We start from the raw sequence: 140,690 nt of genomic DNA, 5'->3' as shown, positions 1-140,690 counted from the left end.
CAACCACCCTGGCTGCCTGCTCCCCTCAGGTGTGGGTCCCTCTCAGGGCTCCCCGTCAACCCTGTCCCAGAGCTTCCCTTTCCGTCCCCTGCCGGATGGGGATGGGGGAAACTGACAGCAAGGACAAGGCCTTTGCTCCCCATTCTTCATCGCTCACCCTGGGATTCAGGGCGTGAGGCAGAGATGTCCCATTTCAGGAGGTAAGAGAGTGTCCAGTAAGTGTCAACCCAGGGGCTAGGCCCTCCTGGTTCAGGGCAGGACTGACCACACTCCTAGGCCCTGGCAAGTGCTGGCTATGTGACTAGCTACCTAGAGGAACAGGGACAGTTCCAGAATCATCTCAGCACCTCAGTGAGGAACCAGCTTGGGGCAGGGGATGATGGAGGCCTGGTCCACGGGGAGGGGGAGGGGAACTCAGGAGCCCCATCAGGGACCCTGGAAGTGGGCAGGGTCCACTGCCCTCCCAGGCCCACATATCACCCAAGCCCCAGGCATCTGAGTCTTGAGAGCTTGTGACCAATCCAGGTTTTGGAACTCTGTCCCCAAAGATTCTGATCCAGTAGTTCTAGAGGGGAGCCCAGGAATCTGTATGTTCAACAGGATTCTGATGGAGGCAGCCAATGGGGTTTAGTTGGAGAGATATTGCACCATACGATCCCTTAAAGAAACAGACACCCATAACTAAAAAAATAATAACACTTTTTATGACAGTGGGTGTTTGTTTCACTTAACCACATGCTACAGGCCTTGCTTCTTACCAGCTCTCATAGACCTATCTCGTTTTTGCTGCTTCTGAAGAGCCTTCCAGCACATGGATGCGTGACAATTACCTCAAACACTCGCCTACTGAGGGACATCAATGTTATTTCTAATGATCTGCTGTTACAGGTGATGATTCTCCAGGATGGCTCTATGAACAGCTTGGCACACTTGAGGTATTTCAGGGTGGGTGGGAAATCCTTAAACAGGGAATGCTAGCACCAGATAGATGAATACACACTTGCAATTGGAGACATTCTATCAAATTGCTCTCCCCACACAATCTTGATGGTCTTAAAAAAATTTTTTTTTGAATAAGTAATAAGGGTACATGATATGAAATTTTAAAAGTTCAAAAGAGTATATATAGAGAATTACATTCTGTTCCCACCTATCCACCATCTCCCAATTCTCCCTAGAGACAATCACCATTAGGAAGTTATAGTCTGTGCACATATGTGTGTCAGTGTGTGAGTGTATGCGTGTGTGTGTGTTTAATACACGGATGATAGCATATTATATACACGGTTTTGCACCTTGCTTTTTCCACCTTACAATCTACCTTGGCAATGGTTCCACAAGGGTTTTTTAATGGCTGTAGAATATCCATGATATGGATGGACCATGGTTTATGTAGCCAGTCCCCTAGTGATGAACATTGAGGTTGTTTCTAATATTGCGCTATTATAAACAATGTTGCAGTGAATTTCTTTGATTATAAATCTGTGCATACATATGCAAGTATGTTTGTAGGATAAATATTTAGAAATTAGAATTGCTGGGTCAAAGAGTTTGTGCTTTTTAAATTTTAGTAAATATTACCAAATTGATCTCTACAGAAGTTGGACCAATTTATACTCCGACAAGCTGTGTGTGTGAGAGAGAGCACACCTGTTGCCCGATGTCCCCACCCTCACCAGCCCTGTTATCAAATGTTTTGATCTTGGTCAATCTCCTGGTTAAAATAGGATCTCATTGTGGTTTCAATTTGCATTTTTCTTATGAGTGAGATTGAGCATCTTTTTGCTTACTTAATAATAAGAACCAACTGTACTTTCTTTTCTGTGAACCGATACTTCATAATCTTTGGCCATTTTTTATTGGCTTGTTCATTGTCATCTTATTGATTTGTAAGGGCTCTTTGTGAGATAAATTGTAAACATTTTCTCAGCCTTTTGACTTTGCTTTCGGTGGTTTTCTTCCAAGTAAACTTTTTTTATTAAGTAGTTTGTATCTATTAATCTTTTATTGTATCATTTCTTTGTTATATGTCGCTTCCATAAATGTAAATTTTACCCTTCAGGAATTTAAATTGCTTTAAAGTATGAGATAAGGTTTCAGTTTTCTTTTTTTCTCAATGTCTATCTCTTATCTGAACACTATTTATCTCTCCCCCTCTGATATGAAATGCCATCATAATCATATTTCAAACCACCACATATATATGGACTACTTTTCAACTTTCTTTTTGACTCCCTTGATCTCATTAATGGGTCATCACCACACTGTTTTAATTATTATAGTTTTATAACATATTTTAATATATTTATATATTAATATTTTAATATATTCTAAGGCTTTCTACTCCCCTCTGTTTAATTTTTGTTTCCAGAACTTGCTTAGAGTCTTCTTTGCTTTTCTATGTGAACTTTAGAATCATTTTGTCTAGTTAAAAAGAATTCGATTGTTATTTTAGTTGGGATCATGTTAAATTCATAAATTAACATAGTGAGAACTTACATATTTATGACAATGTCTTCCTATAGTGTCTCAACACTCTGCTCCCTCACACACCCTCTCATTTTGTTTGACTTCTTTTGTGTGCTTCTCGAAAGAGTATTTAAAAAATAAGATGGATTTTTGGATGAGTAGAAGGATTATATATGGATTAATATGCATATTATATGTGAAAGATAGAAAAATGTTAATGGTGGAATCTAGGTTGTGGGTATATGAGTGTTCTTTGCATGATTACTTAAATTCTTATATATGTTTAAAATGTTTATAATAATATCTTGAGGGGAGAGAGAACATTTGGAAGTCTTCTTCCTAAAAACTTTGCATATTTTTTAAAATTAATTCCTAAACACTTGTTGTGGTTGCTATTGTGATGGAGTCTTTTCCTCTGTTATGTCTTCTAACTAGTTGCTGTTTGCATAAATGTGAGTGCTATTGATTTCTGTATTTTAGCTTTTGTATCCAGCCACCTTATTGAATTTGTATTGCTTGTAACAGTTTTTCATTTGATTAATAATATCCCCAAGTAAGATTATCTTTCTTATTTCTTTCCAATCTATATACGCTTTTTTCTTGTCTAATTGCATTGGCCAGTACCTCCAAGATAATGTTAAACTATAGAACTCCTAGAGGACATCTTTGCCTTGCTTTGAGCTTTAATGTGAATGCTTCCTGTGTTTCCAGTGCTGCCTTATAAATATACATCTGGAGTGTCCTGTGAATATTTTAGGAGCCTCAAACCTTATTGATGAGGCACCCAAACACTTCAGTGTGAATGCCCATTTCAGGTGGGCACCATCCAAGCCTGGTTCCAGGAATATGCCTAGCCCACTCCTTAAAGAAAAAGAAAAAATTTCTGGAATAATGCTAAGTGCCTTACTTTAGTCACCTTCAGGTACAGCTCTGGAAGCCAACAGATAGGGCATTTAGGGCATGGACTTTGGTGTCTGATAGATATGGGTTCAATTCTCAGCTCTGCCACTTCTAAGGTATGTGGTGTTAGGTCCACCTCCCCTCCCTGAATCTCAAAGTTTCCTTGGAGAATTTAAGGGGAAACTGTGAGCTCATCATCTGGCACACTGAGGCTGTTCTCATTCACCAGCATGGAGGAAGGCAAGGCCCAAGAATCTGCATTGCTAATGAGTTTCTCTGCACAAGAAAATTTGTGAGCTGTTGGGCTATCACATATGCATACAAGTTGTCCAAAAAGATACCCACCAAACTGAGAGCTGTGGTCATTTCTAAGACATGGGATAGAAGGGATATACCCCAATAGGCTGAATATTTGTATAGGGCCAGTATTATATCTGTAACTTGAAACATATAAATATTTAAAGAAAACCAATCAGGAAACAAAAGTAAATAAAATGTGGGAAATGAAAGAATGCCAAGATGGCAGGAATCCTAGTATGTGCATATGTGGTGTCCCCTTGACAAGGTCTCTTCCTCAGGTGATGAGACGCATTCTCTTTCTGAAGGAAGCTCTTGCCTACACTACATGCAGCAGATCCGAGAGCCATGTCCACCCCACTCCTCCTGCACTCTACTCTCCCACCCTCTTCCCATTCCTACTCGTTTTTTTGCTTGATTTAGTTCTGATTTAGTTTAGGTATCCACACTCCTTTGAGGCCACTTGTCTCAGTAAAGACTTGCCTACTCCTAGCCCTGGCATGTGAATCTTGATTAATCTAAGCCAGGGGCTCTTATCATGAAGTCCACAGACCACCCCAACCAAGAGTCCATGGATGGAATTCACCAACTTGCATGGGGGAAAAAACCCTATGCCTTTATTTTCACTACCCTCCAACTGAAATCTAGTACTTCCTTCTATTACGAATGTAAGCAACAAACCACAGTAGCATTAGCAGTAACTTGTAACTTTGTCACCAATAGAAATCACCAATATTTTTCTATCACAAAATAGTTATTACAGGTATCTCAGAACATTGTTTACACTCATCATGACTTCAAAATTATGGTTGTTATTAGATCTGCTGGTAGATTTTGTTATTTAATGCACTAATAAAGAAGCAAGTGTATTCCTATTCACACCTTAAAAAATATATTTTGAACACTATATTTCAATATAATTGGTTTGCTTTGTAATTCTATCATTTTATTTTATGTAGTTAAAAACAGTATTCTGAGAAGGAGTCCATAGATTCACCAGACTGCCAAAGGGGTCCACGGCACAGAAGAGGTGGGTAAACCCTGGTCTAAGCCAATGCCAGCAATTCCATTATCCTAGCCAGGGGAATACCTTAGGAAGGGTCATGTGACCTGGGGTGTCAAATTCACAATGAGATGCAAGGGGACATCTGCTGGAGGGAGACAGTAGTCCCTCCTGCGAAAGGTTTCTTAAAAGGAGACACGAGGAAGACACACTTTCTTCCTCTGCTTCTTAGTGTCTGAGCATGAGGTCTGGGAATTTCTTCCAACATTGGGCAACCATGAGGAGAGCAGCTGATCCACCTGAGATGCAGAAATGACTGACAGGAAAAGCCTGGGTCTTTGAGGATGTGGTTGATCTGGGGAATTAGCTAGATAGGGAATCTCCCTGCTGCTGGACTCCTATTATCAATCAATAAATCCTTTACGATTTGGGCCAGTTGGGTCAGTTGTCTTTTACCTGCAGCCAAGAACATCTTTAATCCATCATAATATCTTTGTTCCCCTATGTTTTCCGTGCTTGGTCCTAACTATCATTGGGGTGACATGGAGAAACAAGCCAGCTCATTCTTCCATCTGACCCTTATTTAGATTGGTCAGATCTTCTTTCCTCAAGGCTGAATATCTTCAGGTCCTTCAAGTGGACTCAAGACACATGGTTGTGAGACCTTTCTCTACCCCTAACACGTATGTCTGTCTAGGTCAGTGGTTCTTAAACTTTATCATGCATCAGAATCATGCTAATGTTTGTTAACATTAGCTTGTTGAAACACAAATTTCTAGGTTCCACCCCTGGAGTTTCAGATTCAGTAGAGCTTGAGCGGTCCCGATAATTTGCATTTCGAACAAATTCCCATATGATGCTGATGCTGCTGATCTCGGGGACCACAGTTTGAGAACCACTCGTCTAGGTTCCTATAAAAACATGGCTACCAAAAATGAAGCCACTACTTAAGACGGGGTCCAACTAGTGTTAAGCAGAGCAGAACTATCATCTCCCTCAAAATCAACATCATGCTCCTATCATTTCAGCCCAAATTACAAACTGCTTTTTCATACTGTTGAACTCCATGTCACCTAAACTTTGGAAATTATATCATACATGTGTCTCTTAAACTCTCTCCCTCTTCCATAGAATGGGAAGTATCACTTGTTCAGTGCTTACTATGTGCCAAGTGCTTTAATGAGTTATCTCATTTAATTCTCACAACAACCCTTGAAATGGGCAGCTGTCTCTTTCTGGCAAGGCTGTGTCCAGAGAAACAAAGAAAAAAAATCCCAAGGTCACCCAGCTGGTAGATAAATGAGGGACCCAGGATTTGAGCATGGGTTATAGAACTCTACAGTTAAGAACTCTCTTCCTGCATAACAGCATCTATTATTCAGCTGCCCTTGGGGGCCTGAGACAAATTTACCTAATTGTGCCTCATCCAGCTCATTTCTCTTTCTTGTCTACAAGGTCATCAAATGTGATTTTTGTCAAATGCCTCAGGTCTCTTGGGCCTCTAATATCTCCTTCATCTGCAACTCAGACCTTTCACCACCTGTCCCAAAGAGAAGAAGGTGAGGCTTGCTAAGTTGCATTTGGAGACACACGAGTTTGGTTCCTGAAAGTGTTAACTGTGGGCACATTTTAATAAAGGCCATTTTCTAGGATACAGTTACATAAATGTTCCAATTTAATATGCAAGTGATTTAGGGTATGCTGGGCCTTTATTGTTCTAGTGGCAGTTATGTTGATTTAGCCCATCACTTTATGGTTAATAATTTAGTCAGCAACCTTATTTTTTAATCTCCTTCTGTCCTCATGCCTCATCCTTTTCCACATTAAGGGATTTGGGCCTGCATGAAGATTCAGTTTAATGAACAATCAATTCTTGAATAAGTGTAGCTGCAAAAGAACTCCATTCAAGTGCTAAGGAAGGTTTTAAGTCATGAGTTTTCACCTTCTTGGTGGGATTCTTGGTTTCATCATAAATATAATGACTCACTTTATCCCTAGTAGCACTTTTTGCATTATATTCTATTTTACCTGATGTTAGCATTGTTAAACCAGTTTTCTTTGGTTAGTACTTGCCTGAGGTATCTTTTTCTCCTATTTTCAACATTACCGTGTCATTGTCTTAGGTATATCTCTTATACACAGCTTATAGCTGGATTTTGATTTTTAGGAAAAAAATCTCATCTGAGTCTCTGTCTTTTAATAGGTAAATTTAATCCATTTACATTTATTGTGATTACTGATTTATTTGGACTTATTTTCGACCATCTTATTTTATGTGTGTGTGTTGCTGTGTGTGTTTTCTATTACCAGAAGATTTCGGGGGAGGGAGGAAAGCACATGTGGTTACTTTAATTTTTTCTTCTTTCTTGACTTTTGATGGATAGCATTCTGTAGCACCCATCCCTTTTCCTCCCCACTGATTTGAAGGCTGTAAGTCACATTTCTTTTAATGGTTTCATTTTAATTTTTTAACATACTTAACTTTAGTTATTCCATATCTCTAATTTCCTCTACAAGACAACCCCTTTAACACAATAACTACCAACTGAACTGCTCCCAACCCCATCTTCCTTATTATTGTCTAGAATTTTAGTTCCACTATTTACCACAAAAATTAATATGGATATGGTCATAAATTAATTAGATTACCAATATATTTGACCAATTTCTGTACTTACTGTTTTCTGTTTTTCACTTTCCCTTTTGCTGAAGTACATATGTTAGTAATTCTTTCAGTGAGGGTACAGGGGGTAAAATCTCTTAATCTATGAAAGTCTGAAAATGTCTGTAATTTGTTCTCCTTTTTCAGTATTCATCTAGCTGTGTATTGAGGTAAGTTGACTGTATTTTTCCCTCTGTATGTTGGGAATATTACTTCTCTGTCTCTGTCATCCATTGCTGTTGATGAGAAATCTTCTCTTAGTTCAATTGGCATTCCTTTGTAGGCAATTTGTCTTTATTCTCTTGTAACTCTTAAGATTTTTCTTTTTGACATTCTACTCTATCATTACAACGTTTCTGGCTGACATTTATTTTTAACCATCCTGTTTAGAACATGGTATGTGCTTTGCATCTGAGGACTTTCTTTTTGATTTTGAAATATTCTCAGCCATCATCTGGATACTGAACAATGGATACTGTATCCCCATTACATCATTTATTCTATCCTTCTGGAATTTCTATCAGACATATCTTGGGATCTTCCAGTCTGTTCACAATGTCTTAACTGCTCATTCATATTTTCCATTTCTTTATTTCTCTGTTCTGCTTTCTGGGTGAATTATTCAGGAATATCCTTCAATTAACTAATTGTCTCTTCAACTGTGTCTGATTTAGAGTTTATCCCATTTGAATTCACTTAAATAATGATACTTTTCATTTTCAGGGTTTCTAATTGTTTCTTTTTCAAATCAACAGTTAATTCTGCCTGTTTTTGTTTCATACCTTTTTTCTTTTTACAAGTCACTCTTTCTTTTACCTTTGTTAGGATCTTAAACTTTTAAAGCAATTTCCAGTTGCTCTATTATTTGCATTTATCACAAGTGAATTCATCTATTAAGAGTTGAGTTTGTTGGCTGTCTCTTTTTGTGTCAGTTTTCTTCATGTGCTTTAGAATTTTGGTTTGCAGGCTTATTTTGAAGAGGAATCTTTCCGTCCATTTTCTCTCTCTGCCCTTGTCTAAACCCAGACCCTCAGGACCCTAGTCCCAAACCAGGTTTTCTGTTGGCAGCTCAGGATTCCCAGTTTTGTGCGATACCAGAGATGTCACAGATGCAGTTAATGAGTCAAGGTGGCTTTGCTCTGGTCCCAATTGCCAGACCTGAATCTGCTCCCTCCTGCTACCTAAGACATGATATCAAGCACTGAGTCTGATGCTAGACCTCCAGTTCTCAAAGAATCCTTTTGGCCCCCACTTACACTCTGCAGGACTTGAATTTCTGGTCACTTCTGCCTGTTTCCACACCCAGAGCCTGGCAGACCTGAGGCTTCAGCCTCCATTTATCTTTGTGTTTCTGTTCCCTTTCTGTTGCAAAGAGAAGTTTATCATATTTTTGAGTGTGGCTATATTTTACTTATTTAAAAAATATAATTTATCTATTATTGTAGTATATGAACAGAGGTTATTTTTTCCCACTAATTCATGGACAGTGTGGTTAGTTTTTCTTACATCGGTTTTACTGAGTTATGATTTATATACAATAAAAATACATATTTAAAGTGTATATCAATGAGTTTTGATAAATACATATAGTCATATAATCACCATTACAATCAAGAAAAGAATACTTTCATCACCCCCCAAACTTCCCTTGTGCCCCTTTGCTATCAATCCTCTTCCCCAAACCCCAGCCCCAGGTCACCACTGATCTGCTTTCTACAGATTGCTTTTGCCTTTCCTAGAATTTCATATAAATTGAATCAGACAGTATATACTCTTTTGTGTTTGGCTTCTCTCACTAAGCATAGTGATTTTGAGATTTATACATGTTGTGTATACCAATACTTCATTCCTTTTTACTGTTAAGTAGTATTTTGTTGTGTAGATATATCACAATTTGTTTATCCTTCTATTGATGGATATTTGAGTTGTTTCTAGTTTGAGGCTGTTAAATATAAATCTGCCATGAACGCTCACACACAAGTCACAAGTCTTTGTGTGGACATGTTTTCATTTCTCTTGGGTAAGCGCCTAAGAGTGGAATTACTAGGTGGTATGGTTAAGTGTATGTTTATAAGAAAATTCCAGACTGGTTCTCCAAGTGGCCGCACCATTTTGCATTCCCATCTGCAATGTATGAGACTTCTGGATGAGGAGCAGGTTATTTTCCAAGCATGAACTCACTGCCATCTTCACAGGAGGTGACTGTAAAAACACTTTAAGAATGTACACTGAGCTATGAAATGCCGGGGGTGGTAATGAAGGCTCTATGAGGGCACAGCCCCTGAGTGTCCTGTTTACCGCCACATCCTCAGTGCCTAGCACAGGTCTTGGCTCATGGCACAAACTCAACAAATAAATTGATGAGTAAAGATTTGTCTCTGACAGACATTAACAGCTTATAAGGGTTGTGTCAAAGTTTGGACCTACTGCATCTTATCTAACCAAAGGAAGTTTTTTGGAGCCCTGTTTTCTCCTTCCCTAAATTTTATAAGACTCTTGTTTTGAACTAGTCAGCATTTCTACCCCGTTACTTCAAGATCTACCATCCCTTCTGCCAGGCTTCTCTTCATAGCCCAGGATGACCACTCTACCTCCCTGCACTGGGTCTGCATTTGAGCTAGCAGGAAGGAGGAAAAGGGAGAGAAGGGCGCACACCCTCTCTTTACGATACTTGCTTGAAGTTGAAGGTCATTTCTGTTTATCTATCATGGGCCACAACTTCGTCAAATGGCTACATCTAGCTGCAAGGGAGCCGGGAAAATGTGGCCTTTACTCTGACCAGCTGTGCAACTAGATAAACAGCAGGGTTCTTTTATGTAGAAGAAGGGGAGGATAGATATTGGGTCACTTCTAGCAGGCCCTACCCTGAGCCTGACTTTGTCCTGAACGCTAGGCTCTTTGAGCTCAATATACTATATTATGCAGAAAACCTGTTTATTCCTCAACTCTGGGGAGAACCCTTTCAATTCACTGCACACAAGAACACCAGGCTGGTGAGTAAGGAGGTGTTTCACTCAGCACCTCCAGACCCCTTCCCCTGCCACCAAGACCAGCTACCCTGGCTCCTCTCTCCAGGTTGTCTGCTCCAGCCACAGGGGGTGGGGATCAGTTGAAGGATGGTGCATTCGAAGAAGGGGGAGCTAATGATGGGGTCGGTAGATGAGCCCACACTGCTGACCTCCCTGGGACCTGAGTGACTGCCTTCTGGTGACCTACCTGAGGAAGCTCTGGTGGGCCCGATGGCTGGGCTGGGAGCAGAGAGCTGGGTCCACTCAGCTGCCCCTCCCACAGTCCATCAGGCTTGATCTACAGGAAACTTAGCAGCCTACAGGGGATAGGGCATGTCCCAGAACTGTGTATCCAATATGGTAGCCATTAGCCACATGTATCTATTTAAATCTAAATTAATAAAATAAAATATTCAGTTCCCCAGTTGTACTAGCCAGATTTCAAGTGCTCAGTAGACACCTGTGGCTAGTGGCTACCATATTGGATAGTGCGGATATAGACCATTTCCATCATTGAAGAAAGTTCTGTTGGACAGCGCTGCCCCTGAGGAAAGATATCTCAGGTTGTGTTAACAGAGGCAGAGTACCAAGACAGAGGCAGGCGAAGGGGCCTGTCTACACCATGCCAGGCAGACCCCAGCTGCTCCACCATGGTCCGTGAGCCCCACACTCTGTGAGGGAAGCAAATGAGACAGAGGAAGGCATCGAGGCAAGGGTGCAGAGGGGGCTAGAAACTTATCTTTGTCGTGCTTAAAGGATGTTTTAGTACGAGCTCCTCCAGAAGCAGATGCTGGGACAAAGATGTAAGAGCAAGCAGTTTACTTGGGAGGTGATCCCAGGAGGCACCAGTAGGGGGTGGGGAAGGGAGAAAGGAAAGAGTGCACGGTCAGGCGAATGACCACTGTGAGCAAATGGGGCTCCATCCTACTGGGGAACTCTGGGAGCCCCTGTGGAGCACGCAGCTCAAAGTCAGCCTGCCCAGGGGCGGGGGGCTGGGGTTTTTATATATCAACTTCCAGCAGCCGTTGGCTGAGGGCTGCTCCCAGGGGGCTAATTCCCCAGGACTTCTGGCCTGCCAAGTATGGAGGCCTTCCTTCCCTGTGGAAAGTCCTCAGGCAAAGAGATGCGAACATGGGGCAGCTGGAAGTTGGCTAGACCACACTGAAGTGGTGAGAACTGAGGATATGCGCTGGGCTCTCGGCACTGTCTGCTACAAAGGAAGAAGACCAACATCCTAACCCCCAGCCTCATCACACACACACACACACACACACATGTGCTCCTTGCATACCTTTCACGCTGGCCTCTTCCTTTTCCTCAGACTCACCCTGCTCCCTCCCACCACAGGACCCTTGCATATGCCTTTCTGGATGTCTGAAACACTCCTTCACTCTTTCCCATCCCCTTTCATCTAGTTAAGTCCTACTTACTCTTCAGATCGTGGCTCAAACATCCCTTCCTCTAGGTAGCCTTCTCTGAGGGACACTCCACCCCTACACCAGAACAAGAACAAGTCCTCCTGTTGCGTGCTGTCCCAGCTCCATGTCCTATAAGTGTGTCATTGTGTGAGGTTTGTGATGTTAGTTGATTAATGCTGTTTTCCCCATCAGACTGTGAGGAAAGGATCTGGCTTGTCTTGTTCACAGGGACACATAGTAGGTCCTCGAGAAATGTATGTTGAGGGGATGAGTAAAAAAGTGAATGAATGAATTCCAGTCAGATTGACTAAGACTCCCAATAGCCAGAGAGGGAATTTCCCAGCTAAAGACCCCAGGAAGAGGAGGAGGCTAATTAGCAATTCATTAGGACCCATTTTCACGTCTGTAGTCAATGCTAATCACTTGTTTGTTTAAAACAGGAAGTTCTGCACTCATTAAATCCATTAGTAAGTGAAAATGTTTCTGGGGAGGCCTGGCCTCCCACACGAGTGTAAATTCAAGGGCTGTACCCCCTCTTTTGTACAGACCTCCCAGAAGTCAGCAAAGCAGATGCTCATCACGAGCTGGAAGTACTCTGGGCTAGGACCCCGGTCCTCCCTCACAGAGGGACCCGAGGAACCTGCCTCTTCAGCTCTCTGAGCTCAGCTTCTGTCCCTGTACAATGGGCAAAACATTCAATCTCATAGCTAGTTGTGAGATTAGAGGGAGCTGTGTAGCCAGGAGTGTCAGCTCACACGTTGGTTTCATCCTCCCTGACAGCTGGTAGAGGGTCTATTTTGAGAATGGGGCAGCCCCACCGTCTTAACAAACAGGCTCCTCTCTCCTTATAAGCAGCCCACGCTTAGAGGGTGCTCACAGGCCACACTGTGCTCACCCTTGCTGTGCATTAGCTCATTTAACCCTTGCAGCACGACCAACCAGGTAGCCTTGATTACCTGCCTTTGCTGTTGTGGGAACTGAGGCTTGGAGAGAAGAGGCTCTTGCCCAGGGCCTTTTCTCCTCCCCAGCTGAGCCGTCTCCTCTCTGATCCTCGAGGCAGAAATGGTTGCTCTCCCTAGTCTGTGCTCCCTCAGGTGGGTCTGCCATCCCTGGGTCTTAATCATCCTCATGTTCCCAGGGACTGTGCTCTGCAGAAATGAAACAGCTAGCTTTGCCCGAGCGCTAACTGCATACTAGTCTCAGTGCTCAGGGCTTTTCACGCATTAAATCATTGAGTCCTCAAAAAATTCTACGGGGTGAGCTACTCTTATTAACCCTATCTTACAGAGGGGAAAACTGACCTGTCAAAGGTCACATGGCTGTAAGGTGTGTAAATGGCAAAGGGAGTCCGCCTTCAGCACCCATGCCCTTCACCTCTGGGAGGACTGTTCTGCCTCCACAACAGGCCTCAGGAACGGTGGAGGGGAGGGCATGGGGGTGGCCTGGCAAGGGCGAACTCTGCCCTCCACCCAACCAGAGCCCTGCAGAAGAGCTGCAGAGAACAACTTCCCCGGGGCAGTGCTACCCACCCACTCCTCAGGCATCTATTGAGTGCCCACTGGACATAGAGCCCAGGGCCCCCTTTGAGCTATTAAACAGACCAGCCTCCTTTCCAGAAGCTTCACCTCTCACTGACATGAGCAACACCCTGACTGTGTTGTGTGAGCCTCTGCACGGCTGTTCCCTCTGCCCAGACGGGCCTGCCCCCTGTGTCTGAGGGGCAAAGCTAGCTCGGATGGCCTCTCCTCCACAAAGCCTGCCAATTTCCTTTCAGTTCAGCCTCTGTGCTGCCATTTATACCTCAAGGTATCATCATCTTCTTCGCGATGACCAGCTCCTACAAAGCACTGCCCGGGGGCCAGGCCCTGAGCACTGTGTCAGTCTAATTCTCACTGTGCTCTCTGTCTGTCTCTGGAGCCCACGCTCTTGCTGCTCCCAACCTCCTCCCAATACAGACTTTATTGCTGCCTTCTCACGATGACTTGTTTTGTTTAGCTCTCCTCTGAGCCTAGCTCCTAGGAGGCAGCATTTATGTCTTTTTGTCTCTGGGCCTGGCATATAGAATGCCTTAAAAAATGCTTGTTAAATTGAAATTTCCAACCTGCAGATTTTGGATCCTGTTGCAAAAACCTGACGGAACTGATCATGTAACTCAGCACGTGATGTTAGCAGCCTCAGGTTCGAATCCCATCTTTGCCCTTTACTTGATGCCTTTGGGCTCGTCACTGGATAGCTCAGTCATCCCAATGATGAGAGGAAGGCACAAGTCACAGCCCTGTCCGAGGTGCTGAAGACGCACTCATTAATGCGACCCCTCCACGGGGAGAAGACTGCAAGCCCCAGACAGAGCAGGCGGGGGCGGGGGTTGGAGGTGGGATGGGAGTGGGGCAGAAGGCATCATGCAATGCCTTGAGAGCACTGACTCCCTAAATTCTGCCTGGCAGTCAGGAAAGCCTGAGGCTCGACCTGCTTCTCTTGGTCGAGAAGCTCATCTGAGGGGCTCAGATGAGCTAGGGCATGGATGGGAGGTCATCTTCCTGAATGCACACAGGGGCATGGGGTGGCTGCCTGCACAGTGTGCAACCCGTCCCCTGAAGGGACCCCCTCCAAGATCCCTTTGCTTATTGGATTAAGCACTGCCTCCTCTCCCCGCAGCCCTGGTTCCCCTTGAGAAAGGCAAAGCACAGGAGAGGGAACCCAGATGATGTTAGTTAGGGTCCTGTCACCAAAATGTGTTTACCGGAGAATTATAGACTCACAAATGTCTTATATTTTATAATAAAAAATTTTGTGAGTGAATAAGTTACACGTGTGTATGGTTGAAAAATGTGAAGATGGAAAGGGTCTAACGTGAAAAGACTTCTCCTCACTGATCCTGTTACCCCGCCTGGAGGCTGCCACTTGGGTGTTCTTGAAGAGAAATTCCACACATACAGTACTCCATCCCCATAAACAATGGCATTGTCCTGCTTGCCTTTTTCTTTAATAATACATCTTGGAGATATACACAGAGAAGTGGCTCTTTCTTTTTAAAGGCTACAGGGCACAGTACACATTAGTAAGGCCCTTATTTAGCCAGGCCTCCCTGGATGGACCTTTGGGTTGTTTCCAATCTTTTATTAATGGAAACAATGCTTCAATGAACACTTTGTTCATTCCCTTTGCACGTGGACAAGGAAATTCCTAAAAGCAGGATTGCTGAGTCAAAGGGTATGTGCATTTTAAATTCTGATAGCTACTGCTGTTCTGTTCACTTTGTTATATGGACTCACCGTAGTTCATTTGACCAGCCCATCCCTCCCTCTCTCCCCACCCCCTTCTCTCGCTTTCTTCTTAATTCCTTATTTACTTTAGGAAATAGTTAACAGTCACCTTTCATGACTTTGATGTACCATTCTTCAGTATACTTCAGTAGAATTTCTGTGGGGAGGCAGGGAGTGTTTCAGTCTCTTCTGGATGGATGTTTAAGTCTTATGATTAGGTTATTTCCTATCTTTTGCTTCCAGTCTCTTGAGATATTAATGTAAAGCATTAAGCATAATTCCTGGCACATACTGGGCATTCAATATTTGCGAGTTTTTGTAAATCAGGAGCAGTGTGGCAGTGAATGGCCTATGAGTGTACATCTTTGTGCACACATGTGAGTATTAAATTCTTAGAGGCAGAATTGCTGGTTGAAAGGTGCATACGCTTACATTTGTTAGATACTGCCGAACCGACCAGAGAGCTCGTACCAACTTACACACCTGTGTTCCCACATGCTTGCTAACATTTTATTATCAAATCACAGTTTAGGAGGTGGAACGATGCTTGGAAACTGATTGGTTCAAACCCTTTACCAGACAGGGAAACTGAGGCCCAGGGAGGGGGAGGGAGTGCTCAAGGTCACCTGTGACCTGAGGCACAGATCCATTCCCATTTCTGGCCCCTCTGTCCTCTTCTAGGGAACTAGGCAGTGTCCTGGGTGGAATGTGTGCGAGCCCCCGGCGGGTCCAGGAGGTGAGAAAGGACTCAAAAATGGGGCGAAGGGGAGGTGGGGTACACCGAGGTCTGTGTCTGCTCACTTCTGCCCTGCGGAGTGCAACACGTTTCATATCATGAAGAAACTTCTGACTCTCCTCCACTACTTCACCCCACCTCCCCACCTCCCCCTACAACATCTCTTCTCTTAGAAATGGCCTCAGAGATTCTGAAAGGTGTTTTCCTTACTTCTGAGCCCGCCTGTGTGGGAGGAAGCTGAGGGCATGAGGGTACTGATGGGGAGAACAGGTTGAGACCCAGGAGCTGCTGTGCAAAAAGAATGGCAAATTATATCAAGAGTGAAAACGGAAGGAGGTGGTGAGGCAGCCATTCATCAGTGCTTTTTAACCCTTTCCTGACACTGGGAGATGCTGCAGCGAGAGGCATTTTCATAAATGGTCTGTGCTGAAGGCTTTGAAGGGGGGACGGCGCCGCTCCCTCCTCGCCCTCTGCACAGGCTTTGTACTCTGGGTAAAACCGTCGGAAAAGGTAGAACGGCTCCTAATCTAGGAGATGATTCCTGTGGGAAATCAGGCTGCTTTTCAAGCATAATTTGAAAAGCCGCTGCCTCCAAACTTCAGTGGTGGTGGTGGTGGTGGGGGGTGCCAAGAGAAGAATGCCATTTATAAAGCAATCAACGCTTCGACAGAGTCAGCCATCACTCAGAATTATTTTCCGAAATTTGGCCTCTATTCCTTACTCTGGAGGAAAGGCAATATGGGCACTTTGCTTCCAATCAAGCCCGACACAGAGGCTGGGGTAAGTCACACAAAGGCAGAGGGACCCTGCACTGCTCATCACAGCTGGAGCTGTGGAAAATCATTTCTAGGGCTCTCAGCTCTCCAGAACGAGCCAGAGGAAGCCTCATCAGAGGTTCCATTCATCTCACTTCTTACTTTTAAACTTTAAAGCACATATTTATGTGCCTCAAGTTGCCCATGAACCACGGCCTGTCAAACAGTTTGGGGCTGATGGAAGAGGTACATTTCCTCGTCCTGGGACTTTCAGAAACACAATTTCATCACCAGTCTCCCTCCCTGCCAATTTCTCCTGTGTGCTTCCACGAGATGAATATTCCTAAAATGCTGCTTTCAGTATATTACTCACCTGTTCAAGAACCTTCCAAAGCCACTTCTTGATCCCCAGGTTGGCAGTCAAGGCCCTCCAGAAATGTGGCCTCAGAGACCACAACCTCCTAACACACCATCCCAGACTGCCAGGCCACACTCACCACGGGCTGCAAATATAGGGTGGTGGATGCCCGTCATTTTTGCCCCTCCCCACCCTGCAGCTCTTTTCCTGGGAACCAAATGCAATGCTTCCTTTTGGGGAAAGCCCTCCACGCCAGCTCTCTCTCCATGTGGTTTGGGTGAGCTGAGCTGACCTGACCGCCTGCCCTCCAGGCCTGCCCATGAGAATGCTGTAGATCGGGGTCGGCAAACTAACGTCCAACGGCAAAAAAAATAGCCCCCAGACTATTTGGTAAGGCCCTTGAGCTAAGAATGATTTTTACATTTTTAAAAGATTGTAAAAAAATCAAAAAAGAAGATGCCATGGAGACCCTGTGGCCTGCAAAACCTAAAATAGTCACCATCTGGCCCTTTACAGAGCAAGTTTGCCAACACCTGCTTGGACGCACAATGCTTGGTTTGGGGCTGAGCTGAGGAGCGCAAATGCTGGGACTTGAGCTGGAGCCGTCAGAAGGAGCTCTCCTCCTGACTCTCTCCCAGCTGTGTTAAAATGAAAGAAGAGAAGCCTGGAACCAACGGTGGCCATCTTTGACACTTTATAGAGAGAGGCTGCTAGAGCAGGAAGCCAGCACGGGGGAAAGCAGAATCAAAAGACAGAGACTGGCTGTGGGCTCTGGAGCCAGCTGGGCCTGTTGGTTGTATGAGCCAAGACATTTCTTTTTGCTCCAGCCAGTTTGAGTTGGGTCTCCCGTCAGTTGCAACTGAAGGCCTTGTGATGAGTACAGATATTGGCAGGTATGCCCGGATGCCTCTGGGCTTGTTATTTTCCCTGTCTGGAATGCCCTTTACCCTCTCTGCCTGCCAAAAGTCTGCTTGTGCTACTGACCTTACCTCCTCCTCTGCTGTGGTCCCTTTAGTTCCTGGGGGTTCATTCTGAGATTTAACCATCTACTTCCTTAGCTATAATTGTCTGGATCCCTAACAAAGCCATGAGCCATGGGGCCTGGAGGGGGGAAGGAATGCGCATGGTCGGAGTCCCAGGCACCATGCTAACACCATAAGCACTACAGCACTCATTCCTCCTGCCGCAGCCACGCAGAGAGGCAAAGACAGCAACTCCGTTTTAGAGGAGGGAAAATGAAGTGAGTCACCCAAGGTCACGCAGTTACTAAGAGGTAGAGTCAGAAATCAGTCCCAGCTCTGATCAACTCTAGATCATTCATGTTCTCTCCACAAGATGGTGCCTCCTGAGGACATCCAATCCTTCACAGGATCCCCTGGACCCAGCTCTACCCTTCCCTGAATCCTCCAGGAGCCTTGCACTGCCTGCAGATCAGAGCTCAAACATCTCAACCTGAAATTCAAGGCCTCTCAGTATCTGCTTTAATCCCTCACCTACCCCTAACTCCAGCCAACCACCACTCGGAACGCTGGTGCCCCCTGAATGAAAGGAGAAACTCTCATTGCAACAGCCAGTTTTAACAGGGGGAAACGATCACTTTGTGAAGCCTACGTTAACAAGGACTAGATTGAGTCAGCCGGACAGGTTCAAAATTAAAGTTGCCTGAACATAATAACAACTGGAGAGGCATTCTAATTAGTTTTTTTTTTTTTAATCAAGTGCAACAATCTGCCTGCAGGAATCTGAAAGCAACTCAAGATGCCTTAACTCTTTGAGGAACAGATGGGTTTTTGGAATACCACAGCACATCCTCCCACGCAGATTACCTCCTGGCGAGCTATCCCAGAGCCCAAGTTGTATCACGGCACAGGATGTATGTGCAGGTTGCCCTGCCACTCGGTACACCATCGCGGCCTGCCACACTCTGGTGCCCCGGGAAGGCCAGCTACTTTAATCTCACTGGGAGCTGGGTAATGCTGACAAGTCACGCCACCTCTCTGACTCGTTTTCTCATTTGTCAGGACCTGGAGATTGAATTAGCCTATCACTTTGTGTCCCCAGTGGAATTAGAAACAATGCTGTGAATCCTTTTACAATCCCCTCAATTAGAGGGCATTTCCTCCCTTTCCCAAAGGAAATCATCCCAGGATTTTAAGACTGGATGAGAGTGGAGTGATTATCTCTCTCTTTCAGGGGTTCTTAACTTGGGGTCCCTGTGGGGTCACAGGTGAAGTCTCTGGAATTGTACATAGAATTCTGTGAGGGCAGCCACGCAGACCCAGCAGATGAGGAGATGGTGCCTGACTGCAGGCTTGAAGGATGCAGGGGAAGAGGTCTTCAGATTTCATCAGAGTCCTGGAGGGGCCAGATTCCCAACAGATTAAGAGCTCTCTCTCTGGCCCATTCTCTCCACTTGACAGGTGGGAGAACTGAGGCCCAAAGAGCGGGGGCACCCCTGCTGACTCACTAGCAGAGCCAGACCAGAAGCCAGGCTGCTGCCACCTAGACCCGAGCTGGACATCCCACTGCCCTTGCAGGGAAGACCCTAAAAGGAAATGAATGGGGCCTCTCTGGAACTGGATGGGGACCTTGCTCCAATATGTTCCCCATGCCAACCACCTTCTGGATTCTTTAGAGCTTGGGGATTATCTACGTCACTGGAGGAATTATCTGGATGGTGCCTCCCCACGCATCTGGTGAGGAAGCATTCATCATTCCTGGGACCCTTTACCCTTTACACATGGGTGTGTGTGTGTGTATGGGGGGGTGGGACCCTTCACACATGAGGTGTGTGCGCGCGTGTGTGTGTGTGGCGTGTATCTAAATCTATATAGTCTTTGTGTTTTAAATCCCCAGCTAGAAAAATCAAGTATTTATCCTGCTTTTTCTACACATGCTCTCTCAAGGTTACCGCATGATTGCTGAAGGAAGGTTCTCTTGCACAAGTACTCTAACTAAAGGCAAGTTGACTGGTGGGACCAGAACAGCACTACTTTGCAATCCCTGATGAACGGGCAGATCCAGAAGGGATCACCAATGGCTGCCAACATCACAGGAAGAGATCAGACATTACACTCCTCTGATGGAAGTAAATACCACCACCTATGGAGGAGTGTTGACAAAAGACAAAAACAGAAACAAAAAAATCAAACCTGATCAAGCCTCTTACTCTGCCTCCCCACTTACAGGAAATACAGGTGACAGGAGGAGCCCATGAAATGACCCTACAGGGATGTAATCAGTAAATCCAGACTGCGGGAAATGCTGTAGGATAAATGACCTTGTTTCCTCGGCAAAAAGCTCACAGGGAAAAGAAGAGAGAGGTGCAGCAGGAATCTATAAATTAAAAGAGATTTATTAAGGGACATATTGATAACAGTAAAGTACATACCTTATTTGGATCCTGATTCAAACACACTGGGGGAATTTAAACACTGACTGAATACAATATTAAAGGACCATTGTTAATTTTTTTATGTGTGATAATGCTATTGTGGTTGTACATTTAAAAAAAGGTTTGGATATGACATCTGGGATTTGCTTCAAAATAACCCAGAGGCTGGGTGGGGCTGGGGAGTAAGTGGGGAGGGGTACCCACAAAGCAAGGCATGCGCTGGCACCTGGTGCAGCTGGGTTATGGGTACATGGGGCCTCAGGATACTATTATCCACAATGCAAAGTTAGAAATTAATCTCCTACCTAAAAGGTATCCAAAAAATCTTGATGAGCGTCTTTGCCTTCGGGGAGGGGAGACCGACTTTTCACTGTTTCTGTTTGGGACTGCTTGGATTTTAGACCACGGCTCCATATTATCTGTTCAAGAACATAACCTCATTTTTAAAAATCGCCCAATTTAAGTAACAAACTTCACAGTGAGCTCTTGACCATACTTTTCATCCAAGAAGTGCCTTTATTTCATTTTCTTCCAAAGAACAGGCTAGGTGCAACGCGTCAGTTCTGTCTCATCATTCGAGGGGAGGGAGGTGTGTCTGTGATGCAGGGCCGTTCTGAAGACTCAGATGCTGATACTTCCTCGTGGTCCTCAGGCACTCGGAGGACACACATGATGTGGAGTACAGGCCCACGCGTCCTTAAGCTCTCCGGTGTGGGGAGGGCTGTGAGGCAGCTGGGGCCGCAGAGGTGGTAAACTAAGGAGTTAAGCCCTTAGAGCTGCCAGACAATGTCATTTGGAAACACCAGGTATGAAATATAAAGAACAGTCAGCTACTTTCCTTCAATCCAATTTCTAAGCATTTGTGTGATCGATCAATTTATAAATTGATCTGTTGTCTAACCCACCTTCGAAGTCTTCTCTGCTGCTGCTGCCCCACACCCTAGGAAGGGAAAGAGGGGGAGGTGACCTCCTCTGGCGCCTGCTTGCCTGTGGGAGAGGGATGGGGTCACGGCAGCTCCTGGAGCAGGCGGAGCACGTTCGTGGAGTATTGGTTCTGCTGCCCAGTGGCCCCCCGCAGCTGCACAGGGTGGAGGCTGGGATGTGGGGGTGTGAACTTTGTGGGACAGTAAAGTTCATTCAGGAGGAACCAGGTGGAGTCCGGGTCTACCTTCATCAAGTGGAGGAAAACGCTGTGGAGAGACGCAAAGTAGTGAGGGGCAGGAAGGAGGAGGGCTGTCAGGGTTCTACCCAGGAGGCCACTGACTGGGCTGTCTGGGAAGAAACTGATGATAATGTCAAATCACTTCAAACAGAGAACAAACTCACTTTAGTTCATAAGAGAGGGCCATTCAGATGGTCTAACAGAAATAGAGGTAGAGTTTCATACCCACTGACATAGAGAAGAAAACTAATTAGTCTGAGCAGAACAATATTGACATCACACAAGCTCTTGGCAAAGAAACCAGTTAAGTTCTGGGGTGTAAAGCAGGAGTTTTCAGAAAGAAGAAAACACACAGGGCTCCCCCGTTCATTACAAGCTCCACTCAGCTCACAGGACCAGCCCCAGGGCAGGGGCTCCCCGTCCTGCCTGGGGAGCCAGCGCAAGCCCACAACCTCTGAGGCTCCAGGTCCATCTCTGGTCCGGCTCCAGGTTCATCTCTGGTCCAACTCCAGGACCATCTCTGGCCCTCCAGTTCGCTGGTGAACTCTGTAGTTGGCCCCTTTCTGGCCACCAAGAGCCATGGACTCTTGGTGATCTGGATATGTTTGTATAGGGATTAGATCCAGTTATTCTCCTAGGGCAGGACCACCTGAGCCCTGCCCCGTGACCTTTGGCAGAGGCAGAACACTGGTGTCCTACACATGACATGGACAGAGCTGAAGGGCCCAATGCCATATACTCACCTAGGGTGAGGTTCTGTATCTTGCCTGAACTCTGGGGTCACAACTCTTGCTTCTTATCTGCTCATATCTCATTTCTGAACAATCAAACGTGCCCAGGACCACGGCACTGGGCAGTCCAAGTGTAAACTTCATACACCTGGCCGACTTGGCGATTCAGAGTCTTGTCTCTTCAACCTCAGGAAGGAGGAGGCCCTCCCCTAACTGGCTCCCTCTGGGCCATCCTGCCCATCTCAGCTCACACATCACCTGCTCAGAGAAGTCAGCCTTCCCAGACCATTTTGCCTGGGTGGTTGCCCCTTATTTTCCCGTTTCAGGACACCCTTCCCAGCACTTACCAGCCATCTGTCTACTGACCATCTTCCTCACAATACAAGCTCCCGAGGGCAGACACCTAGCACGGCACATGGTAAGCCCTCAACAAATACCTGATTGAACAGGTTCTTATATTTGATAAGTGACTTATTACGCGGCACACGAATGACTTAAGATGACATCCTCTCTGGAATATTTACATTCTATAAGAGGATCTAAAGGAGAGTTCGGTGCTCACCACCAAGGGAGGACTGAGGAACGTTACTAACAGGGTTCACATTCTCGCAGACATCACCAGCTCTGGCTGTGGGAGATTATTCAACCTGGTCTCAGTTTCCTCATTTCTAAAAACAGAGGACGTACTTCTCAGGGTTTTGCTGAGGTTTAAACGAGAAAACAGAGATGCAGCCCCGCCCGGCGCCTAGCACACGCGACCCCCATCTACTTGCGCGGACAGTACCTATCGATGGACCACATTCTACTCTCGACCACCACTCCTGGGAGCCTCCCTATACCACTGGGCATCAAAGGGGAACTTCAATGCTTGCTAAACGGAGCTAAACTCTGGTTTTTAATTTCGTTAATATGAAAAACCTGTGCCCTCAGGTGATTTGGGTCTTACCTCGGTGAAGCCAGTTTTGCTTTCTTCCTCGGGTTTAGCAGACACATGCTAAGGAGCAAGGGAGGCAGGTGAAACGGGCACTTTAAAAATTCTTCTAGCATGTTTTGTGCCTAAACAATTTAAGTTTTCATTACTTAGGATAATCTTATGTTTATAACCTCAGTGGCGGTTGCTGGAGAAGTGATTAGAATATTCTAATTCATCGTTTCCACTTCACCACAGAAAGGAGATGGGGCCTGTGTGGGAGACAATTTTTGTTTAAAAACAAAAATATCTTTGATAATTAGAGTGGCAAGGGAAACGATTAAAAAACACACCAAAATTGGGAAGCAGATTTCTATTTACATGTGACAGTTGACAGTTTTCCCTGGTGCCAAAGTCTGTTAAAATGCAAACGGTTTCCCTCTTTTTTTTTTTTTTTTTTTTGCCTTTCAAGAACTGGAACAATTTCTCAAGCTACAGCATGGCACACTCTCGGCTTCAGGGAATATTTTGATCTGGGCAACACACAGCAAAGTAGTGTCACCGCCCAGTTCAGCCATAGCTCTGCTCTGACTTACACGGTGTGAAAACATGGCAATGCTCCTTTTCTGAGTCCTTTTTAACATGCTAAATGCAGATGTTGTATTCGTTGGCAGGAAAGGAAAAGGAAGGAAGCCACTCTCTTTGCTCTGCAAGACCTCTAAATAAAATGCTAACAGGGAAGCAAAGGAAAAATGTGTGCAAAGTTCACCTTCTTTTATTAAGCAAGAGCCAACTCTTGGAAGAATTATTTTGGGTCTCATTTCTTAGCTCTTAAAGGCGTAGACTCTCCAGAATGGCAGGCAGCAATGCAAGTTCCTTCTCCCCACCTCTGTGGCTTGGAGCAAATTATTTTGCCTCCGTGAACCTGTTTCCTCTCTCTCCAGAGGAAGATGATCACACCTGCCCCACCCTCCTCACAGGTTTGTTCCTAGGCTCTAAGGAGGAAAACACTTTGAAGTGTATAATGAAAACACAGTTCCTTCCAGAGAGAGAGTGTGTGTGTCTAAGGAATAATTATCACTACCAACCCTAGCAGCATCGCCACGGCATGGAAAATTCCCAGACACTCTGAAAAGGGCAAAACATTTGTCTTTCGTTTCACTCATAATTTCCTTCATCCTGACTTGGTGTGGGTCCCAATTCTCAGCCAATGGGGGTTCTCATTTTGCCCATTATTTTCAGGAAGAAATGAATGCAGCATTCTTTGCCCTCTGCATGCCTGAGGTCGGGAGCAAATACCGTGCCATGCAACCATGTGCTGGCAGGCATAGCTGTGTTCTTGCTTGGGGAAAGGCACGCAACCCGCTGAACTCCAAATGCCGACAAATTCTGAACCTGGACCCTTGTTCGCCTGAAGCCCCTGGGAGCTGAGCCCGAGACCCAGGAGGTCTTGTCTGAGTGCTCAGCAGCCCAGCTTTGCTCCAAACTCTGGTACCACTGCATCCTGGGGCCAGTTCCTGCCTATCCTGAGCTGGGGAGAGGGGCTCCCGGAGAGGGACTAGCTGAAACCTGAAGACCTGGAAAGCCTTTTTTGCATTATCAAAAGCCAGAAGACAAAGGCAGGACCTTTGTTTTGAAGTGATTGGGGTAACTGCCTGGAAAATGTTCCAAATACATCTTGAGACACAGCAGAGATGGCTGCTGAACATGCCAAATGGCCAGCTCCATCTTTTTTCAAACACTTTAAAACACTTTAAAAAATATATATGTACACCATTTAACTCCTGAATAAAAATTTCTTTCTCCTTCCCCCAGGCCCAAATCAGTGGCTCCAGGGAGCACAGTTATCAAGAGATTATCTGGTCCCCAGAGCTTCGGGAGGCACTCAGCTGTGCCTCATGCCTCCGACTGTCCTGGGGCGAGTGATTATCTCTCAATAACCTGTAGGGCCGTGTAGCTTAAATGATAACTTGACTTTAAAAAATTTAGAACTCGCCGTTAGGCAGTATCTAAGCAACCTCTGTTTCCATGGCAAAGTAGCCTGGTGTTTATACTGATTTTTCACTTAAAATGCGGTTTTATTGAATTTCACTTCATACAGGCAGCCATTTCCCTGCACTTCAGCCCTATCTACAATGGGCAGGTATCAGTAAGAACCTAATAAACTCCAGACACCAAACCAACAGAAGCGGCTCATTCCTTTATGATCAATATTGGGATGCTCCGAGTGACAAACCAGGGGGTGAGGTGGCTTGGGAAGGTAGGAAATGTGCTACCAGAATCTGGTCAGCTAGCTGTGGGTCCCATCTCTTGGTAGTTTACTAGCACGTGGTCCAGCCCAGGCACTGTGCTGGGCACGTGGGATACAAAGACGGTTGGACAAAGGCTCTGGCCTCAGGACTCCCTGTCCTGGAGGACAGAGTAATTACAGAGGCCCACTATGCAATGTGGAGAGGGCCGTGCTAGAAGTCACATGGAGCTGGGGAAGGATACCTGAGGAGGGGACATCAGGGTGTATCAGATCTATTCTAAGGCCCCTTCCAGCTCCAACAGCCCACAGCAGTTCTCAAGCACGGGTGCTGGGTCACAGCCCTTTAACCCCCTAAAAGTGGCAAAACCAAAAAGAAACCCTTTTGCTGCAGACGCAAATATGACAGTGTGTCCTCACCATCTCGGTCTAGACAACATCTGCTCAAAAGGAGCTCTAGAAAGCTGCCAGCTGATCGAGGCCTAGTAAAGCTAAATAAACTGTAACTGAAATGCAGAGCTTCCAGCTCTCCAGGGTGACAGGCTATTCTTTCTCTGTCAATTACTTGCTTGAGGGATCTGCTGCTCCTTGTCTCTTTCTGGATTTATAAAATGCTCTCATGAGCTGTCTGCATAAATGCCAGCGGTAAAGAACTTGTGGCTTTGCGATTTGTTTATTTATTTATTTATTTAGGGCTTCTAAAGAAGTTATTCACAGATGTCTCCTTAGGAACATGATATAGGCTGTCTCTACATGGGCATGACTAAATGCAATCAGAAAATCAACTCACTTGTTGGAGAGCAGGCACACCCACAAAGTTATTTTAGCTTCTCTGTTATTCCCTCTCTAGCAGAACAGCCTCCACACTCTTCTTTTCTCTGGCCATCTCTTCTGTGACTCTGTACATGCTGATGCTACAAATGAGGCTGTGTGTTTCCTTTTAAACAAATGGATGCTCAGGGTATTGACATGTCCTAGCCAGCAAGCAGTAGGGCGATGTTTCTATACTCAGTAATTTACTCTAATGGGTCTCGGTTCATTGGTTAACCAGTATTTCAAGCCTGTCCTTTCTTGCTATTCAATTTAGCTATCTTCCCCCGCACAGAGATCGTTTTTTGTTTCCAAACGTTAGAAATTGAGGATTATGACTTGAAGCAACGATTTAGTCTCCAAATAAATACTACCAATTACCTTTGCAACTATACATACTCGTTAGACTTAACTATATTTACCTGTTCAAAACCATTCATCTATCAATCTAATTCCAACCCATATATTCACACAGAGACCAATATTAGAAATATTTAAATGCAAAGGGGACAGGATTTAAAACCACAAATACCAGTAGAAGCTTACGATGCTAACTGCGCCCCTAAAGTACCCCAAGACAAAGTATCATAAATGCAGTGGAATGACTCCACTGCCTTATGCATATTTAAAAAGATATGGCACTGAGAGGACCAATCTGTTACAGACAATTCAAAAATAAGCCAGAACTTAGAGGGGTTTAAATCCCACGGGGGCAGGATTTAAAAGCAGCCCCTTCCATCTGGCCAGCTCTCCTGCCTCCAGGCCCCCTGCAGGCCTAGGTCCCATGAGAACACCTGCTAGGCACAGATTTCACCGTGGCCCTGTGCTACGGCTAACCTGGGCCTTGGCCCCAGCTGGCTGTACTCTCAGGCCACATGCAGTGTTTCCTGCTCCTTCCTGGAAGAGTTGTACCCTTGAAGATAAAGATATCTTCATAGCAGCCTGCCTATTTTGTCCCCCTCCCCCTGAATTGTTTTCTTGTAACCCACGCTTTGGCACTAAGCCAGCAGCCTCCACTGATGGATGCCATAAGAAACAGCTCAAGGAAATGTAGTTCTGTATTTACTGCAGGGACGTAAGGGATATTAGCTACAACAGTCCCCAGTGTTCTTCTAAGATGACCCATGGAGAAATTTTCTTAGGGTTCAGTACCAAGGAAAGCTGTGCTTCTTTCTGAAAAGGTTCCTTTTCTTATTCCAGTAATGACTGGAAGCTGCACAACAGGTGCATTTCCCTCTTTGCTCTGTTAGGAAGCCCAGAGCCATGTGTAAGGCTCATCTCTAGCAGGGATGCAGAGCTCTAAGTCTGCACTTTATATATTAACCTCAACCCTGATTTCACCATGTTTTTCCCTCCTATTATTTTCCCCTTTTAAACAGCTTCTTCACTTCCTATTTCTCTTGATGCCCTAGGTCTTTTCTGGAATAAGGAGGAAGTTTAAATAATGATAACAACTACTAATTGACTTTTTACTCTATGCTGATATTTTGTGCTAAAGAAATATACATAACTTTACTGAATCCTTGTAATAATTTTATTGGGAAGAAAACAATAGATATGCTTATTCTAGTCTTATAGAAGAGGAAACTGAGACTTGAGAAGGCAATTTATTTACCAAGATTACACTGCTACTGAGCAGCAATGTGAGGTCAACTCGAACCTGGTATTCATCTTTGAAATCTTTCAACTCTCAACACAGCATTTGGCTCTTTTAAATAAATACACATATAATGAGACAATCGAGGCCACTTCCCTGGCTACTTTACTCGGTACTGATATCATCATATTCACTTCAGCCTCTTAGGTGCTCAGGACAGACCACAGATGCTGCAAAGTGATGAAATAGCTACCCTGTGGTCTGCCACGGCTTTTGATATCTGAAATGCACTTTGTGGAGGCGGTCCAGCTACCAGGAGCACTAAGAGCATCCTGGTTCCCAACCCAGCAGTACGTACAGCCAATGCACACCCACACTCTGCCTTTCCCACTGGGTGGTCGTGGTCGACACTGGCGGCTTGTCAATCGCATGACACACCAAGGAAGCAAGGAAAGGATCGGCAGTATTTGATTTAAGTGGTGCAGAGGTCCTTGCCTTCAGATCTGAAACCTGGCAACCCACTTTGTTTGTAATCTGCATGGCAGATGTCTCTTATCTTTGACACCAGGAAATCATGCCTATATATGCACAGTGAACAGCTTTAGATCTGAGTGTATTTTTAGAACAATGAGCCTGGAAAAGAAAAGCAGCAATGCCTGTCAAAAGATGGATAACAGGAAAGCTAACTACTTGGGTCTGGATTTGTCAACTATTAATCAAATGTCAAAAGGAAAAATATTAGGAGTGCTCTCATTTCCATGCTGGGTACAATTGAGGGGAAACAGCTCTACAGCCCAAGCTCAGACTGCCCACACCGTTTAAGGGGACGAGCTACTAATTTCAAGCTCAGCTGAACTAATGGATCACCTCTGCAGCTCCTGATCCGCTCAAATATAATAGGCCCACGTGTGGGTGAAGAGAGGAGCTGGGGCTCTGACGGGGATGAAACAAACCAGCCTGCGCCAGTCTCTGTGCGTCCAGGGCTTGAAGGCACCAGGCTGGTTCTTTGATGGGCTGGATCCTACTGCTAGAAAGAAAGTGGGGAAGTCAGTTGGTAAATGAACCTTCAAACCAGGTCCTGACTTCTCACGCAAAGGGCGGTAGGAGGAGGTAGCACAATTAACATGAAAAAGATCATTCTGAGGAGAAAACCTTGGTTCAGATTTTAGTAAAGATGAAGCAGGCTTACAACAAGAAATACCATGCCCAAGTGTATGTGTGTATGTATAACATATACATAATACATCATATGTTTGGCATATTTATATATATCCCACATAGGTTTGTGTACACACATAATTATACCTCTGGAACATAAGCCCTGGAGGGCAGAGGCCTTCTCTCTCTTGCTCCCCTCTATTCTCAGTGCCTAGAACGGTGCCTGGCACACAGCAGCTCCTCAGCGATCAGCAGAGTGAATGAACGCTGAATGGACTCCCTCACATATTAAGGCGATTCATCTGCACAATGACTCTGGGAGGAAGGTGTTATCAGCACCCCCAGTTTATACAGGAAGGAAATGAGGCACAAGGAAACTAAGTCATTTGCTCAAGGTCACAGAGCCAGTAAGATTTGAGCCTAGGTTTGTCCACCTCCAAGACTGGAGCCCTTTGCCTTCATATACAATGGCTAGCCAGGGGACGCGGTGGGGGTACCTGACCCCTGGCCCTGCAACACACAGACACCAAGGACTGCAGCATCCAGGACCTGCACACACTCCCTGCTGGCACCCTGCATCCCCACCTGGGTTCTGGGGTTGGCAGGTGGAGGTAGGCCTGGGGGTGGAGACCAAGTGGCCTGAAAGCATTGTTTCTCCATCATGAACACTAGTTGGGTATGGACTTCATCGCTTTAAAAATAAGTATTGCCTCGTTTGTTCCTTTCGGCCTCAGAGTGGAAGATTCACTGGATGATTTAAGACCTCCTTGCAAAAGACAGGGAGCCTCGCAGGCTGCTCAGAGATAGGCCCAATGAGCGTGATTTTAGCGGAGTCGAGTTGAACCAGGCTGAGAGCATGTACTGGCTTGAAGGAAAAACACAGAAATTTGGTGTCTGTGCTCTCATCTCAAATTCCTTCCATGTATGGGAAGGAAAAGCTCCATCGCCAGAAAGCACAGAACTGTGGAGGCCCAATGCATGCTGGGAGATATCTCGGGGGCCACTTGGGAATTTAAATCAGTTAAGTTTGCCTCTGCCATGGCTGAGATGGGGATGCAGCTGATATGACCTGTTATTTTGTAATCCAGTGCTTACCCTCAAGGACACTGTCTTATTTACAGCTTGTGGTAGGCTGACCCCTCCTCCCACCCCAAATATGATTTTCTCATTTGTTATCCACTGAAGTTATTTAACTAGATGGACTTTGGGGAGCTGGTATTTTTCTTGCATAGCCAGTTAACAGTGACACCTGGTGGTAACATACAGCAAGGTTGTACCCTGCCCATACCCCCACCCTCCCCTAAGTTGCAAGATTTATGTCCCTCCTCACAAGGCACATTCGCTAGACAAAAGCATTAAACTGGAATGGCATCTCTGTTCTAAGCATTTACAGCCTCGGTTATATCAACCACCCCCTGATCAATTTCCATTTCTAGAGTTTACAGCCTGGACGTAAAAGCCTGCCACAAAGGCTATATTTAATATGAGAAATTAAAAAAGCAAACACAGCCTTGGTCATTCTTTGGAGCCAGGAAAAGCAAACAGGAGGAAGGAAAAACCCAACTGTATAGACACAAACAGGAACTTTCGTGGGGCTGCTGAATTTGCCTCCATTCCACCTTGAGGGAGTCTGCCCCTCCGAGGTCTCAAGGCCCCCCTGCCAGACCCACAGACACGGCTGCTCACCCACCAGCCCTCACAGGTTTCCTCACCAGCTCTGTCAGACAGGGGGCCATCTGCCCAGTGTTGGAAACTCCCCACCTCTGAGAGAGCTGGGGCATCTCTGGACAGCTCTGGCTTTACTGGTTCTTCCGAGTACTGAGCTGAGGCTCGAGTGACTGTAACCCTCTGGCTACAGGGCACCCCCTTGGGTCCTGGCAACGAACACAATACCCCTCTCTTCCCCCAGGAGTGGGTGGGGGTGTCACTGACTGCTGGGGGGACACTGAGGAGCAGGAGCGGAAGCAGGGGGCTGGTGAGGAGGCTTCCGCAGTTGTTCAGGTAAGAGATGAGAGGAGCCTGGCCTGGTGGCTTGGAGGTAAAGAGAAGCAGACAGTTTGAAGGGAGATTTTGCAGGTTAGGTAGACAGGCTTCACTTCTGGACTGGATGTGGGTGTGAAGAACAGAGGAGAATTAAAGACAAATAACTGGATGGGTGGGAGGCCATCTGCTCTTTCAGGGACCTCTTCATCAGCCCGTGGGCATGACTGTTTCAGGACTAATCGGCCCACCCATCCCCCTCTCTCCACTCAGTAACGAGGCTTACAGGGAGCCCAGGTTTCCCATTGTCTCAGGCTTCTTCTCCCATTTAGAAAGCTGATTAATTTCTGAATCAAGATGCCAAATCAGCTCCTGATCAAGGACAACACTGACTTTTCCCCCCAACTTCAAAGTAAGTTTGCAGACGATGTGTTTGTGAAGCAATCAACCTTGCACTTCCTCCCCTGCCAGCCCGTCAAGAGGGAGGTCATCTGACTCCACACGGAACGGAATGCGGTGGAGCAAACAAAGGCGCTGCAGTCTAGTGGTCTGGCCGCATTCTCCTCCTCCAGAGGCACCCTGAATGCAACTCAAGATTCAGCAGGGTCCAATTCCGGGTTTAATTGCTTTCAGCGGCAAAAAAGAAAATTAGAAATGAAAAGATAATGAATTGTGAATACTAGCTTGTTTGATGGGTCTAAACTTGAAGGACCGGTATAGGGTGGGTGTAGAAAAAGGAGTGGACAGGAAACGTGAAAATCAGATCTTTGTGACTCTTGGTTGTAACAGACACACAAAAGAATTTACTTCAAGATGAATTCATTATGTTCTTGAGTTGTACTTTAAGTATTAGCACAATTAGCTTCAGGGACACTGCCTGGGGAAGGACTATTTTCACCCTAAGTTGGTTCTTTAAGGAATAAGAAGATCTGGGGATAAGAAGCTAGTTGGGATGCGCCCCTGTGCTCAAGAAACCATGACTGATTCTGGGCCTAGGGGATGTGACGGGAAAGGGACAGAAAGAAAAAAAGGAACCGGGGAAATCACAAGCAAAGAATTGCAAAGGACAATAAATCGATTCAAAAAGATATTTCCATCATTCCCAGAGAATGCAAGGTTTATAAGGGAGCAAGTCAGCTTTCCTCATTTCACAGTCAGAGTAGACTTTCAGTCCTCCAGGAAAGAGATGACTCCCACCCCACCAAGGAAGATCAGGGACACGTTTCCAGAAGCCTAAGAAGTAGGAGGGACTGTTTCTCTGCTCTGGGATGTGCGGCTGACAGGCCGAGAGCAGCACACAATGCCAGGTCACACAGGCCAGCTTGTGCTCCCACAGCCGACTCCAGGGGCTGGTAGTTCCAGGGTGCAGGCTGCTCCCAGCTGGGAGGAGAGCTGGGGAAAGGGGGCCAGAGTGCCTTTTGGGTCTCATGTCTGGGAAATGCTGCTGTGCTCAGAGTTCTAGCTTTTTAGAAAAATCTTGTAGGACTCAAGGAACCAGACATAGCTTCTTCCATTAGAGGTGTTACAGCTATTCTTGAATTAGCAAAACTCTTGGAAATTAGAATTACATAATTTCAGAGTCAGATAAGGACCTTTAAGTCATTAGTCCAGTGGTTCTTAACGTTTCTTGGTCCATAGACCCCGATTATAATCAGGTGAATGGTGCAGACTCTGTCTAGAAAAAGGCACGTATGTGTCTGCTTGCACACACCCAATTGTGCATACAATTTGCGAGGGTTCTGAGCACCCGAGGCCCATTAAGATGCCACGTGGAGTCAAGGTATGCCAGCTCAGTAACCCGATGCTTTCACTTTGTAGATGAGAGCTGACGCCCAGAGAGGTGCCAGGGTCACCTGGTCACCAGACAAGTAGGGCCTAGAAGCAGATTGTCCTCTGACCAGGAGAGTGCTTTGTCCCCTCCAGCACACTGTCTTTCTGCTTTTTTGCCCCTTTGGAACTGTTGCTGACATTGCAGCAGAGGAAAAGGTTACTTGCAAAGAGAAATGCGTCTAGTAAAAATACCATCTCTAGAGTTGGCACAGTTAAAGAAATCATCTTAACCTGGCAAGAAGAGAGAGAAGAGAAAAGAGCAGAGATGCCCCAACTCTGCTCACCATTAGCAAATCTTCTATAATTTAGAACAAACGTAGAGACGCGGGTGATCAAGCAGACCTACCTCCTGGCAGCCTCTTGTAATTTCACGGGCTGTTTGGCGCTGAGGTAAATCAAGCAGGCATCCGCCACTTTATTCAGGTCACCCTCACCTGCAGGGAGGAAAAACAAAACAAGCATTGGCCCTCAAACTTCATTTGGGACGAGCAGTAACCAACTGCTATCTGATGAAACTGGAACAGCTAGGCAAGATGCTGTGGGCTCTTTACTCCATCCTGCAAGTCAAAAAACACATCAAGGTAAAAGGACAAATAGGGCCTAAGTAAGACTGAAGGATGCACACATGAAGGGAGACGAGGGGAGCACGAGCAAGCAGAGAGTGCAATAGTGAGGCTGAGACAGAATGCACAGTGTGTGTCCAGGTGAGACTGGCTGGTACCTACCTAGGTCCAGTTTCTCGCAGAGGGGGCCCAGGCCCTGCAAGACGGCCAGCTGCAACTTGAAGGCCAGCGTGTGGGAGTAAACCGGTCCAGCCCTGGCACTGACGGGAGCCTGGGTGACCAAGGAGCCAGCCAGCTTTGGCAGGACATCTTTGCAGAACCGGCTCCTTAGAAAATCGCCACACTTGCCTCCCAGGGTACGCAAAACCTGCAGAAACAGCCCCCAACCTGGTGACTGAACATCGCCAAGGCAGCAAGAGAGCTCAAGAGTGTTTGGTAATTCAAATTCATCTAGGTCTCTGCTTGAAAAAAAAAATAGAATTACTGCTGTTAATTCCTTGCCTGTGGTTTGTGATTCTGACGGTTATGAATTCGGAGGTCTCTGCTCCCAAGGCATGGCTGCTTCTATCCATAAATACAGATTACATGGAGAATAATTCAAACGAATCTTGAGTTGGATGAATAATATGATTAATACCTTGATTTTCCTCCCTTTTTCGTTTAAAAAAAAAAAAAAGAAGAGCTTAAAGCAGTTAAACTTAGATCATCTCTTGAATCTTCCTAACATCCCCTAAGAAAAGACTTGTGTGTTTAACTCTAGCTAGCTGAGCAAGCACAAACACTGAGGCCCCGCTGCTGTCATATGCAGGCACGGCGAGGACAGTGGGGGCTGAGGTCCCTTGGCTACGACAGGGCAGGGTCCTCAGTGGTCAGAGCGGAGTCGGAATTCCTTCTGTTCCACTGCACAATCTCTTGTGTACATCACCCTCATTCCATCTTTCACAACAAGTGGTTTCTTTGCATGTCTCGTTTTAAACTTTCTCTAGCAGAACATATTGAAATGTTTTGCCCCGCTGCACAAGACTGAGTATACAGGATAATAGGAATGTCTTTAAAAATTGGTAAGCAAGGCATAACCAACACAGAGTGTTTGCCGACTCTGCAGAGAGTAAGGTGCCTATTTCAGGTCCCTCAGCTGGACTGCACAGGCGTTACAGACCTCAGGCGTCATCAGTGTTTCTGGGAGTGGAAAAGTGGCCTCAGTTACAGCACACACATCTTTATAGTTTTTCATTTTTCTATGCTTGCTATCATTTCAGATAACCTATTAATTTTCATAAAGGAAAACAGCACATCTAAATAAGATTTAGCAAGACCTCCCTCCCTTTCCCCTTCCCCCAGCCTCCCTCCTTCCCTCCCCTACTCGCCACCACACACACACAAGCATGTGTCATTTTGTGTATTTTGCTTTGGAAAAAAATACTAACAATTTTGTGTTTTAAATGTAAGCTTGCATTCTGGTCCTGTGTATGCTGAAGAATCTTACAGAAGACCAAAGTACTTTGCAAGTACATTAGTTGCATTCTTGGCTTCATTTTATATCACTACACATCTTTTTTCTTTGCTTCATCTTGCTCACCCACTTCTAATTTATGTTAGCTTGCCACGGTAAATGTATCTCCGCAGGTTGCCTTAAGTGCTTTTTAGAACAAGGGAGAATATAAATAAATAAGCTAAAATGTGTGTGCTAATATAAGCCAAACTAAGTCAAGGAGAATAATACCTTACATACATAAGGCTTTTACCTTTTCAAAGCATTTCACCAAATGGTCCCATTTCATCCTTGACAATAACACTGTGAGAAAGGTGGAACAGGTGTTCCTAAGCCCTACCTGAAAATGAGTGGTCACGGGCTTTGCCCAAAGTCACCTGACTGGGCAGAGGATACCCAGTGCTAGAACCTCGGCCCCTTCACCTTGACTCTTGTGCGGTGCAAAGAACATGGGCATGAACTCACAGATCTGGGTTCTATACTTACTAGCTGTGTGATCTTGAGAAAATTCCCTACCTTCTCCGAGCTTGTTTCGTCCTCTGTCAAAAATGGGGATAATAGTATCTACCTTGTAGGTTTTCGTAAGGAGATGAGCTCACATGTGAGGAAGTGCCAAACACACTGCCTGGCACATAGTGGGTGCTCAATAAATACTGGTGGCCCTTTTCATCTACCAGTTGACTCTGCTTCAAATTCAAGAGGAATCTTTTACGTTCTTCTTTGTGCTTTTCTTATTTTTCTATACTTTCTTCAAGGTATACATTGCAATCAGATAAAAAGAGAACCAATCCCAAAAGATAGTGGAGAGCTCTGTGCTTACTACCCTCCTTGCCCACGACTGACAGTGGCGGGGCATCAGTGCAGTACCTTGAAGGCTCTGAGCACCGCCAGGGGGTCATCGTTTGTGAGTCGGTGCACAAGCGAGGGCCAGGCTCGATGAGCCAAGGGAAGGAGCTGGTTCTTGTGGGACTGTAGAACTACCACACACAGATCCAGCACATCCAAGACCTGAAAAAAAAGAAGACATGATTTCAGCAGATGGTTAAGGCTTGAAACCAGATACCTGGGATTAAGTCACATTTTAAAAGAATAAAATTTAGAAACTCATTAACTGAATTAATATTTACTGACTACATGCCAAGTACTTGCTAGGTACTGGGGGGGACACACAGGAACAAAATGCATGTTTCCTTGCCTTCATGGGGCTTATGATCAACTGGAGAAAGACCTTAAGTAGCTAATACTCAGATAAAGGGATGATTACCAATTACGACAAGTGCTAGGAAGGAAAGTCAAGGGTGAAATGCAAAGAAACTAAAGGGAGGGATCTAAAGCATATAGACTGTTGGGAGAGCTTCTCTGAGGAAGTAACTTCTAAAAGGAGACATAAAGGACAAGTAGGAGCTAGCTATGTAGAGAGCGTTCCTAGAACTGGTAACAGTAATGAGGAAGACCCAGAGGTGGGAGAGCTTGCAGTGCTTGGTTAACGATAGCAGGGCAGTGTCGAGCGTGACAGAGGAGGGGTAAGATGGCGCTGGACCACAAAGGTGTCATGTTAAGAATTTTTTATTTTGTACTAAGTGCAGTGGGGAACCATCAAAACATTTTAAGCAGGAAAGCGACGTGATACAATCCATGTTTTAAAAGGTCATCTAGCTGCTGAGGGGAGAAGAGACTTGAAACAGGAAAGACAAGTGAGGGGCCCTTTAGGAAGCCATGGCACACGTCCACATGAGAGGAGGAAAATGATGTGGCCACATGATGGTGGCAGAGGCAGAGAAGTGAAAGGCTTTGAGATCTGTTTTGGAGATGAAATGGCTTCAACTGCTGAAGGACTTGATACTGGGGAGATGAAGAGAGGTATCAAAAAGAGCTGCTTGGGTTTAGGCTTAGCCACTGAACAGATGCAGGTGCTGTTTAACGAGACAGGAACAATGCAGGAGGAGTAAATTGAGAGGCTGGATGAGATCAAGTTCTGCTACTTCCTAACAGAGAGCTTCAATACGCAGCTGAGATACAGGTCAATCTTAGAGGACAGGTTTGGGGTAGCCTAGACATAAAGTGGATTTTCTACTTTCCCTGAGAATGTTTCCTAATCTCTCATATCTCAAAGCTCACTGAAAACTGACAGCCTGCTTCAGTGTCACAGGCAGTGGTCACCACAGTGACCTGCACGGACAGGCCCGCCTTCACAGAGCAGGTGAGGGTGCACGTCTGAGTCGGAAAGACTGAGTGAAGTCTGCCAACACTGAGCAGTAAACCCTTACTGGATGCCTAGTATGTGCTGGTCACACTGAGACTGGAACAGAAACAAAGAACGCAAGAGGCCCTGCCCTGGAGGAGTGAAGACTTAGGCAGGGGAGTAAGAGGAAGCTCAGTATAAGGCAGAGAGCAGAGCAGTATCGTGGAAATGGCTTTGGTATCACCGATTGGCTTTGAATTTGAGTTCTGTCATGAACTGGGCAAGTTACATCTTGCTTCACTGATTCAAAGATGCACATTTTCCCCCACTGCCTGGAACGTTCTTCTCTCTGCCTTTGCCCCTTTGCATGGCTGGCTCCTTCTCAGCCTTTAAGTCTTGGCTTAAATGTTCCCACCTCAGAGAGCCTTCCTTGACCACCTGGTCTAAATGAGAACATAAGCTCTGTCTTATTCTACAGGATTTGGTACAAAGTAGGTTCCCAACACATGGGTGAACTACTATTTTCTATCGTAGGGCCTGCTTATTACCTCCAGAGCATTTCCTCCCCGTGTGTGTGTGTGCGTCGCCTCTTTCACCACAAGAGACAGGAGGTTCCCTGAAGACAGGGATCATGTCTGCTTCATTTCCTTCTAGACACCCTCTCCCTGACCTGCAGCAGTCCTCCATAAGCATTTGGTGAATGAATGAATGAATGTATATGCCATACCTGATGCTAATTGTTTCATATTTATAATCAACAACCCAGTGAGGGAGGTACCACCATCTCCACTTTACAGATGAAGAAGCTGAGGCTTAAAAAGCTGAATTAACTTACTCAAGGTCACAGGGGTAGAGCCAGGATTTGAACCCAGATATGTAGGTCTGACTCCAGTATTGATGTTCTCAATCACCATGGCGTGTATTCAGCTGCTACAAAGCCTCCGTAAAAGGAAGACACTGGGCTCGTGTATCAACCAGACACCCACAGTAAAGCCTTGCATGTAGTGGGCACTCAGAAAGTGCTTGCTAAATGGAACAGAGATGACTGCTAGGAAGTATCTCTGTGAAAACTCATCAAACTCCACGAAACATAGACCCTGAGATTTGAGATAAGCTGTGGATCAGAGTTTCCTAGCCCACCACCCCCGAGCAGGGCAATGAGCTCTCATCACTAACAGTAATCCACTGAGGCAGTTGTGTCTCTCACTCCTGCTTGGGGGTGGGGAAGACTGGGCCAGGGTGCGTTGTTTTCCTTTGGGTATAAGATCTCCCAGGTGATTCTAAACTACTGTATAGTTTAAGTCCTTGCTGATAGGGATGCTGCTTGGAAATCTGCCAGCAAACAAAGATGTAAGATCAAGAAAAGTGTTGGTGTTTTTCCTAGTATGAAAATGGAAACAGAAACAGAGATAAGGGCTAGCATCAGGCTTGGAAGAATGACCACTTTAAAGTACTAAAACCTACATCCCATGGTAAGTCGGCTCAGAAAATGATATCCTTTCCAAAGCGTACGACTTTCTTTCCCTTGGAGATTCAATGAATCTCCAAAACTTGGTTGTTTTTAATTCCACAAAGGGGACTCAGCTCCCTTTTTGCATCTGAGCTGATACAGAAGGATGTAAGACTGTCATCCCACAGATGAATGCCTCCTCTCGGCCCCCACACATGGGCCAGGAGATAAGGGCAGCTACTTGCTCATCCATGGAGTCACTGTCAACCAGGCCAAACCTTAGTCCTGCTGCTCTGTCGATGCAGGGAAAGGGCCACACACTGACCTTCAAGCGGATTTTCAGATTTTTATCTGACAACAAGTGGATGCAGCGCTCCATCACGTCCACGGCTATTTGGATCTGCACTGGCAGCGGTGGCTGCACATCGGGACCACTGTCATTCTCGTCCAATTTGGGAGGGTCTGACTGCTCCTCTGGAAAAAGAGCATAACTGGGGACAGTGTTTCATGAGAGATGCCCCATTTCAACTTGATCTCCCACCTTAGACTCAGAAACAGGACGTATGAGGGAGAATGTCTAGGAACTGATCCTAAGGAAGCCACGTGAAATTTGGGTCAAGTTATGAGTCAAGATATTCACCACTGCATTAATTGTAACAGCTAAAACCTAGGGGAAAAACCCTCTGCGTCCACTCAGGGGGAACAGATCTATAAACCAGGGTACGTCCATACAGTGGCATGTTAGGAGGGCCCTAAAATTTGTGTTTACCAGGGGCTTTAATGACAAGGGGAAACGTTTATGAAATAATATTGTGTTAAAAAGAGAAAAGCAGGATACAAAATTGCATACACAGTGTGAGCACTATTATATAAATTTTTGCATGGAAGGAAGTACAACAAAATATGAACAGAGATGGGGTCATGAGATAATACATGGATTCCTTTCCTACACTTTTGGTCTCTTCTAAATTTCCATTAACAAATACTCAACACAAGAGGGAGGGTTCTAATTTGGAGCCCTGAGGCTGGGCAGTTCCCTAGCTGGCCTTTGCTCTGTCCTTTACCCTCCTTCCTTTCCTCTTGGTTCATCCTTTGAAGAGGGGGCTACATGTCTGTCATATCCACGAGCCTGTAAGGTCTTTTGGTGGCCAAGATCAAGCCTTACTTATCTTTGTATGAGAGAGAATACCAGGGCAGCTTGGTGTAATACACAGGGATGGGGTTGGGTCAGAGGAGGTCAGTTCAAGTCTTGCCTCCACAATCTATTAGCAACTCGTCTTATCCCATGTTACCTCATCAGAAAAACAGGGATAAAGCATGTATACCTCGTTTGCTTGTTGAGTTAAATGAGATGCATGTCACCAGCTATTATCATTCTTTCACTGCCTAGAGTGCTGCGTTGCATGAGACAGGTGTAAATTTGTATATTAAAACAACAAGAAAAAGAGAGTTGCATGAACCCAGGACAAAATCCCTACCCTGAAAAATTTTCGTGGATCTACATATAGCCTCCGGCCCCCCACCCATCCCCATTACCAGCTGTGCTCACTTCCACTGAGCTAAGCATTGCTTCCTTAACTTTTTCCCATTTTAGTTTTCTCTGCTGGAACAACAGAATCTTATAATAGAGGCCACACCTGTCTCTAACAGATGCTAAAAAGATAAATGAAAATGCATTTGTACAATGCTTGGATTTCTTAGAGAAAGGGACCTCAGATACACAAGGTGCTTTTATTGTGGTTAAAACAAAAAATGCATGTCAAATCAACATCAAGCCAAACATTCTTTATAATGCCAAGTGTGTGGTTGTACCTGATGAATGATAATTACAGGAATGATAAGGCTGTGCTTTCTTCCCAGAGGAGGATTTGTTGTTTAAAATTCACCTACTGCAGAATGTTATTAGAGGAATGTGGATTTTTGTGTTATTGGGGGAGAGGTTTGATTCATTCAGTCTGTTCCTAGGGAACATCAACTAGAACCAGAAGATCCTAATCGTGAAAGAATGGATTCACTGGCAATGCCAGAATTTCAAACAAGAATGGAAAATCCGGATTATGAGGGATCAAGATGCCTCCCCTTCTTCAGGGTTTCCAGGTTTGGGTGAGGGGTGCAGTTCAGGAAAGGACTGGGTTGGCTCAAGAAACAAAGCTGAGAAGAAAAAGCCTGATAGATTTCTGATCAGAAACCTCTGTCTTTGGGGAGAGCAATGTCTCAACTCTGCATAAATCATTATTTGGGCTCTGTGATGCTTCCTGGTTATTTAGAGGGAATTTGTTATAGTTAGCTACACTGAGCTACTATTTCCTGTTATCCTGGAAGTATTGGCTTCAGTTCACCAGAGTCTCAGAGTAGAAATTGCCAAAAAAAAAGAAAAAAGAAATCTGCTCGATTCCAACCTAACAAACTAATTTGGGACTCAGTTCGATTTAGGATAGTTCTGAGACCACCAAGCTCATTATGACTTGGCATTTTATATTTGCAGAGGAGATACTAATAATTTATTAATCCTTCCGTGACCTGAAGCTCCAGATTGAGCTTGTGAATAAAACAACAGGCCAGAGCTTCAACTAGCCTGAACTCCTTCCTCTTTTATCATATACATTGGTAAGAAAAACATTGAAATCTCCTCCCACCAATAAATAAATGGACAAAGCATATGAATAGACAAGGAGCATAAGAAAAAAATTATTAGGAAAGAAGCATATAGGAAGATGTTTAACCTTGCCAGTAATCAAAGAAATGCAAAGTAAAATAACAAGAACTATTTTAAGGTAGCAAGAAATAAAATTGGTAATAGCCAGTGTTGGCAAGGTTGTGGTGAAACCAGTATTAATCCTGTACTTCTGAAGGGAAGGTGTAAATTGATACAACCTTTCTGGAAAGCAATTTGGCAAGCATAAAATAATGTTCATATCCTTGACCCAGAAATCCCACTTCTGGGATTTATTAAGAAATATGCAAAAAGAAGGAAAAGGTCACGTGCACAGAATCATCCACTGCAGCACTGTTTATTAGAGTGAAAAGCTAGAAGCAATCTAAACTTCCCACAGGGGAACGGATACTTACTAGCAGCTATTAAAACATTAATTATGAAAACTCTACAGCAACATGGAGAGCTCCTTATTCTATACTAAATACAAAAAGGATATAATGCATTTAAACAGTGGCTGCAACCATATAAAAATAGATTTGCAAGAAAAAAGAAAGGAAAAAGATTACACACAAAGTGAGAAACCTATGTTAGCATGGTGGGGTTATGAGTGACTTATTTCCAAACTTTCCGTAACGATGTTTCATCATTTTTACAATAATCTGCTTCAAAAAGAAAACACTAGCTAAGCCAAAATAAATATCAGTTACCTTCTTCATTGTCAACATCTGAGACATTTCCATCTGCTACATCCTTTTCCTTGAGGTAGTTCAGCAAAAACTGCTCAATGTCTTCGGCTGTGGTGGTATTCTCAAGTCCTTTCTCAAGATGTGCTGGTCTTCGGCTCAAATGACTTCCCTCCTCCCCTATACTTTGCTCTTGGAGTTGCCCAAGATCACTTGTGTCTGGGAACCACTGGGCTGTAAATAAAGTGTTACAATGATCACCTTGGTCACTGACAATAGGCGTTATACTTTATAAGTCGAATAAGCTCTTTGCCATGGCCTGCATGGCCCTCCCATGATCCAATCCCTACCTGTCTTCTAACCACTCCCATTTGCCCATTAACTGACCATCTTCCAGTTCCTCCAATGCACCAGGTGTTTTCCTGCCTTAGAACTTTTGCATATGCTATTCTTGCTGTCTGGAATACTTCCCCCCCATGTCACATCTGGCTAATTCCAACTCACTTCTCATGTCACAATACAAATATAACTTGCCTAGTAAAGCCATCCCTTCACTCCCCAATCTAACTTAGGTCCCTTATATGCTGTCTTATATAGCACCGTGTTCTTTCCTATCAACTCATCACGATTTGTAATTATATCATTTTGTGTGTACTGCTTAGTGTTTGAATCTCCCATTAGACTCTATGCCTCATTGATCACCACTGGAAAGCCAATATGCCCAGCACAGAGTGGGTGCTAAAAATATACGCTGAATGAATAAATATGCTAGACTGGAGAACACATACAAGTGACAAAATTCTCAGTACAGGATACACTATTCATTAGGGAAGACAGACTCCACAAAGCCTTGAGAATGGAGTCTCACATATGTATTTCTGATATAAAATGCTTCAGAAGGCTGGCATTTTCTCCCCAAAGCTATCCTTCTTCAGTGATGCTCCAATACGTCTGATGTGTCACCAAAGAATAAGCCTTAAACATCACTGAACAAGTGGTTTTCAAATTGTACGCTGAGGAGCCCTGGGGCTCTGCAGAAATGTCTCAGGGTCACAACAGGGGAGGCACCAAGAGACAGCAGGCTAAAGGGGGTGGGTCCAGGGTTTCTATCCCTTCTTTAACCAGAGCACCTCTAATTTCAACTATTTTTATATATTGGGGTTCCCCTAGGGCTTCATTTCAAAACAGGCTCTTAATACTTAAAGAACAAAACAACAAGAAAACCCCACAGCCTGAATTTTCGCTCTCCTTTTGCAGAGAGCCGGGAAAAAGTCTGATAACCATTAGCACCTGCTAATCTCCTGTCTATCAAGGAGCATCCGAACAGAACCAGAGCAACAGCAGATGGGAGATGCTAGGCAACTGGGAGTAGCAGAGAGCAAATGCTGGAGATGAGAGCCTTCAATCCAGTATCTGGAGGTTCCTATACGTAGGGACAGATCATGCCATTTCTTAATGTCCCATCCCCAAACATAAGTCAGGCCCTCAGTGTACTCTAAGGGACTGCATTCCCAACGAGTTAAAGTCAGTACCCAGCCATTTACACTGCCGAAAATAACATGCTGCCAAGATGATTTTCTAGATTTAAGGCTAGTGCCAGACATTAAAAAATCTTTGCTCACAAATGGCTTTTAAACATATGAAAAGAAGCTCAACCTCACTCTTAATGCAAATTAAACTACAATAAGGTGCTTTTTTCTCCCATTGGATTAGCAAAGATCAAAAAGCTTGGTAATGTACAGTGTGAGTGAGGGTGTGGCAAAACTGGTACTCTCTTACATGGCTGATGGGAGTTTAAAGTGCTGCAGCGTCTGGAAAGCAATGTGATACTCTCTATCAAAAATTTAAATGTAGGACCCTCTACACCAGCATTTGTCTTAGGAATTACCCTATTGCTATACTTAGACATGTTCAAAATGACCTACAAAGATGTTCATTGCAGCATTTTTTGTGGCGGCAAAAGATTGGAAACAACCAAAATGTCCACCAAGAAAGGACTGCTTAAATAAATTATGGTGCAGCCACACAATAGGAAAGTACGCAGCCATCACAACAATGTGGCAGCCCTACACGTATGGATATGGCACAATCTCCAAGTGCTGAGGTACGTGGCACGGACGCTTTCTTATTTTCAAAGCTACCCTGGTTTTTGCTGTTAGAATAATCAGCCAATTGGTAGTTGGTGCTGAGCAGTAACTAAACTGCTGGTTCTTGCTCTCAGTGTGGTACCTAAGGCTTTTTAGTCAATGCACGGGAAACACTGTGTTGATGGTAACTCCATTTCCTAAAACATGTACTGGGTTCTTTTAAGACCTTTTGGAAGTTCTCTGAGACCACACTTCTACTCCCATCTTAAAAGAGCGGCCATCAGTTAGACAATTTGATGACAAACAGAAATGCCAGCATACAGTGCTACTTTGACTCGTGTGACTCATCAACTCCACCTTAGTACCATGCAAAATGCAAGTATATTCTGGGTTATTTCAAAACTTTCAGAAAACTAGCCCCAATTTTGCTTCTTTTCCTAGGATGCTCTCAAGTCAATCTTAACCATCCTCATTTTCCTCTCTGCAATGGAGACCCCTCCTCCTCCACTTCAATTTAAAAAAAAGTGCTACACAGGATTTCTCCTTCAGAGATGACTGAAGACATCAGCAATCTGAGGCAATTCAATTTTCAAGGCCCAAATTGAGATGGCTCCTGAGAGGATATATTTAATAGGCCTTTTCTTAACATATTTTTAAAATCTCAAATTGACACGTAGTATAGTTCCCCAAAGCGCTAAACGTGGAAGTCTGGGGAACATCTGGACCATGGAAGCCAGTCACAGTCTACAATGTACACGCAGTTAGCCAGTCTTAGCGGAGTCTCCAGGAGGGCAGGGACCAGGTTTTTCTTGGTTACTGCTGACGCCCCAGTGACCAGTCCAGTACAGGCTTCCGAGTGGCTGCAAAATTAAGTCCAAACTCCTTCCCTTGGCCTACGAGGCGGGGCAGGATTTGTCCTTGCCCACCTTTCTACTTTCATCTTGTACCACTCTCTCCACAACGACCTCTCTGTCCTTCTCCAAAGACCCCAAGCCTTTCTTCCCTCCAGGCCTTTGCACCTGCTGTTCCCTTTGCCCGAGTGTTCTTAGAAATCATAAAAAGGATGTGACAGCTCCAAATGTACTGATGGGCCGTCCTCAGCCTTCAGGTCTCAGCTCTAGTGTGCTCAGAGAGGCCCTCCCTGATCACTCTACTTAAAGTGGCCTGTCCTGGTCATTCTCTTGCCTCAAGTTGTCTATTTTCTTCACAGAGCTTATTAGAATCTGAAATGATTTACTTGTTTATCATCTCTCTCTTGCAGCAGGAAAGCTCCACGAGTTTACTCGTCTTGTTCACTGCTGCATCCTGATTAATGGCACAGTGTCTGACACATGGAGGCACTCTTTACCGAATGAATGAATAAAAGAACATTTACGCTGCACGTGAATGTTCGTGAATGAATGAACGAATGAACACTGGAAATGGTCTCAGCTACAGGACAGAAATGCTATCAACTGGCCCCTGTTCCAGTCACCTCCTGCAAGAAACTTTCTTACATGGTCTTGGCTTTCCCAGCTGACAAAATGAGATCAGCGACCTTTCTACCTCCTTTGGAGGCTATTAGCAGTACTGAAATAAATACTGGAGATGTGCTCTTTGATTAAAGGGACACAGGTATATAGCTCATTATGTTTTTCATTCAAAGATTGACCATCCAGTTGAGGAATTCCTTTTCTTATAGTCCAAAACTTTGCCATTTTAATGGTGGCTAACACCTCCAACAGACACCCAACAGGATCAAAGGGAAGGAAAGAAACTCAAACCATCTCATACAATCAAAAGGTTAAAAGAAAGTTTCTAGACCTGCTCTGTCCAACAAGGCAGTCACTAGCTACCTGTGGCTATATTAAAGTAAAATGAAAAATTCAGTTCCTCAGTTGCACTAGCCACATGTAGCTAGTGGCTAGTGTATTAGAACAGATATAGAACACTCTGTCATCACAGAAAGTTCTATTGGACAGTACCGTTCTAGATCATCTGTGACTGAATAATTCATGTTATTCCTGTTCTCCATTAGCATAGATATTGCTAACTCTAAGTATTGTCAGACGCAGTTTGGTATATTGAAAAGAACAAAATTGTCATAAATCCTGACTTTACTCCTTATTAATTGTGTGACCCTGGCTAAGTAGGATCTCACTGAGCCTCAGTTCTTATCTGTAAAATAATGTTTACATTTAGTCTGTAGGGTTTATGTCCCTAGCACAGAGCAGGAGCTCAACAGACGGTAGAGATTATTAAAAGCATAAAAAAAAGCAATGGTAGCAAACTCTACCATAACATGTGGGACTGGATAGACAACTATTCAAATAATGTCCTCCATAGCTTAACCACAAAGAAAAAAAATAAGGTTAGGCAAACAAGGATACTAGCGCTTCCCCTAAATCAGCATTAAAAAGGGTTTTCAGGGGGCTGGCCCAGTGGCGTAGTGGTTAAGTTTGCACATTCTGCTTCTGGCGGCCCAGGGTTCGCAGGTTTGGATCCCGGGTGCAGACCTACACACCACTTACCAAACCACACTGTGGCAGGCATCCCACATAAAGCAGAGGAAGATGGGCATGGATGTTAGCCCAGGGCCAATCTTCCTCAGCAAAAAAGAGGATTGACAACAGGTGTTAGCTCAGGGCTAATCTTCCTAACACACACACAAAAGTTAATTAATTAAAAAAAAGGGTTTTCAATGTACCTAATGCTGCCAGTAGGGCATGCAGAACACTGATAAAGGAAGTAGCTCTCTTATCATAGAATTGGTCCAGAGTGGCCAAGACATCTTGAACCACATCTGCCACCAAAGGAAGCAGGCTAGCATCTGAATTCTGCAGCATGACTTCCAAGACCTTTGGGGTATGGGGGTGCAGAGACAGATGACGCAGATTTAAAGAGATCTCATTCACCAAATAGTCTGAATTTTGATTGATCAGGTGCTGCAGGGAGTCATAGCCACAAGCGTGGCAAATGTCCATCATGGTGCTGGTAGCAGCCTGACTAATGAGCAGGGTTTGGTCTCCAGCCTTCTCCAGTACTGGATAGAGGGCTGACATCAAGAGCAAACGAAAGTCTTTTCCTAGTGCATATGCAAAGTGGCCAATCCCTTCCAACTGGATGCATATTTGCCAGATGTTGCTGTTCATGGAGCAAATAGTGGGACTGGGCTTTGAGACGGCTGGAAAAGATGTAACTTGGCAGGTATGGGCACCAGATGTGATAGCCTGGAGGCCTGACTGCTTCACTGTTAGCTCCTCTCCCATTTCTTCAGCTTCGATACAAGTGACCAAATGCCAGTTGTCTTGGCTCGTGTATTCTTCAAGTATAGATGTCACAATCTCTCTCAGTTCCTCGGGGCTTGTTTCAATATGTTTTTCATGAAGATTCTCCACCTCCAGCCCAGCAGCCCCTGCAACCAGTTCATTAAGGATCATGGCGGCTTGCTTCCGGTAAACCACAGATTCGTGGTACAGTTCCATAAAGTGATCCACCAGCAAATAGAGGTTCCCATAAAAACCAAGAAGCTGACAAACCTGCAGCAAAAGCAGGAAAACTCTCTCGTCAGTGAAGAAGCGGAAATACCGCCTCTGGACTTGACTCCATGGCCGTGCAGCTGAAGTCTTTGGAGAAGCACTCAGATGATCAGAGTTCCAACGCCGCTCTTCAACAATTTTGATGTCAGCCACGTCTAATTCCAGAACTTGGATGAGCGCTTTGGAAAGGCGCTGGAGATGGGCCACAGAGTTGAGGACAAAGTTCACTTTTGGGCCCAAGAGTTTCAGATACCCGAGTAACAAGGAGAGAGTAGAGAATTTACCCTGATCGTCTTGGGAGTTCATTAGGCGGGGAAGAGATGTGGCAAGGGAATGTAGGTTTTCTGACAAGATGTCAGCAAAGGCCCTGTTGCCCACCACTACTCTCTGATCTGCAAAATGTCTCAGAACTTTACTGCACTGGGCTTGGACTTCAGGACTCTCATCATTTACCAGACCCACCAAAGCCTTCAGAAGGGGACCAGCCGATTCGACCAGTGACTGACTGCACTTCAAAAGAAGGGCCTCGACAAGTTCTATCAGTTCCAGCCTCACCTTCCAGTGCGGGTGAACTGAAACACACTCAATTATCTTTTTAATAAGGATAGTCAACTTGTCGCCAGTATTTTTTACCCAATTGGCTTCCCTGTGAACCATCAGCTCTGCTACTCTATGCTCCACTGCAGGCTTTGCTTGTACCTTTGAGATTCTTCTGAGCTGTTCGTCAGCCATAATGAAGCTCACTGTCTTGTAAAAGATCTGCAGGGAAGATACGACAATGCTGTGCCCTTGTTTAAAGTCTCCTGTGATAACCCTGGTCAGTGCAGTTGAGATTCCAGGTAAAAAAGAAGCAAACAAATCCCCCAGCTGCTTTTGCTCCAGCTCATCCAAGGATCTCGGATGGTCCTGACAATCACACTGAAAGAGTAGAACCTGTAAACATTTTAAGGCAGCAATTTTCATTTCCTTTGATTTCTCCTGTTCTGCTAGGCCTAACAGTAAAGATACAGCAAATCCTAAACGAGGCAGACTGGAGGGCTCATAAAAAGTCAGAATGATATCCCCATAAGCCGAGTGCATTAATGTGCTCAGGCCCCGGATCACAGCCAATTTCAACTCCTCTGACACAGCTGCGGGTTTCTGGGAGTTGGGCGAATACAGACAAGCAGAGAGTTCCGAAAAGAGTTCCTGAAGAAGTTCTTGTTCCTTCACACACGTTGAAGAGAGGACAAACGTGAGGCATTCCACCACACTCTGGATCAAGCGCTCTCTTTTGGGACCCGGGGTCTTCAGAGTAAATCGCAGAGGGAAGAGGATGTACTGTTGAAGTTCCTGAAGGGCAGAGTCACTCACGGCTTGTAACTGTGCCTGCAGACGCTCTACGTTCTCCACTGTCTGGGTCTTCGTGAGCTGGACACAGACTGGACGCAAGACGCCAAAGGCCTCCTCGGGAGTATCAAAAACTGCCATTGTGCAGTAGCTTTCCTCTCACTGAGGAAACATCCTGCAGGCTGGAGGAGGGAAATTTTTCAGTAAAGAAGCAATACAGTAAAGAAGCTCAAAGCAAACACAAAGTGAACTTGCATTCATTCATTCAACAGACACTTAGTGGGGGCCTATGTGCAGTCACTGCACAAGGCACTAGGGGAGCAATGGAACTGAAAAGAGATGTTCCTATTCTCAGGGAGCCTCTAGTTAGTGAGGGAAGATGTACAGTTACAACACAGTCTGTTAAGAAATAGGATAGGTCTATGCTTAGGTCCTAAGTGAGTGTGGAAGACCTATACGTCATAACCCTGGGAAAGCCAGGACGGGTTTCACAGGAAGATGCTTGAGCCAAGACTTGAGAGAGGAATGAATAGCAATCTGTGGGCTATTCTAAGGAGTTTGAATTTTAACCTGTGGTGTAACGGAGAGCTACTGAAGGTTTTGTCTTTTCAGACTTGAGGTATGTAACATACATAGAGCAAAATGCACTAGTCTCAATGTACAGCTCAGGGAATTTTTATGTATGTAGAGACCCACGTAACCACCACTCGAAACAAGATATAGAATATTTCCAGCACCCTGGAAGGCTCCCTCATGACCTTCTGCAATCAATTCCTATTTCCCCTGCCCAGAGGTAATCACTATTCTGACTTCTATCACTACAGATTAGTTTTGCCTGTTCTGGTCATGGAGAGGTTTTAAGCAGGGAGTGATATGATCAACTTGATGCAATGAAAAGATGCCCTGGCAGCGAGTAATAAGAGAAAAGAATCAGAGCTGGGTGAGACTGAAAGCAAAACAAATGAAAGGGAGTGGCCAGAGAAATGGGAAAACCAGGAGCGGATATCATCACAGAAACCAAGGAGAAGAGAGATTCAAGCAAGATGGAGAGATGGACGGCATGCAGGCAGGCAGTGAAAGGAGACAGGTTTGTAGGTAAGCAAAGGAGCTGAGCAACTTAATACAAAAGTCTCTTTTCTCTGTGAGAAGAAATTCAAAGTCATGAGCTGACAGTGAACAAGGAGGGAGGTAAACAGAGGGCTTGAGGAGAGAAATAAAAGTCTCAAATATTCCCTTTGGGGAAGCAGAGCATGCTGGGAAGATACAAAAGTGTGGCCCAAGGGTACTGGGGACTGAGCTGAAGCTGGAGACCATAAATGTGGACAACTGTAAAATGCAGGCGCTGGACAAAGCTTACAGATCATCTAGTCTGGTGGTCTCTCTCTCTCCCTCTCTTTTTGGCTCTACTTGCTGGGGGTTTCTGAACAGATGATGAAAAAAAAGTGTCTCTGCTGCCTCTCCCTGTCCCCAATCCAGTGAGCTCTCCTAAGCCCCAGTGACTAGAGGGCTGGCAGGCAAGTGGTGCCTGGTGGGTGTGGGTGAGACCTGCTCGCCCGGGGGGGGGGCGGGGTGCCGGACTCCCCCGGGTCAAGAGAGGGCTCCAGGGCAACAATCGGGCTCTAATAACCTGGAGAGAGTCTGGTCCACAGAGCTCCGGGACACCTGCAAGGAAGGGCAATGCTGGTCTCTGTGAGGCTTTCTGGGGGGATATCTCCTGGTCTCTGTGACCCCCAAGAAGCTAGGGAAGGGAAGAAGCTCAAATTTTCCCTGTTCCACGCTAGGAAAATGCCAGGTGTGGATGCCAGAGAGCTTGGCTGGGAACTAGTGACACCCCATGGACACCAGCTCAGACAGTGATATCCCAGAGGCTGCTGTGCCATCCCCTGCCTGAGGTACTGGTAGTTGGAACAACAGAAGGAAAGGAAAATCACCACTTATTGGGACCCAGCAGTCAGAGGCAGGAAAAGCAAATATAGTACCCCTTGAGGTGGTGAATCTCAGATTAACAGAACCACTAAAGGAGACAGACAAGAATTTGAAAAATAATAAGACCAATAACGAAGTTCAATTACAAGACAAAAGATATTTCTTAGGATTTGTAAAACACGATTTTCCACACCAAAGAAGTTCAACTGACGAAATTAAAAAAAAAAAAAAGATGGCTAATTGCTGAGATCCAATTAGCGGTCTGGAAGATCAAGCAGAGCTATCTTAAAACTTGGAGCAGAAATACAAAGAGATGGAAATTGTAAGACTTGGAGGACAGATCTGGGAGAACCACCCTGTATATAGCTGGGAATTCTGGAAGGACAAAAAGGAACAGTTGGAGGAATGAAAACAAATAGATAACTAAAACGTTTCCCTGAGTTATGGAAAGATATATCTGGAGATTGAAAAGACTGAAGGATACACACCTAGTCACATTCTGGTAAAATTCTTGTACATGAAAGCTAAAGAGAAAAATCATATATGCTCTCAGGAAGAAACAACAAATAACTTACACAAGAAAAGACTGGCTTTGGATTTCTCATTTGCAACAATGGATACTAGAAGACAGCTGAACAACACCTACTGATGTAGATAAAGGATTGTGGGCCCCCTAACCCTACATACAGCCAGATATTCCCATCAGGGTGAGCCAAACAATGTATCCCAAACTGCACTCACCTGCTCTTCCTTCTGTATTCCCTTTGCGACTTACGGTCCTCACCTGAGCTAGCAACCTTAGACTCTGCTTTCTTTCACCTCCCTCTTAATTCCACCATTCCTTTAAGTTTCATCAATTCTACCCCTTCAACATCCTTCAAATCCATTGATGAGGATAATCATCTATTTAATGTTGGACCAACTGTAACAGTTTCCTCTCTGGCCCCTTGCCGTGTGTGCTTGCCTTTTGTGAATCCACATTTCACACTGACATATAAGCAATCTTTCTAAAACAAAAATCTGATCACTCTTCTCCACGCTTAAAATTCTTCCACTGCTCTCACAGCCTGCCTAAACTACAAACACCTTTTTACCATGGCATGCAGGGCCTTCACCATCAGGCCTCCGCCCACCTCACCAACCTCATCTCTTACTGCTTCACCCCCTGAACTTGAAACTGCCACCATGTAAAATGAGAAAACTTGCAATTTCCCAAACAGGTGGTGCTATTTCACACTGGCATCTTTTGTCCCACCACTGTACACACCACTATTACAGTACTTAGCACACTGTATTATTTAATATATGTCTGTCTTAGCAACTTAAACTGGGCAATCCTGTACCCAGAACCTAGAAGGGCATCTGGCACATGACAAGCACTCAGAAACATCTGTACTGAGTCTGCTTTCAAGTAGGATATAGTAGGGTGTGGCAGGCCAATACTCCTGCTGATAACTAGAAAAAGCCAGATAAATTACAAAAATCACCTCCTAAAGCGTCGAACAGTTGTGGAAGCAACAAGGACTAGATGGACTAATACTCTAGCAAGGGGTGAACATTCAGAGTGAGTCAACAATCAATAGCTGGGTTTTTTCTGCCCTTGCTGATCCAGGACATGAGCTCAGGATTAGGGGGTGGCCCAGGATGAGGGCTGTCACTGAGGAAAGAGAAACCACAAGGCTTTTAATGTGGTAATGTGGGGCTGAGGGGGGACAAAACCGCAGTCTTTAGGGATCTCAAAATACAGGACTCGTGGGAGAAGGCTGCTGCAGGGGGTCAAATGGCTGAGAAATGCCAAGCAAATGAAAGAGATCAATCCATAGATTCAAGAAGCTCAGCATACCTAAAGTTGACGAAACTAAGAAAAACGCAGACACATCATAGTAAAACTGCTGAAAACCAAAAATAAAGAGAAAAATCTTAAAAGTAATGGAGCAATAAGATTGACAGACAACAGAAATTATGAAATCCAGAAGACAACACAATGATGTCTTTAAAGTGCTAAAAGAAAATAACTACCAACTTTGAATTTTATACCCTACAAAAACATCTTTCAAAACTGAAGGTAAAATAAAGATGTTTTTAGACAAAAACTGAGTGAATGCATTGCTATCAGGTCTGCACTAAAGTTAAAAATAAAGGGAGAAAATAAACCTACACAGAAGCATGGAGATGTAGGAGGGAATGAGGAACAATGGAATAGGTCATTATATATAAAAGAATATTAACTGTACAAAACAATAATTATGTCTTTTGTAGTCTAAGTGTATATATATAAAACCAAAATGCAAGACAACAATGCACAAAAGGCACATGGGGGCTGTGAAAGGAGTTAAGTGTATTAAGAGTCCAGCAGCATCAAGAAGCGGTAAGATAATTTGTATTAGACTATAACATGTTAACAATGCATGTTGAAAACTGTAGGGTAAGCTCCAAAAGAACTGTAAAAGAATATATACCTAACAAGTACAGAGAGCGCTAAAAATAGGATAATAAACATTTTTGATTTATCCAAAAGAAGGTAATAATGAGAAAAAAAGAAGCAAAACCAGTGGGTCAAATAGAAAACAATAAGATGGTAGACTGAAGCCCAACTGAAACAGTGATTTGTTAATTCAGAGTTTCTCAACAGTGGCACTATTGACCTTTTGGGGTGGATAATTGTTTGTTGGTGGAGGGCTGTCCTGTGTATGGTAAGATATTTAGTAGCATCTTTGGCCTCTGTCACCCAGATGCCAGTAGGACTCCCCCAAGTAACAACCAAAAATGTCTCCAGACACTGCTAAATGTCCTGTGGAGGGCAAAAATCACCTCTGGATGAGAACCACTGGTATAGAGTCAACATAATCCCAATCAAAACCCCAGATGGATTTTGTAGAAACTAACAAGCTGATTCTAAAAGTGATATGGGAATGCAAAGCACCTAGAAGAGCTAAGACAATCTTGAAGAACAGGAATTAAATTGGCAAGTTGTGGCAATGTAAGTTCTTACACCATCTGATTTCAAGAGTTACTGTCAAGGTACAATAATTGAAGGCAGTGTGTTATTGGCATAAAGACAGACAAACAGATGAATGGAACAGAAGAGAGTCCAGAAACAGCCCCCACGTATACAGTAGAGAGTCCATATGTAGACTTGCATACCTGACAAAGGTCACACTGAGATAAACTGGGGGAAAGAATGTTTTTTTCAATTAAAGTGGCTGTGTCACTTGGCTATCCATATGAAAAAATATATATGTCTTGATTCCATCTCACACCAAATTTAAATGTGAAATGCAAAACAATAAAGCTTTCCAAAGAAAACAGAGAAGAACATCTTTGTGAATTTGGAGTAGGCAAAGATTTCTTAAACAGGATACAGAAAAGGGCTAACCATAAAAAAAATTGATAAATTGGACTACATTAAAATTAAGAACTTCTGTTCATCAAGACACCATTAAGAGAGTGAAAAGACAACCCAGAAAGTGAGAAAGATATTTGCTATATATCTGACAAAACATTCATATTTATAATATAAAAGATTTTTTTTATAAATCATTGAGAAAAAAACAACCCAACAGAAACATGGAAAAGGACTTGAACAGACATACCACAAAAGAGGATATCTGAATAGCCACTATACATATGAAAAGACATTCAACATCATTAGTCAGGAAAATGCAATTTAAAACCACATTAAAATACCATTACACACCCAGCAGAAGGGCTAAACTGAAAAAAAGGGAAAAAAAAGAAAATACTAGGTGTTGGCAAGGATATGAAGCAACTAGAACTCTCATTCAGTGCTAGTAGGAGTGTAAATTGGTATAACTACTTTGGAAAACACTTTGACAGGACCTATTATTCTAAAGGGGAACATACGTGTGCTCTGTGATCTAGTAATTCCACTCTGATATACACTCAACAGAAATGCATACATAAATTTACCAAAAGATGTGTTCTGGAATGCACTATCCACAATTGCCCCCAAACAGAAACTTCCCAAATGCCCATCTATAATAGAACGGATAAGTTGTGGTACGTTCTCTTAATGGAATACTACACAGGTGAAGGTTTACCATAATCACAAATTTTCAAAGGAATGGCTCAGTAATATATAAAAACCAGCTTCTGTAAGGAAGACAGTATAACAAACTGCTACTTTGACATGACTATAAAAGGCAATCATATACCTTTATGGGATGGCCATGAAATCACACTTGTGTGACAATGTGACAATATGTCAATTACAAAGGAACTGTTTAGAGATTTAGAGCCTTAGGAATACTAGATTCTATTCCTATAAAATGCAACCCTGATTACTTAAAGTGGTGCTGCAAAGTTTGAGGTTTATGTAAGTGACGGCAACAGGGCATTCTGGCCCAGAAAGTGATCCTGGGATGAGGCCTTCAGAACAAGCTGACTCTCCGGGAGAACAGCGAAAACAACCCAGAGTTCAGCTGTGGCAGGCAGGGACTGAATAAACATAAGCCTGAATAATCAGTCCTTGACGGCCCATGGCCATCTACACATTTCCTCGATCAGTGCACTGCTACTGTGGTGGTGGAAAGCAGTCACGGGAGAGGTGAGGGAAGAGATCTGCAGTCGTAGTGCATGGGTGAACCCATTTCCCCTGGCAACCTCTTGCCCTCCTCCTCATCTCCTCCTGCCTTGTCACAGCGATGGGCTATGTAAGATCCCTGGTCCATGGCGTACAGGTGGTGAAGATGAATGGGACTATATGCGTACAGGTGGTGAAGATGAATGGGACTATCCGTACAGGACAGGTGCTACACTTTACAGACACTTGAAGGATAAGATGGTAGGCTACAAGGCACTTCTTACATCATACAATCAAGAAGTGAAAAAGGGAGAAAGACAAGAAGTGCAAAAGGAATTTGGAAGAAGAATGAACACCAACAGCGAAGTGTTCATGGTGGGGGGAGCACTGGGGTTGGGGTTGGGGGTCTACACACTTGGGGCTGTACGGGAAGGCTGCTCAAGGTGCAAACACCTGTCACTAGCAAAAGGCAGAAGGAAGAAAAGTCACAGCACCTAATCAAGGCAGAGGCAAGAGACAGAGATGCTGTCACAGCAAGCGAGCCATGCCTCTCCCAGGGGTGACACTCTGGCTTGGGGCCTTTGCACTTACTCCTCCACCATAAATCCTCACGGCTCGCTCAGCCCTTTCAGGGCTTTGCTCAAATGCAAATGCTGAGTGAGGCCTTTTCTCACCAGCCCTACTTAAAACTGCAACCCATGCTCACTCCTCCCTGCCCTGGCACTCCCTATCTCCTCTCCCTGCCTTTGAAATTTTACTCCCTGGAGGATGATGCACTTAGCATCATCCATCAAACCAGATTATCTACCTATTTATCTGTTTACTGTCTCTCTCCCCTCTCTAGAATATAGGCTCTATGAAGGCAGTGACATTTGACAGGTTTGTTTATCGCCTCTGGCACAGAGCAGGTACTCAATAAATGCTTGTTGAATCAAGTCACAGTCCAAGGTCTGGTTCTCTCACTGGTAGAGCTTTAATATCAGCCATGTCTGAACTGGATTCTGGGTAAAAACTGCCATACTCTCTTCTCTTGGGGTGAGTTATTCCTAAAGGTAGTTGATCTCATCCATCATGGGAGGATCTTGCAAGATTCATTCTCAGGGGGCAATCATAGCTGTAGATTTTTGCTGTTCTCCAGCCCTCTTTTAGGCTGTTTCCAGGACAGGGACAGAATGAGTATGAGAACATGAATCTGACTATCTAGGTTCTAGTCCTGGCTCTTGTAGTACCCGCCTGTGTGATTTCCACGAATTTCAATTTCTTCAATATAAAATAACTTGGTGGATAAGATGATCTCCAAAACGTCTAACTTTGAATAACCAGCATATGGATAGGAAGACTGACTGGGTTTAGATCCTAGAGACAGGAGTTCAGACATAAGAACTGCCAAAACAAGTTTTTGAATAGAAGGAAGAGAATTGGGGCCGGCCCCATGGCACAGTGGTTAAGCGTGTGTGCTCCGCTACTGGCGGCCCGGGTTCGGATCCCGGGCGCACACTGATGCACCGCTTGTCAGGCCATGCTGTGGCGGCGTCCCACATAAAGTGGAGGAAGATGGGCATGGATGTTAGCCCAGGGCCAGCCTTCCTCAGCAAAAAGAGGAGGATTGGCATGGATGTTAGCTCAGGGCTGATCTTCCTCACAAAAAAAAAAAAAAAAAAGGAAGAGAATTAATACTTGTTGAAAAAATCCATCACATGCCAGGCCATGTGCTATGTATTTTATGTACATAAATTCCTCATCCACAAGCCGAGTAACACAAGGCTCAGAGAGGTTAAGCGATGCCCACAGTCACACAGCAAGCAGTGTCACACCTGGAATTCACCTCAAGCCTGAGTGACTCCAAAAGCCGCATGCACTCTTTCCACCATACCAGAGGCTCCCAACCTCTGTTTATCAGAATCAAGGGGGAACAACGTAAGTACAGATTCCTGGGCCCTACACCAGCTCTACTGAATCAGAATCTATATTGGAGCGGGGTGGGGTGGGCTGGCAGGTATGCTTGGGAATCTGTTTTAAAAGTTTGCGAGATCAGTCTGACGACCAGCCAGGTGTGGAAATCCTGTACTGCATACCCTCTACACACACTCTGTCCTCTGAAGAATAAGAGTCAGGCGATCAAAGAGGAACCTGTTAACAATCTGGCAGTGTTCAGAGTACGCCGGAGCACCACTGCCTTGGGTTAAGACGACTGGTTCATTTGCGTCTCTCCAACTGAATGATATACTTTTTAGTGTTGCAGCTTTAATGTGGTTTTCCCAGCATCTGGTACAGTGTCTGCCAAGCAGTTCCCACTCACTGTTTGTTTAATAAATGAGTAAAAGAAGCTGGATAAACATTAAACCTCCAGCATACCCTGAAGTTTTGCAGCTTCCTACTCATCCTTTCTTCTAGGAGAAATGTTTCCTGGGCATATATCATGTGCTGCACACTGTGCTAAGCTCTTGAAGAGGGAAGGGAGATACAAAGTTACCTGGGGGTTCTAGCCCTGTAAGAAGGAGTGTACTACAGAAAGCTGCATCCAGAAAAGAGAAGGTGGCGGAGGGGAATCCAGGAGACGACCATAAACCCTTATAGAAATTACTCTGTCCTCTATAGAACACTGTGAAACAGCACCTTGTATTACACTAACACTATGTGCCTGTCCCCTCTACTAGGCCAGAAGTTCTTTGGTAGGCAGTATATTCCAGAAAAGTGGTTCTTAACTTAGAAAAAGGGTGTACCTCAGAATACACACACTAACCCTGCCTCCCCCACATTTATGCTCCAGCACTGAAAATTGAGATAAGCTCTCCAGGTGACTGATGTGTGTATATATATATTCCATTTATTTATAAATAAATATTTATATAAATAAAAATTCTCTCTATATATATACACACATGTATACACACATACATACACATAAATAAACAGGGAACTTCTGCTTCTGGGAAGATGGAGTAGATGTATATTTTCCTATTCCTTCTGTTAAGTATAACAAAAAACCCTTGACATTATATATAAAACAAACATGAAGACTGAAAGGTGGAGAGAAGAAAAGACTGGCTAGGGACCTCAGGACATGAGGAACGACACAGTAGTGAGTTCCCTGGGTTTTCTTTTTGCCTCACAGATCCCATACTTGGAGCTGAAGACACTGGCAACCTGGAAGCACCAATGGGTACAGATGCAAAAAACCCCAACAAAAGCCTGCTCTCTCCAGCCAAAGGACCAGGAAAGGGCAGCCTAGTGGGACAAAAAAATCTAGACAATAACTGCTCCACTCCAGCAAAATACTACAGAGAAAACTGTGGCCCCATCCCCACCCATGCCAGCAAAGGCTGACTGAGGAGCCTAGATTTCCACTCTCACGAGGCCATAATGAGGCACCACAACACCCACTCAGGGGTGGCATCAGAGAAGGCCAAGTAACAAATTCATGGAAACAGACAGTAGAATGGTGGTTGCCAGGGTCTGGGAGGTGGGGGAAATGGGAAGATGTTGGCCAAAGAGTACAAACTTGCAGTTATAAGATGAGTAAATTCTGGGGATGTAATGTACAGCATGGTGACTATAGGTAACAATACTGGATTATATACTTGAAAGTTGCTAAGAGAGTAGATCTCAAATGCTCTTACCACACACACACATACACACACACACACACACACACAGTAATTATGTGAGGTGATGGAGGTGTTAACTAACCTTATTGTGGTAATCATTTCTCAATATAGACGTGATATAGACGTATCAAATCATTATGTTGTACATCTTAAACTTTCATAATGTTATATGTCAACTATATCTCAATAAAGCTGGAGGAAAACAAAAGAGAAGGCCAAAGAGAAGCAGGGACTTCCATTCTAACCAGAGTTGGTAATTAGCCACATGGCAGAGATCACATGGAAGCCTGAACATCTACCCTCACTTGGCAGTAAGGAAGTAATCCTCTCCCTCCCCACTGGGGTGGTGTGAGAGCAGGCCTAGTAGAGAGTCGGGGCTTTCACTACTGCCCTGTGCTAATGATAATGAGGCTACCCCCAGTGCAGCGTCAGTGAATACCAAGTGGGGAGCCAGAACTCCCTTCCACCTGGCAATAATGAGGAGCCCTCTCTCTTGAGTGCCAAAGGAGGCTGAGTGAGGAATCTGGACTTCTTCCTGCACTTTGCAATAATGAGGTGGGGCCCCCCTTCTCCTGCCAGAGTGGTGTCAGAGAAAGCCAGCTAAAACAGAAGACTAAGTAAGATCCAGAGTCTCAGAACGTAAGACAAAAATGTCCAATCGAAAATCACGCATCGTACCAAGAACCAGGAAGATCTCAAACTGAATGAAAAAAGACAATCGATCAATACTTGTCAACACTGAGAGGACAGAGATGTTAGAATTACCTGACAAAGTTACTAGAGCAGCCACGAGTAAAATGCTTCAATGAGCAATTATGAACTTGCTTAAAACAAATGAAAGAGTAGAAAGCCTCAGCAAAGAAATAGAAGATATAAAGAAGAAACAAATGGAAATTTTAGAACTGAAAAATTAGGTAACAAATAAAAAGCTCAGTAGATGGGCTCAACAGTAGAATGGAGGGACAGAGGAAAGAATCTGCAAGCTGGAAGATAGAATAATAGAAACTATCCAATCCAAAAAACAGAGAGAAAATAGACTGAAAAGAGCGTCAGGGACTTGTGGGACTATAACAAAAGATCTACGAGTCCCAGAGGAGAGGAGAAAAAGCCCTTTTTCCCAGGGCTGAAAAAGTACTCAAAGAATTAATGGTTGAAAACTCCCCAAATTTGGCAAGAGACATAAATCTATATATTCAAGAAGCTGAGTGAACTGCAGACAGGATTACCCAAAGAAATTTACATCAATTATAATTACATCATAATTAAATTTCTGAAAACTAATAACAAAAAATCTTGAAAGCAGCCAGAGAAAAATGATACCTTGCCTATAGGGGAAAAACAATTTGAATGACAGTGAACTTCTCATCAGAAACCATGTAGGCCAGAAGGAAGTGGTACAAAAATTTTCAGGTGTTAGGGGGGCGGGGGGAAACGTATCAACACAGAATTCTATACCCAGCAAAAATGTCCATCAGGAATGAAGTGGAAATCAAGACATTCTCAGAGGAAGGACAACTAACAGAATTTGTCACCGGCAGACCTACGCTAAAAGAATGCTAAAGGAAATTCTCTAAACAGAAAGAAAACGTTAAAAAAAGGAATCTTAGAACGCTGAGGAGGCAGAAAGGACAAGGTAAGCAAAAATATGTGTAAATACAATAGGCTTTCCTTATTCTTTTGAGTTTTCTAAATTGTGTTTGATAGTAGAAGCAAAAATTATAACGTTGACTGATGTGGTTTTAAAATTACATAGAGGAAACATTTAAGACAATTATATTACAAATGGGGGAAGGTAAAGAGATATAAAGGGAAATAAGGTTGCTATACTTCACTAGAACTGGTAAAGACAAGTTACCTATACATAATGTAATACCTAGAAGAACCACTAAAATGGCTATACGAAGAGATACACTCAGAAACACTATAGATAAATCAAACAGAACTCTAAAAAATGTTCAATTAACCCATAGGAAGTCTGCAAAAAGAAAAGAGAGAAACAAAAAACAGAACAAATAGAAAACAAAAAATAAAATGGCAGACTTCAGCGCTAACATCAATAATTATAGTACATGTAAAAAGGTCTAATTACACCAACGAAAAGACAGTACTTGTCAGAGTTGATTAAAAAATATGACCTTCCTATATGCTGTCTACAAGAAACTTACTTCAAACATAACATAGGCAGGTTGAAAGTAAAAGGATGGAAAAAAAGATATTACCATGCAAACATTAATTAAAGGAAAGCAAGAGTGGCTATATTAATATCAGATAAAGTAGACTTCAGAGCAAAGAAAATTACCAGAGACAGACAGGGACATTGTATAATGATTAAAGGGTAAATCTATCAAGAAGACACAGCAATCCTAAATGTGTATGCACAAAATGACAGAGCCACAAAATATACGAAGCAAAACGGATAAAACTGAAAGGAGAAGTACAAGTGGTTACAAGTATAGGTGGTGACTTCAACATTCCTCTCTCAACAACTGATAGAACAACTAGACAGAAAATCAACAAAGATAACAAAAGAACTCAACACCACCAACCAACAGGATCGAATTGACATTTACAGCATACTTCGACCCACAACAGCAGAATACACATTCTTTTCAAGTGCCCACAGAAGAATGCCAAGATAGACCATATCCTGGGCCATAAAACAAGCTTCAACAAATTTTAAACAACCGAAATCATACAGAGTGTGTTCCCCAACCACAATGGAATCAAACTAGAAATCACTAACAGAGAGATAACAGGAAAATCAACAAACACCTGGAAACTAAGCAACATCTTTCTAAATAATCCATGGATGAAAGAAGAAATCTCAAAGGAAATTTAAAAAAATACATGGAAATGAATGAAAATGAAAATACAAAATTTGTGGGACACAGCTACAGCCATGCTGAGAGGGAAATTTATAGTACTAAATACATATATTAGAAAAGGGGAAAGCTCTCAAATCAGTAATCTAAACTCTCACCTTAAGAACCTAGAAAAAGACAACCAAAATAAATCCAAAGTAAGCAGACAGAAGAAATAATAAAGATCAGAATAGAAGTCAATGAAATTGAAAACAGAAAACAATAGAGAAAATCAATGAAACAAAGAACTGGTTCTTTGTAAAGATCAATAAAATTGAGAAATTTCTAGCAAGACTCATGAGACAGAGAGAGAGAGAGAAATTACTAATATCAGTAATGAAATGAGATAGCACTACAGACTGTAGATATCAAAGAATAATACAGGAATACCACAAATAACTTTACATACTTTTTACAAACTTTTACACCATACAAAGAAAAAAAAAGAAGAAAAGAAATCTCCAGGCCCGGATGGTTTCACTGGGGACTTCTACCAACCATTTAAAGACAATTGACACCAATTCTACACAGTCTTCTAGAAAAAGAAGAGGAGGAAACACTTTCCAATCCATTTTATTTATTTATTTATTTTTTTGTGAGGAAGATCAGCCCTGAGCTAACATCCATGCCAATCCTCCTCTTTTTGCTGAGCAAGACTGGCCCTGAGCTAATATCCGTGCCCATCTTCCTCCACTTTATGTGGGACACCACCACAGCATGGCCTGACAAGTGGCGCGTCGCTGCGTGCCCGGGCTCCGAACCCGGGCAGCCAGCAGCAGAGTGTGTGCACTTAACCGCTATGCCATGGGGCCAGTCCCCCCAATCCACTTTATGAAACTAGTATTATGCTGATACCAAAATCTGACAAAGATGGTTAAGTTCACACCCTCCGCTTCGGTGGCCCAGGGTTCACGGGTTCAGATCCTGGGTGTGGACCTACCCACCGCTCATCAAGCCATGCTGTGGCAGCGCCCCACATACAAAATAGAGGAAGACTGGCAACAGATGGTAGCTCAGGGACAATCTTCCTCACCAAAACAAAACAAAAAAAACCAATACAAAAATTAAAAAAAAAAAGCTGCAGACCAATTTCCCTCATGAATATAGATGCAAAAATGCTAAACAAAATACTAGGGAATATAATTCAGCAGCATGTGAAAAGAATTATACACCATGACAAAGCAGGGTTTATTCCAGGGCTGTAAGGCTGGCTCAAAATTTGAAAATCAATCACTGTAACTAATATTAACAGGCTGAAGAAGAAATCACATGACTAAACCATCCTCATCTTTCAGGCCTGTAAATGTTGAAGAGTCCTAGGACTCAGGCACCAGGTCCTTCTTCTTTCTACATCTATTCCTCCATAGGACCCCTACATTTATATCCTAGCCCAGATCTCTCCCTTGAACACCAGACCCATAAACCCAATTGCCTATGAGACATTGGACATGCATTTCCAACTGGACACGCACAAGTCTAAATTCCTACTCTTACTCCCCAAACCAGCTCTTTCTGCAATTCAGAAAATGCAAACTCCATTCTCATGGTTGCTTTAGGCTAAAACTCTCGGGGCCATATAAACTCTTATCTTTTACACCTCATATCTAATTTGTCAGCAAATCCTGTGACCTCTTCCTCTAAAATATCCGCAGAATCCGACCCTTGCTGACCACCTCCACCCTGGTCTGAGTCATTCTTTCACCTGGGCTATTAACAACAGCGCTGAACTGGCCTTCCTGCTTCCATCCTTGCGCTTGTACCCTCTATTTTCTACTTAGCCACAATGCTCCTCCTTTGCTCAAAACCGTACAATAGACTCTCATCTCATTCAGAGTAATATCCAAAGTCTTTACTATTGCCTACAAGTCCTCAAGTGATGTGCTCCCTGGCTACTATTCTGAGCTCATTTCTAGCTTTCTGGTCTATATCACTCCAGCCTTACTATCCTCCTTGCTGTTCCTAAAAATGCCAACAATGGTGTAACCTCAGGACTTTGCACTTGGTTTTCCCTCTGCCTGGATCAATATTCCACCACACAGCATATGGTTTGTTCTCTCATTTCTTTCAGGGCTCTGATCAAATGTCACCACATCAGCGAGGCTTCTCTGAGCAGCATATATAGTAGACTCCTATCCGCCCACACAGGCATCTTCACCCCCTTCACCCTCCTTGACTTTTATTCAAGGTACTCATCACTTTTTAACTCATTTCATACTTGCACGTTTGTTTACCCAGCTTCCCCTGCAGAAGAGAAGCTTCCAAGAACATGGATTCTCTCTGTTTGTTTGCCTAGAAGAGAGCTTCAGACATAGGTGCTCAAAAATTATTTGATGAATGAATGAATGAACCACTGGTTGGGAGTAAAGAAATTGGGATCAGATAACCTTGATTTGACTCCAGGCTTTGTCATTTCCTAACAATGTCCAAGTGACATTGGACAGATTACCTACCCATGTTTTATGTTTCCTCATCTATCAATTAGTGATAATAATCCCCATTCCATAAGACTGTTTGTAAAGGTTTAATAAAAGAATGTATGTAATGTGCTTAATCCACAGTGAGTTGGTATAAAGGCACTCAGTATATGACAGTGTTACTTAATACATAAAAATGGTCTAGATTTGGACTCAAAGGCCCTAGGTTATAATTACGACTAGATATTGTGTGATTTTGGGCTATTCATCTCTTTTATATCAACTCACTCAATCAGCTACGAATCAGGTGCTGGGGTAACAAAGACAGATAAGATGCAGTCCTTTCTCTCTAATCTCAGTTATGTGATGTTGGGTAGGTCACCCAACCTCTCTCTGCCTCAGTTTCCTCATTTGCCAAATAGGAATTCTGTAACACAATACCTATTCATAGCTTTGCCATGAGGATTAAACGAGTTACTACGTGAAAACACAGTGTTTTTCTAGCAACTGTTCACCATGTTAGGTATGATTACGATGATTCTTGTCTGGAGGAGGAGTAAAAGCATCTAAGCAAAGAACTACAATACAGTTGAGTAGAGCAAAAACAGGCATCAGCTAGAAGAACGTCTCCTAACTGGAGTCTGCCCACAACTGGGAAGTTCCATGACAATCAGGAAACTTTAAAATTCCATTATGTCTTCAATAACCTAACTCCCTACCTCCACCCCCTTAAGCAGTTAGAAGGTCAAAATTTCTCTGCTGATTTGATAACTGGAATTTAAAACTTTTTAAAAATAGGAAAAAGGTTCAGAGTCTTAAATAGTGTTCCTTAAAGAAGGTCAGTGGATCCACTGACTTCTCTGTCCCCGCTCCTCAGAAAGTTAACATAGTACTTAAATTTCAGAAACAGTCAACTGGACCCCCAGAGGGCAAGGGCAGCATGTAAGTCCCTGCATGAGCAACCGATTAAGAGCGGAGAGCACATGGCGGTGTTTCACAGCGGTGTTTCATGGCGGTGCTGTCACAGACTAAACGTCAGAACTGGACATTAAAGGGAGGTCTTGGAGGCCGAATGGGAGGCCACCAGGTGAGAGGTGGGCGTCACCTTTGGAGAAAGAACAGCAAGAGCCAAGGCGTGGAGGCGTGAAAACGGCACGTGGGTGGCTTGGCAGAACCAAAAAGAAGCTTGTGGGGGGCGCGGCCAGAGAGCAGGACGTGTATGGAGGAAGAGTGCGGCCTGGGGCCAGCCAGGTGAGGAAAGAAGCCCCCTTCCCAAACCCAAGTCGTGATCTCTCCGCCTCAGCGTCCCCTCAGGGTCCCCCTCTAAGGGCTCGCGGTTGCTGGGTTCCCTGTTGCTCCCGCCACCCTTCCCTTACCTCGTCTTCCAGCCTTTCCCTCACTCTCCCGCCTCCTCCTCCTCGCCGGAAGTGACGCGCTAACTAGCGCGCCGTACCGCGCCAGAAAGGTTCTGCGGGAGCGGGAGAAAGGGTTCCGCGGAGACTCACTGCGCCGGCGTGCGGGCGCGAGCGGAGAAAGCGCCTTCCGGAGCCCGCTCAAGTGCGCTCCTTTCCCCGTCTGCGGCTTTCGAACTGCCCTGAGCGAGGTTCAGAGAGGCCGCCGCCACTGGAGGGGCGTTTTTCCACAGCTCTGACACCTCCTGGTGTCCAGCTCCTCCGGCCCTTGCCCTTTGACCCCGCTGTGGCGGCGGGGTGAGAGGTCGGTGGCCATCTTGTGGCGGCGGCACGGGCCGCTGTTACTGCGGAGACCCATCCCCTCCCCCTCTTTGCCCCCCTGGCTGTCTGTCAGTCAGTAAAGAGTCCCCAAGGCCGTCAAGTGAGGCCCAGGCCTCGTGCGTCGCTCTTGCCGTCGCACTGGGCGGCCCAGGCCGCTCCCTGCTGGGCTTGACCGCTGCCACCATGTCCTCCTTCTCCGAGTCGGCGCTGGAGAAGAAGCTCTCGGAGCTGAGTAACTCTCAGCAGAGCGTGCAGACCCTGTCCCTGTGGCTCATCCACCACCGCAAGCACGCGGGACCCATCGTCTCCGTGTGGCACCGCGAGCTCCGCAAAGGTAATCACCCCCTCCCCTCCCCCTTGGAACCTCCCCCGGCGTGTCTTCTCCCCCACCCACTCCCGAGGCCCCTCTAGCTTCTTAACTGAGCCTTGCTTTGCAGGCCCGGGCATCCGATTGCGTTTCTGAGGTTGGAAACAGTATTATCCCCATGTCTCGGAGCACGAAATTGAGGCCCGGGAAGGTTTAAGGTACTGGTCCGAGGTTCCACCGACCAGGGCTCAGGTACCCGGATGCTCCAGCCCTTTTTCCCCTCAGGCTCCTCCTGACACTTGGGACCATTATTATCTGGGCGGCGTTCAGCGCCTTGTTGAGGGCGCTGGCCTCAGCCTGTCGTGTGCCAGGCGCTTTGCTGGGCATTTGGCGTAAGAGCCGGCGGACTCGGGAGTAAGACTGCCTAGATTGGGTCCTGCGCAGCCACTTACTTGCTGAGTGATGTCGGCGTTTCTTCATCTCTGTCTCGTTCCTGATCTGTAAAACGAGGGCAGGGTAGCTGCCACCTACAGAGCCTTTATTCTGTGCCAGCCCCTATGCTAAGACCTTGACGTGTATCCTCGCACTCCCTCTTCAGAACGGCCCTGTGAAGTGGATAGGTGCAGTTACTCCCATTGTAGAGAGGTTGAGGGGCCACACCACCTAGACCTTGCCCATCAGGCTCCTCTTCTCATGCAACTTGCACTGATTCTAGACCTTGCTCAGGATCTGACAGGGGGACATTCACGGAGCTCAGCCTGTCGTGTGCCAGGCCCTGAACTGGGTGCTTGGTAGCACGTTGGCTCTAGAGGCCAACTGCCTGGAAGTTAAGCCTGCCTTTGCCAGTTACTGACCCCAGCAGCTTAATCTCTGTCCTCGGTTTCCTTATCTGGAAAATGGAGATGATGATAACTGACATTTACTGTGCTTTTATTATGTGCGAGGTGCAGTACTGATGTCTTTACACACATTGTCATTTTCTGAATTCTGGAGAGTGCGGTGAAGTAGGAACTTTGCAGATGAGGAAAAACTGAGGCTCAAACAACTCGTTGTGAGGAGTAGACAGGATAATCGAAATGAACATCTAGCGTGGTGTCAGGCACAGTGTGGGCATTCGATATGTACTGGTGAGGTGGGCTCCTGATTACTCAGTGTGAGACATGGGCTTTGCCCCCAAGTTGCTTACAGTCTGGTGGGGGAGGATGGGCATCTGCACAGCTATCTGATGCCCCCTGAGTTCCCTTCAGAAAGCTGAGGAAGTGAAGCTTAGAGCTGTTTTGGACAGCCTATGTGGTAGGCCCTTTATAGCATGGGAAGTAACTTTGCGTGTGTTCTCTACTGTCTGTGAGGTGGCGATTCCACCCTCTCCTACAGATGAGGAAACTGAACCGGCTAAGTGGTATTTTCAAGGCCTTAGAACTGGTGAGGCTCAGACTACATCAGGCTGGCAGACACCAAAATCCAGGATTCTTTCAGGAGACTCGGTTCTCGCCCTCTAGCAGAGACACCCCCCCATATCATGTGCATTACTGAGATAGGGGTCCTCTCAGCCCTCTGGGCAGTTGGGGGATAGAGCCTGGGGCTCTCCAAGCCTTCTTCCTATACTACACTGTGCCATTCAAATATTATTTCCAACATCTGAGATGTGAAAAAATGAATTGCTTCTACAGGATACTATCTGGTAGGATCTCAGAGACAGGTCAGAGTCCATCTCAAATGTCACTTCTTTTGTGAAGTCTTCTTGATTCCCCACCTCACCCTATTTGAGTTATTGAAAATAACAATTTAGAGAGCGCATTTGTTTATGAAGCTCCTTTAACCCTAATCTCATATGTTGGAATCTTATGTTGTAAGTAGGCTGGCGTTATTATCCCCCATTTTATAGATGAGAAGATAAAGATACGGCGAGATTAAGTGCTTTGTTTATGGGCATACAGCTGGGACATGAGCCCAGAGCTCTCCGATGCCAAAACATGTGCTTTGAAGTATGTACCCAGTGCTTCAGTGCACTTAATAGGTGAAGGTGCTCCTCTGACTCCAGCCAAATCGGTAGTGCTTTCATTGGTTGGAATTAATCACTGCCTCCTGCCCCATCCCACGCCAACTTAGTGTTTATTTCATTCTTACTAGTTATGTCTTTTTCACTAGATTGTGTTTTGAGGGAGAAACTAGGCCTTCTTGTTTCTCTGTAATGCCCACAGCATTTGGCATGGTGCCTGTAACTCAGTTAAAAAATAGGTTAGGAGTTAAATTGTATTCTTTGGCATCATTTTTATGGTTGAATAAAGGATCCAAACAACACTGTCTAATACAACTTTCTATGATGATAAAATGTTTTGTATCTGCACTATCCAACAAGGTAGCCGCTTGCCGCATGTGGCTATTGAACACTTGAAATGTGTGACTAAGGAACTAAAGTTTTAAATAAATACAATAAAAAATTCAATTCCCCAGTTTTGCTAGCCACAATTCAAGTGTTCAGTAGCCACATGTGGCTAGCAGCTACCATATTGACAGTCAGAGCTGGAGGATGCTCTTTCAAGCATCAGGATATAGCTTCCTAATACCCAGGCTTCCTTCACGAATTGAAAATGCCCTCCACACTGAAGTGGAAAAAGATTTTGTGCCCTAACATTCAAATTGACTAGCCGCCTAGGTTCTAGCCCACCCTGAGTCTTTAAAAAGGGACAGTTCTATCTACGGTCAAGTCATTTTCCCTAGATGTTCACAGACTGTCTCTTGAGTTGCCTTCAAAATATTTATAAGACTTACGAAAATTACTTTTTGTTGCTTAAATACTACTTCTATTCTTGATGTGTTATTTTCTTTCCATTTTTAGGAATATTTCTTAATTTATCCCTTTGGGCTTTGGTCTACGTAGAACTTCTAGCCTTCTTTATTGAGTAGTTTGGTGTAAAATGCTCTTAGATGAACGTTTTTTAGTAGTGTTTTTGTATCTTGGCCTGAATGCTGGTAGATAGGCCTTTTTTTCAAAATTACTTTCTCTAGATGTCAAAACCAGCCAAACAAGTGAAAATTTTGGTCAGCCAGTTAGAACTTTGCTCAATAACTATTTCAACCAATTTGGAATGGGCCTTGGTAGAGGGTGAAAGGATCTATTTTGTCATATGGGAAAGACATCTGAACAAGTGAGTTGTCACCCAGGGCTGAGGTGGAGGTTGTGTGTGTTGTGTGTACTGTGACTGTGTGTTCAAGTGCTCTAAGGCTTTGGCCTATCACTTTTACACACATGGTGCTTATGTTGACTCTTCAGGATGCTGGATGTGGAGGGATAAGGTTTTATCTTAAACAAATCCCCATTGCTGAGTTTGAGGATGGTGAAAATTAATTGGCATTGTAGATAGTGAAAACTTTGGCTCTCTAGCCTCTTAGCTATAGAATTTGTAACACTGAAAAATGTATCGGGTTTTGAATGTCCAAACTGACATTTTACAAAATGGATTCTGGTTTTTTTTTAACATAAAGTGTGTGGAATGTGTAAAGCTTCACTTAGTCAAATTTGCTTTGTTGAAGTTCTGTTTTACTTTTGAATCAGTTGACTTTCACGGCATTATAGACTTGGTAGTTTTACTTGCTGCAACATCCCAGAAAAGGTTTGCTTTAAAAAAAAAAAAAAAGCCTTTTGCCATAATCATACCTTTGTAGCAACAGTGGGATATTGTAACTATTGACACTTTTATTCTGCTTTTGAATAGTAATTAGAACAGTTAAAGATAGCTCCAGGTTTTCAATATTCTCATCAGTTGGCCAACTAAACTGGGTTATTACCAGAAGGTTAATATAATGCAGGATATCCATATTTAATTTTATGAGCATTTTAAGTCATCAATTTAAACTATAACATGCTTTAAAAATTTTGTTTTTAACCTGGATTATTCTCCTGTAGCTGCATTTGAAAAGGTCAGATCTTATGCCTGCTGTGTCAGAATTTGTACATGCTGTGTGCATTTCAAAAGAAACAGAAATGGTTTCCGAGAGAAGTAGAGTAAGGACTGGTTATTCAGGTGTGTAAAGGTTGACATAGGGCTTGCTTGAGTTTTTCAGGTACTTTAGTACTGGAGAAAACTTTAGCGTTTTGAACTGATTGTGTTCTTATTTATTTCTTTTAAAAGAAAACTGGGATGAAAACGGTGGTGATGTAACTTTACGGTTGAGAAGTTATGGGCATAGAAGCCAGGAAATTCAGTAATGTTCCCCCAAGTAACTGTAACTCAGATGTATTACATGAGGTTTTTATGGTTTAATATATGATACCATATAGAATAATAGGAAATACTACATTTAGTTTGTGTAAGAGAGAAGAATTATGGTTTTTGTGGGAGCCATAAATTTGCATATCCAGATTTCAGATGTGTATAAATTTTCAATACTAATGCAGCATTAATGTATATTTGTATTTGAGATAAATATCCATTGGAGCGTGTAGAGATTCCTCTGGATTGTAGAGTTGATATCATTGACTGATTATGGTTATTGGAATGTTCAAAGAGAAATTCTCAGTCTAGGAGCATAAATTACAAGAATCTGTTTTAAAATTGAAACCTAACTTAGTCTTTCATTCTGCAGTATCTGATAATTAACAGTGAGTTAGAAATGTTCCTCTTTACAGTAGAATAAACGAAAACCTTGGTTTTAACATGTTTTATGGAGAATATTCACTGCTTATCCTGTAGGAATTTTTTTTTATCATCTTCATTTTTACTGTCAATTAATTACACTGGTTCAAATAACACAGAAATGAAGATGGCCCATTCTTGTTTTTGTTTTTTTTCAAAATTGTATTCTCACACCTGTTTTCTTAGAGACGTCCAGGAGTTCCTTAAGTTGTTTTTTCAAACATATAGGAGCCTTGACCTCAAGACAAGTCTTGTCTTAATATTCTTCAGAAGTAGCTGAGGGCAAAAGAATTGTGAATTGAGAATTTCCCCGGTGTAAGTTAAATTATCTTCTTTTCTTTTTTCCAGCCAAATCAAATAGAAAGCTTACTTTTCTGTATTTAGCAAATGATGTCATCCAAAACAGTAAAAGGAAAGGACCTGAATTTACTAGAGAATTTGAATCTGTCCTTGTGGATGCTTTCTCTCACGTTGCCAGGTATGTTGTCTGTTCTTCTTGTTTTGTTTTGTTTTTAAATGCATTACCTTTTCCTCCTTTTTGTTCTTCCCTTTTCTGTGATAGCCTGTGTAAATTGACAACTTTGTACTTTACAAAGGTGTGCTTTGCAGAGTGTTGCAGAGGCCAAATTATGGTGTTATGGTTTTATGTTTTGTTGGGCTCTTAAGAACTATCTAGACCTGTAAACATTTTGATGCATTGAAGAGATTCAGTCTAGCACTTGAAGCACCTCTTTTCCCCTAGATGTATTCATTTACTGAATTCATTTCTTGAATATGTATTTTCCTTGATTTGGCTGAGTTGTCTCGTTAGCTTATGGTCAAAAAACAAATCTGAATAGTGCAAGTAACAACCTTAGTAGCAAGAAATTAGTTGTTTATGCCTTCGTTTTTACTTCTTTGCTTCTGAATGTCTAGATGTCTAGTTTACTAAAAATAGTCACTACTCTAGCTGTAAAGATAATTATTAGTGTGGAAAGTAGGTATTTGCTCTGGCTGTATCATGTTAAGTCTCTGTCACTGTTGTGTTTTGTGACAGGGAGGACTGGAGCATAGAGCACACATATAGCTAATATCACAGAAAGCATCCATTTGATTAAAAGTTTTATAAGTCATTTTTATTCATTGAAAAACAAACTGCTTTTCTGTAGACACAAGTTAGTTACCCAGGAGGAGCAGAGAAAAACTATTTTTCACTAAAATATTACTTAGTAAACATATAAAATAAACATCTTTGCAAAAGTAAATTGGAAAGGGTGAAAAAGAGACAAGTGGCTTAAACAAAAGTTGTTCTAGGGTCTAACGTGTAAGTGAAAGACCTTCAGTGTGAAAATAAGTCTGGCATTCCAGGAAGGATTTGAAAAGTATGAACAAATAAAATAAGAAATCCAAAAGAGAAATGACATCTAGCTTTCTATAGGTGGAAAAAAGATTTTTTTGTGTCAGCTACATAGATGGCTCTTTCTTTTGGTAAACATGAACACTGAAGAAGCAGAATGTGTGATGAACTTGAATAAATACTGAATCTTCATAACAGAGTAAGCTTGGAAGAGTCTACTAGAGTAGCTATCTGAAATTAGAAATAGGCATTTTCTTATTTTGAGGAGATTTAGTTCAGAGTTTCTTAGACTTTGACTGTAGCTCTGCCTGCAGCACTATTTGAGTGACTTTGGATGTGTTACTTAGCTTTTTGAGCCCAAGTTTCCTACTTGGTTAAAGGAAGTGACACCGTCTCTCTCATTAGAGTTGTTGTGAGGCTAAAGTAAAACAGTTGGAAAGGACCTCGTGTAACGCCTGATCCACAGTCTATGCTGGTTCGTGGGAGTGTGCTAAAGTATATACTCTGTGAAGGGAAGGACCATTTCTTTTTTGTTCTTTGCTGTATCCCAGGCATCTAGTAAAGTGTCTGGCGCAGAGCTGCTGGGTTATGTAGCTTTAGGGAATACCACTTTTGTAGCCTCTGTAAATGGTGTCCCAGGAACTGAGCAACATTGTGATCTGCCCTGGCACAGAGTAGGGATTCAGTAAATATTTGTTGAATAAGTTAATTAATTAGGGTGTCGGAAATTGACTAAAACCATTTCCTCTAGGGATAGTAAACAGAACATGTTTATTTAAGAATTGAACGGTAATCATTAGCTGCCCCCAAACCAGAAAAGGGTAAGTAGAAAGAGGTGAGAGAAGGGGGATGGGCAATACCAGGATTCAGATTTTCTTTTCTGCTTGGTAACATCTTAAAACCTATCAAGGAAGCACTGTGAAACATCTTGGCAAATTTTATGACATTGTGGGGAAAATATTCCTGGTCCTTCTTAATTAAAAAATAGCCCTAATTCTTTTTTTTTTTTTTTTTGCATTCTTCTAAGGTCCTGTTTGGGTATTATATTCAGGATTCCCATGTTTCTAAGCTCCCTCCCCCCCATTATTAGAACAGAGAGTCCAGCCACTCCACTTCAATCCTGACACAGCTTATCAATAGTAAGAAGTGCTCTCTATATGGCTTTTCTGTGGCCACTTGATGAACAAAGATAGTTGACCCATAAATATTGACCAGAATTGATTAGGAATATCTTTATGATAATTTCCTACCTCCTCCCTCAACCCCCCCCCCCCCCGAAATAAACAAACCTCTCAAGTCAGAGAAAGCTGCCAGGCTCATAGGGTAAATTTAATTTGAATAGCAGTTTAATTAACCAGACTCTGAACTTATTTTCCACATAAATGCCTTCTTGTTTTCTTCTCAGCTTGGAGATAGTTGTGCACTTCGTTTATCATTTGGGATATGTTTGAGTGCATTCTGTGTGCCAAGTACTGATCCAGACACTTGGAGGGCAGCAATGAACAAGGCAGGCAAGGACAAATAAATGAACAAGATAATTTCAGAGAGTGATAATATGGACATAATAAAATAGAATGACGTTCTGAGTGGGATCTCTTCTAGTGTGTGAAGGCAGGCCTCTCTAAGGAAATGACATTTGAGGTAATCATGCGAAGTAGGAACAGCTATTAAGAAGAACCTAAGGGGGAAATCATCTTGTCATGTTAAGAGGATCAGGATGAAGGCCAGTATGGTTAGAACACAGTGTGAGCAAAGTGAAAAATGGCATCCAGGTGGGATCAGAGAGCTAGGCAGGTGCCAGTCACATATGCCTTCTAAGCTGTGAGAGAGTTAGGATTTCATTCTGATGGGGTGTCAGTGAAGGGTTTTAAGCAGGGGAATGGTATATTCCAACACGTTGTTAAAAGATCTCTCTGGCTTGCTGTGGAGAATGAATTATAAAGGCCAAGGGAGGGGCAGGGACATGAGTTTGGAGGGTTTTGCTTTGGTACAGGCTAGAGATGACATCAGCTAGGACTCAGAGGCAGTGAGAAGATAACAAAGCTTCCATTTATTGAATGTTTACTTCGTGGATGGATTTTTCCCCCCGCCCCCATGTAAAACTGATAGGATTTATGGGAGTTGGGTGGGATCTGGTAGTGAGGGAAAAGAGACATCAAAGATAGGTGTTTGATGTGAATAAGTGCATGGCTGCTGGTGCTGCTTACTGAGGTGAAGATTGGGGAAAAGATATGGTAGAGGAAACCAACGGTTTTGTTTTGGCCGTGTTAGTTTGAGATTGCTAGTAGATATCTCAAAGGGTGATTCCGGATAGGCAAGTGGATGAAATAGTGTGAAGCTTAGTAGGAAATTAATTTCTGGAGACATAAATTTGGAGTTATCACCATATACATATTTATTTACTAGTGTGTTACAGGTGCTCAAGACCGCTTTCAGATTTGGTGATGTGGTAGGAGGACTTAGAGGACTCAGTGTGTAGTTCTGCTCATGGCTGTAATTTATTACAGCAAAAGAATACAAAGCAGAATCAGCAGAGGGAGAAGGTGCGTGGAGTGGAGTCCAGAGGAGACCAGACCTGGGCTTCCGGGAGTCCTCTCATGGTGCAGTCACACGAGGCACACCGAATTCCTCCAGCATTGAATTGTGATGGCACGCGTCAAGTGTTGTCTACCTGGGAAGCTCCTCAGAGACTCAGTGCCCAGGGCTTTTATTGGGGTCGGCTCTGCCAAAATTCCCGACTCCTAGAAGGAAAGCAGGTGTTCGGCATAAACCCTATTGTTTGCACAAACAGTTTAGACACAGTGAGCCAGTCTTATCAGTTAGGAAGTTGTGGGAACCCTCCTGAAATCCAAGTTCCTAGATGCCAGCCAAGGGCAAACCTTGTGAGCAGGCCTTTCTAAGGGTAGCGGTCTCAGGCTTGCTATGTTAACTCTTTTCTGCGTAATTGCAGAGAACATTTCTGCTCTAGCTTTACATGAGGTGCTGTTGGAAGTGCTGGGAATACTTAGAAAGAATTCCTGCCTTTGGTAGGTGTACCATAGGCCACTGTGCAAGGGGTAAAACAGAAACACACAAATTACAGTGTGTATACCAAGGAAGTGCCATTAGAACTACAGAGGAAGAAAAGTCCCCTAAGCTGGTTTGGCAAGGCCTCTTATATACACACAATTCTGTGTATATAATACACACTTTTCACTTTTTAGATCAATATTGCAGTGATTGAATTTATAATTAATCAGAGTTAAAATACATACTAAGTTGTGTTCAACATAATAAGTTATGTATGTAATTATTTGTCATCTTCCAGTTTATTCATTGATTAGCAGCAAAGATTTTTTGATGTTTTTTCACTAACGGTTTCTCAATTTAGCATGGAGTTAGTGTAGCCTGAAAAGATAGCTCCTTCAAACAACTTTATTGCTTTAGTTGTATCCAATTCCAGGTGTTAAAATGACTTCTAGTTCATTGGAGCTACTTATGGCAAAACCGCATCAGTAAATGGGTTTTTTTGACTGTTGTATCTGTAACTTTAAAACTTATCTGGCAAAACCTTGATTTACTATACTGCTCAAGGAATTAGCCTATCCTGGTTAATTACATTCACCAGTTAAACTAGAGCCCCCTTTTGGCTTTAGCCTTTAGTGGTGAGAGCCTTTTGAAAACGTCTTTTGGTTATAACAGGTTTGAGCATCAGTTTCCATTGTATAGTGATGTGGCTGAAGCTGTACTCAGATAAGTCTTAGTCTTAATTGAGACCCAAATATCCCCAGGAATGGTGGATAGTGGGTGGTTGGGTATTGTGCCCTTCCCCTCCCTTTTAACTAAATCCTTGATAAGAATTTGTTGTCATGATTAGTTTCTCTTTCTTTTAAGTGAACAGAGAAGTTGCAGAGAACAGATTTTATGTTAAAAGTAACAGCCAGTTAATTAAGTTCTGATTAGTTGTGATTTGGTTGTAATGACTTTATTTTTCTAAGCCATACATTTGATCACATAGGGACTTCCATTGCCTTTAGGATAAAGGCCACATGCTTAATACTGCGTTCTGGGCCCTCTATAATCTAATTCCACTCTATCCCTCAGATTCTTGTGCTATTTCCTCACACTCCTCATATACTTAAGCCCCCTGAGTTAATCACAACTTCTCCCTCTTCACCTTGTTCTATTTGGGGGTTCCTTTCAAAGGAGAGGAGATAGCATGAGCAAAAGCTTATGCACGCAAGGGAGCAAGTTCTGCATAGAAAATACATATGGTCGAGTGTTGCTAGAATGTGAAGCCTCACGTAGGGTATGGAAAGGTGAGGGGCTCCTGGGTCAACGCGTAGAGGTCAGGACCTAGGCCTTATTTGTGTTCCAAGCACAGTATTTCATAAACCTCATTGAAGTAGGTGAGTGCTTAGTTGATGTCTGACATGAATGACATTGATGTAAAGATGATTGCTGAAAGATATCTAGTTGTATGGGCTATTGAAAACTATCTAAGATTTTTCAAAAAAGATTGCAATTAGACAGATATTTACTATGCTTGATCTAGGGTGGATAGCAGTGGGAGAAAAAGACAAATCCCTGCCCCTGAGAAAATTACATTCAAATGGAAAGAGTATAAACAACTAGTAAACTATATAGCGTATCACAAAATAAGTTGTATGGAGAAAAATTAAGTAGGGCTAGGGAGTGTAATTTTAAATAGGGAGGTTAGGGAAGGACTCACTGAAAAGGTGCTATGTAAGTAGACGTACACCTGAAGGAGGAGAGCCAATGAGCCATGCTACTATCTGGGGAAATGTGGTTCCAGCAAAGTGAACTTCAAGTGCAAACGCCCTGAGGCAGGAGGGCCAGGATAATGTAGGGGAGGGAGAAAGGCAGGGGTAGAGGTGAGGCCAGAGAAATAATGGGCTGGGTTGAGAATGGCTTCATAGGCTTTATAAAGACTTTCACTTTTATTCTGAGGGAATGGGAAAAACCATGGACGTTTTGAGCAAAAGAGTGACATCATCTGCCTTAACACCTCAGCTAGAATTATGTTTTTAAAGCTTGAGAATAGATTGTAGGAGGACAAGGGGGAAGCAGGGAGACCAGTAATGAGGCTATTGTAGTAATCAGGCAAGAGATGATGGTGGCTTGGACCAGGTTGTTAGCAGAAGAGGAGAAAAGTAATTTGTTTCTAGATATATTTTGAAGGTGGAGTAAATGTTTTATCACAAATCTCAAGTAATTAGGTCATGTCTTTAAGTTTTATAAACTATCAGTGGAAATTTTTTTTCCCTTTTTTCCCTCACCCTCACCTCTGACTAAAAAAAAAAAAAAAAAAGGTTGACAAAAAAATAGTTAGTTTGTATATACCTTGATTAGTACTTTGACCCCAATTCAGTGAAATTTGCCGCTAGTAATTCGTAGGTAATACAATATAACCAGATTAGGCTGAAAGCTCATTTCACTTTGAATGTTAACATAAGTTTTAGAAAAGTGCTGTCAGGGCTGAGGGTGGATGAAATTCCCATCTCGGTTGCAATTGGTATGGTTTCTTCTTGAAGTTCCTGTTAAAGGTACTGACATGGATGCTGAGATGTCAGGGTATCCCTTCTTGTTTGAAGTCATTCAGTGTAAGATCGTTGACATCCAGACAGCTTTACAAACCAGAACGACTCATGGTAACACAGTGGAAGGTGGGGGAATTTGTTTTCTTTCCGAAAGTCTTCCTCCACTCTTCCACTTGCTGTCTGACATTTTATGGTAAGCAGCTGGTTCATACCAAGTGCTAGTTATAGTCATCTCATTGAAAAATATTGTTTCAGGAATGTAATATGTCAGGAAAAAACTAGCTTCTTTCAGATATAAATTATAAAGGGCTGTATTATGCTCAGTGTGTTCTAAGATTATCTGTTAGACACCTTTGTGTGAACCTGGAATACAGACCTAGTCCAGAATTAAAATAATTATGAAGTAGTTAATGTCAGGTTGAGATCAGTCTTGGCATATATGTGTGTACAGCTGTATTTATACTTGTAGAGGTGTTGGTGTATTAGCATTGATGAGTTGTAGTGAATTTATTCCCCATTTTAAACATTTATGTGTTTTTAAAAAAATTTTTTTTGTATCCTTAAAAGTTTTGGCCCCCTTTAATTTCCAGCAGAGTGTCTGGCACTAGATTTCAGTTAATGTCTTCTTAAAAAGCAAGCTGTCACAATTAATAGGATGAATTTTGAATAATTCTCTGTAAAAGTCAACCATTGGCTTTTTGCCCTATGTGCCCCATCTTTCAAAGAGAGTAAAAGACACAGATTACCTCTGTAACATAATCCTTCTCTCTTCCCTATGCACCACAGGAAGAATGTAGTTTCTGGTCAAATTTTGGGTTATCCATTTATGACAAAATGTACCTTATTCTTCCTTCTGTTTTTAAATATGTAAATCATTTAGTCAGTTGTTGATTTTTTCTTTTTAAGTACATCTGTCCTGATTAAAAACAAAAAATCTTAAGCTTATATATATCTTTTCATCTTTTCTGGGCAGAGAGGCAGATGAAGGCTGTAAAAAACCTTTAGAAAGATTGCTGAACATCTGGCAAGAAAGAAGTGTGTATGGCGGCGAGTTCATACAGCAGCTGAAGCTGTCTATGGAGGACTCCAAGAGCCCTCCCCTCAAAGGTAGAAACATCACCACATGTTTACAGCTCTTGGTCTATGCCTACTTTCGAATCAAATATGAAAAGCTGCAGTGGGGGTTGCTGTGAACCACCAGCGATTGTATGATTCTTCAGAGAGATGATCATAAATGATGGTGAGAATTTATGTAGTGCTCACAGCGTGTAAGCCTGGTTCTAGTATTCATGCTGTTCATCATCTCACACCCTGACTTTTGCTCTGTATTCTCCTTGGCTCTCTTCTGCCTTTCAGAGACTTTATTTGCACAAGGGAAAGGAACAACAAAGTTGTTTAGAGTTGGGGGGAACTAGGAAATACCCTGGACTAAGATTTTGTCCTAGCCCTGCACTAACTAGTAGGATCTTGAATAAGTCCCTTAGCCTTTTTAGAACTTGGTTTCATTAAATACTGATGTGGCTTTGGAACATACTTTTGATGGTTATCAGCTTGCTGTCTAAAATTGATTTTGGTCTTTACTGAACCCAGGATATCCTCGGGAAGTGTGTACATGTATGTGTGTGAATTTTACCAAGTCCTTAAGAGCTTATGTTATTTTTTTCTTTAAAGAGGAGTAAGATCAAACATTATTTGGTTCTTTGGCTTCTGGTTAGTTGCGGTTTGGTTCTAGTTGGCATGACGTGTTTCTAAGCTACAGATCTGATCTGACTGCACACATACTTGTTCCCTGGAGCATCAAGTTCAAGTACTAACATAGTATTTAGGACCCTTTATAACCTTAACTAGTTTACTTTTCCAGATTCTGCCATTCCTTCATGTACACCATATTCTTTGGCCATTCTAAATAACCAACAGTTTCCCCTCTGGATGCTCTGTTGGCACCACTTCCTTTGCATCTGCTGTTACCTCTGCCTGAAATGTCCTTCTGCTCCTTTCACTGTGTGGTGACCTCACTCTTCAAGAATGCTACTCTCGGGCCGGCCTGGTGGCTGGTTAAGTTCAAGTGCTCTGCTTCGGTGGCCTGAGGTTTGCAGGTTCGCATCCCAGGCTGAACCTACACACCGCTTATCAAGCCTTGCTATGGTGGTGTCCCATATAAAGTAGAGGAAGATGGGCACGGATGTAAGCCCAAGGCCAATCTTCCTCAAAAAAAAAAGAATGCTACTGGGCCGGCCCCGTGGCTTAGCGGTTAAGTGCGCGCGCTCCGCTGCTGGCGGCCCGGGTTCGGATCCCGGGCGTGCACTGACTTCCTGCTTCTCTGGCCGTGCTGAGGCCGCGTCCCACATACAGCAACTAGAAGGATGTGCAGCTATGACATACAACTATCTACTGGGGCTTTGGGGGAAAAATAAATAAATTAAACAAAATTAAAAAAAAAAAAAGAATGCTACTCTCATTCTGACATCTTCCCTAGCTTGTCTGGGCACACGTTGCCATTCCCTCCTTGTTCCTCTGGTATTTTGTACATGCACATGCCTCTGCTATAGAACTTAACCATGATTAGCATAAATGGTAATATCGTTCATTCAACACCGTTTATTGTGTGCCTTCCATGATCTCTTCCAGCTCTGAGTTTATATGCATTTTAAGGTGGGATAACTTTCCTGTGAAACTAAAGATTAGAGGCTTTCTAAGAATGACGTAAATGTTTCAGACTGTAGGTCATTGTTGTTTTACTTGGAGTTGATAGAAAACAATTTTGGAGTCACTCTTGTGGTAGCTTCTGAAAAGCAAGATGTTTCCTACTTTGGATTCTGATAGTGTTTGTATTGAGTCCTTTGGAGGTATTCTGCACAGCGTCGGGGAATTATGTGGCATTCTTGCCTCTACTTGGTCTTAGAGTTCCTTGGTAAACAGTGCTGATTTTTTAAAACACCTTTAGGCAAGTAGGAGAGCCCTGAAAGATGATGTTTAAAGCTAAGTGTTGAATTTCAATTCAACAAGCATTTGCCAGACATGTGATTTGAGTAACCACTATGCTAGATACTACACGAAAGAGCAAGAGAGGAGTGAGAAATGGTTCTGCACTCAGGGAGCAGTCAGACGAATTGGGGAATTTGTGGCAGTGGTAGATTTGAAAATAGCTCTGTTGAGTTTCTGATTTTTTGTTTTTGAGCATCTAGACGTTAACAACAATACAGCCAGTATTCCTCTATGTGGAGGATACTGCTGATCTAGAGATAATTTCTTTTTCTCTATTCTTTAAAGAGGAAAACACATCTCAAAAGGTTACAGCATATGTATAGTCCCAGCTAACTTACTCTGTCTCCTCATTGTCTTCTTTGGACCTGAGTTATCAGAATATTTTACCACAATCCTTTCAAAATATTGATGAGTTCTTCAGATGTTTATTTTCAAATTAAAATAGTCCTTTCGGATTTCAGCTTTGATTCATGAGTAGTTCTTTGTCTTCAGACAAATTTATAGAGTTTAACTCTGAAATAAAATTTTTCCTTTGGAACTTTGACAGGTCTTCTAACGTTGAGAAATGCATGAATTTAGGAATTTTGTTTTAGAACTGGAGATTTCTTGAGCTTATATACCTGTCTTCCCAGGTGTCCTAAAGTTCTCTCTGTTCTTGGGAATACTCAAGCTGTTGCTTTACTGAATGGAACTTCATTATTTACTTGAGTCACAGATGAATCACATAGCATCCTATAGTTGTAGGATTTAGAAAGGAACTGTAGATACAAAGGAAGTAGCATTTATTGAGTACCTATTAGGCATTAGCCAGTCTGCTGGCTGCTTTTCATGTTCATTTATTTTAGATCCTTACAACTACTCTATGAATTTGGTATTATTTTGATATTTCGGATGAGAATACTAAGGCTCAAAGGGATATAGTAATTTTGTCTAAACAGATATAATTGATAGGTGGAGAATTCAAACCCAGGTCTATATGTCTTTAAAGCCTGTGTTCTTCACACCATACTTTTTTTTTTTTTTTTTTTTTTTAAAGATTTTATTTATTTTATTTTTTCCCCCCAAAGCCCCAGTGGATAGTTGTATGTTGTAGCTGCACATCCTTCTAGTTGCTGTATGCGGGACTCGGCCTCAGGATGAACGGAGAAGTGGTGCCTCGATGCGCACCCGGGATCCGAACCCGGGCCACCAGCATCGCAGCGCATGCACTTAACCACCAAGCCACAGGGCCGGCCCTTAACCAGCCATACTTTTTCATGAAAGCACATGGATTCAGTAGACTTGAATTAGGGTATGAATTCATGAGCAGGTCACCCAGCTTTCCTGGACCTTAGTATGGATAGTTTAGCTCTTCAGAGCAAGAATTTGAAACCATACTTCCAGAGTATGGACCCAGCTCTGTCACTTACAAGCTATGTGACCTTGGGCGTGGCGTTTCATTTGACCCTTCTGAGCCTCAGGTTCATCATTGTACAATATGGCTGTGAATAGTAATACCTCATAGGCTTGTTGTGAAGATTACTTGACATAATATAGGTAAGATGTTATTAATGTGATGATATGACTTTTAATCTTCCCCCTCCCCCCGTTCTAATATCTGATATTTTGCATTTCTAAATATGGACTAGTACCAAAAGTAGGAGGAGACTTGTTAGTATTTTCAGTCCCCCAGATTTTGTGCCAGGCAGGAGAGCACAGTGGTTAAGAGTGTGAGCTCTAGGCCCATCTTCCCAGGTTCAAGTCCAGACCTGGCCACTCAGTTCAGTGAGATGATACCGGTAAAGTACGATCAGAACTGTGCCTCACGTGGTAGCCCTTTGTTGCAGACCTTTTTCTCTCTACAAGTAAAGTTTAATGTGCTTTTAAAAGAAATTCCCTTTATTTTGAGGGAGGGAATAAAGAATGAGGGCGCTGTTACAAACAATATTTCCTGATTCTTAAAAATAATATAAAATCTGTGGGATTTTTGTTTTTTTAATCCCAGAAAATTTCAGGTGGATCCTTTAGAAGATCCAACTTGACTGGTAGATGACTGCACTTTGTAATGTGATTTGCAATCCTTCAGGCTAGCTTTTTGCCTTAAAATTAGTTTCACAGTTTGCCATAATGTCTGAAATTCTACCACAATCAGGTCTCCGAGAGGCATACCATAAACCCTTAGGTAACCAGAATGACTTGAAGGTTAGCTGGAGACACAGGGACAGGTTGGAGGATAGAATAGAAGGTGTACAATAGGAGGACAGAGGGGTTTTGGCTACCCGTAGTGTTTGCCCTGCCTGTAAACAGAGTGGTTGAGTGAGTAAAAAAGGGAATGTAGATACAGTGATCAGAAGCCAAATTGATTGTGGAAGGGTACCCTGTCTTAAATTCAGACAGATGAACGGGACTGACAGATTTCCTAGGTTATTTTTAATGGCTGTCTGACTAGATTAAGAATACTGGGCATCATAACTGCTAACTTGGTACAGATGAGTCAGGGTAGAGTTACCAGAGCTCGCTGTCCTATTTGTGTAAAGGGAAGCAATGATAGTTGTTTCTGGCATAGTACCAGCGCTCTTCAAGCTCTGTGCTTCCTCTGCCTTCAAGAGGTTTCAAACTCACGTCTGTTGACACTTTTCTAGGTATTACAGGAATGTAAAGGAATAAGACACTGAATGTTTCTATCAGAGAGGTTAGGCCTGTGTCTGTCCATGGCCATGCAAAGTAGCAAGGGCCAAGGGCTTCCAAAGAGAGCTCCAAGTGCTGTGGGAGTTAGAGGGGGTGATGCCGACTGAGAGAAGGAGGGTGTACTCAAGATGATGTTACCATTACGAGTAGGCTTTGAACTTAGGTGGCCATTCCAGGTTTTTGAATAGAGGCATGATGGGGTGAGAGCTCAGCTTTAGGAAGATTAATTTGATAAGAGTGTAGCCTTAAGTTGGAAAAGGAGCGACTAGAGGCAAGGTGATTGCTTGGGACAGTGGTCTGGACAAGACATGATAAAGGTAAGAGGCTATGGGAAGGAGCAGAAAGAGGAGATATGTAAGAATCCCTCAGAGGTGTGGAATCTGCTAGAAGTTGGGACTTCGTGAGAAATTCTGGTGGTCTCTAAGGCTTTGTAGTTGGAAGATGGGGCCAGTGAAAGTGTTCATAATGGAAATAGGTAGCTCAGGACAGAAGCAGCCCTGTGGGGGAAAGGATGAATAATTCATTTCCAGTAGATCCTCCAAGTGGAGATAGGTGAGAACTGGAAAAGTAGAATGATCATGGTTACCTCCTGTTATACCCTCTTCCATCAGGATGGCAGGGGACAGAAATGGCCCTAAAATTATTTTCATCAGTTTGATTTCAGTCTTTAATGACTGAGTGGCAGCATGAAGTGGTAGAAAGAACTCCAAATTAGGAAGTGGATGACTTGGACTATAGAATCCAGACTTAGGCTAACGAGCTCTCTGACTTTGGACAAACCACGGCCTGTGGGCCTTGATATGCTCATGAAAAAACAAGGTGGGGGAAGCAGAGACAGAGGTCTGTCTAAGGCTTTCCAGTGCCAACATTCAGTGATTCTGAGTGTCCTGGGGTATTTGGTGATGTGTGGTTTTTATGTATAGTAATTTCTGTATGAGAGTTTGAAAACTGAAGAATTCAAATTTTATAAGTTTTTCCACCTTCTTTAGTGTATTTAACATTTATTTATTTATTTATTGAGCACTCTTCTAGGTGCTTGGAAGTGAACAAAACAATATAAAATTTCTTTGCTCTTGTGCTTACATTCAGTGGCCACTGCTCGCACACTGCCACTTTGATGCTGTGGTGGCTGAATGTCTGTCTGGGCCATACCACACACCATACATTAGTTAGGCAGCTGCTGTGTGCTAAGTACTGTTAAATGTTTCATATGCAAATTATATCCTAATAGATTTTCTGTTTTAAAAATATAGCAGTCCTTGCTTTGCATGGTAGTGCAGAACTGTAAACATGACGGTTCAAGCTGAAACCGTGCGAAGTGATGTTAACAGTGGGAAAAATCATGATTGTTTTATGTCTTTTAACATTTTTTGTCAAAGAATTAAAAACTCAGTGTTGATTACAAATGTATAAGGAAACAAAAAAGATAGTAAAAATAATAGTTATTTATCATTGCTATAACATAAAAAATTAGGAACACTGAGAATTAAACTGTTTTATTTCTTTGTAACAAACTTATCAAGAGTGGTTTGAACAAAGCTTGCCTTCTTATTTAATTTATAATACAGAGCACGCATCTTTTCTGTCTTAGTGAATTGTCATACTTCTTTCTAAGTTTGGATCAGCATCCAACTTTTTATCCTTCTGCACTCAGTGTCATGAAATATCTCTGAGAGTTGCTTTAACATGAAGTTTTTTGTCAGCATCACTCCCTCCAGGACATTGTCATCCTTTTCGTCACAGCGCCTTTCTTCATTTATGTTGATAGGTTGGCCTTCACTAAATTCCTCTGGCTGTGAGTCTGGTCTCGAGAAGGGTGTGGCGGTGCCCGAGTTCCTACAGCCAGATGTTTCTTCTACAGCTCCGTTTACGTTCTGTTCAAATTTCTCTTCTAGCATTAGTTTTAGTTTCTTTGCTGCTCTTTCATCTTTGTCAGACAGTTCCCTGTTTTGATTATTCATTTTTATAAAATGTCACGTGGATTTTATCACTGGGAGACAACAGAACTAGACACTTCGCTGTCTGTGTGAACTGAATAACAGATGTGCAGTGACCAGTCACTGACCTTGAAAGAAGTAATGTGGTCACTGATCGTGATGCACTTCTGTTATTTACGTGGTGATTTGTGGGCTGAAGTTAGTGGTAAAGTTTGTCGTTTATGCAATTACTCAGAGTTCACATGCCACGGTAACTGAAATTTGAGCCATGTTATTGGGGGACTCTTGTCGTTTAAACCGTGCTAACAAATCCATGCATAATAGAATCGTGCAAAGTAAGGACTGGCTATATTGCAAATGTTGCTGTTTCTTTTTTTGTTTTTAGTAGAACAAACAAAAACATCGAGAAAAGATAAAACACATGATATTGACTTTGCTTTCACGTCAAACATAGTGTGGTCAGTTAATGTATAAGGTAGGGAACAGGAACTACATCCTTGATTCCAGAAGAAAGTGTTTAATTAAGCAAGAAGTGTACGTTATTCTGTTTATGACTCAGAGTTCTGAGGCAGGTGCCTGGTGACCCTCTCATTTGACAGATGAGATGGTAATTGTGTGGTGCTAAGTAATTTGACTGTGGTGGAAAGAGCACAGATTTTGAAGTTATTTAACTTCTCTGGGTCTTCATTTTCTCACTTGAAAAATGGAGATATTACATCTTAGAATTGTTGAAAGGATTAAATGTAAAGAAACGATTGCAATGCCTGGCAGATGTTAGGTGTCCAGTAGTTTCTTTACTTTCCAAACCTGAATTTATCATTTAGATTTATGTCTCACGGTTATTTGGCATTTATTTTGGATTGTCCAATTTGATACAAAAGGAATGATTTTGGAATTAACACATCTATCATAATTTAACAGCATATGATACGGTTAATAAAAAATGTAAGCTGTTAGCCTCAAAAGTGGTTAATTTTAAAATAGTAACTTAAGTAATTTCTCTTAGTAGTATCAATCATATTTCTCAGTAATGGTTGTTTTTAATTTTAAGATAAAGTTAGGTTTGTTTTGTTTTTAAAGGGATAGTTTAAAGGATATTTGTGTTTAGAATTTTTGACACGATTTTATTGATGGATTTCTCTCTACTATTTATTTTCTGAAATTATCTTGGAAAGCATAAAGAATCTCATTTTATGTGCAGTATATTCTCTACAAACCCTCACAGCACATCGGCTTGCTTCATTATTATCTGATGGATTTCTTACCACTTTACTTCTCCTGTTAACTTTTTTTTTTTTAAGATAATGAGGTTTTTTAAATTAAATGTGTTAGTTTGGTAAGTTTCATTTTTAGATGCTTGTTTTCAGTAGTATTTTTCAAGTGAGTCAATCTGAAATGACAGACTAGGGCCATTTTGACTTTTCAGTCATGTAGGGAACTACCACCAGTTTAAAATAACTGGCATAAAGGTTAATATTAAGCCATCTTCTGGAGATATAGACCCCTTCTGCCCTTTTTTACATGTGACCCATTGTGCATAGCATTTGACTCTTACCTATGCAGGCTGTTGTGACCCAAATTTGTCACTTTTTTCTTTCCTCTAGCAACAGAGGAGAAGAAGTCTCTGAAGCGAACTTTTCAGCAGATACAAGAGGAAGAGGATGACGACTACCCTGGAAGCTACTCTCCCCAAGATCCTTCTGCTGGACCCCTCTTGGTATGTCTTGACCCCCAGAGAGTAGGTCAGAGTGGCTTGGTGAAGTGACTTCTAGTTGAAGATTATGGCCACAAGGTGGCGCAGGTAACCAATAGTATGTAATCACCAGAGGGCAGCTCCCAGAGTACTGGGTGCACGAGCCACCCAGTGAAGCTTGGCAGACAGCAGGCTTGACTTTCTCTTTGCATGCTGTGACTCTGGGATGGATTTATGTTTTATAGAGTGCTTGGACTTGGCTTTTTTTCGTTCCTAGGAATTGAAAATATTCTTAAAAAGTAGATTTTTGTGAAAGGGGTAGATAATGTTACCATTCAAAAGTCCTCTGCTGTGGCTTGTCCCCCCAAAAGTGAGGTTGTTTTTTATAAGTAAACAAGTTAGTTTCTACATGACAGTGGCAAATTTGCTACAATGTAACCTATTTAAATATTAAAACAGAGAGCTACCATTTACTGGAGTTTTTAACCATATATTTGCATTATTTGGCCCTTCATATAAGTTAGCTCATGAACTCTGTGTGGTTGGTTCATTTTAGCTATTATTTATTTACAGTCAAAGAAAACCAGGCTCAAGGAGACAGAGTAAGTAACTTGCCCAATGTCTTAATTTGAATCTGGGTCTGACTAACTTTAGAGCTCATGCTCTTTTTGGGTTACGCTGCCTCTCATTTTGCCTAAAACAGCTTTACTTTATTACACATAGGTGTGTTTAAGGCCTATGTAAATAGGAATCCTGTCTGATTTGTCCTATGTTAAAATGTTGAATTAGACTGGGGGTTAAATGAAAGCACTGTCGGGCCACATATCTTTGCATTTAAAAACTTCAAGAGGGGCCGGCCCCGTGTCTTAGCGGTTGAGTGCTCGCGCTCCGCTGCTGGTGGCCCGGGTTCAGATCCAGGCGCGCACCAACGCACTGCTTCTCCGGCCAGGCTGAGGCCGCATCCCACATGGAGCAACTAGAGGGATGTGCAGCTATGACATGCAACTATCTACTGGGGCTTCGGGAAGAAAAAAAAAAAAAAGAGGAGGTTTGGCAATAGATGTTAGCTCAGAGCCGGTCTTCCTCAGCAAAAAGAGGAGGATTAGCACGGATGTTAGCTCAGGGCTGATCTTCCTCACAAAAAAAAAAAAAAGAATTCAAGAGAACAGTCTGGATTATCAACTTTCAGGATAATTTGACTACCATCCACATGGTTAGCTACTCCTGGATCATTATGGGCTAGCTAACCTGTCAGCATTCTGTGTTTTCTCACAATTTAAAAACCTCTTTTTGGTATACACAGACTATGCAGATTGGTTTGTTCTTCCTGTTCTTCCCCCTTGTTTGTAATTAACGAGTTTGACACATTTAATTTTGAGAGTGGCTGCCAAAACTGAAAATGTCATCTTGTGACATTCATTTTGTAAAGCAAACCCAAGAAAGAATTGAAGTAGGTGGTGTCATTTCATGTAATCAATCAACACACAGTTGTTAAAGGTGTGATATGTATACCTCTTTATTCTATATTGGAGACCGTGCTATACTAGAAATTATGCATCATTTGAAACTAAACAATATGAACCAGACTCCATTTTCTTAAGTTGCTAGAAACATACTCTTTAAAAAAATTGTTTTTTTTTTAAAGAATCATGTAGAATTTCATTCATGTTCGGCCATGGACTTAGAAAAATTAACTTTGTACATTCTCTTAGAATCCATATCATTGACTTCAGTATAAGCTCTGAGACTAAGAACAATTTTTTTTTACATATCGGGAATGACCAGTTTTAAAATCTACTTTCACTTCATTTAACTCCCAACTAGTTTTCTTTAAACCCCGTATGTCTTAATGGACAGTGTTCTTTGTGTTTTCATTGTACAGACTGAGGAACTAATCAAAGCTTTGCAGGACCTGGAAAATGCTGCATCCGGGGACGCTACTGTCCGACAGAAAATTGCTTCTTTGCCCCAGGAAGTGCAAGATGTTTCTCTATTGGAAAAAATAACAGGTAAGAAGGTAGAGTTTGGGTAAAAGTTGAGGGAACAAGGACATATCTCTAATGCATCAAACTCTAGGCATGCTAAGTAAGGTCTGTTGAAAACAGTGCAGATTGTGTGTGCAGGGGGCTGGGGGGAAGGCATTAAACTCATGACCCTTTTACTAAAAGAAAAAAAATTATGATTCAGCACTGTGTGATTTATACACTGTACACTGATACCTCCCATAGGTGGTAGTTCCTTCAATGCCAAGAACTCCAGGTGTGTATTCTTAGTATCATTTTACCCTCCTGATGATCACCCCCAATTAGGGAGCAGCAGTTGGCATTATTGCCACGTTATGTGTGGGAAATTGAAGGGAAAGTATGAAGCATGAACTAATATTTATAGAGTGTGCTCTGTGCCAGATATTTCTACTCTTCATGATAATCTTTGGAGATCGCTGAATGTCTATCACCATATTGCATCAGAGGAAATTGAGGTTTTGAGAGGTTCAGTGTCTTGCCCAAGGTCACACAAGTAGTGGATCTTGGGATTCCAGCCTAGGCTGCAAAGCCTGTATTCTTTCTGTTATGAAAGCTCGGACCTTTTGTTCCTTTCTTCTGAGGGCCACCATTTTCCCCATCCAGTCCCCTCCTTGACTCCGCTGCTTCACTAACTTCCTCCACATCCATCGAAAGGAAATCAAGGTTGCTCATGAAGTGTTTCCTTCATTCAACAGATATTGAGGTACACTATGTAGCAGATGCCCTTCGTGTCCCACCCACGTCCCCTCGGGTTAAGTGCAAAAAAGAAAAGTACAGCAGGGGTGTGGGGTGGAGAATGATTGAAGGAGGTTCTGTTCTAAAGGTGTCAAGAAAAGGCCTTTCTGATGAGATGATCTTTGACCAGAGGCCCAAATAAATTAGCAAGCAAGCTGTGAGCATATCTGAGGAAAGGAAATGCCACCCAGACAGAGGAGACAGTACATGTAAAGACCCTTAGGCAGGAGTCTGCTTAGTTGGAGAACACAACACCGAGCCCGTCTAAATCATACAAGAAGCATTTTGGCTCATTCCATCTACTTCCTCGCCTCTAAGACTTAAACCCTACTGGATTTAACAGTCTATTGATTCTTCCACATTTTCCCAGCCTTCACTCTCCTTATGTCCTCTCTTTCTTCTTTACTCAGCTTAGAGTCTTTATAATCACTACCTCACATATACCCTCAATCCCTTTTCCTCTTTTTCCCCTTCACCGTAGTCTCCTGGCAGAGATCCAATGTTTCTTTTGGTTAAATCCAAGTTTTTTTTATAAGTCATGCGTCACTTAACAATGGGGATGCATTCTGAGAAACGCATCCTTAGGCGATTTCACCATTGTGCGAACATCGTAGAGTGTACTTACACAACCCTAGATGGTATAGCCTACTACACACCCAGGCTATATGTACTAATCTTATGGGACCACTGTCGTATATGCGGTCTGTCATTGATGGAAATGTCATTATGTGGTGCATGACTGTACTATTATTATAAGGACCACCTCGTTTATTCTTAATGTCAGAATCACAATCTACAGAAATTAGAAGCAAATTAATATAAAGCTAGCAATGTATACGATTTCATTTGTCTGTTTTTACTGACCTAAAGGTCTTGTATAGCTTTTAAAATTACTTATTTATTTTCATTTTTAATTGTGGTAAAATACACAAACAAAATTTACCATCTTAACCATTTTTAAGTGTACAATTCAGTAGTGTTAAGTACATTCCCATTGTTATGCAACCAATGTCCAGAACTCTTTTCATCTTATAAAACTGAAACTCTGTATCTGTTAAATAACATCAACTCATTTCCTCCTCCCCCTGGCCTCTGGCAACCACCATTCTTAAGTCCAGCTTTTTATCTATTCCTGTCTTGTGCCTGCACAGCTGAATGTGGCTGGGAAAAACAAATAACACATTGGCTGACTTTTCTTCCTATTTCTGTGGGAGAACAGCTGTTTTCTAAACTGGCCCCTCTACCTGATGTTAGACCTGTTCCTTCTCACCTACTGAAGGACGTTGCTCCAACAATCTCCCCTTTTCTCTCGCAGCTTCTGTTTTTTTCCTTTGTAGGATCAGTCTCAACAGCATAAAAATGTGTATTTTTTTTCCCACATGGGAAAAACTTTTTTCTTGACCCGTATCTTCGTCTAGCTACTGCCTCATTTCTCTATTCTTTATAGCAAAACATCCAAAATAGGTTGCCTAGGCTCACCTGTCTGCATTTTCCCTCCTCACGTTCTCTGTTGATTCTACTTTATTGAAACTGTCCTTATCAATGTTGCTCATGACTGCCATGTCGCTGAATTCAGTGATGATTTTTTTGCCCAGTCTTAACTTGAGGTCATCTTAGCTTGACCTCAGTGACATTTGGCCCAGTTGATCATTTCTTCTTCCTGAAAATACTTTCTCACTTGGTGTGATAGACAGAATAATACCCCCTCAAAAATGTCCATGTCCTAATTTCCAGAACCTGTGAGTATATTATTTTACGTGGCAAAAGGGACTTTGTAGATGTGATTAAATTAAGGAACTTGAGATGGGGAGATTATCCTGTATTATTTGGGTGGGCCCCATGTAATCACAGGGTCCTCATAAGAGGAAGGTGGGAGGACAAGAGTCAGAGGAGGAGATAGGACTATGGAAGCAGAAGTTGGGGAGTGATGCATTTTGAAGATCCAGGAAAGGGCCACAGCAATATACATCAAGGTAATACGTTTGTGTTGTTCTAAGCCAATAAATTTGTGGTAATTTGTTGCAGCAGCAGTAGGAAACTAGGACCCTGTTTCTCCTGGTTTTCCTTTTCTCTCTCCGGCCAGGTTTTTTCGGTCTCCTTCACTGGTTTCTTCACTTCTCTTTGACCTCTTAATGTTGAGCACTTAGCCCTCTTCTCTAGCTAGTTTCACTGACAGTTCCTCTCATCCAGTTTGATGATTTTCAATAAGAGTTTTTATGCTGATGATTCCCTAATTTACATCTCTAGTGTTGCCCTCTCCCTTGAACATTTCAGACTTTACCGATCCCAAACCAAATACTCATCTTCCCTCCAAAATTCATTTCTCTCATGGTCTTCCCCATCTCAATAAATGACCTCGTCATCATTCCTGTTGACTGGGACCAAAACTGGTATCTGACACCTTGTCACCACCTCTACCATTGCCACTTGGTGTGAGTCACCACCATCTTCACTTGGATTATTGCAGTAGCCTCCTACCTGGTGTCCCTGTTCCTCCTTGTCTCCCACCCCAGCCATCATTCTGTTCTCAACACAGTAACCAGAATGATTTGTTAAAATGGAAGTTGGGTCATGTCTCTTTCTGCTCAATGCACTCCAGTCATATGGGCTCCTTGCCAGGCATTCTCCCCTCCTCGGGCCTTTGTATTTGGTGTTCCCTCTGCCTGGAGTGATCTTCCCCAGAGAGTCACATGGCTTGTTGTCTCACTTCCTCCAGGCCTTGGTTTACATATCACCTCAGTGAAGCCTACCCTGATGACTGTATTTAAAATTGCAGTCCTCCCTCTGAATGCCCCATTTTTTCTTCTCTGCCTTATTTTTCTCTATAGTTCTTATCTTCAGCTGATAAATAAATAAAATGTAGTGTACTGTTTCTCTTTCTACCTGAGAGGGTTAACTCCTTGGGGATAGAAAGTTTTTGTCCTTTGTGTTCCCTGCTGGCTCTGAGAGCCTAGAACAGTGTTGGGCACATGATAGGAGCCCACACCTTTTTAAGCTAATTGGAAGATTTGGGGTATGAAAGTTTGATTGGAGTGGGTTTAGTGACAGTGGTAGGAGAGGAGGTGGGTACAAGGAGTATAGATAACTTCCTTGAGGAGTTCTGCTGTGAAGGGAGCAGGGAAATTGGTCAACAGCTAGAGAGTGACGGCATGTTTGTGTGCCGATGGTAGTGCTTCAGGAGGGAGAGAGGGAACGTGATAAGGCCTGGGGAAACTTAGGAGACAGTCATAGAAACTGAATCTTAAAGTAAGGAAGAGGGAATGGGGCCCATGCACGAGTGGAGGGCTGGCTGAAAGAGGCACACAGCCACTCATCTGTGTAACCGGGTGGGCAGAGGATGTGAGGACACCCACAGGTAAGTTCTCTAAAGCAAGCATCTTGCTGCTACATTGTGACTGCATTTTTTCTGTAGCTCATAAAACTATTACAAGTTATTTTTCTGGGTTGTAATTATTTGTGTGAATGAATTATCTCCCTTGAACAAGTTCTTAGAGGGTGAGAATTGATTTTTTTAGAAATCTTAAAAATTAGTGTTTTCCTTGCCATTTTTTGCCACGGGCACTCAAACGTCTCAATAAATTAACCATTTTTTTAAAAAATCATATAGTCAAGCAATGACAAAGCTGAAACTAACCTTACCACCCCAGCAGCTTGTTCCCAGACTGTACCACCAATCTAGAAGAATAGGTTTTGCTGTCCCCTTTACCCTCTATGACCGAGGTTGTCTCTTCCCTTTGTGTTCTGTTTGGCTCACTCCTTCTCCTTCACCAAGAACATCTTTTCTGTTTCCCTATCCCCCAAGAGGATAGAAGTGCCTGATCTGCGTCATCAGACTTAATTTGGAGTGCCTCAACAATTCATCTCCCAATGTTCATATTAAGAAGGCATCTAAACGCCAGACATTTTACCAGAGAAACTGTTGGGAATTCTTAATTCCCAATTACCTATGAGAATACTGTCTCTCACCTCTGGCGACCTGTAATCATAGGGGCATCGTATTTGTATCACTTGTAACTGACTTTTAGTTTGTCCCATGGAACTACTGGAGTCGCTGGTGCTCTGTTTCACAGCACCCGTCTATTCTTGATCTTTAAAGGCCTTTTATTTTAAAATGAGGGATACATATTTAAAGTTCTAATCTCACCACCACCCATGTGTAATTAATTCTGTCAGTTATTTTCAATATAAATTGTCCTTTTGTCTCTTCCTCTCCTTTCCTAATGTTGAGGCTTGTTCACCACTTCTTTCCAAGAATACCCTTTCTTATATGTAGATACCTCAGCACAGGTTTTTTCTAAACAATGAGTGGCAACCCATTAATTGGACAAGAAATCAGTCTGGTAGGTAATGACCAAAATATTTTTTTTAATGGAATAAAAGTAGAACACTTTGCACATAGTAAGGATAAGTATTGTTTTATGAAACTTTTGTTGCTTTTAATTTCATATGTGTTTACATAAAGTATATTTCTTACTATGGGTCACATTCAGAAGCATTTGAAATAGCCTCTGTTTTTATTAGACCCTATATTTTGCTGAACGAAAGAGAGCTCATACCCAGGTTCAAGGCTTATGTAGTTTAAGAGGTAGAGTCCTGAAGGTCCATTTTAGAGATCTGGTTTGAGTCCCAGCTGCTCAGCTAACCGTATGACATTGAACCTGTTCTGAAGGACTTTTTTGTTGTAGTTTTCACACTCAAGTAATGAGTGCTTGCTTTTGTATTTCAGAGGAATGTGCAAAGAATACTTAATGAAATAATATGAATGAAAGCACTTTTGAAATTATAAGAGGCAAGGAAAAAGTATTTCATGTCTGACCTGAAATAGCTCTGTTTGTTTTATTTGTAGAGCTTTTGCAAAGCAAAAAAGCATTTAGAATAAACGTTTGGAATAAACATTTAGAAATCCTTTGGCAGATTCCCCTCCTTGTACAATTGCCTCAGTTCAGGTAATTCAGAAATGTCCTGTCTTGCTGACAGGAGTGAGTGCATTTGGAGTTCTCGGTGAGCCAGTCCATTGTTTGTCCACAGATTCTGCCTTATTCTTGGACTTTGTACATGAGGTCAGAAGCTGTTAGTCTCCCCCAGAAATGTTTGCAATCGTGCCTATGTGATTTGTATATTGTCTCTGTTTTTCGGTCCCATTTGTACTTAGACAAAGAGGCAGCTGAACGTCTTTCAAAAACAGTAGATGAAGCATGTCTGTTACTAGCAGAATATAACGGGCGCCTGGCGGCAGAGCTGGAAGACCGGCGCCAGCTGGCTCGGATGCTGGTGGAGTACACCCAGAACCAGAAGGATGTTTTGTCAGAAAAGGAGAAAAAACTAGAAGTGAGTACATTGCAGGGCAGACCCAGACTTCCCAAGTTCCCCTTCCTGTAGCCCACATTAGAAGGTTTTATTATGCCTTTACTAATACATTTTTGTCTTCTAAAAATTCATGAGATGTGAACATCCTTCAGTTATTGTAATTATTTGAACCTGGTTGAAAATTGAAGTCCATGTTTTTATATGTCCAAGAAAAAACAAATTGGAATATATGAAACAATGAACTGTTAAATCACAGCATTTAAGATCTTAATATTGCTGTAGTTTGAACTCACGTTAAAAAAACAATTGTAGACTGAGGTACAAAAAGAACAGGAGGTCAGCAAAACCAAAGAATGTTTATTTGGTAGTATTTGGGAAATGCTTAAAAATTTCTTATTTTGGGGTTATATGAGATTTATTTCTGACTTGTATCCATGCTAAGGCCAATCCAAGGTCTGTCTGCAATTAGTTCTAAAATTTCACAGTAATGTTTGTGGAGCCCAGTTCTCAAACTGTTGAGAGGGAACTAATTTCTACCCTGAGTGGACATTAGTCTGAGTGCCCTTGGGGAGGGGCTTCAGAACTCATTTCTCACCATGCATTTGTTTGGCTTTTTAATTAAGTACATGGTGGTTTAACCTCAGTGCTTAGTCCTTTGGGATAACGGAGCCAGCAGTGTGGATATTTGGGGACTTTTGCTTGCCCCAAGCTGCTAGGCTTCCTTTTCAGTAGTGTTTGCCCTTTTTCTAAAAGAGAGTCATAGAAAGGAGTTGCACCCAGTGGTTTGGGAGGGGAGGGCGGTTTTGAGTTGGAGAACCAATCACATAAGAAATAGAGTAGATAAGGAAGGGAGGGGATAGTGTGTCTTCCCCTGAAACACCACCCTGCTGCCTTGCACCCAGGAAATAACGGTCTCTGGCACAGAGGGAAGGAAAATTGAGCTAGCCCTGTGGCTGGCATTACAGTGTTTGCCTTTCAATACTGTCAGCTGACTTGAGGGGGGAAATGAATGATGGGCACTTTTTACCATATCTTTACGTGCAATGATTATGGGAGCAGTGATGGGCAGTGGTAATAGGAACTTCATATTCCTGGCTGGGTTGAAAGTGGTAGATGGCAAATGACTGTAAAAATAGTATGGCTTAGATTTAGAAATCGACACTGACCAGAAATCCTAAAGGGAGTTTCACAGGCAGTACCAGACGGTCATTTATCTGAAATGCTCATCTTTCACTGAGGAAGCATTTTCAGCACTGTGCCCCGGGACTAATAAGAGAGTGTAATTAATGATTCTGGTTGTAAGTCACCATGCCATCTGTTGAACTGCCCCTTGGCGACACATTAAGGGCTTTCTCTGATCTGTCAGACATTGATTATCATGAGCAGCTGTTGTCGGGTGGAATGTGGCAAGCTACCATAGAGGACAGAGTCTTTGAGAAGGAGATTGGGTTGGTGAGTGGATTAACTGTTTGTTTCCCTTCCTCACAGTTGTACTTTCCTTCCTTCCTATATTTCTTGGGGGATCATTCTGGTTTCTGTAGAGCCAGTGGTTTGCTGGATGCCACGAGAAGTCATTAAGGAAGAGAGGTGGATCAGAGATTTGAGTGTGTTCTGTAGCTTTCCAGTCCAAATTCTTCCACTCATCTGGGCATTGGAATTCCATTGCTTAAGAATCAGAACGGGAACGTCACACCACTGGAAAGTACAGATTCTGAACTAAAGGTTCCTATCCCAAACCATGTCTCCCAGCCCCTTGAACGAAACCATTTATTGTAAAAATGGAGCTAAATTTGCTGCATTTAAAAAAGTAAATGATTAGATACAACATAAGATGTTGAGAGATGCTTTAGTTCTTTGTTTATCCCTGCTTGTTAAAAATGTAAACAGTCTGTTCTCTAGATTTTCTCTTAAGATTTTTCTCTCATGTCCCATAATACACTGGTGTTATTCCATTATATCATTATGGTGGTGGTAAAACTTACTAAGTATGTGCCACTTGAAAGGTGCATTATTACTATGAATTCTTCCAAGTCCTCCAAAAGTGTCTTATTGATGAGGGCAGTACATAAAAGTGTACCTATTTTTTTTAACACTACCATTTCTTTTTTTAAAACTGCCACATCAGAATGCTAATGAAATCTTTTATTTTTTAATCCTTTCATTGCCTTCAATGTATAAATACGTAGAATTCTTATAACTCTGGAAATGTAATTACTTGCTTGAGAGTCTGTTTTCTTTTCAGAGTTCTTGTTTGTTAACACATAAGTTTTTTTTCTAAGTTTATATCTTCCTTTATGTAACAAACATATCTTTCTTTTTCTTTCACTTGAGAATTTTATGTTAGGTTTCTCAGTGTTTCCTAAACTTTGGGATAGGGAGTGGGATGATTAAGAGCGCAGGATGATTTATATACTGGGATGTGGGAGGGGGAAGTTATGGCTCACAGAAAGACATTGTGTTTCTGCCCTCAAGGAAGTCATATTCTGGCATAAACAGCATGGGTGAACATAAAACCAAACCAGGGGATTATACATAATGCAGATTAAGGAGACAATTGGCAATTCTGATTGTGGTTTAAGGTTAAGTCCAAACTTCCCAACAGGCAGTAAAGCCTTTTTGTAAAAAGAAATAGCAATTGAAGAAGAGAAATATATTTATAAATGGGGAATAGCCAGACTGGAGCAGACAGATGTGTGAAAAAAGACAAAAGACAGAAGGTGTGGGGGGAGGTGCCAGAGCCTAGCCGTGGGAATTTGGCTCTGTACTCTAGGGAGCTGCTCATTCATTTGTGACGTCAGCAAAGCCTGCACCCGTCAGGAGATGTATATACTCTCCCCTCAAGGAGCTTACATTCTAGTTGGGGAGAAACAGTAGCAAACAAGGAGTTAAAATAGGATGTGAGAAATGTTATAAGTAAGGGGAATATCCTAACTCATTGTGTCTAAGTTGAAATAGACCAAGAAAAAATTTAAAATGTTAATAATAACATAATAATTTGGTCAGAAGTTTATTAAAAACATAGGAGGATTATCAGATGCACGGGCAGTTTCTGAACACCATAATGCCTTCCGTGGGTCTTTCAAAGTTTGATAGACTGTAATACTCTTTGACTGCTCTTAGAGTGTCAGGACCATAATTGTTCCTAAATAGATATTTGTTCTGTGAGCAAAATTCGTCACTTGATGCAGTGTTTTTCTGTAAAGAAGAAGTTTTTTTTCTTAGGTTGCATGAAAAGTGGTTGACAAATCTGATTTAATTGTTGGTTGTAAAGAAAAGTGAGTATTTGATAGAAATTCCTGTGGGTTTGCTCTTTTGTTCTACTTTTCTTTTAGGTAGAATCATGATTCATTTTGAAGTGATTTTTTTTTTTTTTGCTTTTGCTTCTGGGTGTTATGGTTGACACTGGCCTACCACCTTTCCCTTAAACTCTAGGCAGGGTTAGAAGGAGAGATGCTTAAAATCTGTAACGCTTTTATCATGAACTTGAGAAAACCCAGAAATGGGAAAGAAGGCAAGAAAAAATTTAAAATGTTAATAATAACATAATAATTTGGTCAGAAGTTTATTAAAAACATAGGAGGATTATCAGATGCACGGGCAGTTTCTGAACACCATAATGCCTTCCGTGGGTCTTTCAAAGTTTGATAGACTGTAATACTCTTTGACTGCTCTTAGAGTGTCAGGACCATAATTGTTCCTAAATAGATATTTGTTCTGTGAGCAAAATTCGTCACTTGATGCAGTGTTTTTCTGTAAAGAAGAAGTTTTTTTTCTTAGGTTGCATGAAAAGTGGTTGACAAATCTGATTTAATTGTTGGTTGTAAAGAAAAGTGAGTATTTGATAGAAATTCCTGTGGGTTTGCTCTTTTGTTCTACTTTTCTTTTAGGTAGAATCATGATTCATTTTGAAGTGATTTTTTTTTTTTTTGCTTTTGCTTCTGGGTGTTATGGTTGACACTGGCCTACCACCTTTCCCTTAAACTCTAGGCAGGGTTAGAAGGAGAGATGCTTAAAATCTGTAACGCTTTTATCATGAACTTGAGAAAACCCAGAAATGGGAAAGAAGGCAGGTGGAAGGAAGCACAAATAACAAATAGCAGCCTAGAGGTTAAGGAATGTGGAGAATATAGAAGAAGGTTAATTCAAAAAGGTAAAGGCGAAAGGTACCAGAAAAACCTCCCAACTTGAGTTCTTAGACCAAAGGGAAGTTGCGGTTCTGGTTGGCAGAGGTGCCTGTTACCCCGAGTGACTGCTAGAAGCTCACTTGCCGTAGTCAGCGTGGGTTGCACAGAGTTCCTGTCTTGTCAATTTGGATAAAGCATGATGTTGGTATGTTCTGTCTGAGTGATCAGGGCATGTGAAAGAGAGAGAAATCTATTTGTACGAGCATTAAAGGAAAAAGGGCAGGTACTCACAATTTTACCACCTTAACGTATCAGTTATTTTCATTCATATCATGGTCTTTGGCTGTCATGATCTAGAACTGAAAGGAGACAGTGCTGTGTGGTACACATGGCACATGGTACACACAGATTGTATGGTACACAGGGAAGAGCTCTGGGGGAATGTGTTTCTATCTGTAGATTTTTTTTTTAATTGAGGTGAAATTTATAGAACTAAAAGTAACCATTTTAAAGTCTATACATTTCAGTGGTGTTTAGTACATTCACAGTATTGTGCAACCACCACCTACATCAGATTCTGAAACCTTTCACTTTTCATCACACCAAAGGAAAACCCCATACCCATTAACCAGTCACTCTGTATGCCCACCTCCTTCCAGCCCCTGGCAACCGCTAGTCTGCTTTTTGTCTCTATGGATTTGCCTATACTGGATATTTCATATAGTTGTGTCTGGCTTCTTTGCTTTAGCATAATGTTTTTGAGGTTCATCCACATTGTAGCATGTATCATTACTTCATTCCTTTTTATGGCTAAATTGTCTGTGGTATGGATATGCAACAGTTTGTGTATCCATTCATCTGTTGATGGACATTTGGGTTGTTTCCACCTTTTGGCCATTATGAATAATGCTGCTATAAACACTTGTATACAAGTTTTTGTGTGGACATATGTTTTTATTTCTGTTGGGTATGTGTATGCCTAGGAGTGGAATTGCTGGGTCATATGGTAATTCTATGTTTAACTCTTTGAGGAATCACCAAACTCTTTCCCACAGCGAGTATACCATTTTACATTCCAGCAGTGTATGAGGGTTCTAGTTTCTCCACATCCTTGCAAACACTTGTTATTGTCTGTCTTTTTAAAATTCTAGTCATCCTAGTGGATGTGAAGTGGTATCTCATTGTGGGTTTTTTTGTTTGTTTTTTGGAAGATTCGCCCTGAGCTAGCATCTGTTGCCAATCTTCCTCTTTTTGCTTGAGAAAGATTCACCCTGAACTAACATCTGTGCCAGTCTTCGTCTATTTTGTATGTGAGTCGCCACCCCAACATGGCTGCTGAGGAGTCGTTTGGGTCCGAGCCCGGACACCGAATGTGGGCCGCCGAAGCAGAGCATGCTGAACTTAACCACTAGGCCACGAGGCCAGCCCCTCATTGTGGCTTTGATTTACATTTCCCTAATGATTAATGAGTGAGCATCTTTGCGTGTGCTTGTTGGCCATTTACATATCTTTTTGTGAGAAATGTCTATTCAAGTTCTTTGCCCGTTTTTGAAATGGGTTTTTTGTTGTTGAATTATAAGAGTTCTTTATATATTCTAGATACTAGACTTTTATCAGATACATGATTTACAAGTATTTTCTTCCATTCTGTGTCTTTTCAGTTTCTTAATAATGCTCTTTGAAGCACGTAAGTTTTTAGATTTGATGAGTTCCAATATCTGTTTTTTCCTTTTGTTGCTTGTGTTTTTTTTTTTTGTTTTTTTGTTTTTTATAAGGAAGGTTAGCCCTGAACTAACATCCAGTGCCAATCCTCCTCTTTTTGCTGAGGAAGATCAGCCCTGGGCTAACATCCATGCCCATCTTCCTCTGCTTTTATATGGGACTCCGCCACAGCATGGCTTGATGAGCAGTGCGTTGGTGTGCGCCCGGGATCCGAACCTGCCAACCCCAGGCCGCCAAAATGGAGTGCGAGCACTTAACCGCTGGGCCAGCCCCTTGTTGCTTGTGTTTGGTGTCACGTTTAAGAACCCATTGCCATGTTAGCTCAGAGCTGGTCTTCCTCAGCAAAAAGAGGAGGATTAGCACGGATGTTAGCTCAGGGCTGATCTTCCTCACACAAAAAAAAAAAAGAATCCATTGCCAAATTTCAGGTCGTAAAGATTTACTCCTGTATTGTCTTCTAGGTTTTATAGTTTTAGCTTTTACATTTAGGTCATTGGTACATTTTGAGTTAATTTTTGTATTTGGTTTGAGATAGGGGACCAACTTTATTCTTTGCATGTCAATATCCAGTTGTCCCAGCACCATTTGTTGAAGAGACTATTCTCTCTCCTGCTGAATGCTTGGTACTTTGGTCAAAAATCAATTGGCCAGAGGTGTGTGGGTTTATTTCTGGATTCTCCGTTCTATTCCATGGATCTATATGTCTATCCTTTGCTGGTACCACATGATTTTGATATCGGTAGCTTCATATTAAGTTTTACGATTGGAAAATGTGAGCCCTCAAACTTTGTTCTTCGTTTTCAATATTGTTTTGGCTATTTGGGGCCTCTTGCAATCCATATGAATTTGAGGATCAGCTTTTAGGTCATTGGCATTTTAATAGGAATTGCATTGACTCTGTAGATTGCTTTGGGAACTGTTACCATCTTAAGTCTTCCAATCCGTGAACATGGGATTTCTTTCCATTTCTTTAGATCTTCTTTAATTCCTGCTGCAGAATGTAAAAAAGCATGCTAAAGTACCACTTACTGACCCGTTTGACATTACAGAGGTCCTGTTTAGGTGCCATAGGTATCGGGGAATCACAGTAGAGGGCAGTAGTGTGTGCTGCCTTTCAGTAGGCAATGTTTACCCCCACCTCTAGAAGCTGTAAGTGAGTAGTACCTATGTGTGTGCACTCAACAAAGTCCCTGGGGCACAGTCGTGACAGCTGCCTTCTCTCTTCAAAGTGAAGTGGCACATAGAGGCCTGGATGTCTAGATAAAGTCATTAACAGGATTATTGAGCTGGCCAGAACCTTAGAAATGGTGTAGTCTGACTTCCGAATTGGTGGAGAAACTCAGACCCAGAGAAGGGAGTTACCTGCAGACCAGGAATAGAACAGACATTTGGTAACTTTCCATCAGGTATGTGTTTTGTTTGTTTGTTGTTGTTTTGCTTCTTGTAAATTTGATTTCATAAGGTCAACCGCAGGAAGACATCCTACACAGAAGAGTAGCCAAAGTTGAATCATTTCAGCAATCCCCAAGAACCTTGTTTTAGATAATGACACCTTAGGTGGGGGGATTAAAATGATTGCCTGAAGCATTCCAGAGTGGCCTCTGAGAAAACCCTTCTAAATTTTGAGAGTCCACTCTGCCACCAAGATTCTAAGTACCCTCCTCGCTGTACCTATGCGTGCTCTTGCTCTGGGGGGGAGGGTGTGGAGGAATTGGCTCATTGAATTTAGGGCTGTTGCTGTTTCTCCCCAGCTTGGCACCTCCTCCTTGGCTGTAATGAATACTCAGGATTAGAGCCTTCTACTTAGACAACACAGCTGGGAAGGGGAAAATGGCCCAGAATCCCACATTGCCTTGTGACTCTTTGTGTTTGTTTTGTAATTTGGTTATAACAACTTGAGATATTCTTGGGCTGTAGCTGAGGGGGTACTAAACCAAACTGATAGCCGTCTGTTGTTTCTGGCAGCATCCCCCACCTCCCTGCAGGGTGCAGATGGTTAGAAGCATTCATTTCAATAAGAGGATAGGCAGTAGGTGGAGATAGCTCCTTTTTTGTCAACTTTGGAGTAAGTTCTCCCCTTTCCCTGTAATGATCAAAGCCATTATAATAAGGGCAGACGGGAGCAGGTGATCTAATCCTCATTTTAAAGATTTTATTTATTTATTTTTTTCCCCCCAAAGCCCCAGTAGATAGTTGTATGTCACAGCTGCACATCCTTCTAGTTGCTGTATGTGGGACGCGGCCTCAGCATAGCCGGAGAAGTGGTGTGTCGGTGCGCGCCCGGGATCCGAACCCGGGCCGCCAGCAGCGGAGCGCGAGCACTTAACCGCTAAGCCACAGGGCCGGCCCTAATCCTCATTTTAGATGAGAAAACAAAGTTCAGGGTTTAGATGACCAGTTGAAGGTGACAGAGGAAGTCAGGACCAGAACCGAGATCTCCTGACTCCGGACTCTAGTGATCACCTGCTGCGCTCCCCTGGGAACTGAGAGGCCCTGCCTGGGGCTGCCTCTCGCAGCCCTGCCTAGCCTGGCCCCACCTGCCCACCAGTCCTCTACACTCACTGCCCTTCCTTAGCATATAATTCTTTCCTCCCCAGGCTGGCAGTGCTGTCAGCACCACGGGCTGTTAGAACAGTTGTTGAAAAGGTCAGCCTGCTTACGCTGGTCAAGTGGTCATGGGGGGCTTGTATTCATATCCTTCCCATGGAGCAGTCTGTGCTTGCTCACTGCTTTTTCATTCCTGCTTTCATATGGCAGCCTTTTTTTTTTTTTTCCAGATTTCCCTCCAGTAGGTGGTGACTTTTCTTGCATTGTGTGGTGGTTCTATGAGTAATTTGGAGTTTAGAGACTGTATGTTGGGTTGAACTTCATTGAATTTTATAGATAGACAGACAGACAGGTAGAAGACATATATATCCCCAAGTTAAGGATTAATCTTTGTTTTATGAGGGAATAAACATTGAATAGTCGAATTAGACAAATGGGGCTCTCTTCTGGGTTTTAATTATCTGTTTACATTTGAAACAGCTGCAGGAAAAGAGCAGCTACTTCTTATAACATTGACTTGAGTGAGCATAACTGTAAGAGCCGGATTCAGATTACAGAAATTTGAGCTCTAGTGTCTTAAGTGTCTGTTTGACCCAATGGGTACATGTTATTTTAAATAAAGATCTATTTTGGTCTTCATGAACGTTCCTCCTGCTGTTAGGATGGGCCTTCTCTCACTTCAAGTTGCGGTTTTTGAAGAAAGTAAAATTGGATTGTGGCATACATTGCTATCTTGGAAGTTACATCTCTGACTTAGTTTTTCTCTGTACATAAATTGTGGGACTTGAAATAAGATCAGACAAAGTCTTTTTCTGTGATTAGGGCAAAAATGTTCATGGTTATAATAAGGAGGCGAAATGAAAACTTTGCAAACGAAGTCCATGAGCTCTGCAAACGAAGTCCATGAGCTCCCAAAGGTGTGTGGTGCTTCATGTTAAGAAGTGGTGGTGCCAGCCAGCTTACATTATGACTATGCAAGCCTCCTTATTTGTTCTCTTCCTTATTCAGGTCCTTTAAACATCTTTAGGAAAAAGTGTGGCCAACTCTCTTGCTTAATCCATTCATTAAGTACTTTGAGAATTTTAAGCAGAATAACTTTGCAAATTTCAACTCAACAAAAATTTACTCGTAGCCTTCCGAGCATTCTTGGGCTTTGGGTAGTGATTTTGCATGGACACATCCCACTTTTTCCTCATGATGTCTGGTATGATTGTCTGGTGCTTTTCTGAGTCCTTTTATTTTGCCCACAGTGTTTCTATTCTGTGTGGCATAGACTTTCTAGGAGTTATTCCCATAGAGGTATCATATACCTCAGTTGTGATTCAGTGATGAGGATCTGTAATGCCCATTGCAGGCTCTTTCTGCCTTTCTCTGCTGAGGCCAGTGGTCCTGGCAGCGTTTTATCTTGGATGTGGTTTTTCATTTATAAAACAACAATATTACCCTCACCTGGGCAAACAGGTTTCAACACTTGGCTATCCTGAAGTTGTTAGTGTCTGCCTTTCCTTATTACACAGGGCCTTTAGTGCCAGTTTATTTTCCTTTCTGCAGAAGTCTCTAATAGACTGGCTGAAGATGTCCTTCTCAGCAGGTAGCATGCTTTGCCTCTTGAAGATTAAAAAAAAAATCATATACACGTGAGCACCCCCCCCCCCACACACACACACACCAGCACCACTGTGCTTTTTTAACTGCCACTGTATCCTGTCTTCCTCTGCTGCCTCTGCTTCTTACCCCATTGCAGCTTGGCGTGCGTCTCTACATTCCACTGAGGAATCCCCCACCAGTGGTCTAATCTCAAAAGCCAAAAGATATTTCTCAGTCTCTGTCTCTCATCTCCCTTTTTTCTTTTTGGCCCTCTCTGTAGTATTTAATACTATTTATTACTGTTTATGTGTTTTCCTTCTCTGGTTTTTGTATACCACCCTCTGATGGTTTTAGTCTGTTTTTTTGTCCTTTAAGCTTTTCTCCATTCCCATCCTGTAAGTGTTGGTATTCTTTTAGCCTTTTTTTTCATTCTGGATCTTTTCCTTGAGTGACATACTTAAAGTGGCTTCAGCTACCCCTATATGCTTATGGCTTAAATCTGGATCTTTAGCCCAGACCCTTCGTTGTACTTCAGACCCCTATATCTTATTTCTGCAGACACGTCAAACGTAATAGGACCAAAACAGACCATCTTCTTCCTTCTGACCTTTCCTTTCCTTCTCTTTCCTTGTCTTTGGAGAATGGCATTGCCATTCATCAAAACCAAACACTAGACCTCATTCAGTGTTTCTTTCCTATTTTTTCCACCTCCCAAATTGGTGAATTCAGCCGCCTCTTGTCCCAGTCTCTCCCTCAGCTTCTCTGCTGCACCTCTGCCAGACGACCTTCCATTGCCTGTCGTCCACATTGGAGTAGTCGCCAAGCCATTGTGATTTTTATCTCTTCAATTTTTTTTCAATCTGTCCCCCTTCTCTTTGTCTCTGTCTCCACTTCACCACCTCAGTTCAGACTGTCATCGTCTCTCACCTGGTCCCCTGCAGTCGCTTCGTTACTGATCCATCTGCATTTGTTCTTCTGTCCTGTAATCCGTTCTTCATATGGCAGCCCTGTGGTGTTTCCAAAATGCAGCTATGAGCATGTCATTCTCCTTCTTAAGCACTTAAATGGCTTCTCATTGCTCCTACAATACAGGCCCAAATCCTTGCGTGTTCCCCCCACCCTCCACCCCATGACTTGGCTCCTGCTGACCTCATCAGCCATATCTCTTGCCGTGTTCCATTGCATTTCGTCCGTGCTGGCCTTCTTTTGTCTCTGGCTTTACATGTGCCGTTCCCTCTGCCTAGAACACTCTCCCCGCTTTACTTCCCACCAGTTACCCTTACCTAGGTGATTACCATTCATTGTTTATATCCCAAGTCAAGCAGTATTTCCCTGAGAACCCCCCACCCCATAAAGCCAGGTCTCTCCCCTCCTCCCTCCATATATACTGTCATAGGTCTCTTTTTCCTTCAGAGCATCACCTAGTTTGTCATTCTTTTTATGGATTATTTGGTTATTTCCCTGACCATAAAATCCTATCTGTATTGTCACTCTTTCATTCCCAGCCTTATCCTGATGCTTGACGCGGCAAACTGATCTCAGGTGGCATGTCCGGTTGCAGCTCGCTTCACCCCTAGGCTAGGTCAGAGCATGTCTTTGATGTGGACTCTTTCCAGGTTGAAGATGTTCCCATGAGATGTAGGCTTTACTCTTTAGACAAATTCCTTCCTCTCTCTTAGCCTTGAGGTTGATGGAATAAGACTGTCGTGCCACCTAGTTATAAAATTCTGTGACTTTTTCCCCCAGTCTTGGAGGTCAAGGGCCCTTTTATTTTCATAAGGCAGCTTCTAGTAAATGTGCTAAATTTTCAGGACATACTCAAATGGTTTGTGGAAGGAAGGATTTTGTATCCCATTAATAATTGTCTTCAATTCTGCATGTCTTTTCTTAAGATATAAATCAGAAAGATTAAATATTGCTCATAAAATAATAGAACATGGAAAGGGTGATTGTTCTTTTCCCCCTTAGATCTGCTAATTTACTTTGAACAGTTGAGCCAAGTGCCTGGTCTCGTTCAAATCTTGTAACTATCCCACAGTATAGGCATTATTTCCATTTTTGTCTTATATGTAAGGACACTAAGCTCATCGAGGTGAAGTCATATGTCACATTGCACGCAAGTGGTAGGGTAGGATTTGAACTTGCATTTTGTGACTCAGAGTTTTTTCTGTTCTACCACAGTGACCTCCCTCCCCTGGGAGGGAGATGGTGTACCCTCAGTCTTTTGGAGGAGCTAGGAAACGTTATTTCCCTCCGTTTTTGTTTGCTAATGGAAACAAATTGAAGTCTTTTTATTGCTTGTAGAGAGAACTGTATCTAAATGTAGTGCGGTAACCTACAGAGTGCCATGCCCTAGGCAGACCCTCTAGCACTTAAAATTGTAATAAACATTGCTTAAAATTATTTGGTGTGAAAACTGTTCTTTTCCTTTGTACCCTTTGCTTCTCAACTGCCTCCCTGAAATGCTTGACTTTACCAGTATTTGGCTCAAAAGGAGAAACAGTTGAAACTTCTATACCTTTGATGTTTGTCTGCACAGGGGCAATAACCTGGTTTTCCATTAAAATGGTTGTTAAGGAAGCCAGTTTGTAGGGGTTCTGTTACTTGCATAAAGCTTACATTTTTGATGGTTAACTTAAAAAAAAATTATAAATAGTAAATAGTTCTTCTTGTACTTTAGTATTTTGGTTTTACCTGGTTTTATATAATGAGGGACCCATTGCATAAATGTAAGCATTTTTGAGGGACCCAGGTCTATTTTTAATAAGTATCCTTTTAAAGCATTTTATGGAGATCTGTTAAATTTTAAATATTTAGCTTTATGATTACATTAAGGTTTGCACATTTGCCTGGTCCTAAAATTGGTTTTATTTTTGTTAGTTTCATTTTTATTAGTTTAGTTACACGCAGACACTAATTTTATTCTTCTTCCCTTCGGCAGATCCCTGTCAAAAGAGGGTTTGTGTTGTGGCAGTAGAAGCTCCCTTAAACCTTTTGTGTAGAGGGTCCTCTGGGGAGAAAGAAGTACCCTGAAAACACTTTGTGGTACGATTTCAAGTTTAAGAAGCCCGTTCCCATTTGACTCCTCCAGTGGATGGTTGGATTGCTCTGAGAATATTCCTCAAATTGGAGCCATTTTTGTCGTTTTCCCTTCTGGGAAATACTTGGTGTGTACCTTTATTACTGGTTTTGGTAATGGAGCTGAGAGGCCCTGAGCACTGGGATGGGAGCCACAACTTCCTCTTTTCCTTGTATCTTCCCTAATGTCTTACTCAGCAGCTCCAGCCCTGCTGTGACAGCCCAGAATGTATCATTTTGAAATGTCGCAGCTGCCACTGAGTCATATGGGAGCATGGAGCTGGCTGGGTGAGAGGTACAGGTCAGTGATGGGTTTTTGTTCCCACATAGATCCTTGAAGAAACATTAAAAGCAGCATTCTTATTTTCAGTCCAAAGATTTATATATTTTATTTTCCTTAAAAAGCAAATGAGAGAGAGAGAAATTATTAATTGATAGTGGTTTAAGTAGAGGCTGTGGTTCTAAGTGTAGATCTTGTGAGCCTTAGTGGCGAGAGGTAAGCCTCCTTGCTGGATGAGGGGGGTGAGTAGGCTGAGTGTTAAATAATATTAGGGTGAGGGTCAGCTTCCCTTTTCTGCTTGGCTCTCTCAACCTTCATTCATGCAATAAAGCAGTTCTTTGACTTAAATTCAGTATGGCAGGTCACCCTTAAAACTGGGCCCTTCGTAAACTGCTTCATGCGTAATAGCCTTTATGACTCTTAGTTGGGAGTAGCCAAGCAGTGGGTGATTTTTATATACCATATGTCCTATAGCACAACAGGGCCAGATAAAGGAAGATATGAGTCTTGATCCTAGAAATCTTGTCTCATCAAGTCAAGCGCCTGCCTATGGTGTTATTTCTAACCATTTTTCTTATGTAAATACTTCCTAGCAAGAAAAAAATAGGTTTGACAATGTTTACATTTTGATCAGCATTTCTTACTTCAGTTGCTAGAGGAAGCGCTTATAATTTTGTTTGTTTTGAAAATGAAATTCCTGTAGAAAAGTCGTTGCAATGTCAGCCCCTGTCATTTCTAACCCTCTTATCCCAGAGCTCATCTGCAGCACGTCAGGTCTGGCTTACCAGCTGTAACCAAAAAAGGCAAAGAATGTGCAAGCTTTGCTCCCTTCAACCAGTTGTCTTGGTGCTCCATGATGGTCTGTCTTCACACTCAGCTGGATCCACAGAAAGCAGGGGGACGTTGGACACATTTTCTCCTGCAAGTTTGGAGAGTCAGTGAGGCGAGATTCCAAAGCTTTGCCAGGAGCATAAATCCTAGGCATTATCTCAGAACTACACATTGGGCTTTACCCTCTACATTTTAAACATTTCCTGGCAGTCAAATAAACCCAGGCAGTTTTATCTCAGGTGCCCACTTTTCCTTCCACCTCTCTCCTCGAGGATCCTGAAACAGAGAGTAGCCACGGCATGTCTGCTTACCTGTTTCATGGCTCTCCACGGCCTCTCTGGGATGAGGTAGGATTTGCTGCAGTAGGTGCATGTAGCCAAATGGAGGATTCAGCTCAACCCCTCACCTCTGCCGCCACCCCAGTATAAATGATGCATGAGCAGGAAAGGAAAAGCAGCAGGACTGCTTCAGTTTGCCTTGTCTTCTCTTGCTTAAGATTGGTAGTGGAGGAAAGGCAAATGTCTGAAGACGAGAGTGCAAAAAGCCATGCGAGCTGTGGTTGGGATGAATCAGCAGGTAGAGAGAGAAGACTGATGAGCAGGATCGCTGCAGTGGTGTCGTCTTGCTGTTATAAATTGTGCAGGTCCTGATCTCGCCAATCCCTGTACCAGACAGGGTAGCATGTTAGGTTTAAGGCTTAGTCCTCTGTTACAAGTGCAAAGTATTTTAAACATAGAGCATGTGACCACCTTGCCACATCGTTTCTCTACATGAGTGGTACTTGGTGTATTAAAGAGCACACTTAAATAAAAGAATTTGAATGGGTCTCATCACATTGAAGTTGGTCTTAGTAGTATGGTGAAAAGAAGTCTGGATTTCTTCTGAGAGCAGGAGTTGCTGAGAACACGATTTGAAACCTTGTAGCAACAGAGCTTGTAGACAACGCTTTGGCAGAAGACAGGCTGGTAGGTTGAGAAAAAAGATTCTTGGATTTTCCTGAGATCTGTCTCCTTTTCTTGTCCAGAACCAAAGATAATAACTGGAAAGACAGCTAGTGTGAGGGAGGCCATGACCAGACTAGGGAGCATAAGAAGGAGAGAACCAGGAGACAACTGAAGCCTAGAGTTGTATTTGGGGGCTAGTTTTGTTTGGATTCACTCTTAATTTTTTTGGTCCATGGCAGCATTTATAGAGGACTTCATTTGGAAAGGCTGAATCTATTTTTTTAAAAAAAGGAAGGGTGGGAGGTCAGAGTCAGTTACTACTGGATCTATTTAGGGGACTATAAAATGACTTTAGCTTCAGTTTTACCTAATCAGAGATTGCTGTGAATTCTGACCTGCTCGTCTCTCCTCAAGGCATTAAGCTAGGTCATTCAACTGTCCCAGTTAATTAGGTGTATGTTTTAACAGTTTTAAAGGCAATCTTTACCTGTATTTGAGTATTCAGAGTATATACCTAGTCACCCTTGCTGATGTATTTAAACCTCTTGGCTCATAGATCTTTTTAATTTTTTTGGTGAGGGAGATTGGCCCTGTGCTAATATCCATTGCCAATCTTCCTCTTTTTGCTGAGGAAGATTAGCCCTGAGCTAACATCTGTGCGCATCTTCCTGTATCTTGTATATGTGACACTGCCACAGCGTGGCTTGATGAGCATGCATAGGTCTGTACCTGGGATCCAAACCTGCGAACCCCAGGCCGCCGAAGTGGAGCACACAAACTTAACTACTACACTCTACCCTCATAGGGTCATTTTTTTAAAGGCTATTTTTTTAGAGCAGTTTTAGGTTCATAGCAAAATTGAGAGGAAGGTACAGAGATTTCCGATATACTCTAGCCTGCCCTGGTACATGCTTAGTCTTTCCCCATTATCAGCATCCCCCACCAGAGTGGTACATTTGTTACCGTTCATGAACCTACATTGATACATCATAATCACATAGTTTACATTAGGGTTCACTCTTGGTGTTGTACATTCTGTGGGTTTGAAAAAATGTGTAATGTCACGTATCCATCAATATAGTATTTTTCACTACCCTAAAAATCCTCTGTGCTCACCTGTTCATCCTCCCTCCTATCCCTGTCTCCATAGTTTTACCTTTTCCAGCATGTCGTATAGTTGGACTCATACAGAATTTAGCTTTTTCCGATTGGCGTCTTTCACTTAGTAATATGCATTTAAGGCTCCTCCGTGTCTTTTCATGGCTTGATTGCTCATTGCTTTTTAGTGCTGAATAATACTCTGGTTTTGGATGTACCACAGTTTATCCATTCACCTACTGAAGGACGTCTTGGTTACTTCCAAGTTTTGGCAATTATGAATAAAGCCACTATAAACATGCATATGCAGATGTTTGTGTGGACTTAAGTTTTCTACTCATTTGGGTAAATACCAGCAAGCATAGTTGCTGGATCGTATGGTAAGAGTATATTTAGTTTTGTAAGAAACTGCCAAACTATCTTCCAAAGTGGCTGTACCATTTTGCATTCCCACCAGCAGTGAATGAGAGTTCCTATTGTTCCACATCGTCATTAGCATTTGGTGTTGTCAGTATGCTAGGTTTTGGCCATTCAGATAAATGTGTGGTGGTATCTAATTGTTTTAATTTGCATTTCCCTGATGACACATGATGTCTTTTGCAAACATTTTCTCTCAGTCTGTGGCTTGTCTTTTCATTCTCTTGACAGTGTGTTTCATAGACCAGAAATTTTTAATTTGAATGAAGTTCAGCTTATCAGTTCTTTCATGGATCATGCCTTTGGTGTTGTATCTAAAAAGTCATCACTAAACCAAAGATCATCTAGATTTTCTCCTATGTTATCTTCTAGGAGTTTTATAGTTTTGTCTTTAGGTCTGTGATTAATTTTGAGTTAATTTTTTTGTAAAGGGTGTAAAGTCTTTGTCTAGATTTGTTTTTTGGCATGTGGATATCCCGTTGTTCCCATACCATTTATTGAAAATACTGTCTTTTCTCCATTGTATTGCCTTTGCTCTTTTGTCAAAGATCAATTGACTATGTTTATGTAGGTCTATTTATGGACGCTGTTGTTGCATTGATCTACTTTTCTATTCTTTTGCCAGTACCACACCATCTTGATTACTGTAGCTTTGTAGTAAGCCTTGGAGTCAGGTAGTGTCTGACTTTGTTCTTCTCCTTCAATATTGTGCTGGCTATTCTCAGTCTTTTGCCTCTTCATATAAACTTTAGAGTCAGTTTGTCTATATCCACAAAATAACTTGCTGTGATTTTGATTGGGATTGCATTGGATCTGTAGATCAAGTTGGGAAAAACTTAACAATATTGAGTCTTCCTATCCATGAACATGGAAAATCTAAATATTTCTTTAGCTCTTATTTGTTTGTTTATCAGAGTTTTGTGGTTTTCCTCATATAGATCTTGTATATATTTTGTTAGATTTATATGTAAGTATTTCATTGTTTTGGGTGCTAATGTAAATAGTTACTTTGTTTTAATTTTGGATTCCACTTGTTCATTGCTGGTATATAACAAAGCAGTTGACTTTTGTATATTAACCCTATATCTTGCAGCCTATATGTTTTTTAATCCTTTTCAGTGACAGTCCCACTCTCATCCTTTCTCTAGTGATGCCCTCCTCTTAGGCTCAGGCATCTGCTCTTAAAATAGAAATCCTATAGAAAGAGTAACTCAGTGGCATGAGGAGGTGTCGGCAGCATCCATCAGCTTTCAGAGTGGCCTGAAGGGAGGACTTTAATGTGGAACATGTTTCCTTTTATTAAAGAGAAGTTTCTTTGGTGATGTTTAGAATGTAATAGTAGCCTCAGCATGATGGGATACCCCATCAAGAACAGATGAGATCTGTTTTTTCTCTTTAATGATTACCTGGGAAAGAGTTATTTGAACTCAAGATGGTGTCTAATCAGATCAGCCACCTTCCCTTTTAACCTTGGATGGACTTGCTAAGTTAGTCTGAGGGTCACCCAAGAGTGAGCCTTGGATTCTGATCCCAGTTTGCCTCATGAGAGACTCAGTGATTTTCAAACTGTTCTGAGGAATTCCTTCAACTGAAGTGCTCTGTGGCTGCCAAGAGTGGATGGATCCGAGTCGAGGTGGCTTTTGTTTGTTGGCTTTGGTCAGAGGATTTGGGCAGGGAGCAAGGGGTAACTGTTCAGTAACTATTTTACTTTTTGTCCCTGGAATTTAGGAGAAGTTAGTTAAATGAATCCATGTCCAATAATAGAGAATTGGTCTTCTCTATTAATTTCCCTTGAAGTATATAAAACCAAAGAAGAAAAACGTTTGTAGAGAGAAAGGCAGAGAACTTTGACATTTTAGATCCTCAGATTTGAGATTAGTTTTCAGTTTCAAGAATGAAAGGTAATGATGACTTAATGTGGTGTACTTACACATAACATTATGTTGTGTTTTGGGGAGTTTTTTTGCAGAAGAAGATTCGCCCTGAGCTAACATCTATGCCACTCTTTCTCTATTTTGTATGTGAGTTGCTGCCACAGCATGGCCACCGAAGAGTGGTGTAGGTCTGTGCCTGGGAACAGAACCCTGGCCACCTAAGTGGAGTGTGCCAAACTTAACCGTTAGGCCACTAGGCCGGCCCCCATAACGTTATGTTTTATATATTGTTAATTCATTGGGCAACTGTGTTGGACGTCTGTTTCCAGGGCACTGGTAGGCATGGTGGATGCTGGATGAAACAGATGGTCCTGGCCTCCTGAAGCTTACTAGTTTGATGAGAGAGTCATTATTAATAATTTACATAAGTCATGTTTTAGTTGTGTAAAGTCTACAGAGGAAAGAAATAGGATGCCAGGGGAACTTCCTTCCCTCCCGGTCTCTTCATTTGATGGCCTGTGTGAGCAACGCTCATTTCAGGTGAAAGGCTGGCTGCCTGCAGTAATGTGGGGGCAGAGGCTCCCTGCCCATATCCCCGATTCCCTTCTCCCACTCCTTGCTTGGACTTTGTCTTTACAACTTGAACTAAGTGTTTTCATCTAACCTATTTCCTGTCTTATCACTCCTCCCAGGAGTGCTTAAGCTTATGTCCTCAAACCCTCTGCCTCTCCAGTTGGGCATAAGGTGTCTGGCATGAAGGAATATAGAACTTGAAGAAAAATCTTATGGGTGGTCCAGTTCCTTCATTTTCAGATAAGGAAAGTGAGGGTGAAGGAAGAGAGGTGTGTGTGCACGTTCACACAGCAAGTTAGCATCAGAGCCAGAACTAAACCCAGGTCTTTGAGTCTCAGCCCTGTGTTTTCTGTTAGATTCCTTCAGGAGAGGCTTTAGTCGGCAAGGGCCCAGCGTCAGGAAACTTCTTGTCTTGCAGAAATACTGAGTGAGGTGACACAGCTAGAGAAAAAAAAGCCTCAAGAGAGCCATGAACCCCAGACCTCACATGGCCCAGGGTCGTTATTCCATACATATTTACCAAGAGGACATTTTGCTGGGAGCTGAGGAAGGAAACAACTATAGCCGGTTCCAGTCATCAGGGGGAGTCATATTTTAGAAGAACATAGAAATCTAACGTGCAGAGAGAGCACCTGAGAGCAGCCTAGGGCTCTCAGATGCACGCTCAGTGCACAGGAGGGCTCCAGAGCGGTGGATATGGGGACCAGTCTCCCAGATAAGGAGGAAAGATTTCCCAGAGAAGTGGGACTCAGCAGGTGGGCAGAGGAGTAGAGGCAGGCCTGTGCTGGGACCAGGAGAAGAAATAGATCCCTCCAGGCATGAGGGCAATGGCCCATGCAGGCAGTGACCTGTGCTTGGGGGTTGCAAAGTTTTGAGAAATACGTTTGGGCAGGAGCTAATTCAAGAACCTTGAGCTCCGAGCAATCATGGAGATAGTGTGGTGCCATGCTTCACTTTCTCAAAGGAGTGACCTGAGGAAAGCTGGGCTTTTGGAAGATACGTCTGGCATGTTTAGGGGAGATTACTAGAAGGCCTCATCAGGGACTTGCTGCAGTTACTTGGGTATGGAATGAGGAAGTCCTGGACACAGGTAGTGGCAGTGGGGTATTTTGAGCTTCTGTAGTACTTGTCTGCAAGAATGATATATCTCGGTTAATCTCTAAGTATAGTGCAGAAAGTATAGCTTTATAGTGATTTTTCTAGCCATGTCTAGGTGGACCCCTCAAAATAATTGTAAAGCCTAGACATCTGTATTTTATTTTTGTAAGACATTTTTAAATAAATGAGAACCAATTAAAAAATAATGCAAATACAAAATGTCACTTGTTTTTACTTCCAAATCTCAAGTGCTAAGTTAAATAGCATTTAATTCACTGTGGCCAGTATTGAACTCTGCTTTCCTTTTTTACCTTTTGAGAATTTGAAAACCCTAGCATTGTAGTTTAGCTGAATGGGAGAGGGGTGATCTGGTGGGGAGAGAGTAGAGCAAGAGGGTAAGAGTGTCTGTATGGGCCCCTTCCACCTGACCATGCGCACGCGGACTTGACTCCATTGTCTTCTCTTTGTCTCCTTAGGAATATAAACAGAAGCTTGCTCGGGTAACCCAGGTCCGCAAGGAACTGAAGTCCCATATTCAGAGCTTGCCGGACCTCTCATTGCTGCCCAACGTCACAGGGGGCTTGGCCCCCCTGCCCTCTGCTGGTGACCTGTTCTCAACTGACTAGGGCAGGTGTCATGCCCCAGATTCCCATCTGTACCAGCAGAAAGAAGAGGGCAGTTTGTGGTTGGAAGTAACCTTGTAGCCTCTGGTTCTATCCCTTTCTCCATCCGGCCCCCCAGCCTCAAGAAAGAACCACAGACTCTGATTCTCCTCTCCGGCCTCTCCTGGTGAGCACAATTCAGAACAGTGGCAAGTGGAATCCGGTTTAGATTCACATTTGGAAAGAATACAGACTCTCCTCCTTTTTGTTTTCATGCCCCTGTTGGTTTTCCATTTTTACCTCTCTACGCCCAAAAGATTATGAAAATCATGTGTACTTCTAGAAGCTTTCAGAAGAATCTTGTCCTTCACGTCAGCATTTTGTCATGAAAGCAGCTTCTCTTTTCTGAGCTAGGCTTGTTCGAGTTTAGTACAGACATCCACTAAGGGACTCGCTCTGGAGTTGCTGGCTTTCCTGGCTGTCATCCACCCCCAAGGTTGGAGGCACGACTGTCGAGCAGCTTTGCCGTAAAGAGTTTGCCAAATCTCTGATCCTCCCTTACCATTACTCTAGCGGTGTATAGTCAAAGGTTAGGTGCGTTTGTTTGTAAGCAGACTAGAGAATCTAGCAATAAGATCCAAAGCTGATCTGGGACATAAAGTCACAGTTCAGAGACAGTAACAGGGATCACAAGCATGAGTTAAAAATAAGTTACTTGCTTCAGGGTCCTACGAACAACCTTCCCAGGCTGCACTTATCAAGGGTCCCACCCACTGTCATAGAGCATGTTCCTAAAAACATGATCTTTTGACCCCAGTTGGTTGTGAAGGCGGTTGTTAGAAATGGCACTGGTGGGCCCCAAAAGCTCAAGGCCCCCTGAGAGTCCAGGCTCTGCATGGGTGTTGCTTTGACCCTTTCTTTTGGGGAGTAGGGCACACACTAACATTTAATTCACTGTATGGGCACATGTCCACAGTATGGTGACTAAACTTGAATCTCTCCCTTGCAAATATGATGCTCTGTGCATGTTTGTCTGTCTGTCAGTTTACGCCACTGCACATGTCCTTGTGCCCATGGGAGGAGGAGTACTTTGCCTCGGATGTTATTGAATCGCTCACTGCGGGCAGGGGAAGGGGGAAAGTTGGGGATATTGATTTTGAGTTTTAATTCCATTATCATGCCAGCTGACATTATGACTATATATAATGTTGTTAGAGAGGATTTTTGCCTTGCTTTTAGTAAAGGTTAGGCCTGCTAACTGTAAATCATTCTAATTTGGCAGGCTTATTTTTGACATTGGAAAGGGCAGAAAACAATTTGCCCTAATAGTGTAATAGGAATTATAGCCCAGTGGCTGAAATCCAAGAGCTATAAAAAGGAATTCAGTGAAAGGGGCTTCAGAATCTCCATTATTTTGAATTGCTATTTTCAGGATTACCAAAAAGCCAATTATTTGTAATTTTACGTGTTAAACATTTTAAAACATAACCTGTGTTTTAAAAAAAAGTATAACAGGCTTCCCTTCAAGAAGCTCCCCTGCCTGCCATGAGGTGAGAACATGAGAAGTCGTAGCAGGTATTCAGTTTAACTCTCTGTAAAACCTGGTAGCATTTAAGCTATTTTTCAGATTTGAATATGGACTGTGTGCTGTTTGCGTGTTGATACTGCCTTGTTGCCCTGTCATTATTAAATTAATGAGTCTATATATAAAGTTTTTCTCCCAGAGGCCATAGGGCAGTAGGTAACTTGACTAAAATTGCAAGATAAGTTCCAGTCTTGGCTGTTTCTGCACATACGCCCCCACCCCATATGATGTGCTGCATTAGTCCTACATATGAGCTCGTTTCTGAACAGACCCATTTTAGACATTCTCTGTGCTTTCACCAAGGAAGCAAAATTTTACTAGCCACAAACCAACCAAAAGAGTATAGTACATACTGTAGATATGATCAGCTATATGAAAATGTTATAACATAATGGATTTTGCACACTGCTATGTTTTATCTGATTGAGTCTTTGACCAGCAATTGGTGCATAATTATTACAGCAAGAGCAAAAAATGAAACGGTAGCAATTATGTAAATGAATTTGTTGGCCCCTTAACACCTGTTACTAGTGGACTTCCTGTGAGGAAGTTTTGTTTTTTTGTTTTTTAATGAAATGCTTTTGTTTTTTAAATCTTAATTCTCCCCACATCCTCTCTTAAGTGTGCTTACTTCATTTGTTTAATTTAAATGAACCTCTCTCCCTGTATGTATGAAGTGATCTGGTGGGGTGGGGTGGGTGGTTTCTGTTTTGTGTTTCTTCTTCTTTACGTAGGGCATCCATAGGCCTCAAAGGACCTTTCCTTTAGGTCATATTCCTCAGCAAGTCTTCAATCTTCCTTTGTTTTTATTGTTTGTTTTTTTTCTTAAAGAATATTTTTAAAGCTTAAATTTGTATATTAATTTAGGACTTTATTTAGAAGTATAGGCTGTCATTGGTGGCAGCAGTATATTCTGAAATGTCTCATAGATATATATTTTTGAATAAAGATGGTGTTGTTGAACGACATGGTGTGCTGTTTCTTTTCCCAACCCTGTCACAGAACACCCCGTGCTTTCTTTGTAAGCAGTGGGTAGTTAGTAATCACCAATAGAGATTGTGCTGTCTACACAGAATCTTGTCCCTTAGGAGTTTTTGTGACTGTTAGTGGCCCATAAATACTCAGCATTTACATAGTATTTTCTGGTTCTTTCCAGTGGCTTAATTAGCTTTAATTAGCCAATCCACACAGTACCCAAGAGAGGTCCCATACCTCCCTAGTTTTGTCCTCATCGTACAGAAGTGGGAACTGATGGAGGGAAGTTCAATGACTCTTTCCTCTTACCACTTGCTCGCTGACAGATTAAACTTGAAGTTTCAGTGCTTTTGTTCGCACCACTAGGCCTCCTGAAAGATACTTGATTTTGGCAATACAGTGAAAGCCACTCTAAACAGTAAAAAGAAAAAGGTGAGATAATTACAAACCCAAATGGTATGTCTTTTACAAACATTTTTGTGGGTTTCCTTTCTTCTTTTCACTTTTAAATTCACTGAAAGCATATTGACTGAGTATTACTGGTTAAAACTCAAAATAATAGAAAAATGGTTTGAAGTAGGTCCTTTTGAAGTAAGTGGTATGTTTGGAAGGATGGTTTTGACCTTTCCACTGGGTGAGAGCAGCATTTGCCAGAAGTGGGCTTACCCGGTTATCTCAGGGTGCAAAGCACTGCAGTAGCTGTGGTCCTTCACAACTAAATGCACCTCAACTCGAAGTCCAGAATTAGGGAAGTTGAGACTATGCATTTACCCAGGTTCTGTCTGAAAATATAAAGGTTGAATGTAACATGTGAATCTCGGGAGACAAGATCTCCTTCTGTGTCCCCAGGTTTCATGGCCTAGTTAATGTCTTCACTCCTACTATAAATAGTAAGTCCATAATTCCTCTGGTTTAATTAGCACTTCAGGCTACAAAATGTGACTCTGAGGTCCTCAGAGCTGAAGATGGGACTACCCAAGAGTTCATGAATCTGTCAGAATGCTTAACTTGTGATTAGAGCCATTAACTCGCTGTGTGACCTTCCTGGGCAGGGTACTTCTCTCTCTGGGCCTCAGTTTTCTTATCTCTGAAATGTGGTATTGGACTAAATTATTTCTAGGCTCCCTGCCAGCCCTAAAAGCTTAGGATAGTTGTGTTGCATGAGAAGAATGCAGGACTGAAGTCTGAGAACGCTGGATGGCATGTCCTAGGTTCCCGATAATATTCGTTAGATAGGTTAATAACATCACCACTGTGCTGTGTAACTTATATTTAAACAAAAGCATGCGTGAAACCCTGGAGATGGTAGTCTGCAAGGATCAGAACACAAGAGACACTTCACTGTCTGGGCACAAACAACCTGCCTTTGGTTTATTGACATCTTTTTCTTAAAGCTATTTTCCAGCCTGGTTTGCTGTCTTACTTTCTCCTACGATCTTTCATCTGGCTAAACTCATTTCTCAGTGCCACCGCCGTGGAGTTTTCGTTTAAAAATCGTTCTTCCACTCTGAAGCACAGATTTAATTAAGAATCCATTATTCTCCTATACAGTAGATTGGGTTCACACAGCTTTATGTAGTGTTGAAAGCTCAGTTTGTTCAATTTTTTAGACTCTGAAACAGTTCTTTTCCATTAAAAATTCATTTCTATCACTGGTTTGGTGAATATTAAAATTAGCAGTATGAGTCAGAATTTATTTAATATATTTTACAAATAAGAGGCAGCTGTGGCAAGTGATAACCCACATCTTCTGATCTCTCACTGTGATGACCTTGGGCAAGTCCCTCTGCTTTCTGGGGCCTCATCTGCTTCTTAAAGGAAATGAATGAGGTTGACTAACCTCTGAAGTCTTTTCCAGATCTAAAGTTTTATGGCTAAGCTTTCATAATATTTCTTCCTACTGAGAATACTTTTAATGATAATGCACTCTGTAGATTTTTAAATGCCGATTATCTGTAGGACTTAGTTATGAAACTGATAAAGTAGTTACAAACATACCTATTAATAAGTTTAAACGAGATGTTTGTAAAAAAGGCCTAGTGCCATGTCTGGGACAAAGTCGGGGCTCAATGGTAGCTGTTACTATACTCAGTAATGAATGTAGGTATTTAAATGAACGTAAAACAAGAGGTTAAATAGATGTTTTTTGGAAGGTAGCAATAGGTCCCACATACCTGTACCATATCCTATATTTACCAAGGAGATGGTCAAAAATGTGTAGCCCTCTTAAACTCCCCACCCACACTGAAGGTATAGGAGAGTCAGAAGTTAGAGTTGAAGGAGGACTTTTGGTGGGGCTTTGTTTGAAGAGAGCCATTTGTGTGTTTTGAGTCTCCCAAGGGAGAGCAGTGGATGCCACCTGCCTTTTATCTCAAGGCTCGGGAAAAGGGCCTCAGTGGAGCTCAGTATGTGTCCCCTGTAGGGTGGCAATCTGGTGGACTAGACAGACCCCTGCCTGGAAGAATCTAAAGGATGAGATGTCAGTGGCTGGCCAGGTGCTTTGATGATGGAGCAAGGGGGAGGTGGCTGAGTTGGGTACAGCCCCCACTCCTCGAGTTTGTCAGGGCAAGGGATGCATGCCTGCCTCCCATAGCCCAGATGTGGGCTGCATGCAGGAGACCTGGCACGGGGTCATCTCAGAGCCTGACCCAGAGGCGAGGGGTCTCCTCAAGGAGGTGAACTTCCGACTTGAAGTGCTGAGAAAGGAGCAGAAAGCAAAGAGCCAGAGGGGAGTCATCACCCTTGAGAGATCCCTGGTGGTGGGGGACAGAGATGGGATGACTCGGAGAAGGGAGAGCATGAGCCACTCTGAGGAGTGTCAGAGGAGCTCACGAGAGAAAGTAGTAGTTAAACTTGCCAAGCCAGCGCCCAGTCACCACAAGGCCTCAAGTAAGGACTTTCTCTTGTTTCGCCTTCCTTTCCTCACTCCCACTGCCCTATTCCTGGAAGGGTCGGAAGCCTTAACAAACAGGGAGGCCTCCCTTCCTTGATGCTGGCTTCCCACCTGCAGCAGGCCCAGAGACGCCTCCACTTCAGATGATAAGCTGTTTTGATTATAACGTGGGATTGAACATTTACATTTCTGAACTGTTTTGCACTTAAGTGTGACTACGAGATTTATTATCATTATTATTAAATAAGTTGACTGGAGAAGTTGTGGCAGCCTGAGTTTCCTTCTAGAGTTAGGGGCTACACAAGCACCACAAATTGGATTCCAAGGGATAGTAGGAGACAAAAATGAAGTTGCTTTTTGATTGTGATTCCACAAGACTGCTTGTTTATTGTAATGGTTACACACACGTTTTATTTTAGGACTTGGAATTCTTGCTTCACTGTTTTATTTTTAAAAGGTTCATTTCCACAACTTCAATTTGTTTATAATTAGTGAATTTCTGAATTATCTTTCTGTGTCTACTTGAACACATTTTTTTTTAATTGTGGTAAAATACACATGACATATTGACCATTTTAGCTACTTTAAAAGTGGCATTTAGGGGCCGGCCCCGTGGCTTGGTGGTTAGGTGAGCGCGCTCCACTGCTGGCGGCCCGGGTTCGGATCCCGGGCGCGCACCGACGCACCGCTTCTCCGGCCATGCTGAGGCCGCGTCCCACATACAGCAACTAGAAGGATGTGCAGCTGTGACACACAACTATCTACTGGGGCTTTGGGGGGAAAAAATAAATAAATAAAATCTTTAAAAGTGGCATTTAGCACATTCATGATGTTGTGCAACCATCACCACAATCTAGTTCCAGAACATTTTCATCCTCTCAAAACGAAACACCGTACTCATTCAGCAGTCACTCCCATTCCCCCCTACTCCCAGCCCCTGGCAACCACTAATCTGCTTTTTGTCTTTATGAAATTGCCTATTCTGGATATTTAATATAAATGGAATCATACAATATGTGACCCTTTGTGTCTAGCTTCTTTTACTCAGCATATTGTTTTTAAGGTTCATCCATGTTGTAGCATCTATCAAAATTTTATTCCTTTTTACAGTTGAATAATATTCCGTTGTACAGATATGCCACATTTGTTCATTCTTCAGTTGATGGACATTCGGGGCTGTTTCCACATTTTGGCTATTGTCAATAGTGCTTCTGTGAACATTCTTTTACAAATTTTTGTTTGAACACCTGTTTTCAATTCTTGCAGGTATATGCCGGGGAGTGGAATTGCTGGATCATATAGTAACTCTGTGTTTAACTAATTGAGGAACCGCCAAATGATTTTCCACAGTGGCTGCAAGATTTTACATTTCCACCATCAGTGCATACATTGAAAAGTTCCAGTTTCTCCACATTCTTGCTGCTAGTCAGGGTTCTCCAGAGACACACAACTGTGTGTATGTGTATATATATATATATAGAGAGAGAGAGAGAGAGAGAGAGAGGGAGTTATTTTAAGGAATTGGCTCACACAATTATGGAGTCTTGGTAAGTCCAAAATCTGCAGGGGAGCCCAACAGCTGGAGACCGAGGAAAGAGTTGCAGTTCAAGTCCAAAGGCAGTCTGCTGGCAGAACTCCTTCTTGCTCAAAGGGGGGTATCAGTCTTTGTTTTCTTAAGACCTTTGACCGATTGGATGAGGCCCACCCACATTATGGAGTGTAATCTGATTTACTCAAAAGTCCATCAGCTTAAATGTTAATGTCATCCAAAAAACACCTTCACAGAAACATCCAGAATAATGTTTGACCAAATATCTGGACACCATGATGCTGCCAAGTTGACACATAAAATTAACCACCACACTTGCCAGCACGTGCTATTTTCCATTTTTAAAATTATAACTGTGTTAGTGTCCTAGGGCTCTGTAAGAAAGTACCACAAACGGTGACTTAAAACAGATTTCTCGTCTCACACTTCTGGAGGCTAGAAATCTGAAATCAGGGTGTTTGCAGGGCCATGCTCCCTCCAAAGCCTCTAGGAGAGGATCCTTCCTTGCCTCTTCCAGCTTCTGGTAGCCCCAGGCATTCCTTGGCTTGTGGCAATGTAACTCGGATCTCTGCCTCCATCTTCACATAGTTGTCTTCCTTCTCTCTCTTTTTGCTCAACTTTTCCTCTTCTTATAAGTACACCAGTCATATTGGGTTAAGGCCGACCTTAATGGCCTCATGTTAACATGATTAAATCTGCAAATATCTTATTTCCAAATAAGGTCACATTCACAGATACTGGGGGTTGGGACTTCAACATATCTTTTTTGGGAGGGGACACAATTCAATCCATAAAACTAGCCATCCTAGTGGGTATGAAATGATATCTTGCGGTGGTTTTGATTTGCATTTCCCTAATGACTAATAACATTGAGCATGTTTTCATGTGCTTGTTGCCTATTTGTGTATCTTCCCTGAAGAAATGTCTATTCAAGTCCTTTGGCCATTTTTGAATTGGGTTCTCTCTTTTGTTGTTGAGTTGTAAGAGTTATGTATTCTGAATACTAGACCCTCATCACATACGTGGTTTGCAGATATTTTCTCCCATCCTGCAGGTGTCTTTTCACTCTCTTTATAATGTCCTTTGGTGTATATAAGTTTTTATTTTTATTTATTTATTTTTGTGTGTGTGAGGAAGATCAGCCCTGAGCTAACATCCATACCAATCCTCCTCTTTTTGCTGAGGAAGACTGGCCCTGGGCTAATAACATCTGTGCCCATCTTCCTCCACTTTATATGGGACGCCGCCACAGCATGGCCTGACAAGTGGTGCGTCGGTGTGTGCCCGGGATCTGAACCCGGGCTGCCAGCAGCAGAGCGTGCACACTTAACCGCTACGCCACGGGGCCAGCCCCTATATAAGTTTTTAATTTTGATGAATTCCAATTTATCTATTTTTTCTTTTGTGGCTTATCTTTTTGGTCTCACATGTAAGTAAACGTTGCCAAATCTAAGGTCTTGAACATTTACTCTTATGTTTTCTTCTAGGATTTTATACTTTTAGCTCTTATATTTGGATGTTTGGTCCATTTTGAGTTAATTTTTGTATACGGTGTGAGGTAAGATTTCAGCTTTATTCTTGCATGTGGATATTCAGTTCTCCCAGCACTGTTTGCTGAAGAGATTATTCTTTTCCCTTGAATGGTCTTGGCATCCTTGTCAAAATCTTGAACTTTTAAAGGTGAATTTAGGGCCAGCCCCATGGCTTAGCAGTTAAGTGCTCGTGCTCCGCTGCTGGCGGCCCGGGTTCGGATCCCAGGCGCCCACCGAAGCACTGCTTCTCCAGCCATGCTGAGGCCGCGTCCCACATGCAGCAACTAGAAGGATGTGCAACTGACATACAACGATCTACTGGGGCTTTGGGGAAAAAATAAATAAATAAATAAAATTATAAAATAATAAATAAATAAATAAAAGTGAATTTAAGTAATGAGTTATGACTTAATCAATCAGGTTAACCTTGAAGATCTCTTCCCAGCTCAACATTTCATAAAAATCTTGACAGAGCCTGGCTTCCTGGTAGAATTGTAAAAGTTAGGAATATTTATGAACTAACTCCAAACGCAATTTTCTTAAAGGTCTCTAACAACTTTTAGTGAAGTCACAATCTCTTAGTTAAATGATAGTTTCAAGTGTAACCCAATAATAAAAACAATTGGGTAGAGTTCCACCCATGAAGGATTAAGTGCTATGGGAATTGGGAATTGCCCTCCACCATAAACAACTAGAAAAGCAGACAAAATATATAAAACAAATGCTTTCAGACATTTGATACCAGGAAGCACAGAACTGTGAGTCCCCAAGAGAAGGGAAACAAACAAGGAGGGGTGATTCCCCATCTTACTCACTGAGGGTGCTTCCAATCTGCAGCACAGAGATGGGGAGCCAGAGGCCCACTGTGCCACAGAAATCAGAGTTCAGGAAGGCTGAAGTGGCTAGAATTTGCAGGGAGAAATAACAGAGAGGAGGTTGCTGCACAGAGACAGAGCTCAGAAAATCTACAGAGGGTCCCCTGGACCCTTGGATGAGTTCTGATCAGGACATCGTGGGATGAAACTCCATGAGACCGGGGAAAGAACAAACAGAAAATAGTAGGCCTAATAATTCCCAGAGCTCCAATACGTCTTGGAATAGTTGAAGTTTCTGCTACCTAGAGTAGAGAGACCTTGTAATACACAGAGCATTGGATAGAATCCTCAGAAAGGTCATGCCTTTGTAGTGGGGCTAAAGTAGCCCTAGAGTAAAGGCCGCTCTCAGCCTGCCATAAAAAAGCTTCATAGAAAGCCTCAAACTGATCTGCAAGTGACTTAACTGCTTGGCAGAACAAAGTCTAACACCGTTTAAGGAAATACAACAGGAGCCGGCCCAGTGGCATAGCGGTTAAGTTTGCGTATTACGCTTCGGCAGCCCAGGGTTTGCCGGTTTGGATCCTGGGCACGGACTTACTCACCACTCATCAAGCCATGCTGAGGTGGTGTCCCATATAGAAGAGCTACAACTCAAACTATGATACACAACTATGTAGTGGGGCTTTGGGGAAAAAAAAGAAAAAAAAAAAAGATTGGCAACAGATGTTAGCGCAGGGCCACTCTTCCTCCAAAAAAAAAAAAAAAAAGAAATACAACAAAACCCAGCACTCAACAACATAAAATTTACTGTGTTTGGTATCCAACAAAAAAGTCATCAAGCATGCAAAGAAGTAGAAAATATGACCAGAATCAGAAGAAAAATAAGTCAGTAGATCCAGAATGACACAGATGATAGGATTAGCTGACAAGACCTTAAACAGCTATTATTAATAGAATTAGCTGACAAAGATCTTAAACAGCCATTATTAATATTATAAATACTCAAAGGTATAAAGGAAAACTTGAACATAATGAGGAAAGTCACAGGATATATATTTAAAAAGTCCAAATCAAATTTTTAGAGATGAAAAATACAGTATCTGAAATTAAACTGAATGAGATTAACAGCAGATTGGGCACTGCAAAGAAAAGATCAGTGAAATTAAAAGCTCTACAGAAATAGAAATTATTCAAAATGAAGCACAGAGAAAATACTGGAAAAGGAATGAATAGAACAGCCTGTGGGACAATACCAAGTGTCAAAAATACATACCAGAAGGAGGAGAAAGAGGGAAAGAAACAGAAAACATATTTGAAGAAATAATGGCCATTCCCCAAATAGGATGAAAACTATAAATCCATAGATCCAAGAAGCTCACAAACCTGAAGAATATACATGAAAAAAACTTCACATGCTAAGACACATCATAGTCAAATTGTGGAACCAGTGATAATGAGTAAAAAGAAGCATATGTAGAGGAGCAGAGATCAGAATGGCAGCAGACTTCTCATCAGAAACTATGCAAGCCAGAACAGAATGGCATGACATCTTTAAAGTGTTAAAAGGGAAAAATATCTGTCTGTCTAGAATTCTGTATTTAGCAAAAATGTCTTTCAAAAATGAAGGTGAATTTGCAACAACATGGATGGACCTGGAGGGGGTTATGTTAAGTGAAATAAGCCAGACAGAAAGACAAGCACTGTATGACCTCTCTCATATGTGGAATATAAACTAACACATGGACAGAGAGAAGAGCTTAGTGGGTACCAGGGGGAAAGGAATTGGGGGGGTGGGCACAAGGGGTAAAGGGGCACATTTATATGGTGACTGACAATAATGTACAACTGGAATCTCACAATGTTATAAACTATTATGACATCAATTAAATAAATAAATAAATAAAGGTGAAATGAAAAATTTTTCAAAGTAAAAAAACCTGAAAGAATTCATCACCACCAGACCCAACAACAAGAAATGTTAAAGGAACTTTTTCAGACAGAAGAAAAATGATACCAGATGGAAATAAAGATCTGAATGAAGAGCACTAAAAATGACAACTACATGGGGAAGTATGTAACTTTTTCTTATTATTTAAATCTCTTTAAAAGATGATTGACTGTTTAAACAAAAATAATAATGTACTTGGGGTTTACAACACACAAAAAAGCAAAATATATGACAACAATAGCATGAAGGTCAGAAGGGGGAGAAATGGAAATATATAATAATATAATTTAATAAGGATCTTATAGTATTTGTGAAGTGTTATAATGTCACTTGGAGATAGAATGTGATAAGGTAAAGATATACATTAAAAAGTCTAAAACAACCACTAAAATAACAAAACAAAGAGTTGTAGCTAATAAGCCAACAAAGAAGATGCAAGTAAATCATAAAAAGTATTCAATTATTCCAAAAGAAGGCAGAAAAAAGGAAAAGGGAGCAAAGAACAGATGAGACAAATAGAAAACAAATAGCAAAATGGTATGCTAAAACCTGACCATATCAGCAATCACATTAAACGTAAGTAGTCTCAACACCTAAATTAAAAGGCAGAGATAGTAAGATATTTAAAGTGCATGGTTGCAGATGTCGGGGTCACCAAGAAAGACATGACTCACATAGGCACTGGATGGAATGATGCTTTACTCATAGAGAGAAGGGACGGAGCAAGATTGGCTTCAACAGTGAGCATCGGTCCCCCACGGCCAGTAGGTCTTGTCCCGCAGCTAATGCATGGAGATGGTCTGCATGTGCCCCTCTTGTGCTGCAGGTGGAGGACCCTGTTCCCTCCCACCGGGAGCAGGTATAGCAGTGGGGTGGCCAGGTGCCATAGGATGCACACAGTCAAGCAGAACAAAGAAGTACACATCAAACCCATTAGTGGGGGAAAGGTTTTTCCAAACTAGGCGCTATTCCCAGCACAGGCTGTGAGGGCTCCTTATCTTCCTTATCTTAAGGAAATGTGTCAGGCCCAAGGTGCACTCCTCTGCAAATGTGCAAGTGTCACCAGGCTGTGCATGACTGCCCTTCCCAACATATTTACTAACCGGCCCTTTACAAGAAAGAGTTTGCCCCTCTCTGGATTAATGTAATGTGCACCTCAGCCCGGCAGACACCATGATGACTTCTGAATTATTGGGCTATGAATTAATGAGGCCTCAATGTATTTCCTAATGTGTGCACTTTAAAATATCAGATGCCTAGCTTGGGTAGTTCTCCTCTCCCTGGCCCAGAGACCCACTGGATAATTGTGGCCCATCAGATATGCATGTGGGCTCAAAGCCAAGATAGAATGCATGTCACTTGCCTGGATAGGATCTTTGTGAAATGGCCACCCTGGAGGATTCCACTTAATTGAATCTGATTAGTCCACTCAGCATGCTCTGGCTGGAGCAAAGAGCCCTGAATTTGGAATCCAATTGAAGTCCCAACTCCATCACTGCAGAATGAGTGACTTTAGACAAATCACCTCACATCTCAGCATAGGGCTGACTTATCAGAAAGACTTAGTATTTCCAGATCTCCCTGGAGGACTTCATCCCCATCTTTAACATCAGCAACCGCATGGAGAGGCAGCACCGGTTACAAGCATCAGCTCCAGACTCCAATGATCTGAGTTTGAGTTCCAGTCTCCTCACTTAATTGGCACCTTGGTCAAGTGACTTCACTTCCCTGTGTCTTGATTTCATCGTCTGTACACTGGGGATAATAATAATAGGCCTTATCTCATAGGGTTGTAGGGATTTAATAAATCAATACTGCTAAAGTAAGCTGAGCTACATGAGTATTTGTTAAATAAATAAAAGCTGTTTGCTGAAACGGAACAATCTGTGCAAACTCTGGGCATGTGAGCCTGGAATGTGGCACAGCTGGACTTAGCCTTCTCTCGAGGTCCTGGAGCAAGAACTGTGTCCTCTTAAAGTCACAGCTGTTGTAAAAAGATGCTGAAGAGGGACACCGGCCAATTGCAGGAGGGTGGCCAGGCCTCAAGATTAAGGCCTCCCAGGAAGCGATGGGCAGCCTGGTGTGGTTTAGCCTGCAGATGTATGATGGTGCTCAGTGGCCATAGATGAAGACAGACATAAAAATGGTTCCTACTTTGAGGATAAAACTGGGGGCAGGAGATGAAAGTTTCCGTGTGGAGAGCTTCTGACCCATTATCAGGAAGACTTGTTGTCCCAACCAAGGCTGGCTGACCCTTCTTGTCTGAGTTGCTATAGGGAGCTTCTCAGTTAAGGTAGAGAGTTGAACGAGGTGAAACATCCAAGGCCCCTCCCAGATCTAATATTTCTGTTGGCTTTGAGATTTGACTACTGATAAGTGTGGCAGGAACAAAGTCATTGCTATTTTAAAGTTCCAAAGTTTGGAGCTTGCCAAGAACTCTATAAAGTGTCTTCCCAGATTGCCTGGGCCACATCCTGATGAAGTACTCAGTGGCCTGACATTGCTATAAGGTCCCCCCACCCCTTCCTCCCATGGATTGTGAAACATGGGTGGTAGTGACAGCTCCTGGCAAGATCATAGAAAGTTAATTTGTCTGAGAGCTGTCATTGCTCAAGAACCCACAGATGGACCTCCAAACGATCCAAAATATCTTTTGATATCAGCAGTGTCTGCCTTTGAAACTTCAAAAGAGCCATCAGGACCTAGCCCTTAGTTTGCCTGGAATGCAGTGGCATCTGGACTCCATTTCGATGGCCTGAAAGTCTGTGAAGTCATTCCCAAGAGTGGCTTTCTTATCTCCCTCAGCCAAAACAAGCATGGAGAGTCCTGGTTATGAGGCAATTAAAATTTATTAGGCTCTGGAATTACATTATAGCATGACCTGTTGTACATGGATCCAGACAAGCCATGGTTCAAATCACACTTTCCCTCCCCACCACCATCTCCTCCACCAGCCATGGAACAGACTGGTAGTGAACTCCCTGTCCCTGGAGGCATCAAACAGTGCCTATGCAACCACTTACCTGGGGAATGCATTCCAGAGGGGATTCTCCAGTGCAATAGAACAAGGGCTGCAAACTCAAATGCCTTCATAGCCTGGGAAAGCCATAGAAAGGAGACGATTTGGCCAGCTGGGAACAGCCAGTGTGTGACAATTGCTGGGCAGTTCAGCCAAGGGTCGGCATGATGGGAGGCAGGACCGTTATTGCCAGACTGTCTGATTTTTCTAAGATAAGGTGGAAATTTGGATTTATATGTAAAAATATCTTAGTTTTTAAATGCTGGCAATTTGAATACCAGTTTGGATTTTTTTTTTTTTTTTTTTTTTTGGAGTAATAGTTTGTTTGTTTTGGACTGACTGTTTGTTTGCCACTTTGGTAAGAAGAGGTACTCTCTGCTGAGGACCTGCGACAGGAGTCCGCATAGCTGACCACAGTCTGAGGAAGAATCTTGTTCTAAGAAGAATCTGTTAGCCTCAGATCAGAGCCTGCAGGTACCTTCGAGTTAATCCAGTCCGGCTACTTGCAGCCTGCTGTAGAGACAGGAGCACTGGCCTGAGAGTGGGGGGCCCAAGTTCTGGTCCCAGCCCTATCACTGATTCCCTGGGTGACCTTGGGAAAGGCTCTGTCCTGCTCTGGCCTTAGTTTCTCCTTCTGGAATTGGCCTACGAGGTTTCAGGTCCCTGCCAGCTCAAATGGCCTAGGGCTGCAGTTGGGAGTTAGCCCAAAATGTAGAATTTTCAAAAGCAGGACTTGCTCTTGATTTGGGGAGAAATGGTTGTTTTCAGGACTGGTTGTGCATCTTTAGTAGTTCCAAAACTAAGAAAAGAACTTACCAGAAAGTAGGCTTTGCCAGCGGCTCCCAGAGTCTTTGTGCACAGGTCTTAGGGCTGATGGAGGTGATCTGTTAGCATTTGTCAAGTGTCAATGGTGAAGTTTAGGTGGTGACAGAAAGCAAGTGGGGCTTATGACCGATGGCAAATAGCAGGTCACCCCAGCAGCCTGGCTTCTTGCCCCTGTTCTCACTCACTCTGCAGCCCAGGAAGTCCTTCCTTGTCTCTGGGCCTCAGTTTCCTCTTCTGAAACAAGTTGGTTGGCTGACTAGTTTCTGAGCCCCCTTTGAGCCCTGGACTTCTGTGATTCTAATGAATTATGTTTCAAAGTTGTAGTCTTATCATCTGCACAAGGACTTTAATTTTTTTTTATTCAACAGATATTTCTTTCTTTCTTTTTTTTTTTTTTCTGTGAGGAAGATCAGCCCTGAGCTAACATCCATGCTAATCCTCCTCTTTTTGCTGAGGAAGACCGGCTCTGAGCTAACATCTATTGCCAATCCTCCTCCTTTCTTTTTCTCCCCAAAGCCCCAGTAGATAGTTGTATGTCGTAGTTGCACATCCTTCTAGTTGCTGTATGTGGGACGCGGCCTCAGCATGGCTGGGAAAGCGGTGCGTTGGTGCGCGCCTGGGATCTGAACCCGGGCCGCCAGTAGCTAGCGGAGCGCGCACACTTAACCGCTAAGCCACCGGGCCAGCCCTCAACAGATATTTCTTAAGCACCCACTGGTGATAGGCACTATGGATGCAGCTAGCAAAACCAGATACAGGCACGGGGAAGGACCAGAACTCTGGGCAGGCGGCTTGTTGACAATATGGTGGCAGGAGCTGCCTCAGCATCTCAAGGACGCGGTAGGGCCATACCCAGAAGAAGGGTCTCTTTGGGCTAGTGTAGGGGCTGCTGCAGACCCAGATGTCCGGGGCCGGTTGCTTAGTGAAGGAACCCACCCCGCAACAGTCCCCCTGTGCCTTCCACCCCGACCCGGACCCCGCCATGTCCTTCTTCTGGGGGAAAGGTAGCAGAGGAGGCACCAGCAGGTAGCCGGGCCGGGCCTCAGGTACAGTAGTGTCCTACAAGGGCTCCCTCTGGGGCAGCAGCAAAGCCCTGTGACTCCACCCAGATGCCCCCTGTGTGCCTTGCTCTGCTCCAGGACTCTGCAGGGAGGGAGAAGGTGGCCTCCTCTCATGAGGTCAAAGGGGAATTGTCTCCCTAGCAAAAAAGTGTTTGCTGAAACCCATACAAATTAATGCCTCTTTGCATAAAAACAGCTTTTCAGTGTGTGTGTGTGTGTGTGTGTGTGTGTGTGTGTGTGTGTGTACTGTGGATCAAAACAAAAAAAAAGGAAATTCCTTTAGTACCTTGTTATGGAAGTCTCTGACTTTTCAGAATATTGAGGGGTTTATGTCTAAAAGCAACTGTGAAGTTAATAAAAGAAACCTCAGCTAAATTGGAGTCAGGAAGGCCTGTAGGGGGAGCTCTCATGCCCTGTCATACATTGTCAATAACTCCAAACAGGAAGACATGCATGCTTGCATCTGGGACAGGAAGGTGTTTTCTACTTTACTACCCAAGAGGAGGAAGGAAGATTTGTCTCCCACCTGGCAACAGCCCAGCCAATGAGAAGCCTCTACTTCGGACTCCCATTTTCCTCCAATGGACTCTTTGTTTATTACAGCCCCTCCCTCTTTCCCTCTATAAAAGCAAGCCCCTTTGTTTTTCTGGATTTACCTGTGGTCTATCATAACCTGTGTGCTCAGATTGCAATTCTTTTGGTTGTTCCCCAATAAACTCATCTTGCAAGTAAAACAACTGGCCGATTTACCTTTTAAGTTGACACAACACGTGAAAAAATTGTTTACTAATGATATTTTCTAGTTTCTCCTTTTTTGGAGGGGAGAGGAGTTCTGCTGTTCCTAAAATAACGTTACTTATTGCTGAAAGTTTCCTAATGAAGAAGACTACTTCTCTTGATGACTTAGCAAGTTTACTAACTACTAGAACCCTAACTTTATAAACAAACTACTTATATTTCTGATTTTTGGTTGTAATAGCTGCCCTGTTTTTAAGTGGAGGCAGCTTAATTTTGATCCTGGACAAGGTTGTTGCATTTCTTTAAAAATGTATATCCAAAGTGGCAAAAAAAAAAAACAGCATATAGTCCCTGCCCTGGGGCACTTACACTCTGAGGGGGAGACAGAGAGTGACTAATTGGATAAAGGAACAGTGTGCCTAGTAAAGTGCTATGACAGGAGGACGATTCAACAGGAGACTGGGGGAAGCCAGCTGCCTTGACATGAGGCGGCCTTGTGGAGAGGCCCTTGTGAGTGAGCTTAGAAATGGATCTTTAGGGCCGGCCCCGTGGCTTAGCGGTTAAGTGCGCGCGCTCCGCTGCTGGCGGCCGGGGTCCGGATCCCGGCGCGCACCGAGGCACCGCTTCTCCCGCCATGCTGAGCCCACGTCCCACATACAGCAACTAGAAGGATGTGCAACTATGACGTACAACTATCTACTGGGGCATTGGGGGAAAAAAAGGAGGAGGATTGGCAATAGATGTTAGCTCAGAGCTGGTCTTCCTCAGCAAAAAAGGAAGATTAGCATGGATGTTAGCTCAGGGCTGATCTTCCTCACAAAAAAAAAAAAGAAAAAGAAAAAAGAAATGGATCTTCGGAGGCCCGCCAACAGCTACTTGAGTGAGTTTGGAATCTTATCCTCCCTCAGTCAAGCCTCGAGATGACTGCCACCAGGGCTGACACCTTGACTGCAGTCTTGTGAAAAACCTTGAGTCAGAACCACACAGTTAAGCCACTTTCAGATTCCTGGCTTACGGAAACAGAGTTAATAATTATTTGTTTTTTCCAGCTACTAAATTTTGGGATAATTTGTTAGGCAGCTGTAGATCATCAATACAGCCCTGCCCCACACAACCTGTGCTCCCAGCTTCCCTGGCCCTGGGAAGGGAAGGGTTAACCCCAGAGACAGGCCTCCAGGCAGGCAGCAAGGTTAATGCCTCCAGCTTGAGGGACAGTTCATTACAGAGTTATCTAGCAGCTCAGCCAACATTTGGGTCTGCTGCCAGCTGGGCCTCAGCCCTCCCGTTGTGCCTGTCACAGCAGGGGCCCCGGAGGGGGGGCATCCTGGAAACAGACGGATTTAGTAGCAGCCTCTCCCCGTGATGCACCAGCTGCAAGCAGAGCCAGCAAGACTATGGCCGTGTCCACACTGGGGGTCAGGTCTGCCTCAAATCCTGAGTTGCAGCATCTTCCAGAGCTCATGGCGCCAGGTCTGCTGTGTGGCGAGTACAGAGGGAGGTGCTGAGGGGCACCCCAAACCCCAGAGACTGCCCAATAACCACAGCCAACATGTATGGAGACCCCCTATGTGATGAGCTCTTACATCCACCATCTCCTTTAATCCTCCAGTAACTCTGCGAAAGTAGGAATGCCTGTCAGCCCCATTTTGCAGGTGAGAGCACTGAGGCCCAGGGTCACGTAGCTGGAAAGAGCAGGGCTATTTGACTCCAAAGGCTGCCTGCTTATCTGCTCTGTCTCCTTGGCCCCTCTCTGGTGAGGACTATGGGTTTGGTGCCTTAGTGGTTTGGGGGAGCTGCTGCGGGGGATAAGGTGGGAGAGTTGAGGAGGAGGACTCCAGGCCCTCTGTCCCTGCTCCAGCAAAAGCAGCTCTACTGATCCATGCTGTGCCATTCAAGGACCACGTCAAATTTCATTTGAAAACAGTTACAAAAGTCAAACCAGATAGTGCGGTATTTCAGAATGTGTGGTCTGAGCTGAGAATGTTCCAGTCCCAAATGCCCACTTACTGTGTGGCCCGGGGAGCTCATCACAGGCCCTTCCTCATGAGGGTCGATAGAGGATTCAGTGAAGTCAAACACATAAGCCCTTAGCACGATGCTGGGCCCAGAGTAAACACTCTGTATGGTGGTGTTTGCAAGGAGGAATTTGCCTTTTTAAACAGGGCCTGTGATGTTGAAGGAAAACGTGATTCTAGGCAATAAGGAGTTTTTGAACAGAGTGACCTCCCTCCTGTGCGCTTGTGGAGAAGACCCCAGCCCAACACCCACCACACTTGTGGGAGCTGTGTGTTCAGCCAGAGAACCTGAACTAGAAAGATAAGTCTGGGAGGGCGGGGGCAGGAGGCAATGAAAGAGAAATAACCATTGTGGGTTTTCTCTGAAGACTGAGCCTAGGAGAGGGGAGTGGACAGCAATAAGATTAAGGATTGTTACAAACATTTCCCGGAGCAATAAATCCTGGCTCATGTTACCAGTCTTATTAGAGGGATTAAGCTGACTTGAGGAGGAGCCAGAAGAGAGAAGAGAGTCTGCCACCTGGGCTGACTGTGAGAAGAGCTGAGGTCCAGCCTGGGAAGGTGTCTTGACATGAGTACAGCCATGTTTGGCCGCTCCATTGACCTACAGCCACCAGCACAAAAAGAAATATAAAAGCTGCTTTCTGCGTGGTGGGAACTGGCCCTTCTCCCACGGAGGGAGTTGCAAGTTGTAACATTTCAAGGCTCTTGGAGCGTTGTAGCACGGGATGGACTGGCCACCTGTGCCGGGCTAAGACGATAACCAAAGAAAACAATGCACGTACACAACTGCTGGGCTGGGACGTTAGCCAAGGGGCTCAGTGCACGTACGCCACTGATAACCATTTGTGCATGGGAACGCTGGATGCTTGCTCTGTAAACTCTGTAACTGCTTATATAAACTGCTGGAGACTGAGACCCGGTGAGAGTTCCACCTGTGGAAGGGACACCTTGCCCAGGACGTGTGATCCTTGCCCAGCCACGTCGATTGACAGGGCTCTCCTGGCAGTGGGGCGTGGATGTTGTGAGTAACTGATTTGATGTGAAGTAATTGATTTGATATGAAGTAATTGATTTGATGTGTTCTCTTTTCGGTCAACCTGGTGTTTCTCTTTCCGGTTGATTTGTGTCATTTCTCTTCAGCCGATGTGGATGTTTTCCCTTTCCAGTCGGGCTGATGTTTTTTCCCTCTTAGTATTTGACCTATTTGGATCTGTTTGCAGACTCTCGCCTTTACTATCCTCTATATAATAAAATATACCTTCAGTCCATTTGTTTGGAGTGGAAAGTGTCTTTTACATCTCTGATCGAATCCCCGAACCTCTCATAACAGAAGGGACCAGCCTTTCACTTTGAGCCCAAGTTCTTTCTCCAGCACCCCTGGATGCAGCCCATCCTGTCCCTGCTTGAACCTTTCCAGTAACAGGGAGCTCACTCACATGTGGAGTGGCCTGTTCCCGCAGGTTCATCTCTGAATGCTCAGTAAGAGCTTCTTGCCCCTCAAGTGCAAATCTTCGCCAAGCAGCTTCATCCAATAATTCAGGAGGTTGTTAAACAGAAACATGTTTTTAATATGTTTACTTTGTATCCAATAAAAATGCTAAATTTTCTTGTTAATTTTACTAACGTAGTTGTAGATTACTTGGGGTTTTCTCTATACATAATTGTATATTACCATTAATTGTGTTAGCTGCAGACATAATCTTTATCAAATTATAGAAATTCTCTTCTGTTGATAATTTCCTAGATTATTATTTTTTTAGTTTTAAAATCATGAATAAATATTACATTTTTATCCAGTGGTTTTCTGCATGTAGTTTTTGTCCTTTAATCAGTTTATAGACTGAATTACATGAATGGATTTTCTAATGTTAAATCAAACTTGTGTTCCTGGGATTAGCCTATTTTGGTTGTGGTATCCTTTTATTTATTGATGGATTTTTGTGACCAACACTTTGTTAAGAATTTTTCATTTATATTTACCAGTAAAATTGACCTGTAGTTTTTCTTTCTTGCCATATCTTTGTCCTGTTTTGGTCTGCAGATTATGTTAGGCTCATAAAATGCATTGCAAATTATTCACTCTTTTTCTATTCTCTGGAAGAGAGTGTCAAAGACTAAAATTGCCCAAGGCCAAAGTTACCCTGATACCAAAACCAGACAAAAAGAACACAAAAAAGGAAAATTACAGGCCATTATTGCTGATGAACATAGATACAAAAATCCTCAACAAAATATTAGCAAATCAAATACAACAATACATTAAAAGGATTAGACACCACCATCAAGTGGGATTTATTTCAGGGATGCAGGGATGGTTCAATATCCACAAATCAATCAATGTGATACACCACATTAACAAAATGAGGAATAAAAATCACATGATCATCTCAATAGATGCAGAGAAAGCATTTGACAAGGTCCAACATCCAATTATGATAAAAACGCTCAATAAAATGGGTATAGGAGGAAGGTAGCTCAACATAATAAAGGTCATATATGACAAACCCACAGCCAACATCATCCTCAACAGTGAAAAACTGAAAACCATTCCTCTGAGAACAAGAACAAGACAAGGATGCACGATCTCACCACTCTTATTCAACATAGTACTGGAAGTTTTAGCTACAGCAATTAGGCAAGAAAAAGGAAAAAAAGGGATCCAAATTGGAAAGGAAGAAGTAAAACTCTCACTATTTGTGGATGACATGATTCTGTATATAGAAAACCCTGAAGAATCCAATGAAAAACTATTAGAAATAATCAACAAATACAGTAAACTTGCAGGGTACAAAATAAATATACAAAAATGAGTTGCATTTCTATACACTAATAACAAACTAGCAGAAAGAGAAGTCAAGAATACAATCCCATTTACAATCACAACAAAAAGCATAAAATACCTAGGAATAAATTTAACCAAGGAGGTGAAAGACCTATACACTGAAAACTATAATGTTATTGAAAGAAATTGAAGAAGACATAAAGCAATGGAAAGATATTCCATGTTCATGGATTGGAAGAATAAACATAGTTAAAATGTCCACATTACCTAAAGCAATCTACAGATTCAATGCAATCCCAATCAGAATCCCAATGACATTCTTCACAGAAATAGAATAAAGAATCCTAAAATTTATATGGAACAACAAAAGACTCCGAACAGCCAAAATAATCCTGAGAAAAAAGAACAAAGATGGAGGTATCACACTCCCTGAATTCAAATTATATGACAAAGTTATAGTAATCAAAACAGCATGGTACTGGCAGAAAAACAGACACACAGATCGATGGAACAGAATTGAGAGCCCAGAAATAAAACCACACATCTATGGACAGCTAATCTTTGGCAAAGGAGCCAAGAACATACAATGGAGAAAGGAAAGTCTCTTCAAGAAATGGTGTTGGAAAAATTGGACAGCCACATGCAAAAGAGTAAAAGTAGACCAATATCTTACATCATACACAAAAATGAACTCAAAATGGATTAAAGACTTGAATGTAAGACTGAAGCTGTGAAACTCTTAAAAGAAAATATAGGCAGTACACTCTTTGACGTCAGTCTTAGTAGTATCTTTTCAAATAGCATGTCTACTCAGGCATGGGAAACAAAAGAAAAAATAAACAAATGGGACTACATCAGGCTAAAAAGCTTCTGCACAGCAAAGGAAATTATCAACAAAATGAAAAGACAACCCACCAACTGGAAGAAAATATTTGCAAATCATATATCCAACAAGGGGTTAATTTCCAAAATATCTAAAGAACTCATACAACTCAACAACAACAAAAATGAACAACATGATCAAAAATGGGCAAAGGATATGAACAGACATTTTTCCAAAGAAGATATACAGATGGCCAACAGGCACATGAAAAGATGCTCAACATCCCTAATTAGGGAAATGCAAATCAAAACTACCATGAGATATCACCTCACACCCATCAGAATGGCTATAATTAACAAGACAAGAAATAAGTGTTGGAGAGGTTGTGGAGAAAAGTGAACCCTCATACACTGCTAGTGGGAGTGCAAACTGGTGCAGCCACTAAGGAAAACAGTATGGAGATTTCTCAAAAAATTAAAAATAGAAATACCATATGATCCAGCTATCCCACTACTGAGTGTTTATCCAAAGAACACGCAATCAACAATTCAAAGAGATTTATGCACTGCTATGTTCATTGCAGCGTCATTCACAGTAGCCAAGATGTGGAAGCAACCCTAGTGCCCAGCAACAGATGAAGGGATAAAGATGTGGTATATACATACGATGGAATACTGCTCAGCCACAAAAAGACAAAATCATGCCATTTGCGACAACATGGATGGACCTTGAGAGTATTACGCTAAGTGAAGTCAGACAGAGAAAGACAAATACCATGTGATTTCACTCGTGTGAAAAATAAACACATAAATAAGGAGAATAAATTAGTCACTACCAGAGGAGAAGGGGGTTGGGGGAGGGTGAAAGGGATAAAGGGGCACATATGAATGGTGACAGATAAAAACTATGGTGGTGAACATGACGCAGTATATAAAGAAACTGAAATATAATAACGTACACCTGAAATTTACACAATGTTACAAGCCAATATGACCTCAAAAAATAATTAAAAAAAAAAAAGTTTGACCACAAAGCCAGACAAGACAAGAGATGTGCAGATTCTAATCAGATGTTATTTGACTATCTATAAGCATCGTGGCCCTGCTAGGTAAGAAAAATAGGAAAGGAACTCAGCTAGACACAATACTAGATCAAGCTAGTGTACTGCTCAGCCAAAACAGTCCTCTGAATAAAAGTGGCTGACACATCAAAAAAAGAGAAAAAAGACTAAACTTGTTTCTTCTTTGAATGTTGAATAGAATTTTCCAGTGAATCCATCTAGAGTTGAAGTTTTCTTTCTGGAAACGGTTTTAACAACTGATTCAACGTCCTTAATTGTTAGAGGATTGTTTAGGTTTTCTATTTTGTCTTGAGTCAAAATTGGTATAGTATACCTTTTGAGGATGTTGTCCATTTCATTTAAATTTTCAAATATATTGACTCAAAGTTGTTCAAAAATCCTCTTTTTTCTTTAAAGGTAACAGCATCTGTAGTGATGTTCACCTTTTTATTTCTAATATTGATTTTTTTACGCCATTTCTCTTTTTCTCTAGACCAATTTATTTCAAGGGTTTGTTAATTTTACTGTCTTTTCAAAGAATGAACTTTTGGCTTTGTTGGATTAGCTCTGTTTTAATGTTGCTTTCTTATTTTATTAATTTCTGTTCTTGCCTTTGTTATGGACTTCTTCCTACTTTTATGGGATTTATTTGGACATTCTTTTTCCAACTTTTTGGGGTGGATGTTTATTTTATCAATTTTCAGCTTCTTTTCTTCTCTGACATATGCTTTTAAGACTATAAATTTCCCTCTACGTACTGATCTACCTCCATCTACAAATTTTGATATGAATTTTCTTCATTACCAATTGGTTCAAAATATCTTCTAGCTTCTTTTATCAGTTCTTCTTTAACCCATGCGTTATTTAGAAGTGTATTTTTAAATTTCCTAACACATGGAAAATTTCTGTTATCTCTTACTGTTGATTTATACCTTAGTTATCAGGAATAGCTCTTTAGATGATATGCTCTCTATGATTTTGGTTCTTTGAAATTTGGTGAGATTGGCTTTATAGTTCAGGTTATAGTCAAATTTTGCAAATTGTCTTATGTGTTTGAATATGAGGTGTTGGATACAGAGTTATTTATATATGTTCATTAGGTCGAGTTTGTTCATTGTTTGTTTAAATCGACTGAGTAGAGACTATAATGCTCACTCCTGTCAGGTTCTTCTCTCTTTTCTGGAGGCATAGACAGACTGCACTTCTCAGTACCCTTAGAGATAAGAGAGACCATGTGACCAGTTCTAGCTAAAGTGATGTGAATGGAAGTGGTACATGTAACTTCTGGGCCAAGGCATTTAAGAGCCAATGTGCTACCTTCACACTTTCTCTTCTTCAGAAGCATTTGTGGAAACCGCATTAAGATGGCAGAAGCATGTGGTAAGAAGCC

The 140,690-nt window shown here is 42.7% G+C and overlaps 2 protein-coding genes across 4 annotated transcripts; one reads left to right on the top strand and one right to left on the bottom strand.

The window, feature by feature from the left end:
* Positions 1-20,204: 20,204 nt before the first annotated feature.
* TTI1 (TELO2 interacting protein 1) lies at positions 20,205-65,502 on the bottom strand. Its single transcript, XM_004430414.3, has 8 exons — positions 65,378-65,502; positions 46,489-48,831; positions 41,740-41,949; positions 38,702-38,850; positions 35,612-35,752; positions 33,415-33,619; positions 33,036-33,123; positions 20,205-21,453 (listed from the first exon to the last, which is right to left on the bottom strand). The coding sequence occupies exons 2-8, from the start codon at positions 48,788-48,790 to the stop codon at positions 21,270-21,272; spliced, it is 3,279 nt and encodes a 1,092-aa protein (XP_004430471.1). The 5' UTR covers positions 48,791-48,831; positions 65,378-65,502; the 3' UTR covers positions 20,205-21,269.
* A 39-nt stretch (positions 65,503-65,541) lies between these two features.
* Positions 65,542-122,604, top strand: RPRD1B (regulation of nuclear pre-mRNA domain containing 1B). Of its 3 annotated transcripts, none has more exons than XM_087445285.1 (7): positions 65,542-66,068; positions 71,027-71,156; positions 78,528-78,661; positions 86,748-86,860; positions 88,719-88,845; positions 94,748-94,923; positions 122,397-122,604. In XM_087445285.1, exons 1-7 carry the CDS (start codon positions 65,918-65,920, stop codon positions 122,430-122,432), a joined length of 867 nt encoding a protein of 288 aa, XP_087301411.1. In that variant the 5' UTR covers positions 65,542-65,917; the 3' UTR covers positions 122,433-122,604. The 3 variants fall into 3 exon arrangements, with proteins under 3 accessions (XP_087301411.1, XP_014642943.1, XP_004430470.1); XM_014787457.2 differs by lacking the exon at positions 122,397-122,604 and adding an exon at positions 96,269-96,354; XM_004430413.3 differs by lacking the exon at positions 122,397-122,604 and adding an exon at positions 115,552-118,228 and having other exon boundaries at positions 65,545-66,068.
* Positions 122,605-140,690: the final 18,086 nt, after the last annotated feature.

The sequence above is a fragment of the Ceratotherium simum genome, chromosome 21 (assembly GCF_057802395.1).
Source record: "Ceratotherium simum simum isolate JZ-2026a chromosome 21, ASM5780239v1, whole genome shotgun sequence".
NCBI lineage: Eukaryota > Metazoa > Chordata > Mammalia > Perissodactyla > Rhinocerotidae > Ceratotherium > Ceratotherium simum.
The sequence above is the reverse complement of the archived record's forward strand: the minus strand, read 5'-3'. Positions and strand labels throughout refer to the sequence as shown.

Excerpts from the sequence above, each read along its gene's own strand:
- TTI1 (XM_004430414.3), bottom strand. The coding sequence starts at position 48,790 with ATGGCAGTTTTTGATACTCCCGAGGAGGCCTTTGGCGTCTTGCGTCCA. Across the intron at positions 41,950-46,488 it reads TGCCCTACTGGCAGCATTAG|CCCAGTGGTTCCCAGACACA; the intron begins GTACATTGAAAA and ends CTTTATTTACAG. Across the intron at positions 33,620-35,611 it reads CGGTGCTCAGAGCCTTCAAG|GTTTTGCGTACCCTGGGAGG; the intron begins GTACTGCACTGA and ends CTGTTTCTGCAG.
- RPRD1B (XM_004430413.3), top strand. The coding sequence starts at position 65,918 with ATGTCCTCCTTCTCCGAGTCGGCGCTGGAGAAGAAGCTCTCGGAGCTG. Across the intron at positions 66,069-71,026 it reads GCACCGCGAGCTCCGCAAAG|CCAAATCAAATAGAAAGCTT; the intron begins GTAATCACCCCC and ends TCTTTTTTCCAG. Across the intron at positions 86,861-88,718 it reads CTTCTGCTGGACCCCTCTTG|ACTGAGGAACTAATCAAAGC; the intron begins GTATGTCTTGAC and ends TTCATTGTACAG.